Below are 130,290 nucleotides of genomic sequence, written 5' to 3' on the forward strand. Positions count from 1 at the left end.
TAAATGACTGACTGTTAATTTCTGGGTGAACTACCCCTTTCAATCGTTTTAAAGCAGAATAATTGTGTGATTGTCAGTATGGGGATGTGTTATAATAAGAATATGATGATGTGTGGTTCAGCTTTACGCAGTCAAAGATGTAACGCAGGCTTTAATTTGACAGGCTAATTTCACTAATTTGCAGTTGATGCTTTGTTTTGAGCAAGACGTGCACAGTTTCTAATTCTCTCAGTAAAGTGAAAATTGGGCCTTCGCCATCTCTTTTAGGTTTTTCACTTTCTGAAAAAGCAAGACGTGTATTTTTCCCTGTGAAATCATTTTGCTGTGGTTTAATAGATGAAAACAGAAAGTCTTATTTTGAAACGGTCAAATAAATCAGTGACAAACAACAGAAACACGATACTGCCCTCTGCTGCTACAAGCGGGGTAAATGCAGAGAGGTTCATTCATTTAATTGCCTGCTCCACTAAATGGTTGACCATGATTTGACTCTTTTAAATAATGACTGTTAAAGCCATTTAAAGAATTACTTTTTTAAAGAATGGTTAACACACACAGCATTGTTGGTTTACAAGAAAATCAAGTATAATCCTGGTCCACTACTAAACTTGATTTTGGTTTTATTGTATAAAAAAGCATGATCTTATATAATCTGAAATATTTTATGGCATACTTCAAAACTTAAAGATGATTTAGCATTCAAAAATATTTTGGTAATAATAATTTGGTCTTACACTACATATTTTCTGATTTTATATGATATACATATACAGTACTTTTACCATAATCTGATATATCAATCAACCATTTGGTAGAGGTTAATATTTTAGAAATTATGGGAAAAAATCATTGAGTTTGATAACTAGCAACATTAGGTGTTAAGAAATGCAATCCATTTTTTCTATTTATTTTTGGTTGGCAGTTAAAGGGTTAAAGAGATAGCTCTCCCAAAAAGTAAATGCTGTATTAACTCACTCTCCAAAACGTTCCAAACCTGTTTGCATCAATTTGTTAAGTTTAAGAAAGTAACTGAAGAATGTTGAAAATGTTAACTTCCATAGTCTTCGATATTCCATTCCTATTTTTTTCTACAGATATGGACGGCAATGGCTGTTTTTATTATTATTTTTTTTTATTTATTTATTTTTTATTTTTTAACATTCTTGTCCTAGTGTCATTTTCTACATAAATACTCTACATGACAACATTTGTTTTTGGAATTTGGAAGAATTGTTACTGTACCTTTAGTTTATAAAATGACAACAAATTAACATTTTACCCAATGCATACCTACTAATAGCAAAAAGCCTATATGGCCATATAACAGCAATGCAATATAACCACGACCCGTCTATTAATGCGCCCTCTAGCGGCGAAATATTCTATTCAGTCTTCAATACGTCAATAGATGGCAGTCTTTCTGACTTTTTTCCAATCAAATTTGGCATGAAACAGAAGTCCTTTTTCCACTATGTTGACGTACATCCGACTGAAACGTTTCAAGGGGAGGGGTAAGGTTATATTTTGAGGGTGAATGAATTTTGTAGTTTATAATGATGTGCACAGTACATAGTTTATAACAAACATTACTATATATCAGAGATGCCCAAACTAGGTATATCAAAGTTGACCCTTGATGACATTTAATTTGGCCCCTTATCCCCATCTCAAAAGAAGAAAAAAGCAAACTGAAATTAAATGTTTCTATCAGGGGCGTTGCTAGGGTCGAAGGAGATGAGGGGCTTAGCCACCCCCCCACCCCCACCCCTCCCCGTCAAAAAAAAAGTTCTAATTCATCCCGTTAAAATACCCCCACTTTCAAAAGGTGTAGGCTACTACTGTAATCTTAATAATGGATTATAAAGGATTTAATAATAAATAAAAGTTTTTTGAGTTGACAGTCTTTTAACAATAAATTGTGAAGCTTTGTAACTTGTAACACAAAAAAAAAAAACCTTGATAAATTAACCGACTTCTCATTTACTAGTTTGATATTCTTAGGCCCACAAGGAATCTGCAGTCACAAAGTTCCGCAGATTTTTAGCCCATCACTGATTCTGTTTATTTACTTGAGTTAATGTGTGTAAATTTATATTTGTTCATTTTTTTTATTATTAATTTCAGTAAAATTATTGACTAATATGAAAATATTTATGCTTTATTTACAATGAAGTTTTTACAGTAATATTTTCTGTCTTTTAGTAGAGATATTATATGAGAGACTTGCTTTGTTTACCAAATAAAGTAGATCTAATTGGATTTCCATTTTAAACATTAAATAAAAGTTAAAAAGATATTTTTATTTAATATATTATGGTTTTAGTTATGAAACTCCCAAAATCATTCCGCATAAATCTGCAGATTTTTAACAAAATTCTCTGAGAAATAACAAAAAACATCCGCAGATTCTGTCTGGCCCTATGATCCATGATCATACCTCTTGAGCCGCCTATCTCCTCCTGATTTGCAGTTTCTGTTTGTTTGTTTATTTGTTTGTTTGTTTTTTGTTTGTTTTTTGAAACTGTAATTTTCTGCATGTCTTCAAATATGAAAATATGATTTATTTTATAGTGTGAGTTGATTAACTAAGGTGTAGCGTTGTCATGACACTGCAATTTTTGAATTCAGTACCTCGCAAATAATGATATTCAATAGGTTACTATTTTGAATATAATAACAGTTGGCCCTTCCTAAGAAAAAGTTTTGGGCACCCCTGCTACATACAGTATAATATAAAAAATAAGTCAGTACGTTTTGATTTCAATGCAACTTTATATTTTAGGTGAAAAGTGACAAAGGCTATACATTATTCAACAAAGCCACTTTCAATTTTTATGCATGTTTTTTATTGTTATTTTTTGCTCAAAATTAAAAATGTTTTACAGCAAAACTTTTTTTAATAAAAAGTTCAATTTGTTGCTATTTGATTCATTCATTTTTCATTTCAATTTAGTCCAATTTAGTCCAATTTAGTATTAATCTGGGGTCGCCACAACGGAATGAACCACTAACTTATCCACCAAATGTTTTACACAGCGGATGCCCTTCCAGCTCCAACTTATCACTTGGAAACACCCATACACTCTTATTCACAAACATACACTACGGTCAAGTTTAGCTTACCCAATTCATCTGTACTGCATGTCTTTGGACTTGTAAGGGAAACCAGAGCACCCGGAGAAAACCCACGCGAACGCAGGGAGAACATGCAAACTCCACAGAGAAAACAAGGTAGTGCTGTCGCCTCACAGCAAGAAGGTCGCTGGTTCGAGCCTCGGTTCAGTTGGCGTTTCTGTGTGGAGTTTGCATGTTCTCCCTGTGTTCGCGTGGTTTTCCTCCGGGTGCTCCGGTTTTCCCCACAGTCCAAAGACATGTGGTACAGGTGAATTGGGTAGGCTAAATTGTCCGTACTGTATGAGTGTGTGTGTTAATGTGGGTGAATGTTTCCCAGAGATGGGTTAAGGCTGGAAGGGCATCTGCTGGATAAGTTGGTGGTTCATTCCGCTGTGGTGACCCCGGATTAATAAAGGAACTTAGCCGACAAGAAAATGAATGAATGAATGAATAATAATATGTGCTATAATTTGCCTTCTCAAACAGACAGAAGTGTTTATGTCTTGTAAATGTATTTAAAATCGATATATTCCTGATATATTTTGCTCTTATTTTTAAATAGAGATGTGAATCAAACTGACTCATTGTCTGTTTGCTGTACCTGTCCAACTTTCAGCTGCATGAGGTCGAGAGTTATTAAATATACTCTGCATTAAACCCAGAGTTAACAGAGAAGGTTTATATAAAGCGTTGTAAAACCCCTTAATCTGATCTTAAACAGTTTTGATTTCTTTGGATTTGTCAACCAACCTTTGCTTACTCTGCTCGTTTTGTGCTACAGACCTCTGACAGCAAAAATATATCTATGTTTATATGTTTTGTTTGTTTTCCTTTTGGAATATCATGTATATCATATGTACATGAACATCATAAATGACGAACATCATATGCCAGAATTATTAGCCCCCTTTGAATTTTTTTTTTCTTTTTTAAATATTTCCCAAATGATGGGTAATAGAGCAAGGAAATTTTCTCAATATGTCTGATAATATTATTTCTTCTGGAGAAAGTCTTATTCGTCTTATTTTGGCTAGAATAGAAGCAGTTTAAGAAAATTTAAACACCATTTTAAAGACAAAATTATTATCCCCTTATATAAAATATTATTTACTGTCATCATGTCAAAGATAAAATAAATCAGTTATTAAAAATGAGTTATTAAAACCAATATGTTTAGAAATGTGTAGAAAAAAATCTTCACTCCATTTAACAGAAATTGGGGAAAAAATAAACAGGGGGGCTAATTATTCTGACTTCAACTGTATTTCATATTAATATTAGGACCCGGCAGGCACCTTATTGTCAAAATGATATCAAAAACAAGTAAAAAAAAAAACAAACACAAATCAATTTGATGTCAAAACCTTGATGTCTATTTGACCTCCACACATTGATGCTATTTTGACCACCAATATAACAACACAATAGAATATAAGAAAGTTTTTTTTTTTTTTTTTTTTAACTGAAAGCTTCAATTTCAAGTATGCAATGGATATTGTGTATTATTTGATGCCAAAAAACATGTGAAAAAAACAATAACAGGACTGCAATCGATTTTTGATGTGTTTTTGGTGCTATAGTGTTCGATGTCAATTTCAAGGTAATGATTTGTTTAACATCAAGGTAGTTTATTTTGTATATGTTTTTTGACATTCTTTGACATCAAGTTTCCGGTTGGGAAGTAGGAGCACAACAATTAAATGTGTTGTTGTTTAGGCTTATCTCTGCGACCACTTCCTTTTCAGAAACCTTTGGAAATGCGAAAACCCACCATTGGCTAGTATTAGTCTCAGATTGTGTGTGTACACTGGCCGCCAGGGCGCAGCTGCAGCACAAACTCACATTGTTTTGTTTGCACTGATAGATTGTAATCTAAATGAATAATCAGTGGTTGGTGCCTCAAAGTCTCTTAGGCAGCTGAGGCTCCATCCTGCCCATCATCTAGCTGTGTGTGAAGCAGAATGTAAAAAAAAAAAAACACACACACAGCACTACAATGAGTCACATCTCACTCTCAGAGATACGGCTGGCATGCAGCCTGCCTCCCCCTTCCCCAAACCACACACTATTCTGGGCGGTGATTAAGCCTCACACTTCCATCAGCGGGTGGAGAAGTGTGGGCAACATGGGACGTGATCGGCTATGTAGGAGTAGACATGAGAAATGGAAGCAGGAGACAGAGAGAGAGAGAAACATTGACTTTTAAGGCCTTTTTATTGCAAGTTTTAAAATTTTGATTTAAACAGAAAATAAGATACTGGAAAGCTGTTAAAGCAGAGATTTGCAAACCGCTGATACTTAAAGATAGATGTTAAGACAGTTTTCAGAGTTAGCATGACACTGATTTGCCCCTCATTTGTAACTGAACAATGTCAAGTCATTTAACATTTCATAAAAACTATACTCTACATTTTATTTTATTTTAGTATTAAAAAGGCATCAGTTTAAAGATTACTCTTATATAGAGAATGAAGTCACATGAATTGCTCATGTGAGATTTTTTCACAGACTTCAACAGAGTGTAAAAATCTGTGGATCTTGTCTATCAAATCTGATCTTTAATTTGTGTTCTTCATTTGGATTCAAGTCAGTTGATTGGCCGGACAATTCTACAGCTTGATTTTTTTTTTTTTTTTTGCTGAAATGTCCACTCTGGGTTCATCTTTATCACCCTGATAATGTTGATAATGTTGCACTGAAGCAGCTGATATTAATTTAGAATGCAGAAAGGACAGAAGGTTGCTGAAGAACTTAGAGATTTCAGCTGCTGTCTGGGCTGCATCCCTGCATCATTTCATTTTATTACACATAACTTAATTTGTAACCTAATTAGTTTAGTTTTCTTTGCATATATGGATTTCTTTGGTTGTTACCAACAGCCGGGGAAAATTCAAGTCAACAGCACCTTTAGAAATATGTTCTCTGAGAAAAATAGTGACGTGTTTAATACTTATTACCCCCACTGTATGTATTACGTTACAATTTTGTTAAATGCTTATGTAATCTGCAATGTTTTGGCAACACTTGCCAATAAAGCTCTTTTGAATTGAATTGAATTGAGAGGGAGAGCCTTTTTTGACTTTTGACTTTAAAACATCTTTATTTTACAATAACATATCAAAGAGCAAAGTACAATTATTACAAATTATCACAAGAGACTATCTGATCACCAGACGTCACCAATCAAATAATAGCATGTCCTCTTCACATATCAGTGTACATACACTCATTTTATTTTTTACTTGTTCAAACTACTTAATTTAAATGAGCTGAAACAACACAATTCTTGAGATTTCATTGGGACAACTTAATTTTTTTATGTTCAATTCACATAAATTTGTTGAGTTAACTTAATCGTTTTGTGTTGGGACAACATGAATGAATTGTGTGGAACCCTGCATTTTTTAGATTGTAAGGTTTCATTTACTCCCCATTTAAATTTAAATTATGAATAAAATAAATTCCTTGTGAGTTGAAAACAATTTATCTTCCATTCAAATCTTGGATTTAACCAAGACACCAAAACAGTTTTCCTTATTTGATTTAGCTTAGAGAGAAAGATTTTAACTTTCAAAAATCTTTTAATCAAAACAAATATTATAACCATTTATAAACTTTACAACTTACCAAACATAGTTCTCCAAATTCTCCTCTCACCACAAGAGCATTTTGACACACCACCTCACATAAAAGAAACACATATTATTTGTTTATTTACAATATACATATTCCACAGTGACCCGATACTCCAAATATTTTACTAAATATTTTATACTAAATATTTTTACATTTGTGAGAAATTTTAAAATGGCCAATTTTGTTTGTCCCATCAGAAAATTGCTAAGTTTACACATTGTGCTTCCTATTCTTTTTTATACTTTACTCCAATAATAAATAATAAAATAAAATTTTGTGAATATAAGGCCTAATTTATTAGATACTTTATTTAATAACTCAAATAAGGGAGCTTATTGAAAACTAACATGAAGAGAAAGAGAAGTGAGAATGATCTTTCGCATGACTCACTTTGTAACTTAAGTTTGTTTTGATGTTGGCTCTGGTTTGGTTTGCAAATGATCTGTGATCCTGTTCTTTTTAAAAGCTGTTGAAACAAAAGGACATTCGAAAAATGCAGAAAAGGACTCCCAGGTCATCCACAATGTAGGTGAATGTTTTTGATTTAATACAGAATATTTTTTAGCTGAAACTGTGTTTATTGGTTAATATTACTGTTGTGTGCAATGGCAGTATGCACTGACATGTACAGTCGTCAACACTGTTTGTTTACAATTTGTTTATTTACTGTAGGTTGAAGCTGCCAAAATAAGCACACACCATTTTGTGGAATATTGCAGCAAACATTTCCTCTTTCAGTTGTGAACATGAACATGCTCAGGACCTTTTGGACCAAGGCTGTGGATTAAATGTAGCAAAGATAAAATTGAGTTTTGCACCATAAACACAGTCCATTGAGGCATCAAATTTGACATACATTACACTTTCACTTATTGGGATTGAAAATATATTATAAACATCCCTATGTGTGTTATGGCTCTGTCTTGACTTTTGGATGTTTGTGTTAATACACTAAAGTTAGATAGTTTTAAAAATTAACTAATCTAAAGCCAAATTAAAATGCATTTTTTACTGTTTTGTTCTTTCAAAAAGTATTTATTCACCCAGTAACTGTTGAAACATTATTTTCATGTAAAAATTTTTTTTTTACATTTTCATAATTTTTATTTAATATTTAGATGCTAAATTAAGTGTCTTGTTTCTATATAGAAAAGTTTTACCCAAATTGTTATTAACAATTTTGCAATAATTAAAATATTTACATTTAAACAAAATGAGCAAATCAAAAAGTCAAAGTATGATTTAAATGGTGCAGAATTAAAGTAACTGTATACATTTATTAATAATAATTTTGAAACCAAAAAAATTGATTTTGAGTACATGCATCAAACACTGCAGACATATTGTGCTTATATATTATTTTGTTTTCTTTATAAACTACAACAACCTTGTGGAAGCACACAAAATAATGTCGACACACCAACAGTAGGGTATATGATGGATTTCCCTGCTATTATCTGTTCACAAACTAAGAATTGTTCCTGTTTTTATATTTGGATATAATAAAGTTAAATTATATCATGTCGAGTATGAACTGACTTCGAGAGCACAGCAGATGGCAGTGTCTTACAAAAACATGCAGAAAAGTCTGTACATTCACAAAGTTTTTTTTAAAAATGTTTTTCATATTTTAGATTTTTTCAAGTTGTATTATTTTGTATCATATCATCATTTTATCATACTGAGCATATTTGCTCAGCCCAATAGTGAACACTAACATTGGTAGGCTGAAATTGTAAAATCAGCAGAATAAGAGTATGGTGTTTTTATTTTATTTTATTTTATTTTTTTTATGTTCTTTTCAGTTGTTTCAATAACTATATTTTATTAGTTTAACAAAAGTCTCACACCCCTGCTAAAAATAAAAAATTCAGAAACCATCACAGAAGTTCTAAAGGTTTTAATAATGGTTATAATGGAAATTTTATTGGTTTAAATTGAAGGTATAATGATCATTTTAGTGTCTACTGGCGTTATTTTGCCTTCTATTGGTGACAAGTTAAAACCCAATAAATCCTATTATTTCCCAAAATTCTTTAACCAATTAAAATGTAGTTGCTTTAATTGTTCAAATGTGAAGATTTTAAAGGTTTCAATTGTGTTTTGTGGGAACCATTCATATGCTGGAATGGTTTCTATTGTTTTGTTTGTTTGTTTGTTTGTTTGTTTGTTTGTTCACTTTTCCCTCAGCAGATACAGTATGCTGAACTTTTTACTCTTCTTGGACGTTTTGTTCGTTCATCAACGTATAGTTTCATATTTCAGAACGAATGTTATGAGAATTAAAGAGCAACAATTTATTCCGCTCACTTTCTAATTTAATCGAGCACTGTGTTAAATCATGTCTATTCAGCGTCAGTTCACTTCGGAAGTGTGATGAAGGGTTAACGCAAATTCATTACATCACCGGCTAAACACAATACCAGCGGCCATCTTTACTAACAGCAACAACTGCTGCTTCACTGAAGAAAGAAAATAAATGTATTGTTTTGTATTTTAGATGTGTCATTCAGGGAAACGCGTCTCATGTGGCAGCCCAAAAAGAGGTAAGATGCCGTTTTCCTTATTTCAATATTCATCCCGTTTTATTTGTGTGCTTTCAGAGTAAGATGTAAAGCCGCGCACGAGTGAATGAAACTCCGGCACTATACCTGAGTGTTTCATAACAATTATCCATTCCTTATAATTAGTCATGAACTGAGCTTTTAGCTAACGGGATGACTGATGTATAGACGTTTTTACAGCATACACAATGTTGTCACTCTCTGAACACTGTTTTGAGTAATTACAATATTATAAGTAGACAAAAACTGACGTACAACTAATTATTAGCTAAGAGAAAGTTCACGAATATTTTTCTTTGAGTAGAACTATTTAATGCTTAATTTAAACAGCAATTTTTAAAAGTGTACACAATATAGGCTAATAACATGCTTAAACAACATAATTGAAAACGCATAAAATAATATAGGCCTATTATTTTTTTATTAACATATGCTAACATAAATGGTAACGTAATATTATGACCTATTAAATTAATATGTAATTTATAGAGATTGAGGGATTTAACTATCAAGTAAGAAGGTTTGTCAATTAAATCATATTTTAATAAATAAATAAATAAATATATATATATATATATATATATATATATATATATATATATATATATATATATATATATATATATATATATATATACATTTAAAGTCAGAATTATTAGCCCCTCTGAATTATTAGCCCCCCTGTTAATTTTTTTTCCCCAATTACTGTTTAACGGAGACAAAAAAAATTTAACACATTTCTAAATATAACAGTTTTAATTACTCATTTCTGATTACGGATTTATTTTATTTTTGCCATGATGGCAGAATATAATATTTTACTAGATATTTTTCATGAAACTTCTATACAGCTTAAAGTGACATTTAAAGACTTAACTAGGTTAATAATAATAAGGTTAGAGTAATTAGGCAAGTTATTGCATAAACATGGTTTGTTCTGGATACTATAAAAACAAAATTGGCTTAAAGAGGCTTATAATTTTGTCTTTAAAAATGGTGTTTAAAAAATGAAAAACTGCTTTTATTCTGATATAAACAAAACAAATAAGATTTTCTCCATTAGAAAAAAAAAACATTATCAGACATACTGTAAAAATGTCCTTGCTCTGTTAAACATCATTTGGGATATATATATATATATATATATATATATATATATATATATATATATATATATATATATATATATATATATATATATATATATAATATAAATTCTAAGGGGGGCCAATAATTCTGACTTAAACTGTGTACAACGATCAAAAGTTTGGGGTCAGTAGGATTTTAAATGTTTTAAAGTAAGCTTATCCTGCTCACCAAGGCTGCATTTATTTATTCAAAAATACAGTGCAAACTGTAAAATGTTGTTGCACTATAAAATAACTATTCAAAGGTAGTTTATTATTTAATTTAATCGTTTATTCCAGTGATTTAAAAGATGACTTTTTTTAGCTTAATTACTACAGTCTTCAGAGTCACGTAATCCTTCAGAATCATAATAATATTATAATATAAATTATTATTGTTGTTATTGCTATTATTATTATTATTATTATTAATGTCAAAAGTAATAAAAGCAATAATGACTGAAGTAATAATTTCATTAAAATGACATACAATAAGTAATAAATATTTAATAAATATTTATTTAACAATTTAATATTTTTTACATTTAATAAATGCCACCTCGATGAATAGAATAATTTTATTTAAATTATTGAATAATATATATATATATATATATATATATATATATATATATATATATATATATATATATATATATATATTCTTTTATAATATTTTGTCTTCTGGTCTTATTTATTTTAGTTCGACTAGAATAAAAGCCGTTTTTAAGTTTTTAAAAAACGTTTTAAGGTCAAAATTATTAGCCCCTTTAAGCTATTTTTTTCCGATAGTCTACAGAACAAACCATGGCAATGACAAATAAATCACTTATTAAAAAAATGAGTTATTAAAACTAATATGTTTAGAAATGTGTTGAAAAAAATTATATCTTCGTTAAACGGAAATTAGGTAAGAAAAAAAAACAGGGGGCTAAGAGTTGAGACTTCAACTGTATCTATAAATTGTACAAAATTGGAGGTCTTTTAACATGATCAAAACAATTAAAAACAGCTACATTTTATCAGTAATTAAACATAGCTGATTAAATTTATTTCAATGAATAATTAGCTTTAATTGTTAAAGTTTTTAAACATTGCTAATAATAATACTTGTTATTATAAAGATTTTATTGGGTAAAGAACAATATATTTTACTTTATTGACATTGTTACAATATAATTTGTTTTTATAAATGTTCAAAAATCTTGCAATAGCCCCTGATTTAGGGTTTTTCTAGTTTTTTAATGAACACCCTTTATAATGAGTTAAGATTTGTCCATAAACTGCTTTTCATTGACTGTCTTTCTCTATTCAAACCAAAATCTATCAGACAACATTAGGACAATTCAACACAAGTCATTCTGGAAGTTGAAACAGCTTCTTAAAGTAACAACGCACATTTACACACAAGTGCAAGAGGTGTGAGGGCATTGAGTGCAGTCTGACTGGGCTGTTTGTTACCAAAAACAACTGAAACAGTCTCTATAGTTCATTAAAATGTTGTTAAGTGCGCACACAGTCCTGGCTTTATGGGTGTGTCTGCATGGCAGCATTGTTGATGTTTCCTCTGCAGCGACCTTTAGCCTCGCTGTGATTGCGTGGAGGTGTGGTTCATCAGACACTCCCAGTGTTTACTGCCACAGGCCTGAGCTCAGACTCTCAGCACCGGGTACAAAATCCTCAATTAGGCCAGATTTATGCCCCCAAATAATCCGAGGTCTCATTTATTAGGCTTTGCATAAAAAAGTTTCTAAAAATGTACACACGCCAGCATAAATATAATGAATTTATTAGTGATTGTTGCTCATTTTGATGATTTAAAGTTCAGTTAGCTCAACTAAGTCAATATTTAAGTTAAATATGTTTATTTACACCTGCACAAGTATTCCAACCCCATATTGTGCATACGCCATTGAATAAGACCCTGGGATCGTTGGCCATCATTTCTTGCAATAGAGCCATTCCAGCATTATGAATGTGACATTTACAATAAAAACAAAAGAAAATTCACAGGGAATGTTTATGTTAACAGTATATTTACACATGTGTTTATATTCTCCATATATATCACAGAGTTAGGAGCTAGAAAATTATCAATCTATAAAAGTATTTTATATTTCAAACATTAGAAATAAACATGCGTTATGTTTGTTGACATACTTTGTAGAAATTCTGTGAATTAAACCACACAGGCCAAAAGAAATATTACTTCTGAAAATAATAAGAGTTGGCTCTCTATAGAACAAAAAATATTATTATTATTTTTTATTTAAAATGTTTGCATTTATAAGGAAAAAGCTTTTACGGATGTGACAAATGTTAAATCAGAACTTGTGTGACTGGTAAATCAAAAAATATTATTTGAAAATGATAAAAGAGATATTTGTTTGGGTTGTTTACATTACTGTAAATACAAGCCTGTTGAAACAACCTAGAAAAGGTTTCACTATTATCACTATTATGTTGAAAACTTTATTTTTCATAGCAAGGTTGACATTTGCATGGAATTGCTCAATAGTGACTTATTTTTCTTTTGTGTGTAACAGATTGATTTAAAGGGGAAGTTTACACTCAAAGATATCTACATTCTACATTTACTCACATTCGAGTGGTTCTAAACCTTTTTTCTTTCTTCTGTTGAACACAAAACAAGATGTTCTGAAAATATTTTGGGGGAAAATGGCTTTTGACATAGTAGGAACAACAAGTAGGAACAACAAGTAATATAGAAGTCAGATTCTCAAACTCAAACGGGTCTGAAACAAGTGAAACAAGATGAGTAAAATTTACTTTGCAGAATTTTAGCTTTTGGGTGAACTGTGCTTTTAAAGTGCCACAGTGTTGTTGTTGTTGTGTTTCGGCTGTTTGCAGTCATTGCAGTGAAGAAGAATTTAACAACCGCCCAGAACTGGAGGAACCAGATTGTTATTATTGATATTTATTCAAGCTTCTCATATTAATGGGCTTCGCTAGAATTTGCTTGACAAACAGACCTGTCGGAACTAGTGAATGTGTGTTACGATTTAAGAATAATATTTGCAAGCTGCTCTTAAATGGCAGAGCCATGTGTTTTAATTGTTTATCTGTGCCCTTTTGTCTGCGTAGCTTCAAATGCCAACTTATTTTCACAGCTTCTCTGCTTATGTGAGGCCGGGTAAATTAATTTGAGCAAAGATGCCAGCAAAATGAACAACAAATTCAAGCTGAGGCAAAATGCATAATTCAATATGCATAATTAAACTAAATTATTATGATTTTCATGATTACGATTGACAACGCAGTGGCGCAGTGGGTAGCACGTTCGTCTCACAGAAAGAAGGTCGCTGGGTCGCTGGTTCTATCCTCGCCTCAGTTGGCGTTTCTGTGTGGAGTTCGCATGTTCTCCCTGCGTTCGCGTGGGTTTCCTCCAGGTACTCCGGTTTCCCCCACAGTCCAAAGACATGCGGTGCAGGTGAATTGGGTAGGCTAAATTGTCCGTAGTGTATGAATGTGTATGTGTAGATGTTTCCCAAAGATGGGTTGCGGCTGGAAGGGCATCTGCTGCGTAAAAACTTGCTGGATAAGTTGGCGGTTCGTTCATTCATTCATTCATCCCAGATTAATAAAGGGACTAAGCCCACAAGAAAATGAATGAATGAATGATTACAATTAATTGTGTAACTGTGAATTGCTTCACAACATTGTATTTAATTCTGCATATCATGCATCAGCTTTCTTTTTCCAGTTTTTTTTTCAGTGATGAGTTTTGTAACAATCACAGATAAAACCGATCAGACACTGTTCTGCTTGTACTCGTGAATAACAAAGTGATGAAACTAAAACAGGGTGGCTCAGTGGGTAGCACTGTCGAGCCCCAGCTGGGCCAGTTGGCATTTCTGTGCAGAGTTTGCATGTTCTTCCCATGTTGGCGTGGGTTTCCTCCGGGTGCTTCGGTTTCCCCCACAGTCCAAAGACATGGTTCATAGGTGAATTGAATAAACTAAAATTGGCCGCAGTGTAAGAGTGTGTACGAGTGTTTTCCAGTACTGGGTTGCAGCTGGAAGGGCATCAACTGTGTAAAATGTGTTGTAGTTGGTGGTTCGTTCTGCTGTGGCGACTCCTGATAAATAAAGAGACTAAACTGAAGGAAAATGAAAATTAACTATAACAAAAGCTTTCCTATAACTAATGGCGTGCACAGACATGCCTTTTAGGAATGCACTGATATGTAAATTAGATACTGATATGTATCTAAACACAGATAACAATTTATATTTGGAATCTAACCAATATGTAAATGCAGAGAACCGATTATAGAGTGATACAAGTCTATTTATTCAATGGTCTGTTGAAATTCTTGATTCTGATTGGCTGGAAGTTGTGCAATAAAATAGTTTAATGCACAGGTAGTTCCAGTCAGTTTTGATCACAGTACGAAATAAATGTGCTTCCCTTTAAACATTATAGTAGTAACCATAGTAAGAGTAGGGCCCAATCCCAACTCTACCCCTTAGCCCTTCCCCTTACCCCTACCCCTCGTTTTGCGTGTGCATGCCAAGGGGTAGGGGTGTCCCAATTATCTTTAGCTTGAAGGCGTAGGGCTAAGGGAAAGGGGTGAATAGCCCTTCGAACGAAGATTTTTCAGCACCACACTTGAAACCAAATGGTAAGAAAATTTCCCAGAATACACCTGCCACAAAGGCAGTATTGCTGAACCCAGAAGTAATGAGATCCACAAATTAGTATGTTTTTGTCATTATTACGAATTTTTACGACAAACAAACATGTGTTTAAATATATTCATAACCGCATTCGTGTTTTACTGTCATGCTTTAAAAAAAACACAACATTTTGCAATCTATAACTTCAGTACAGCAGTCCCACAGCATTCTGACACTGCAATACCCTGTCAGTCATGTCTAGTGGCTGTCAATTGGCATTTTACAGTGTTTGCTATTATGTTAATGTTTTTTTTTGGTGTGTTTACAATAAGGCCACTGAGTAAATACACAGTAGAGTTACGATCTTATTGCCACATTAGATTGTTATGATAACATACTATATGCCTTTAGTGATTTCCTTAAGATAAATACCAAAAAAAAAAAAAAAAAAAAACACACACATGAATCTCACATGAAGCATCAGATCGCGTGTACATATGATGACGTGTGCAGGTGGTGTAGTGCTGTCCCAATTCTTAGGGGAAAATTTTGAAGCCCTTAAGGGGAAGGGGTAGGGGTAGGGTTACAAAAATAGAATTGGGATTGGGCCTAAGAGTCTCTATTCAACTGTGAACTAGGGATGTCAAAAATATTGAGTTTGGTACCAATTGGCACTGTGATTTAAAAAAAAAAAAAAGATCATTCCTGCGAACATATGAGTACATTCATAAGCACCACTGACTGGCCATTGTGTTCATGTGCTCATCAGATATGACAACAGCCAGTAAGTTGTTGGAAATAAAACTAAAGAGTATGACAGTATACAAAGAAATATTGTTAAATAAGCTTTTTTGATTGTCTAGGTGATTGTCAATAATAAAAGGCATCCTTTATCATAAACCTTCAAATTGTTAGCATCAGGACATTGATACTGTGTTTCCAGTTGTGTATAAAAATAGGACAAAAGTAGGGCTGCTCGATTTTCTATATATATATATATATATATATATATATATATATATATATATATATATATATATATATATATATATATATATATATATATATATATATATATATATATATATATATATATATATCTTGATAACCCAATATTACAAAAAATAAATAAAGTATCTAATTATGTTTGAATGTCTGAATGGCCCTAAGACTTAGATTGACTGTTTGTAATGATACTGACATGCTCAGAAAAGAAAATTCTAAATGGGTCCCATGTTTCAGAAAAAGCCAAAGTATAGCCATTTATTGTAAGCCTGATTTTTTCCAAATGCATGAAACTCATTGCATCTCGCAAGCATTTGTCAAAACTTGGGGGAAATTTTTGTTTCCATAATACACAGAATACACTGTCTTGCTAACAGTGTCAGAAATGCAAGAGCGTTTGCAGTAGTTTGATAACCCTGCTATGTTTGGAGAAAGTCCAAAAAGTGCAATAAGAGGACACGGTTCGATGTGTATCTTTGTCACAGAAGAGAAACACTTGAATATTGATAGCCAAAAATTAGTGATTAATGGACAAAGCCAAAACATATGAATTAAGTCTGCAGGTGCTTGATTACAGTGATCACATATAGGGTCCAAGTCTTGAGTTATACTTGCCAACCTCACTTTTGTCCAGTATATTCGATGAACAAATTTTAACTGGATGGGGCACAGAGGTATGAACGTAGGACAAAATCTGGTCCCACGTCTCATCCTCAAATGTAAGATTAAGGTCTGACTCCCGGTTGGAGTAGGGGTAGACATTAATAAAATACGATTTAATGGGATATTTAATAAATACTGTAAATAATTCTTGTTAACTTCAAACCGCAGCTGCATTTCTTTTAGCAGCAACCAAATCTAATTGCTAAAAATTGCTAAGAACTAAAACCGTAATTGCTAAGAATGATGTGGGTGAAGCTGTCAAACTGATATCATTAGAGAAGATCCACCACTCCAAACTCGAAAGTAAATGATCAGAATTTGATTGAAGATTACCAAAACTTTTTTTCTAGCACAATTGAACCATCCACCTAAAGAATAACAATGTGTCAATAAAAAAAAAAAAAAAATTCTAAATAAACATTGTACCTTTTAATTTCATGTAGACTATATTGATCTCAGTCATGTTTTTCTCTAAATAGCCTTCATTGGAAGCCAAAATAGTCATCTCTAAGCTTAATATAGCTCGTGTTAACCAGCGCTGACTTGAATAATAAAGCATTCTCAGTTGTCGACAGGCCGAGTCTCACCCACCGCAGGTGTCAGTTCACCGCAGCATATTTCACATACATGCGTCCATCCTCAAGCAGCATGTGCTGAAAAGATGAACGGTGAGGACTGTTCCCTGTCTGTGAATCAATTTAAAGGAATTCTGACGTGCTCTAAAACAGCGGCCCCTGTTTTGAAATCTTCGTGTCCACATGTCTGCAGTAAAGACGGGACCTTTCGTCTGCAGCTGCGCTCGAGCGGGACTTGAAAGCTGGAGGTCCTGGTATTTATAGGCACTGTTAGCATAGTGTGTCCCTGGTGGTCTGGACATTGTTTTCTTAGTCTACTGCATCGCCTGTTTGACTTAAAGTTTGCGTTGTTATCGTTACCTGCTATCATCGGGTAAATGTTATTCTCTGCATTTGAACTGTAGTTTGCGAAAGTTGAAGTTCGCAAACACCAATGAACTCTTTGCTTTTGTCGATATCACTGTTCCGTTAAACCAAACAGCTGCTTAGCTTTATTTTTTTAACTTCATATTTCAAGCAAACGCCTGGTAAAAAAAGGAGTCTGTACAAATAACTTCTTTTTTTTAGCCTTAGTCTGCTCACATGACACAATAACATTCCTCAGAGATGTCATGTGATGCGACCTCACAGGCTTTGATGCAGATGAACCGGATTCATATCCATGCTCAGGTGTCCTCAGATCAAAAGCAGTCAGCGTAATTTGTTAGTCAGCGCTGCCAAATCAAATTTAAGCTTCTCAAGGGTTCGACAAACTTGCGTGGGATGCACTCTAGTAATGGTGTACGTGGCGACTTGTTGGTTAGTGCTTGTTTTTTTGTTGACTTCTATGAACTAAGTCTGTATGTGTACTGAAAACAATCATCAGTCAGTGATTCTCTGTGTTTTAGGATCAAAAGCAATGTCTTCCAATGCAGGATTCAAAGGCCTTGCTTCCTCCCAAATATGATCATGTATTTCTAATAGTATTTTTATTGGTAGTTGTAGTAATGGTAGTAATAATAAATAATAATCCGCTTGAATTTTGCAGAAATAAACTAGTATTATTAATTTATTCATTCATTTTCCTTCTGCTTTGCCCCTTATTTATCAGGAATCGTAAGTGGAATAAACAGCCGGCTATTCCAGCATATGTTTTACGCGGCATGCCCTTTCAGCTGCGACTTAGTAATGGGAAACACTCATACACTCTGACATTCACAAACACTCATACACTATGGCCAATTTAGTTCATCCAGTTCACCTATAGTACCTGTCTTTAGACTTTGAGGGAAACCCATGCAAAAACAGGGAGAACATGCAAACTCTACACAGAAATGCCAACTGGCCCATCCGGGACTTGAACCAGTGACCTTCTTGGAGTGTGGCAGCAGTGCTAACCACTGAGCCACCGTGCCACCAAATTAGTATTTTTTTTCATTCATTTTCTTTTCAGCTTAGTTCCTTTATTAATTAGGGGTCACCACAGCGGAATGAACCGCCAACTTATCTGGCATATGTTTTACGCAGCGGATCCCCTTTCATTTAAGCTTATATAATTCACCTATACTTCAGGTCTTTGGACTATGGGGGAAACCAGGGCACCTGGAAGAAACCCACACCAATATGGGGAGAGCATGCAAACTCCACAAAGAAATGCCAACTGACCCATCCAGGGCTCTAACCTGCAAATCCTCTTGCTGTGAGGCAGTCGTGCTAGCCACTGCGCCACCTCGCCGCCCCCAATCTAGTATTACTTATTATTATTTTTTTTCAAATCACTGAACCAGCCTACATACATTGATTTATATTGACAAAATGAACATTTATGGATTAGATCGGCAGAAATTGCAGGTTTTCACGTTTAACTTTTATATTCTATTAGAAGGACAGTCATCTTGCTTTTGTTATACTATCAAAAAAATATGAAAATGTTAAAATAAAAAGGCCTTTTAAATTAAAACCATGCGGAACAACCCCAAGCAGAACAGCTGTTGAGCAGAACAACTCAAAAAAGCTGTAATTATACCCTAAAATTACCCTTATGACTGTGTAAAGGTGAGGATATTAAAATGTATGATCGTTTAACCTTTTAACAAAACCTAGATTTTTATTAACTCATGTACATGATATTGGTAACACTTTATTTTAATGGTTCGTTTGAGTATTAGTAGAGTGTCTGCTTAATATCTCTGTTGATACTGCTTCTTCAACCGACATTTAACTGACTATAATAAACTTACACTAACCTTAACCCTAACCCTAATCTAACACTCTACTTAATCTAATGAGAATCAATTGGCATGTGGATGCAATGTAACTTAAATTCAACAAACGGACCATCAAAATAAAGTGTGACCATGATATTTGTACCTTGAGTAATTTAATTAAAATTTAATTAAAAAAATTAAAGTAACTATTAACCTTTTGCATATATTTTTTTTTTTAGTACAGAGAACAAAAAATTATGAAATTAATTATTAATTTTTAATACTTAATAGTTACACCTTTACTGACATTGATTTCTTTACCAGCATCAGTCCTGGTAACTTCTACTGAAGAAAAAACAGAAATAAAGTGTCAAACCTGACAAATTCGACAGGTCGATATTTTTTCTAATATAATGGAAGTCTGTTAGGAAGAATGTGTGACGCTTTTTGCTTAAATACTGTTTTAAGGGGAAGGGTGTCTGTCGCCTCACAGCAAAAAGGTCACTGGTTTGAGTCCCAGCTGGGTCAGTTAGCAGTTCAGTGTGGAGTTTGCATGTTCTCACCGTGCTGGTGTGGGTTTCCTCCTTAGTCCAAATACAAGCACTATATAGGTGGATTGAATAAACTAAATTGGTCGCATTGTATGTGTGTGCATGTGAGAGTGTAATGGTGTTTCTCAGTAATGGGTTGCAGCTGGAGGGACATCTGATGTGTAAAACATTTTCTAGATAAGTTGGTGGTTCATTCTGCTGTGGCGATTCCCTGATGAATAAAGCACCTAAGCTGATGGAAAATGAAAATTAATGTTTGAAAGGGTTCCATGGGGACATTTTTGTTTTGAAGGTCCTGAAAGAAACATTTTTTTAATGCATAATGTAAGCTAGATTTTTGGAAGGATATTAGTGTAAAATGTTAATAGTTCAATGAAAAATGCAATTTTTTTGCCAAAATGTATGTTTGCATTAGCAGAGCCAAAATATGATTAAATAAAATAAAACAAAAAAGACAAAAATGCCCATAAGGATGCAAAACCTTAAACATTTAACCTGCTCTCATGCTGTATATATTCAGGACATGAGAAAATGTTGTTTAATTTAAGTTAAATAAAAATGATGATGTTCTTTAAGAAATATGAAGAGTTCTTCAAAACAACATGCAATCCATAAACACAAAAGGGAGCTTTTTCCAAGAACTTAGCACATATTTTTAAGTATATATATATATATACATATTTGTCTTGTTCATTTATCTTGGCTGCCCTTATTTGTCATGGCCCCAGCTGTCATGGGTCCAGTCTGTTTTTGAGTAGGAGCTGTAGCGCTGATGTCTGCTGTTGATATGTTTGTTTTACCCAAAAAGAACATTGTGAAAGTGCTCACTTCATCACTCTGGTCATTGTTCGAAATTTATCTTAATGTTTTCTAGATGAAACAGAACATCTGCTATTCTGGAAAAAAAAAAAGTTTAATATTTGTAGTAATCCAAATTTCACAGAAGTCTATTAAAAGCTATATGTGCATGTCTCAATAATTTGGATGAATCATGTTATATATAAGAGAGGAAGATTCTGAGAAGATTGAACCAGAGATTGAAAATCATTTCTGAGCATAGTAAATCTGCATCTACTGCTGGATTGAATCTAATAGAGCCCATCAATATGCCGACTGCATGACAGCAAGCTGATTTCTGCTCTACTCATACCTGATTTCTGATTATTTGACTATATAGTGCTGATTCATTACCACCATTCCAACAACAGCTAAAAACCCATCTGCTCAGAGATCACTCGAACACCTGTGAACAAACCCAAGAACCCCTCTTCTCTCCCCCTCCACAACCTCAACACATTACGCAATTACAAGTGTGCCTCACACAGGTGAGTGGGCTTAACAAACCACCTGTAGAAAAGTTTGTGAAGCTTGTTTACGTACTAATTTTGAGAAGATCTTGTGCTTATGATTGACCACGGCGGTCCCACATTAGCTATCATTTGATTTACCAATCAGACAAATCCAAACACACATAATTAACTAAATGACCTTACTTAAGTTATCTTCGTCTTGAAGAATCCCCCCATCCACCCCGTCTCCTGCCCCTCTTTCCTAGAATAATGCTGGGTAGGGTGTCATGCATGGTGGGTCAATGGTTAGCACTGCTGCCTCACAGCAAGAAGGTTGCTGATTTGAGTCCTGGCTGGGCCAGTTGGCTTTTCTGTGTGGAGTTTAAATGTTTTTCCCATGCTCACATGGGTTTCCACCGGGTGCTCCAGTTTCCACCCACAGTCCAAAGCCATGCGTTATAGGTGAATTGAGGTGAATTATATTAGTGTGAGAGCATATGAGTGTTTTTACAAGGAATAAACTGAATAAATAAATTCGAGAGAGCTCTTGAGACCTATCTGAGCTCAGACTCCCCTTTCTCCCAATAAAACGGGAGGGAGCCCTGGGCTTGAGGATCTTCTGAGCACCCAGGACAGCATGCCAAACACTCTTTATTTATCAATCATCAGCTAAGTGTGTACTCTGTGAAACCTATAGACTTTTTTTCTTTGTTGCTGCATGGAGGGCATCATAGTGGCCAGCCCCTTCCTATAGGGTGCTTAGAACTTCCATTAATAATTGTCATAAGCCAGAGCAGCGTTTCTCAGCTGGGTGTCAATACTGTTTTCAGTGGCTTACAGAGTGTTTTTGTGATGCAAAACTTTAATTTTGAAAGAAAGATGTGTTTTAAAGGCGTCAGAAGCGGTTCAAGTGTGAGAGAAAAAAGATCTCTGTAGTGTCTGCCGCCAGATCAAATGCTGAAGTATAGTGTCAGTGTTCCTGACCTGTCAGCAGTTATATTGTACTCCTGGGCTCTTCAATACACACACAAACACAAAATACCTCACTGCATTTTAAAGAGCAAATCATTTTACTGGCATGAGACTAAGAAACTATAAAAATATTCCATTTCCAAAAATGACCAATAAATGTATGTTACTAATACTATTCTGGATTTGTATGTTACTAAAACTATTCCGATTTGCATGTTGATTCTTATCAGGAGCAGTTTTTGTCCTTTATGCTGAGTTCAGACTGCATGATTTTCAAAGTGGTCATGTCACAGATGTTTTCACACTGCATGACTATCTGGGTTAGCATTCTGTCTGTGCTGTGTTTACACTGTAGGATGGATCGGCGGCAAGAGAGTTCACACTGCATGACTTTAAAATAGGTAGAATCATCGACAACTTTGTCTAAACTACGTCTTACAACCAAACAAATGCAAGAAGTGACATGGAAACAATGCGAGGTCACGTAATATATCTTTTGTTATTAACTACATAATGGAAAAGAAGGCTTTAGCTTCCAAAAATGTAGCTATTGATGTTGCTCACCTGGCTTATGAAGAGAATTAACAATTTCTCCGCGGACACGGGTGCTCCTGCCAAATTTACACTAGCTTTTCCTCCATTTCTTGGGTACAAATAAACTGAAAATGAGCACTTTTAACTTCTCCCCCAGCCTTCCGCTGGCCTGCAGGTACCTGTACTTGTGAATGCTGTTCTCTAATTGGCTGCAAGTGATCGCGGAGGTTATTTTCCGTCAAAACTCATTTGACACGGCATGATTTGAATCGCCGACAGCTCCAGATATATAGCATGCCAAATATCCCACGGGCATTGGTGACTCATCGGCGATTCTCTCATATCTCGTCCTTGATAGTTCATACTGTGTGATTGTTACTCATGTGAAAAACACCAATTTGCCTGTAATTTTAGTCATTTGTCTGCAATTTCTCAAAACCTGTCGGCGAGTCAAAATCAGCTAAAATTATGCAGTCTGAACTTGGCATTAGTTAGTTGGTGTTGTGTAGTATTTACTTAGTTGGTGTTGTGCACAAAATGCAGTCTGACAACGAGGGAAATACATCGCAGCAGTTGTTTTCCTTCCCATTAGATCGCATTTTGTAAATAATCGGTCCAGGAGGTGGCGCTGATGGTCAGTAGTATTAGTTAAAAGACGTTAAAAGCAAATAAAATAGATTAAAACTATTGTTTCAAAGCTGTCCAAATGTGACTTTATACGCATCAGCTGCAGACCGACAGTTCTTGGCATCCTCCGCAAAGCATAATGGGAAATTTTGCATTCTAAGAAAAATGTCTACTTGGACCAGTTTTGCAACAGCATTTTAATCACTCCATACCTATAAAAAAAAAAAACATTGTGCATATATAAGATGTGCTTCACACAGGTGAGTTGACTTGACAAGCCACCTGTGGAAACACTCTTCTCTATTAAAACTCCATTCTCCTGCTTAATTCTCTGAACACTAACAGTTCCTTTGTGTAATTAGCACTTCTTGTGTCTGCTAAATGACAATGTAATTTATTGCCTGTTTTTTTCTGTAAGTCTGCTTTAGACCTGCTTTAGGCAGAATAGAAATAAAAAAAAAAGTTTTGTCTCCCTGTTGAATCTTGAACCAATCGGATGAGAGGAAGTGTGCAGTACTAGAAGACGAACCCAACGGCACAAGAGCGAGGGGTGGGATGTGGGCGGGGCAAAGGCCATGTGTTTTGAGCTTAAGGACCGCCCTCTTGGGAATTAGCTGGCTTTCTGGGAAAGTTAAAATGTGGGATCATTTTTGGGAATGGTAAAGGAATTTTTCCCCTCTCTTTCCTTCTCCTCTCCTCACTCATGCGGGTCTCACAGTGTTTTCTTTGTGCTGACTCCCGATGCCTACATTCTCCCGTGCACACATGGAAAAGCGTTGGAGGCTTTTTTTTCTATTTTTTATTATTTCTGGTGCTTTTTCTGGCCGCTCTCACAGCTATATTTAGCTGCACAGCTGACCCCCTCCGGGTTACTGCGGATGAGTCATTCAGTGTTTGTGCGAGAAGTTCTCATTGTGTAGTAATGCTGTAATATGGCCATAATGTGTCAGGCCAAACATCAATTGGATAGGATTTTACAGAACAACTGTTAACTATTTAAAATAAACACAACTGGAAAACATACCTAAGATTTTTTTAACAAACATAACTTGATCTTCAACTGAGTAAATTGTACCGTGTGATTGTTGTAGTCAACATTTACATCTGTTGATTATTTTATCCATGGGCTCTACTTACACTGAAGCACCGTTTCATTCTTTGTTTAAGGGTAAAAAGAATTTAGACATACCTGAGCAGCAATATAATGTTAAGCTATTAATAATAATACATTTATGTCTGATTTGCCCCTCTTGGAAATAAGAGAAAAATCTCAGTCAGGGCGATGTAGGGTTGTAGATAAAATATCATATCTTTAATATTTTTAAGAATTCAATAACAATACTAAGGACTGGGTGATTAAGACAGGGGTGTCCAAACTCAGTCCTGGAGGACTGGTGTCCTGCATAGTTTAGTTCCAACTTCTCTCAACACAAGCTGCCTGGAAGTTTTTAGTATACCTAGAAAGAGCTTGCTTAGCTGGTTCAGGTGTGTCTAATTGCGGTTGGAACTAAACTTTGGAAGATCACCGTCCCTCCAGGACCGAAAAATCATGCAAATTTTGTCTGTAAAGCCAGTTTTGGTAAAACTCCAGCATGTGTTCAGATGGAGCAGCATTTATTACATGGATTCATATTAAACTGCAAATTTAATTCTATTCTATTTAATCGGAGGGTAATGACATTAAGATAATGCATAAGGACAGCTGTTTGCATAGCTTCTCGATGAACTACGGCTCTATGCAGATAATGCTGCACATGAAATAATTACATAGAATAACATGGTTTTGCAGTCGAGTGTTTGAAATAAATCCTTGGTTGAGTTGATTCCTTAGTCGTTTGTTTATTAGTCATGCTAAATTAAAGATAATAGTTAAATCTTCTGTTTATTCAACATCCACTATTTCCCCATGAAACTTCCTGAGTTTTAGTGGGTAATTGTAGTGATTCAATTACTTTTTGTAGAGCGCCCTCTGGTTTTCGTAGAGATACACTCAAACAGTGGTCCTCAACCACCGGGCTGCGTACACGTACCGGTCCGTAGATCAATTGGTACAAGAAGGCTGTACAAGAAGTCATAAATTATTAGTTTGAACTATCTTTTATTTAGAAAAATCTTTTATTTTGAAAAATGACCGTATTTTCTAGGTTACATTTCGATCACTTGAGCACCCAAATTTAACCCACAAGCAGCAAAATGAGTAAGAAACAGACATCTTTGGAAAGTTTCTTTGCGAAGGGAAAAAGTCCAGTGAAGCACCCATTAATAGCCAAGGAATGGATCTGCAACCCATTTGTCAACAAATCAGGTGAATCCACCATGTCGGTGCAAGAAGATCAACTACTGGAGATCGCAAATGACTGCGGCCTTTTAGGCGTATTTTCTAGAGTTTGTGCAAGTTTGTTATTTTCAAGTGACGTGACACGCTGCCGCCTTTCAAATGCACACAGTTGAATGAATGTCATGAGCAAGTGTCAAGAACTGACCGATCAGCATTATACTTTGTATAGAATATACACATTTTAGTATACTAAGTGTCTTAGACACAGAACACCCAAACACTGCAATGCTTTTTAAAATTCTCCATAAATAAAACTTGTATCAGAGTCACAGCAATGTTTAGTCAGCTTGTCATCCTCTGAGAAAATGGTTGATGGTCACCTAGCAACCTACGATTCGTAAGAATATTGTCAAGCATTTACTGGTCCGCGGTGATAACAAAGCTGGAGACCACTGCTCTACCGATCACACCATGCTTCTCTGACAAGATGTCCATGAGAATCGCAGCTTTGCTTAAACGTGTTAGCAATTTCAATTGGAATAATCACCCAATCCTAACAATACATAAATAATATTGTGTTTTGTGCTATTGTTTTGGCTATTTTAAGCCTGTTTAGACAGTATTACATGAATTGATTATATGAATTTATTCAACATTCAAGCTGAAGTGTTATATATTTAACATACAAATCCAAGCAAACACACTTATGCGTGTGTGGATGTATGAATTTATTATAGGTATGAGGTAAGGTGACTGAATAACACTTGAGCACATTCCAAAGTATAATTACAACATTAATACATACAGGTATGGTTACTTACTTGATTATGTAAACACAACGATGTCATACACACACACAAACATAAAATAAAAACCTCTTTCTTCCTCCCACACTTTCCTATCAATTCTCTCTACTGTCATGTCCAATAAAGGTGAAAACCGATAAAAATCTATAAATAATGAGACAGCTTATAGCTCCATTACAGAGATCGTTTTGAACTGAAACTTTTGTGGACAGTCTGTCCCCCAGACTACATTGAACATGTTTAACATGCACACATCGAGTCTAATGTTTGGCCGAAGTATTTGGCAGTTATTTTTAGAAGTCTATTGCATATAGTGCTTATAAATGTAACAAGACTTAACCCAATTGAAAGTGTGCGGCACACATTTACCTATTTGATCTTAACCTCACTTTCAGGCACATGAAAAATGACAGAGCTTACTAAGAGTATGTCACTGGAAAAATATTTCAAACCTCTTTTTACCCCCAAGCGAATTACTTAAGAGAACTTGACGGTGAATATAACAAATCTTTTAAATTGTGTTCCACCTTTACTTTTTCTTTCAATGCTAGCATTTCCTTGAAGTCAAACCCGTGTTATTGGCAACACAGGCTCATTAGAAATACTTCATTCAGTCTAGATGTTTGTAAAACCACAAAAACGTGCTTCAACATACCTTCGACAGCAGTTTCTACTTAGAATAAAAGCTGACGGCCAGTATGACGACAACATGTTTTGTTCATACTCATAATATTCACAGGGACGTATGATTGAAGTCTGTGATTTGTAATCGAATACATTTGATTTTCACTTTTTTTGGAGTGGTCAAAGTGCTCAGAGTCTGGTGAAGCACAGTTCTACAACAGAGATAAAAGCAATCTAAAATCATGGTAAAACTATGTTGTCGTCATTCATTTTTCTCTTACGTCTGCTTTTGGAACACTGTTGTTTGGTTTTAGGGAAGAGTTTAGATCAGTGGTTCACTTGTCTAGGCCATCTCTTCCTTCTCATGGACATGTACTTGAAGGATGTGCTTTTGAAATGTTCATCAAAACTTTACTAACATATTTCAGATTTGTAAAAATGTAGACAGCGCCCTCTAGTGGATTTGTCATCTGAAACGTGCATGGAAACGTACCCAGAGCAATGTGTTTTACATTTTGCAAAAATGTAGGCTGAGGCACACGTTTCCATTGAGTCTTGGTTGGTTAATTTGATTCCTTGTGCCTCGATCTTCCTCCATAGGGAGAGAGCAGTTGTTTACCCTCAATTCTCAGTCATGCACATCCTCACTTCCTTTTCTAGGTGGAGTAAGAAAGAAAATCCCAATGCAACTAGTTCACTGACCGACTGCAGTACAGTGTCCTCAGTTGGCCCCCTTCAAAAAAGAGAATGTAATTCTGTTTGAGGTTTGGAAATTACGCTGGACTAAGATGAATTCTCTGAGTGTCAGTGAGAGGGGCTTAATGCTGATCTCTAGCGAGAAAACGGCCCAAAGTCTTTAAACTCGGCTCAGTGAGATTGAAGGCAGGGAATCTGAGCGTGCGAGAAAAAGCCAGCCAAGGCTTAGTGAAGCCACCGGGACTCGTACGCCTGGAAGAGTTAAGACATTCATCAGCCTGTTGTTTTTAATATGCTGGAGATAACAAGATCACAGTGCTCACTGAGTCACTTAATCTGCTTTCCATAGAAAGGGACTGTGAACTCAACAAGCGTGAAGTCCTCAAGTCTTCATATTTGGGATTAAAGCCCTTCATTTGTCATTGAATTCAAAAGCAAAAGATGCGGTAGATTAAGCTGGCGTGTAGTTTGAGGGTCTATTGTTCTGAGGAATCACTAGTTTAGTTTTGGATGACTGGGATCTCTCTTGTGGAGATCAAACATGAGGATGATGTCATGAAGGGGCAATAATATACATTTTAATATACATGTATATATTTCCATAGTTATTGTTTGTAGACACATTTAGGTTCGGTAAATAATACTTTTTTCTGCAATGACACTTCAATTGATCATTAACAACATGGGACAACACTTCATTTGGTCAAACTGCATCCCTCTGTGGTCATTGAAAATCCCATGGCACTTCTCGTAAAGAGCAGGGGTGTAACCCCGGTGTCCTAAGTCCCTTAATCGGCCCTAACTATCATGGCCTCCCAATCATCCCCATCTACCGAATTGGCTCTATCACTGTCACACCAATCACACTGTCTCTCTCAATAGCTGGTCTGTTGTGAGCGCACTGGCTCCATTGTCCTGCGGCTGCCGTCGCATCTTCTAAGTGGATGCTGGACGCTGGTGGTGGTGTGAAGAGACCCCCCTCATGATTGTGAAGCGCTTTGGGTGTATGGCCATACACAATACACATACACGCTATATAAATGCACATTACATTATATTACATTACATAAGATTTTCCACAAAAAAAAAATTAATTAATTAAACTGTTTTCAGTTTGATAAATGTAATTTAAAAAGTAATTTAAGTTTACTTAATTTAATTATGCAAACTTGTTGACTTAATTCGATTAAGTAGATGCAACTTTATTACATTAGTACTACTTACTAATATAGAAAAGTCATTCTTACTTACTGTATACTGAGTCATTTTTACTTGAATCAATTAAGTCATCTTAACTTTATATCAAGTATTATTTACTAATGAAGAAAAAGTCATTCTTACTTATAAAGAGTCATTTTTACTTGGGTCAATTAACTCATCTTAACTTTATATAAAGGTTTATTTACTAATGTATGAAAGTAATTTATTTTTCAGACTGAATTTCAACATTATCAGTGTTCAATAAGTATATAAAATACCACAATTGAGTGAAAAAAATAATGACCTTAAAGCTTCTAAGGTTAGCCATAACCTGAAAACCACACAGGGAAAATGGCAACTTTATGAAATGACATGACACAGAAAACACATGCTTTTTTGATTAACCATTATAATATACATGCATAAAACTCTGGAGCTTATAATATGCCAAAACCATCTGAATTTGAATTGTGCTAATTTGAATTAACAATTGTAATTTAATAAAACTAAATATTTACATGCTATTAAAAATGTTTGGAATTTCTTAACTTCAATATTGAACATCTGAAATTTAAGACAACTGAATTATTATAGACTTGCATAAAACTCTGAATCTGAATCACAATCTGAATTTCTGGTTTAGAGTTTTAGAATATCAATTTTTAAGCTCCAAATATCTTAATCTTGAAAACACAAAGCAAGTCTAACTGCAGTCTAGGAATTCATAACATACAAAAAATCTGAATGAGTAATGATGAGTTTTAAAAATGTAGTTTGTCAACTCAGAAATAAACAAGTAAAATATTTTTTTATTGTAATAATATATTTTACAAATTTTAATGTAATCTTTAAAATTTAAAATTGATATGTGTCTGTTTTAAATATTTAATTGCACTTATTAATTTCAGCTCACACTATGTTTATCTTATTTTACAACTGTTCTGATGCTCTTAGCCAAGTATGTATTTTATTAAAGATTTTATTTTAAGTAAAAATACACATAAAACAATATAATTTTGAATATGTCTGCAATAATACGCTTTCAACACCGGTCACTGGAGTTTTTTTGGTATTAATGTAAATCTTTAAGGTACAAATATACACTTTTTTAAATACTAATTGGACTTTTTGAAAAGCTATCACTCCAGTGACAGGTTTTTTACATTTATTTCTGAGAGCGTTTTAAAAAATCAGCATATCTACAGCTGTGGAGTAAATTAATAGTGTTTAAAATCTCTGCATCTGCTAAATTTTATTGTATATATACATCTGATCACATTTATTTCACATTTCAAATAAAATTTTGGCTCCCACTTTATATTAAGTGTCCCTAACTACTATGTACTTACATCAAAAAAATTAATTCAGTGTACTTGCTGTGTTTATAATGTATTTGAGAACACTTGTGGTGCTTTTGAGATGGAATAGAGGTTGGGTTATGGACAGGTTTGGTGGCATGGGTAGGTTTAAGGGTAGGTTAAGGTGTAAGGGATGGTCAACAGTGTATTTACAAATGTAGTTACAAAAGTTAATTACAGATGTAATTACATACATGTATTTAATCAAGCATAAGTACAAAAAGTACATTGTAGCAAACTATTAATTCCTATGTAAGTACATATTAGTTAATGCCACTTAATATAAAGTGGGACCAAATTTTGTTATACATAACATTCAAAGTATACAAAATACAAATATTTACATATTTCACTTTACAATTAATCCACATGTAATGAACATTTTCTGAAAAATACTCGTGCATGTGTGTGTTCATAATAAATATAATCAGTACACTTTTTGCATTAGTTTTTGTAGATTATGTAAATGCAAACTTTTTTTAATCATTAAATGAAATGTAATGTTAATGTCCTGCCATACTGGCAATGAACTTTAAACAGGAAGCAAGCAGGTTCATCACTTTTAGGGGTCCCTTGACACATTTTCTTTGTAACCTTCACTATTATCCATGTGTTTCTGCATTTGCATGTGTGAGAATGTTCACATACAAATGTTGCTAAATTCATGTGGTTGGAAGAGCATCCGCTGAGTAAAACATATGCTGTATTAGTTGGTGGTTCATTCCTCTGTGGTGACCTGAAATGGAGAGTAAGCCAAAGGATAATTAATAAATGTGTTTTCTCAAGGAAACACGTCACCTTTTCTTGAAAAAGGCTCATTTTGAAAGTCAAGTTGACTTGAAAATTTTTTGAAACCATTCAGCTGATTTCTTGTTCTAATGGGGTCACTATTAGCTTAGCTTAGCTTAGCATAAATCCTTGAATTGAATTGGACCATTAGCATTTCTTTCAAAAGAATATATTAAAAAAAGATATACTGTATGTAAAGTTTGAGTCCTCTCTTGATACATTATGTAATAAAACTGATGAAAAAAAAAATGGTTTGAGGCAACTGCTTAACTCTGCTCTTTTAAAATTAGCATTTTCCACAAAAGGTGGAGTGTTTCTTTAATTTGCATTGTGTTTGAGCTTTCTCTGCCTCTGCCTCAGAATAGACAAAGTCTTCAAGGTTTTGGTGCTGTGATCAAAATCACCAATACCACAATCTGAATATTCATAAAAAGTACTCTAAACGTTTAAATAATCCATAATTATTCACATGATTTTTAAGTGTCCATGAAAACAAGATCACGGATGTTGATTATCATGACATGCTGCATTATTGGAAATCGCCACACGTCTGCTTGTACCCTTTTACATCTTTACCCAAAAACCGAAATTTCAGATATGCAATATAGCTTCGCCGAGCTGAATGTTTGTTAAGCTGTAATTAATATGAATATGAATGTGGTTGTTTTTGCGGAGGCTGTGTTTGAGGCTCTCATAAACTTGTTTTCCATATCTCTTGATGGCCTCTTCTCTGGAGTGCCCCACATCCATAAATATCTGCCATCCTATTGTTCCGCCATTAATCAGCGCACAACTAGATTAGTGTTTCCAAAGCAACTGCATTGATTACATGCGAACCAGCCTTCTCTTGCTTTGCTCTCGTCTTCTTCTTTACATGTGTTTTCACTTCAGAATGAGGTACAGCGGATCTGCTTTCACCAATGGAGAACTACTAGCTGTTAGGTTGATCGAAACGGTTGTTGTTGTTGATGCTGTTCTGCTTTGTCTAATGTAAGAATATGTATTTATGTTTCAGAGGCATCATGACCTAGTGATCTTTATCTGGAGAGCTGAGAAACAGAGTCTGCTTCTGCTTTCACAGGTAAAGCTCATCTTCTGGGGCTTTATTTAGGACAGAGTTGTTGTTGCAGAGGTGTTATTTTGATCAAAGCTGGGGGTGTAGCTTTATAATATTAGTGATAGATTTTGCCAACTTTAACTTTGGCATGTGTTGTTGTTGATTGATTGATTGATTGATTGATTGATTGATTGATTGATTGATTGATTGATTGATTGATTGATTGATTGATTGATTGATTGATTGATTGATATTATTTAGCATACTATCATATTTGGAAAAATATTTGTTTATGATAATTCAAAAATGTATTGTTATTTTGTTTATCTTTTTTTTATTAATTAGTTTTTTTTATCAGTTTTAAATTTTTAACAATAATCTCTTTCAGTGATTTTTCTCTTGAATATTTCCTTACCTGTTAGAATAAAAGCCATGATTAATTTTTTAAACACCATTATAAGGTCAAAAGTATTAGCCCCTCTAAGCTATACATTTTTTCGATAGTCTACAGAACAAATCATCAATATACAATAGTATGCCTAATTACCCTAACCTGCCTAGTTAACCTAATTAACCTAGTTAACCCTTTAAATGTCACAAATTTCAAATGTCTTGAAAAATATCTAGTCAAATATTATTTACTGTCATCATGACGAAGATAAAATAAATCAGTTATTATAAATGAGTTATTAAAACTATTATGTTTAGAAATGTGTTGAAAAAATCTTCTCTCCGTTAAACAGAAATTGGGGGAAAAAATAAACAGGGGGTTTAATAATTCAGGGGGACTAATAATTCTGACTTGCTTCATAATGCTTCATAATGTTCACAATGGTATTTTATTAGTTGTTAGTTTAACCATGGGTGAGTTAAAGGCTGTTATGTTATTTTGTTTTCAGTGACCATCATTATTACATGTTCAAAAACATCAACTAATATTGCATATATCCATAATTATTATAATGGACATAATTAAAGAATAATTACACTATAACGTAAAATGTAGCGAAAAAAAACAAAAAAAACTAATGTATTTTTTAAGCCCTTTATTTAATATTTCACAAATTATGTCTAACAGAGCAAGGAAATTTTCAAAGTATGTCTAATATTTTTTTTTTTTTCTCAGAAAGTCTTATTTGTTTTATTTCAGCTATAATAAAAGCAGTTTTTAATTTTTTAAAAACCATTTTAAGGTCAAATTTTTTGCCCCTTTAAGCAATTTTTTCCGATCATTTACAGAACAAACCATTATTATACAATAACTTGCCTAATTACTCTAACCTGCCTAGTTAACCTAATTAACCTAGTTAAGCCTGTAAATGTCACTTTAAGCTGTACAGAAGTGTCTTGAAAAATATCTAGTCAAATATTATTTACTGTCATCATGACAGATAAAAAAAAATCAGTTAGTAGAGATGAGTTATTAAAACTATTATGTTTAGAAATGTGTTGAAAAAATGTCTCTGTTAAAACAAAATTGGGGAAAAAATAAACAGGGGGGCTAATCATTCTGACTTCAACTGTATTTATATACATTATGCTTGTAATTTATTATATTTTAGGCAGATTCACTGCATAGAAAATGACTTTGTCATTCTAATCAATCTAAAAGACTGAAATCTTTCCAAATAGAGCTATTCAAACCATCAGGTGAAATTATATTCATATCACAATATATATCGCAGCAACATAAAGTACCTCAATGCCAGATTTATATCTGATTTAAATATATTTGCCAAATGTTAATACTCTAAAGTTATCTCTAATACCCGTTAATATACAAATGCTCCACATCACTTCAAAAATGCAATAAACGTCATAGAAGCTTTTTATTTATGACCTTATTATAGAGATTTCTCTAGATACCCATACAGTGGGTGGAGGATGTTTTGAGAACTTGTGCCAAGTTAATGTCAACCCATAAACTCTCTCTGGTGGTTGTGAAACGCAAGACTTCAGAACAAAAGCATGTACCCATGCCTGCTTTACCACCATCTAAACCAGGTTTTGGGTGCAATCTGGGACATCGCAGAGTGTGTTTGCATGCACATTCTTACCCAATTATGATTAATAAGACAACAAAGCACAAGGTCACGTAAACTTGTTTACTAGTTTTCCTGTATCAGAGTAAGGTCACAAACAACTTAAAGTATGTGTGAAAATCATACCTTACAATGTTTATTTTGCTAGCACACATTGTTATTCTTTAGGTGAACAATTAATCTGTGCAAGTAAATCCACTGAAAACCAATATATATTTTAGTAACCTTCTATCAAAATCTGACCCTTTGCTTCTGCGTTTGGAGGATTTACCTATGCAGATTAAAAGCAGTCCAGGGTCACAAATCTATTTTTGAGCATCTTGAGAGGATAATTTGAGTTTCTCGCACAACAGATCGATCGCATGAGTCCACTCTCAAACGGTTGGGGATTAAAATCCTTTAATTTGTCCACACAAAAACTCTCCACCCTTCCACAGTGATAGAAAAAAAGCTGCGTGTGAAGCTCTCCAGACAGACTCAGTCAGGCTAGAATATAAGCAGATGCTGATGTGGTTTTGCCAAACTCCACTTTGTCTTCAGCTTGGCATGAGGGATGAAGAAGCCAAGAGCGGGATTTGTCTTTGACAGGAGCATTTTCATAGCCTGAAGAGCTGTAGCTGCACATCCCATCAGTCAGCGTGTCTGCTCTTTTGCTGCCTTTGAGTTTTCACAAGTCTGGAAGGAGAAACTAATGTAGTTTGAGTGCAGATGTCATACACAATACATTTGACTTTCATTTCAGATAGTTAGAATATGTAACATTAAAAAATGATCATTCCTTTTGTTATAGAGCACTTCGGAGTCATTCATAACAAGCATGATGTCTATATATATAATGACAAATGTATTTATGTCCTCCTCACTGATGAAATTAGTAGTTGTCCTTAGTGTGTTACTAGGTTGACTTAGCAGGGAATCTTTATGTTAAAATGTATTAATCTAATCAGATGACTTTTGTGATCGTAGTCAGTAAATTAAATGAACGAGTTACACGTCGATAGATTTGCTCTTTAGTGTTTGGACTTTCTGCAGTGAATTTTAGGCATGGGACAAAAACCAGTTTCAAGGTTTAACGCAATTTGGAAAAGTCAAGGCTTTAAAACTGCCAACATTATCTGTTATATCGTTACTAAAGTATATGTAAGGGGTTTTTAATGGGGTTTTTTTTCTGTTAGATGTTGTAAGGAATTTTTTGTTTTTGAAACTAATGAAGAGAGCAGAAGTCAATGATTTATCTTAATTATTTAGCCTGACATCTTTATTGTTTCAAAATATTATAAATGTTTCTTAAAATAAAATATATTGTGTTCAATAAAGGAAAAATTAATGTTTTTTTTAATATACTTAAACACTTAATAGGAATATATTTTAGAGCTGTAATCACAATACCATCATATCAACAGAAATGTATACTGGCCCATGCCTAGTAAGTCTTAAACCGCTAAATTAAACTAAATTAAACTCAACTTCACCTTGAAAACTGGACTGAAGCTGTTTCAATTTACTACAACTTCTTTGTTAAGCTGATCTGACACAATCTACATTGTAAAAGCGCTATAGCAATGAAGATGAATAAACTAATTCTCTTATGAATGAACAAATAATTTTTTGAAAAGAAGGCTGGCTGATAATGTTTCATCGTTCAATAGCTAAATAAAGAAATAAAGAAATAAATAGCTAATAAAGAAATAAAATAGCTAAAAATTATCTTATTATGCATTAAAAAGGTGATGTTTTGGTTTTGGGGGTCTCTAACAACTGTCTGTTATGCATGCAAGGTAAAAAAAAACACTTTCATTGCATTTACTTTTACCTATTTATCCCAACGACTTCCAGATGATTCAGTCAGCAATTTATTTGTTCCCAAAGCCCTCCTTAGCATAATGCTAATATCCGCTGCTTGGTCCGATGACCCAGTCTATTTATTTGGTCAACTGTGTTCAGTGTGAGACAGAGAAAAATCTCTACCATGGCTTATCAACATTGTTGAAGTAGTCAGAGTGCAGAGTGTTTGAGTGAGCCCAATGCAGGAGTGCATTAAAGCAATGCAGTTAAACGCCAGCATATTACTCTACTCTTAACCATGATCACGAGCTCACAAACACATTTAAATCCGAAAACAAAGCGGCACGCATCGCATTTTAAACATAGCTTTAGATGCACTACAAGTCGTGTGGAGCGGTTACAGGTAACAAAACACAATTAAATACATAATTTTCAAGCTAGAGAAAACAAGAGGGGCAACCATTTTAATCGCACTTACTTACACTTGTGAAATGGAGGAAGAAACTGATCCCTGAACTGTGTACTGTAAAGTTCCTGTCAAGCTCTGACAAAGTTTCATACATCAATAGTCTTTACTGATCCTTCTTTTAACAAAAGGTCGACAACTACCTCATTTTAAGCGTGTAGATTACTGAAGCACTCGTCAAAAAAATTACAAGAACACAGCACAAGGCTGGGGCTATAATGCTGAGGTACTTTTGCAACAAAAATAAACTTTAACCACTGACTCGTTACAGCCTCATCTTTGAGTAGGGAAAGTAACACTAACTTTCCATCACACTTCAGAGCACAGCGTTTTCGCGACATAATTCAGCTGGGATCTGCTACAGTGTTTTGTCTTTCTCTTTTTCTTTCAACAGTGTTTTTTCCCGGGGGTTTCAATTTTCCCGGGTCTGCGCATGCAACAAATTGGTGGGGCTTGAGTTCCATATCGACATACACAGACATGGCTAAAGATTTGTTACCAAGAAGATTCATTTGAACCACTATTAGTCGACTGTTTTATAGATGAATCAAAAGTTTTAAACATGGTGCACTTTTAGATTAAAGCCTTAGCTTAATATTTGACTTCACTTAGAGCTGTGTTACACTCTACATGGAAGGTCATTTTCAAAAACCCATAATAGGGCTCTCTTAATAATCATAGCTAATAAAAATAGTATTATAGTAGTGAATTTTCATAAGACATACAGTATTGTTATCGCAGTACTCAACGACAATATTGTATTTTTTTTTCAGTATCATGCAGCCCTAATGTGAAGTTATAATTAATTTATAATTAATACCAACGTTTTGCAGTGTGAATATGAGCTTTATTTGATTTACCTTGATGGAATGACTAGTATGCCTCCCTATTCTCTATCTCTCTTTGCATAACATACATGGATATTCCTGATATGCTGCTCATAAATTTGCAACATGACCTGTTTTGAATTCGGTATGTCTTGTACTTTATAGAGCCCTTTACAGTCATTTCAAATGTTTGCTTTTTAAATCCCCAAGTCTGAACTGTGAAATGTGGTAGCATATATTTTCCAGTGCGGTGCATTGCAAAATTAGATGAGGCAGATATTACTGACGTCTTTGTCCTATGTGGCCTTTCTGTGTACCAAGACATACAGCATCTGTCAGAATAACACATTAAACAGCTGGACCAGTTGTGCTGCCTGGATATACTCCCGTATAACGTCTCTTGTTTTGGAGCCACAGCATGACATATAGAACTTGCACTTTTAAACATCAGTCTTAAGAATTTAAATGCTTTTATATATATATATATATATATATATATATATATATATATATATATATATATATATATTTATGTAAGTGTAATGATCCTTCCAGTTTATATATATATATATATATATATATATATATATATATATATATATATATATATATATATATATATATATATATATATATATATATATATATATATATATATATATATAAACTGGAAGGATCATTACGCTTACATAAATGCATGGGGGTTGATAATAGTGGGGGTTGACTGATCAGATTTCAGTTAATGAAGCTCTGTGAAATACAGTAAGACCATTCCTTAAAGGGTTTGTTCACCCCAGAATGAACATTTTGTCATTGTTTACTTATTTTTTTCTTATGTCGTTCCAAACTTATATATTTTTGGAACACAAATAAAGGTATTTTAGTGAAATCTAAGTGATTTTTATGTATTTATTTAAAGGTGCCATAGAGTGCATTGATCCAATATGTTTTCTGATATCTATATAGGTATTTAGCTTAGGTATGTTGAAAAATTCTCCAGAAACAGTTTTATATGCTCAGTTAAAACCAGAAAAGAATTACCCCTAGAATTGACTATATTTGAGAAGATCATGAATATGAATGAGCTTTACTCATTTACAAAAAGGCTAAATTATAATTATACTTGACAAAAGGGACTGACAGAGATGTATTATGTTGTATATTGTGGTTTAAAATATCTAAAAACAAAGGCAGGAATTAATAATAACCTCTGCATAAACAGACGAGTTTTATAAAGTTTATCAATGTACTTTAAATCCACAAAAATCACAGTAAGAGCTGAGTGATATGACACAATGCATAAATGTGCATTAATGCTCGTGTTATACATGTGTTTGTTGCCTCATTACAAACATACTCATCAAATTTCACGCTAAACCATCAAAAGAAACATTTAAACAGACCTTTTGTGCACTGAGACACACTTTTACTTATCTTAAAGCCTTTCCCATTTTTAAAATAAGAGTCCCATACATAGTTTGTTAAGTACAAGCTTCGATAAACATAAAAATAAGCTGAAAAAATCATTGTTGTAATCTTACTGTAAAATGTTGTGGTCAATAAAATTGCATTAACAATCCTGTGTGGATCATCAGAGTCAATGTTTTGTTCCAAATGGTAGGGTTGGGCGATTTGGCCTCAAATCAAATTCTCGATTAATTGAACATTTTAACTCGATTACAGTTAATGAACGATTATTTTATGTATTTATTTATTTTTTTTATTATTTTTTTGGCCCTCATAGTTCACTTACAGGTTTTGTACATTAAACAAACAAGTGATAGATTTCTGAATGAAGGGTGCATTACCTGACTTTAAAATAATTGAAGGAAACACACACTATCGACTATCTATGATTATTTATTGAACATCAGTGTTAAACAACTCTAATTAAAACACATGGCCTAAAACCAACAGTCATATTTTTCTTCTTATAAAAAAAGTGAAAATAAATAACTAACACTTTTTGAAACAACATAAATTATTTTTTAGTGTTTCAGTTTCATATTAAAAGTAGAAAATAATCAGTATCTCTTTTAAATAAACTAACCTCTGTATATCCTGTAAATAATAGGGATGTAACGGTATCAGAATTTCACGGTACGGTAATACCTCGGTATGAATGTCACGGTACGGTATTTATTGAATCATTTACAGGAAAAAAAAAAACTTTTGAAAATACTCCCAAAAAAGTGCCAAAAGTGTCAATGACATACAAATTAGCCATCTATCTGTTAGCTTTGAAACAGGAACTTCAATTTTAATAACAAAAAATTATTAAACCATGTAAAAAAATAAAGTTTCAATTTAGTATTTAGTATTAGTATAAAACTCATCACATTTAACATTTAATCACTCACTTAGATAGAGATGGGTTTAAAGGAAAATGATCATATAACTATAATCTGGTAAAAGCTGGTATCTCTGGGTATTTACAATGTCCCCTGCAACAGAAAAAACCCCTCTCATTTGGGACTGAGGATTCTGGGACAAGAGAGATATGACTTGGCCCATGTTGACAGCAGTGGGGTAACGTTGTGCATTGTCTTTCCCCCACTTGAGAGGACAAACCATGAGTGAGATAGAGATCTCTTTGCGGTACAAGTCAATGTCTGCATCAATCTGAACAGTGCTGTGTTTCTGCAGTCCCCATGACTGTTATTAGTCGTATTCCCCAACTTGCAGGCACGTGCACACATAGGGCTCAACCTGTGCAGTGCACATGCCCTTTTTAGTCTTGGATAGAAAATGCCCTTCCAAAACGATCAATAGTGCCCCCGCGACGCGACACAACCTCCGTCCAGTCCAGCCCTTCAGTAGGCGCGCGATAACACCTCTCTTGAGTATGCGCGCTCAACCCCCCCTCGGCGCTTTACAATACGCGCGCCACAACACAGCTGATCAGAACGCGCGCGACAGCACCGCTATTCAGCACGCGCGCGGCGACAACACCCGCTTTAGGTTCGATCATTTCCATCTTTTTTTCATCTCCGCTACTAGCAGCACACTCCATTTCCGCATTACTGGATCTGTAGCGACAACAGACCGCAAAGGATTATGGCCACGCCGGGGCTGATGGGAAATGAAGTTTCAGCTACCTCCCGTTCGCTTCATTCGCCTGAGCAAATTTTCTCAGAAGACCTATAGTTTTACCGAGTCATGCGACTTCGGTAATATCGAAAAAATTTAATATTGCGGTATGACGGTATTTACAATACCGTTACATCCCTAGTAAATAATATTTTAAACAGTGCATTTCTGGCATCTTCTGTAAACAAATATTTTATGTGACTCGACATACGGCAAAAAAATCGACCTGGAAAAAAATTTGATGGATTATAGGTTCTTAATGTTGATTTTGGTTAGTTTCCGATTAATTGTCTAGCCCTACCGAATGGCCTGTTTTTCAAGTTTATACTCTCACAGGATTTACATGAGCAAGAGAAAACATTGGTGTTTAAGGCTCACGGTATGTTATTTCCATGTACTAAACTCTTATTATTCAACTATGCCTACTTATATGCTTTTGCTACAAAAAAGGATATCACTTGGAGTTTCACTTATACTACAATTGATTCTGTTGCATCTTTAAAGTATGTTCATCTAAAACTCTTATGTTTAAAGAGGATAAATCAAGTGGATTAGGACTAAAACTCTGTTAAGCAAATATAAACAGAAGTTCAGTCATACATTCAGTCATTTTGTTTATATAAAATTAAGTGGAAAAGTGATTTTGGAAAAATTGTGCATGCATTTTATTTTGTAAATGTATTTATTTTGAGACAGAGTTTTTTCATTTTGTGGTGTGCTAAGTTTACTATCATCAGTGAATGTAATGCAATACAAATGAATGCATTAACCTCATCCGCATTTCTGGCCCAGTTAAAGTTCATTAACAAAGAACCACACACAAGTAAATTAGTTTTGCCACCACACCCCAGCAACAACAACAACATAAAGCTCCATTAAGGCTTTCTAATGTTTACAAGTGCTGCAAAACACTTAAAAGCCTTTTGTTTTTCTGGCAGGCTGCAGTCTGAGCTTCCCGCTAGTCGTCTGTGCCGCTGTGGTACTTTTCAGAGAGAGAGAGACCCGTTCCTCTCCCCCCGAGGAGAGATGGAGCCCCGGGGGAGTCTGGGAGTGGAGGGTGACGCGAGTGCTCTAGGGGTGCTGGTGCCGAGCCCACGGAGCGAAGCGGTGACCCATGACCTGGAGGAACTGTCTCTTCAGCCCACTCAAAGCCTTCCACCCATTAAAGAGCGCAAGAACGGTGAGTGAGACCATTCGGTCAGACCCCTCAGGCCATAACTCTGCTCCCAAGCTCCTATTTCCTCCTCATTCGCTCAACTACCGCCCCGATTTGACAGTGAGAAAATAAGGCTTGCCAGAAGGTTGAGAAATTTGTTTGTGGTAAGACGTGGGGAATTACACAGGAATTGCATGCGAACGCCAGCATGTAATCATGTCTTAAGTGCTGCCTTTAACTCTTTTCCAAAGTGTTTTTGGCTCAGGTTCGAGTGCGCGACTGCTAATCTAATGTGATAGATTTTTGTGTCGAACGCGATTGCAGAAAGTCTCCGATATAGAGGGGTTTTTTTAGACTCGCAGTCATAATGTGGCTTTGGTTTGGCAGTAACTCAAAGGCACAGTCGATCATTCAGAAATGATCATCCTGTCAGAATTTATACACCATCATCATGTTTTAAAGCAGTAGGACTTTGATTCTTTTGTCAAAGACATTTTTGTTCGAATGTCTCAGCCACCTAAATAATGAAAATATATTAGGTTTTCAGAAAAATTACAATAAGTTGAGTTCTGGATTACTGTAAGTTAATGCTAGTGACACAAATCCTTTTCTGTTTTCTGTAGTGATGAACCAACATTTTGGCAACAAATATTAAATGAAAATACAAACATTTTTAGTTTAATGAGAAATAGTTTGAAAATGAAACAGTGAAATTGGATTAGCATCAACAGGTAAATAAGTCAGTTGTGTATTGCATGATTGTACACACTCATTATTAGGGCTGGGCCGATAAAACTTCATCGATATTTACTTGACCGAACACCATTGTCAATAACGATAAAAAAAAAAAAACTTCTGTGTGAAACGCTATAGCACATGAAAGTAGCACATTTTCCAGGCACACCTAGTTGAAAACATTTCAGAATGCCACATGCACACCGTGATTCATGTAAGTAGAACTAACCAATCTGCTTAACACTTTGTGTGGAATATACACATTTCGTTAATAATAGCAAACTTAAACAAATACAGAGCACCTAAACACTGCAGTTCTTTTTCATTCTCTTCATAAATAGAAACTAGTATCAAAGCTGCAGTAATGGTTTGTTTGTTTGTCGTCCTTTGAGAAAATGGTTGATTGTCGCCTAATGAGAGACGCAAGAGGAGCGCAAGCACAAAGCGCATTGAAAATAATAAAGAAATCCGAGTCCACGCTCTCCCGATTTTAGATTTTAGATGCAACATGTGAATGGACTCCTGTTGGGTTTCGCCTCCTCAGGTCAGAATAACAACACATGTGAAAATTACTGTCGTAGAAATAAAAAGTAAATTGTAAATAAAAAAGGATGCTTTTGGTTTCTTTTCTTATGCATTTATTATGAGATATAAGAGGGCGACGCCAAGGCACAGTAGGTAGTGCTGTCACCTCACAGCAAGAAGGTCGATGATTCAAGCCTCGGCTCGGTCAGTTGGCATTTCTGTGTGGAGTTTGCATTTTCTCCCCGCGTTCACGTGGGTTTCCTCCGGGTGCTCCGGTTTGCCCCACAAGTCCAAAGACATGCACTATAGATGAATTGGGTAGTCTAAAATTGTCCGTAGTGTATGAGAGTGTATGGGTGTTTCCCAGTGATGGGTTGCAGCTGGAAGGGCAGCCGCTGTGTAAAACATATGCTGGATAAGTCGGCGGTTCATCCCAGATCAATAAAGGGACTAAGCTAAAAAGAAAATGGATGAATAAATGAAGATATAAGAGACAATAAATTTTTATTTATTTATTTTTGACTATTAAAACTATTGCCTTAGTATTGTTGGTAAAATTAAATCAAATCATTAAATAAATAAAAAAATCCTAATATTCCTAAATGTATTGTAAAAAAAAAATACTCAATAATTATCGATACCAAATAATATTAAACATTATATCATGATTTTATTATTTTTTTTCCTGTATCGCCCAGCCCTACTTATTATCCACTGGTGCATATTCATTATCTACTGCTTATTCATCTGGTACAAGTACCTTCTTGATAGATACTGAATGTCCACATGTGAGCACCATGACTAATGTGATAGCAATGGTTTTCACCAATTCAAAATATATGGAACAGAATAGTGTATTTCTGTTTTATCAATGAATCAAGTTCCAAATAAGGGGCGGCATGGTGGCTTACTGTTTAGCACTGTCGCCATACAGCAGTAAGGTTGCTTGTTCGAGTCCCAGCTGGATCAGTTGGCATTTCTGTGTGGAGTTTGCATGTTCTCCCTGTGTTGGCGTGGGTTTATTCCAGGTGCTCCGGTTTCTCCCACAGTCCAAAGACATGCGCTATAGGTGAATTGAGTGAACAAAATTGGCCGTAATGTATGTGTGTGTGAGAATGTGAGAGTGTGTGGGTGTTTCGCTGTACTGCGCTGCTGCTGGAAGGGCATCTACTGAGTGAACATTTGCTGAAATAGTTGGAGGTTCATTCCGCTGTGGCGACCCCTGACAAATAAGGGACTGAGTTGAAGGAAAATGAATAAATGATTGAATAGTTCCAAATAAACCTGAAGCAGAACATTTGTGCATCTGAGAGCAAAACTGTGGCGTTTCATTCCTAAATGAATCTATTTAAGAACAAAATAATTTGATTCAGTGTTCAATTATCATTAACATTCAAAAATAGTCTATAAATAGTCAGAAAATAGACTAAAAAAAGCCTTGGTTAGTCATGCTCAGCTCACAAATCAAGTGATTAGTTTCTAAATTAGACTGACTCGATGTAGTTCCCAGTAGTTTACATTGCACAGAAAATCGTGATTAAGACTGGTTTCAGAATTTCCCTGTTGTGTCATATGCATTTTGTATGAAATGGCATGCAATTGAGCAAATGTTGAATAATTGTTTTTCTTTTTTTTGAGCCTTCTTATCTTATAAACTTGGCTCTGCCTGATGGTCACTGTGATGTTATCGTCTTTTCCTTCTGTCTGGCTCTCACAAATTTGGCCAAAGCTTTTTTTTTTGGAAATCTTTTACTGGTATATGAGCCCTAATAAGTAGGCACTGTAATGGCTTGTCCAGTGGGCAGTTTGGCCGTGAACCTCGCCAAATTACACACTGACATCTGTCCCACTCCCTGCGGACATCCTTGCCCTTGAGAATGTCAGCGTGTCCTCTGGGCTGTTGGGTAATTTAGTGCTCGAGGGAAGTAAACAGAGACCTCATCAGGCATGTGTGCATTTCTAAGTCCATCACATGACTGTCTTCATTATAGTCTGGAGTAATCAGCGGTTTTCTCAGACATTTTGCATTAAACTATTCCCAAAACAGTGACTCACGAAGACTCTTCAATATTTAACCTGACATTGGAAATACCCTGTTGATTTTGCTGGCCTCAGCAATGCTGGAGATATTCTTATGCAATAATTAGGCTGGCTTGTGTAGCAAGCCAGACTACTGTTATCCTATTTTTCTTCTGAGACTAAAAAACAAAACGCATCTCCTCTTAGAGCTTTCGAGCTATGACCACCAAACTCACACCAAACCTTCAAACTGGCCTGACTCGGTGTGCTATATCTTTTCCAACTGATCCGACTTTCGGTTTTCCGAAAAACGTCCCGGGACCGTCGGAAAAATCCCATTGACTTAACATTGGACCAGACTTTGTGACATCATAACTCTGCATCAGACTGTCACACAGACTTCTAACTGGGCTCATTTAATTCAGACAACCTAACTGCCAATACCTGATGAGCTTTTAACTTTCTGGCCATGCCCTAGTAACCACTTTTGGGACCCTAGAAACTGTCCCATAGACTTCCATTCAAAAGACTGTCATTGACTTTACATTGGATCAAACTTTGTGAGCTCATAACTCTGCATCAGACTGTCATACAGACTAATGGCTGAGCTCATTTAACTCAGACAACCAAACTACCAATAACCGACGAGCTTTTAACTTTCTAGCCATCTATCTATCTATCTATCTATCTATCTATCTATCTATCTATCTATCTATCTATCTATCTATCTATCTATCTATCTATCTATCTATCTATCTATCTATCTATCTATCTATATATCTATCTATCTATCTATCTATCATCTACTCATACTTTTTAAAACTGTTTAAACTAAATAAACTACTACCTACAGGCTTTCACAAGCCAGCCTCAAAGTTTGTCTCAACAAACTTTAACAATCTAGTTCTTGTATGTTATTGCTACTTGTGAAGATATTTGACAAGATTTGTCCAAAATGCAGGCTGTTAAAGGTCACATAAAATTAAAATAAAGTTTTTTAGATGTTAGTATTAGTATTGTTCGTTTGTAAGATACCTATAAGCGAGTGTGCTCCTGAACAGTGACAAAATTTCCATTTAGAAGATGCAAAACTGATATAAACATGTAAAGCCAGCAGTTTGTCACTTTTGCTTAAATGGACGAACAGTTTTATTCACAAAAAGCAACTGAGAAAACTCTTGAAGGGGGTGGAGCATGTCAGATACTAAAGAGCATTTGATTGGTTATCAGTTTAAGGTGTATACTACAGTTTCTTATCAAATCATAACCAATCAAATCAAATTCTTATCAAATCTTAACCAATCAAATGCTATCACTAATCACAAATAAAAATGCACATTTCAAACACTTCATGGGACCTTTAATATTTGAAGTTTAAATTATAAGCTAAATGTCATAAACACACGCACTAACACACTTACATTTTGTCTTAGGCCATTGGTATTTTCACAAAAAAATTATAATAATAAAATGGTTTGTATGTAGTATGTCAGTTTGAAATTATATTTACATTTTCAAACATATTGTCATTAATTGTAATTATACAATGAGATTATTGTCTGCCAAGGAGTCTCCACACAGCCAGTGCTCCACACAGAGATCTGATCTGATCATCATCCAGTCAGTCTGGAATGACATAAAGAAACAGAACAAACTGAGACAAACTCAGTCCAGAAGAACGTTGGCAACATCTCTAAGATGCTTCAAAAGTCCTACCTGCAAAGCTACTGCACTGTTGCTTGCTTTAGACCAGAGGTGCCCAAACTCAGTCCTGGAGTTCCGGTGTCCAGCAAAGCTTAGCTCCAACTTCCTTAAACACAGCTGCCTGGAGGATTCAAGCATACCTAGAAAGAGCTTGATTAGCTGGTTCAGGTGTGTCTAATTGAAACTGGAACCAAACTCTTCAGGACACCAGCCCTCCAGGATTTAGTTTGGGCAACCCTGCTCTAGACACTTGTGTAAAATGCTGTAAAATGAGGATGCTTTCAAAAACAATGCATAAATACATTCTATTTACATTAATTAAATCAAATCAACATTTGGTGTGACCACACTTTGCATTTCAAACACTTGGTACACTTGCCTGTAGTTTTTCAGGTAGTTTTGCAGGTTTTGGACATGTTTAGATTTAGCAGAATTCAGCCATTCTTTTCCCCTATTGTTTAAATATTTAATTTTATTTATAGGTCGCACTTTATATAAGATACAATTCTCACAATAAACAAACCATTAACTTTTTGCTCAATAAGCTCCTAATTTGCTGCTTATTAATAGGAGTTGGCTATGGCTATAGGTATTGAGTAGAATTAGATATGTGTAGATATGTGTAATAAGATGATATACAAATATGTACTTATTAACTTTTAATATCCAGCCAATATCTTAATAATAGGCAGGTAATAAGCCACTAATTAATTGGTCCATAGTAAAGTGTACCAAATTATATATATATATATATATATATATATATATATATATATATATATATATATATATATATATATATATATATATATATATATATATATTAGAGGTGTGAACCTATACTGGTCTCACGGTTCGGTTAGGATTATCATGCCATCGATTCGGTTCAATTCGATATCTCGGTGCATCATGGTGCATTGACAATGCTTTCCATATACAGTGTTATATTTTAGGGGGGAGGCTATAACATGCTGTCTGTATAAACACACAGACACACAGCACCACACTGTCTCTCATTCAAACACATTCACAAACATAGACAGCATCAAGCAAATAAACACACACACGCACACACACACACACACAAACAAACACACTTAAGCCCTTGCAACAGGGAGAGCTCGCGCTGAGCGGAGCAGAAAAACGAAAAAAAATGAAAAAAATAAGCACTTTTCCGACGGTCCCTTACAGAGAGCTCCTCTCAGCGCAAGCTCTGCCGGCTAAAGTAAACGCAGACTGCGAGGGCTTAAATGGAGCAGTGCTCGTAATGTCGAGCGAAAAAAAGAAAGACAGCTGTAAAACATAACCAGCTTTGTCTTTCTGTAGGAAACACACTTTAGATCTTTTTAGGGTAAGCGTGTTTTGAGTTATTGCCGTCTATAACTGAATGTGTGTCAGTAAAATCGAAAACAAAACCAACTGAAGCGCGCTCATTTCTGGCGCCCCACTGGATATACAGCGCCCTAAGCATTTGCCTATGGTGCCTATGCCACGGGCCGGCCCTGAGTTGGGCGCTCACCTCCCTCGCGACAGAGCGCATAGGAGATAAATGACGTCACGACATAATAACCGGTTATGGTTATTACTGAATCGATACCGAATTGTCCGCGTCCGAAGAAACAATTAATTTTGACACCCCTAATATATATTTGGTAACACTTTACTATGGACCAATATTATATATATATATATATATAAAAGGCAAAGACCTCTAGATTACGCTTATTTTACCAAAATAAAATATGATCATGCCTTGATTTTTAACTATTTAAGTAGGACAGTAAGGTCTGACTTTGCTTATACAAATGTCTTGTCACCTAAAAGGAATAATGTACAGTATAGAATATAAAGTCATGGTGCAGTGGAGAAAGAATTGATGTTGTCTTTTACTCCCATGAGCTTGGAGGACTGCATCCATACATCTCTGCAATGACTCAAATCACTTATTAATTAAGTCATCTGGAATGGCAAAGAGCACGTTCTTGCAGGACTCCCAGAGTTTATCAAGATTCTTTGGATTCATCTTCAATGCCTCCTCCTTCATCTTACCCCAAACACGCTCAACAATGTTCATGTTTGGTGACTGGACTGGTCAATCCTGGAGCACCTTGACCTTCTTTGCTTTCAGGAACTTTGATGTGGAGGCTGAAGTATGAGAAGGAGCATATCCTGCTGAAGAATATCCCCTCTCCTGTAGTTTGTAATGTAATGGATAGCACAAATCTTGAGACCTCAGGCTGTTGATGTTGCTATCCACTCTGCAGGTCTCTTCCATGCCCTAAACCATGATTTTTCCTTCACCAAACTTGACTGATTCATTTTATATATAAATTTATTGATTAGAGTAGTAATCAGATAAGTAATTGAATCTTCAATAGTGTATGAGGGGGGTCATTAAAACACTCAAACCGATTGACCTCAGTTGCAAATACTGAGCCACACTCAAAGCCCATCGTACAAGCTGTGCTTAACGAGAGCGTAATGCGCAACAGACCACCTCATAACATTCAGTGTATGATGATAGACTTGAAAGAGTCCCGCAATAAATCCTAATACGAGACGTCGTTTCTGCTTTTTATCAGCTTAGAGATACTAAGTTATGAGTTTGAGTGAACGTCGTTTATCAGAAGAACTGCAGCAATAAATACCTTTAAAAGGAACACTCTTTTCTTGTATTGTGCTCATAATTGATTCCTGCTCGCCGCTGCCTAAAGATATTATGAGCTCATTGAGGGTTTGTTAGTCTGGCCTAAATCAACATGATCTGTTCCTGCTCAGGCAAGAGGACAGGCCGTACCCATCCTTCCTCTTTTCTACCCACCCGTCTAGCGGAGTGAAACTTAACGTCAGCGCTGTTTATAAATTCCCCTACTCGAACACTTATGTCAATGTTCCCACAGGTCATCTCACGACCTACACATTTCTGTCTTACAAGTATTGACATCCACACACTGAGTGGAAATGAAATGTTCTGTGAGATCTGTTTGTACAAACTTCCATGACTTTGCTTTATCGGTACTGTAAAAAATAGAATTAAGTGAATTTCCTCCAGCAACACTAGTACACAAGCAGATTTTTTCTTGTGATTTTTTTTTCTTGTGTTTTTAAGATGGTCTGTCAATTTGATAATAATTAAATTTTTAAAATGTGTCTCAAGACCGGTTGGCTTTTCCACACCCATTTGCTAGTTTTGAAAATAAAAATGCATTGTCTATATTAACCACCTTCTAATTCGAATACTTCAGATGTTTTGAATAACCTGAAACAGGCAGTTCTGTTACACAGCTGACACTGCAAAAATCACACAAAGCAAATATATTTTTATTTATTTACTTACTTACTACTTACTTAACGTATTTTATCTCATTTCATACTATCTTATTTTATCTTATCTCATTTTACTTACTATCTTAACTTAACATCTTTTCTTATCTACTTACTTACTTACTTACTTATAAGAAGGCAATTGAGTAATTAAGTAAGTAGGCACGTAAGTAGGCAAGTAAGTAAGTAAGTAGACAAGTAAGAAAGCAAATAAGTAGGCAAGTAAATACGTAAGCAAATAAGCAAGCAAGTAATTAGGCAAGTAAGTAGGCAGGCAAGTAAGTAGGCAAGTAAGTAAAGAAGCAGGTAAGTAAGTACGTAGACAAGTAAGTAAGTAAGCAGGTAAGCAAGTCAGTAAGTAAGCAAGTAAATAGGCAAGTATGTAAGTAAGTAAGTGAGTAAGCAAATAAAGGGGCATGTAAGCAAATAAGTAAGTTAGTAAGTAAGCAGGTAAGCAAGCAGGTAAGCAAGAAGTAGGTAAGTAAGTAGGTAAGTAAGTAAGTAGGTAAGCAAGCAAATAAGCAAGTAAGCAAGCAAGCAGGTAGGCAAGTAAGTAAGAGGGCAAGTAAGTAGGTAGGCAAGTAAATAAGTAAGCAAGTAAGCAAGCAGGTAAGCAAGCAAGTAAGCAGGTAAGCAAGCAGGTAAGCAAGAAATAAGTAAGTAAGTAAGTAGATAATTATGTAAGCAGATAAGCAAGCAGATAAGCAAGTACGTTTGCAAGCAGGTAGGCAAGTAAGTAAGTAGGCAAGTAAGTAGGTAGGCAAGTAAGTAAGTAAATAAGTAAGCAAGCAGGTAAGCACGTAAGTAAGCAAGCAAGTAAGTAGGCAAGTAAGTAGACAAGTAAGTAAGCAAGCAAGTAGGCAAGTAAGTAGGCAGGCAAGTAAATAGCCAAGCAAGTAAGTAAGCAAGCAAGTAATCAGGTAAGCAATATAAGTAGGCAAGTAAGTAAGCAGGTTAGCAATTAAGTAATGTGTATTTATATAGCGCATTTATAGTGTATGGGCATCCACCCAAAGCAATAAACAATCATAAGGGAGCTCTCCCCACTCCACCATTACACCATTTGTGCATTACACAAAACTGTTTAGTGTTTTTTGATCAATGTCATCATGTATTCAGTTTTTTTTTTTTTTTTGAGGTGCCCATCAGCGTCAGTGTCAGCCACGGTGAGGGCTATGTGACCGTGCGAAGACTGCACCTGAGCATATGCGTACGCTTGGCGCAGAAGTATAAATCAGCCTTTAGGATGCAGAAAGTTTAAAACATGATTCAACGATTCAGTATAAGGATACACACTGTGTTTTTAGGATAGCCCCCAAAACTGTGACATTTGCATAATTTTGTATTCGTGGTTAGTTCAGATTGAAGTTCTTTAATCAAAATTCATCAATAAGATTAGAAACTATTGCTGACTCTGCAGTAAACATACACATAAACATCTAGGTTTGGATGAGAGTGTATAAATATTGAAATATTTTGCAAAATGAAATATTTTGTGTGGAGTTTATCTTGAGAATTCATGGATTTTTTGAAACAATAGTTTGTCAATCACTCAACCCACGCACAAAAATAGTTTTGCACATCCCCAGTTGGTTCCTGCTCCGCTAATCCCATGGAGCAAACTAAACCGCACTGCATCATACTGGGCCCGGGACAACTTTCCCCATTGCTTTCCCCCCGGGACGTTCCTGTTCCATTGTGTTTAATCACTTTGGCAGATTTAGATAGGATTTGTTTAAATATTTTCTTTCCCTCTGCATTATTAATCTCAAGCGCCTTTGAAAAAAAAACAACAACCCTGGACGTAGATAAGAAATTTAATGGCGTTTTTGCAAGAAAACCCCTGGAGACACGTTGTGTGTTATTAGAAAGTCAGATTTCTGAAAAACAAATAAGGAACTGTAAACCCTGGATATGAATTCTGTCAACATTAAGTGACAAAGACAAACAGAGGCATCCCGGGGGGTTGTTTTTGCTGTTTTTCTTCCATGACATCATGTTTTCGAGGTCAAAAAGCTGCAAATTTTCTATTCTCATTGTAAAAGCTGAAGTATGCTGTGATATTGTAAGAAGTTCTGGCTTGGCGTGAATATTTTTTGCATTGAGTTCCTCTTTATTGTCTGAGAGGATGATGAAGTGCTGTAGAGGGTTAACAGCCAGAGCTCTGTAGTCCCGCCTCCACTGTCAGTCACTGCGCCAGTGAGAACTACACTACACACCCACAAACACTCACACGGCCAGTCTAGAGACAGAGCCGGTGAAGGAACTTGTCGGAACGGTCTGGATTTGAGCTGCACGCTGGGGAATTTCCTGACACATCTCGACGTTTTTTGCCTCGGCCCTCATTTCCCATAGCAATCCATGGGACTCCAGACACGGCAACAGTCTGATCCGTCCCTCATCTCCATGGCCTGCCTTGAAGTGGAGACGCTGAATGTCTGCAGGGGTAAATGCAAATATTTAAAAACCTTTCCCACAATTCCTGTGTGCGTGGATTTATGTGAGCATGAATTGAAGCTGATGCTAAACTCACAGCAGCTGGTAATTATTAGCGGAGCACATGTTGAGAAGATCCGGAGTGCGTACAAATGTTGTACTACAAATGTGCTTGACAGAATTATAATGTCATAAATAGTGACTAGATTTTTACTCAAGGTGGAATTTGTTTTGTTTTTTTCTTGGATGTCTGGTGTCAGTTATATTATGCCGTCATCTTAACGAATAGGTTTTCATTCAAACATACACCCAAACATTACCTCACCCTTCAGTTAATCATTTAGAGTTCTTATTGTGTCACTTCAGGAAGTTTATCTGCTTTTAATGCCTTATGGGAGGAACAGCTCTCTACAGATTTCTCAACAACTAGAAGTTCGAGTGAATGACGTTATCTAACAATTGATACCACTAAACAACCTCATGCAGCACTGATAGAGCACATGCAATTTGTGCATGTGTTTGAAAACGTAACATGCTGTAGTGCATTTACTTATTGTTCAAGATAATTTTGCTTATCATACAGTAGGCATACTTCATCTTCTGTTGTGAATACTGCTCAAAGTTGAGTAAAAAGTATTAACCCTTTTAAAAATACTCAAGAGTAGTCAGTATATACTTGCGAATCAAAGTTTAGCTTGTGGTTGATTTGTTTTACATGCGGCCTGGAATCTTTTTAACTTAATATGCAACAATGTAACTGTGACTATATGTAATTGATTAGGATTGACCAATAAAGCTGTGAGTTTCCAGCAGTTGGCACCACAAACCAAACTCGTTCAGCTCAGATAGAGTACATGAAATTTGTGCATGTGTTTGAAAACGTAACATTCTGTAGTGCATTTACTGTAGATATTGTTTGAGGCAATTTCCCTTATCATATAGTAGCCATCCTTCATTTCCTGTTGTGAATAATGTTCAAAGTTTGAGTAAAAAGTAGTAGCCCTTGTAAAAATACTCAAGAGTAGTGAGTATATACTTTAAAAGTTTAGCTGGAGGTTGATTAGTTTTCCATCTTTGTAACCTTAATGCAAAATTGTAACTGTGACTATGTGTTATAATTTAGAATTGAACTCTGACTAACAAGGTATGAGTTCCCAAAACTTGGCGCACAAACCAACCTCATGCAGCACTGATAGAGTACATGCAATTTGTGAGTTGGTTTGATAACGTAACATTCTGTAGTAGATTTAGTTATTGTTTAAGGCAATTTTGCTTATAAAACAGTAGGCATCATTCATCTTTGGTTGTGAATACTAACAGTAGTAGTAATACAGAGTAGTGAGTATATACCCTGCCAATTAATAATGATGCTTAAAATTGATTCATTCACATGTGGCATGAAATCTGTGTAACCTTAGATGCAAAAATGTAACTGTAACTATGTTATTGTTTGGTATTAAACTCTGACTAACAAGTTTCCAACAGTTGGCACCAAACACCAACCTCATTCAGCACTGATAGAGTACATTCAATTTGCTCATGTGTTTGAATACGTAACATTCTGTATTGCATTTTAGCTATTGTTTAAGGCAATTTTCCATCATCTTACAGTAGGCATCTTTCATCTTCTCATCATGTAGTCTCGGTCGTTGTGTGTAAAAGGTTTTGTATCATCTTGGACCCTTTTAATGTCTTTATAAAGAGATTTTTCTATGCCCAAATTAATTGGATGGGAATCACATGATGGATTTTTTTACTTAGCCAATTAAAATAAAGCAATGACTGCAGATTTAAAAGCACAGTAAGTGTACCAATACAGTACTTAAAATGCACTCAAGTAAATATTCACATTTATAAAACTTACTTTGAAAATAGTACTTTTGCTGAGAAGAACTATTCAGTTACAGTAATATGAGTATTTGTAATTTGTTACTTTACACCACTGTATACACTGTATGATGTCAGTTTTAAGAGTTTCTGTGCCCATTGATGAACCTTAAAAATCTGATAAATGCAGTGGTTTATCAGATCTCGAATCTCTGCAGTCCTCCTGAACACCCATGTAGATACAGTCATCTTTCGAGCTGCTAACTGTAATGTCAACACAGCCCAGGTCCATGTCAGAGTGTTTCATAAACAGCTTGGTTTAGTCAGCGTTAACAGGCTCAGTAGCCATAACACAGCCCATTCATTTAATTTACGATTGCAGCGTCTGGTTGCGTCGAGGTGTGGTCACATTAGCAAAATTTAGTGGGCAAAAAGTTTTTTGTTGATTGTCAATAGTAGTAGATGTGTGAAGCACAGCTCACACAGACGTTACTTGTAGTTTTTTTTTTTCTCTCTCTCTCTCTCTTAGATGTATAGAGATTAAAATACCTGAGCAGGGTTTAATGCTTGAAATGACAACAGTCCAGTTTGTTCTTCGATTTTACTTGAAATAAAACACACAGCAGCTTTTATTGGTTAAAGTGGTGAATTTGTATCTATCTGACATGAGTACAAAGTATGTGAGGTTAAACTTTTGTTTTTTATTATTATTCCTGAGTGTTCGCTTTCAGACTCCTCTAACTAAATTTTTTTTTAAAATAATGTCCATCAAGATTGTGTTAGAAGCGTGTAAGGACTTGAACGAACAAATGTGAAACATTTTTTTCCAGAAAGTTTACTTTCAAACCGCACCGAAACAAACTTCATTTTGTCCTGATTATGCTTGAAATGACATAAGTTTGGTTTGTTTTTCAGGGTATTTTGAAGCATGAGAGGGCTTTAAAAGAAGCGGCTTTATTTTTGTCATTGATGAATTTGCATGAGCTATCTGAAACTAATGCAAAACATGTTTGGGGTGAAACTTTCCTTACAGAAACTTTGTTGGGCCTGATTTTGGTTAAAATCACAGTAGTTTGTTATGGAGCCAGATCAGTCTCAAAAATAATACATTTACAAAATGAAAATCCATAAATGCACAGCACAATGTATATTTACAAAATCCAATTAATAAATTCAAAACACAATTTATGAATTTACAAGCAAAAATCATAAATATTTTCGCCAAATGAATTGGATTTGAATATTTATGAATTGTTTCAATTGAATTATTCATGAACCCGGTTTTGAAGTACAAACTGGATTTGTGTATTTTAGAATTGTGAGTGGGCGAAGCGGTGGCGCAGTGGGTAACATGTTCGTCTCACAGCAAGAAGATCGCTGATTCGAGCCTTGACTGAGTCAGTTGGCGCTTCTATGTGGAGTACATGTTCTCCCCGTGTGGGTTTCCTCCAGGTGCTCCAGTTTCTCCCACAAGTCCAAAGAATTGTGGTATAGGTGAATTGGGTAGGTTGAATTGTTCGTAGTATATGTTTGTAAATGGGTATGTATGGGTGCTTCCCGGTGATAGGTTGTGGCTGGAAGGGCATCCACTGCTTAAAAAATGTATGCTAGATGGCTTGGTGGTTGATTTCGCTGTGGTGACCTCGGATTGATAAAGGGACTAAGCCGAAAAGAAAATGAATGAATGAATGAATGAATTGTGTTTTGAATTTATGAATTGGATTCATGCATTTTTAATCGTATTTTGCAAACTTGCGAATTTTTTTTGGAAATGTGAATTGTGTTGTGAATGTATAAGTTATATTTTGCCAATATATCATTTTTGAGACTGATCTGACTCCATAGTTTGTCCTTCAATTAGTTTTTACATATTTTTACATAAAACAAGTAAGTTTCCTCACAAAAAATAGTCTTTTTCAAAGTAATAGTAGTTTGAACATGCAGCAAATGTCATTTTTTTGAGTGTTTGTTTTTTTTTTTAATGGAGGTCAGTGGTTTCAGGTTTCCAACATTCTTCAAAATATTTTCTTTTGTGTTCAACACAGAAAAGAAACTTATAAAAGTTTGAACCACTTAAGGGGAAGTATATTACAAATAATTAAAATAATATTGAACTATCCCTTTAATGTGTGGTGAAGTCTGTCTCAAAATTCCCAGTCCCAGATTCTTATCGAAACGACTGTATTTCACCTAGAGCAAAACCTCATCAAACAATGATCAATCTGACCACAGCTTTAGGCTTGGCTTTGGATTGAATCTTGAGAGGGTTTAGAGAAGTGAGGCATATGCAGGGCTCCGAGCTGCCTGTTGTTTATTGTACAGCTAGAGAGTGAGGCCTGGAGCCACATGAAGGTCAGTCAGGGTTCAGCGGAGAACATCAGGAATGACATCAGCTCAACAAACACTGGGATGACTGCAGGCATGACATGAAGATGATTGTGGTATTACTCTTCCATCAGGCTTCATTGTTTTTTTTTTTGTTTTTTTAAAAAGCCACTCGGTGGTGGCACAGATCTTGATTTGCAATGGATAACAGCTTTAATATTGAAACACACTGCCTCCTGGATTGGGACAGAGTGTTCCAAGCTTTTGGGGGCAGGGTGGTTTAGGAGAGGCACTCGGCCCCCCCTCCTTTAGTCTGGTCATTATTTTTCTTCAGCTCACTTTTTAAAAAGAAATGTTGTTCATTGCCATCGAGTGTTGGGTTATTTACCTCAAAAAAGTAATTAATTACTAATTGCATCATTAAAATGACATTTAAATTACTTTTCTAACTACTTTGTCTGAAACGTAACTTGATTTCTCAATAAGTCATTTAATTAAACTCAAAAAATAGTTTTGCTGCTTTTTAACACTGGAATCACCAGAGGTTGCTGTATTCCTAAAATCGTCAGTGCGGATAAAATTTACCTAGCCCAAATTTTGTTTAAAAAATTGTTAAAAAAAAAAAAAAACTATTTCACTGTTTTTCGCCACTGATAACAAAAAGTGTGTAGACTTATGAAAGGATTATTTCAGGATAACAAGATTATTTTAGGAGTAGGTTCAAATATCTAAATTTGAGCCATCATACTCTTTTACTTTTTCTTCAGACTCTCCAGCATTTATTGCATTTTGTGTTTTTAATAGCTCTTCAAATCGCCTTCTTTTACTCATTGTGACTTAATTCATTCATTATAATCACTAATTCAGTGAGTAAAAGTGAAAGTAAAAGTCAAGCATATATATATAGTGGGTAAATTTGCTGGCGCTTATAAATGTCCCACTTTTTAATCGATTCTTATCTAAACAATTTTTTAAATCTTGGAATTGTAAATAAGGCAATTTTAGTAAAAGTCAATGACTAGGAGGCTTGAATGTTTGTTATGTACATTTGAATAACAGTGATGGGTAAAATTGACCCCATGGCGGTTCTAGTGTTAAAATCAGCTGAATCAACACATTTGTTGAGTTTTTTTTTTTTTTTGGAACAACTTAGTTGTGTTATGTTCAGTCCACTTCAGTTTGCAAAAACAATTAAGTTAACTTAATTGACTTGTTTTGAGACTACAAGGATTTGTGTGTAACCCAGCTTTTTTTTACAGTGTTCTTGGCTTAATGCTACTTAAAAATGACCGTAAATCTCAATGCGTGTAGACAATAGAAATTAAACCCTTTTAATCTAAATCAAACAGACACTTTTAGTTTTATTTAAAGATAAAAATAGCACTTAAAAACTTTATAACATTTTATATTAACGACGCCACATTTCATACATAATAGTGATATATTTCTTATTAAATTGTTTGATTTTTGGATAAATCTATGAGAAAAAAAGTCTGATTATTATGCAAAAAAAGCTATTAAAACACAAATTTACCACAATATATAACACAATTGCTTCTTTGAATGTATAGCTTATATTTTCATTAACTAAGTACACTCTCAATTAATTTCAACTTGCACAAATTCAATCATCCTTATAATTGCAACCGTCATATGATATATGACATATGATATATAGTTGTATACCAAAAAAGGCAATTAAAATGCTGCCCTGAGTTCATCCATACAGAAATGTTATCATTATGTACAGTATTTAATGTAAGTACAGTATAACTAACTGTAGTTAAATTACCCAAATATTTAAAGTTTCTGCCACATTTATTCTTCCATCGTGGGACACCACACCAAAATCATTCCCACCACGGCTACATTGCAGCTTCTGTAAAACATTAGTTGTTATATTTCTTTTTTTTTTTAGTAATAGCGGGTTATTATCGCACCAAAACGTATTAAAAAGTAAGTGAATTATAATAGAGCAAACTTTGAATTGTAGTTGTGTTTTGCGTTATTTGTTTAACCCTTTAAGGTTACATGCTGACTGACTGACTGACAGGGCGGTGTGATGCGTAAGGCCAGCAAACACGATAGCTTTCAGTTATGATGCATACACTTTCTATAAATATACTTTATTTATAAATAAAGGTCTACGGCTCTGCATACAGTGACTTTATCTTGCTGGAGTTTCACTTTACTTCTGGACGCATCAATGCCATTCTGTAGGTCTCTAAGAGTCATTCGTAAATATTCCAAGCAAATCTAATAAATGTTGGAGACATACTAGTTGTGCACAAAAATCGGTGCACAAGCAAAGAGATTTGCATGCTCGTATTACATAGATGCGCTCACAACATTTGTCATTAAAATAACGGCATAGATAGTTGGAAGATCTGTGTAAAAGGCCTGCCACCACTGCTGAAAAAATCCTAGAGGAAACACTGCATACTATTTTTAGTAGAAAACTTATTTAATTGCAGTTACTTTGTGACTAGTTAGACCAAAAAGGAAATTTGAAACTCCAGAAAACATTCAAACAAACAAAAGACTCTTCAGTGGAGAAAAGGTCTTTCAATTATTAAAGGGTGTGCACATTTGGCATGTTTGCTTCAATTGAAACAAACTCTGCTGTGACTGATCTGATTGTGCGGTTCATTTGAATAAGTGTGAACACTGCCAGCTGAATGCTGGAGAACACCAAACAAGGGGATCAAGATGGCTGAAAACATGAGAATTCCAAAACATCATGCTGTGGTTTGACTGAATGCAACACTGACTCAATACATTTCACTAAACTAATAACAAAACATGATCATATTTGATCATAAAAAGACTAAAGGCTCAAGCATACTTTTTTCATCATAGTTCCAGTGTTGCCCACTGCAATTGGATACTTTTTCTAAGCATAATTTGCCTAGTTAACCTGATTAACCTTTAAATGACACCTTTAAGTCGAATATCTTGCAAAATAACTAGTAGACTATGATTAATTAGTTAAATTGAGAAATTGGTTATTAAAACTGTTTAATTTAAAAATGTTGAAAAATTATTTCTTTCTTTCTTTCCTTCTTTCTCTTTTTCTTTCTTTCTTTCTTTCGTTCTTTCTTTTTCTTTCTCTTTCTTTCTTTCTTTCTTTCTTTCTTTCTTTCTTTTTCTTTCTTTCTTTCTTTCTTTCTTTCTTTCTTTCTTTCTTTCTTTCTTTCTTTCTTTCTTTCTTTCTTTCTTTCTTTCTTTCTTTCTTTCTTTCTTTCTCAGACCAAAGAGCAAAACCAAGACAGTCAATTCTTTCTCACAACTGAAGAAATAAATTTGGTGTAGGACTATTGTAAAGGGCTAACTTTTGCCAATTGTACTGATGTTTTCCAGTTTTTGTCATTATCTCCCAATTTAGAGAAATGTGAAGGTGTGTTTTTACATTGTAAAGATGTGACAATAATTGGTCCAGAGTCAGCTTATGGGAAGGATTTATACAAAACATGTAGTTAAGTTTTTAACAAGATAGGTTTAAAAATAGAGTGAATGGTGTGATGTTTTACAGTTGAATGAGGATAAGCACCTCAATGGAGAGCATTGTACAAGTCACCATTAACTTAAAGACTTGGAGATCTGCAATGGAGATTTTTGCATGGTGCTGTTACAGTTAATATTTTTATTTCAATTTTATATCCTGACATTGATCGTGATTGCCCCTTCTGCTCGCAGAGAGATTCAGTTTTTCTTTTGTTTACTGTTTTACAGAATTTCTTTGGATGGAGAAACCTTTTCCACTAAAATTTTCATTTGTGGGTTTAAATATGTTTAGAGAAAACAATTTAAATGTCAGCTTCTTAATTTTTTATTAGGACAAGCTAAAATGGTGGTATATAGTACCAGAAAGCAAAAATTGAAGGGAATATGAGTCACAACTTGTTGACAGTTTTTGTTAGCTCTGCCAAATCAAGAATTCTTGTGGATTTTAGGTTTTTATAACTATGGATGACCTTCCTTCCTTTGACTTGACGCAGTGTTATGGTGGCGCTCTATGTGAGCTTTATGAAAATAAGCTGGTTTTTGCCCCCTTTTTGCCTTAATTATTTTTCTCTTTTCTTTTTTGTGAGTCGATTGTTTAAATAATGTATTAGTATTTTGTAATAAAGTGTTGTGTAAATCTAATTTCTTTTCTTCTTTCTTTCTCAGACTAAAAAGCAAAACCAACACAGCCAAATTATATGTGTAAAAAAAAAAACTTTAGGTTTTGTCATAAAAATGACAGAGTGAACAGGTCTGAATGTATTACATGCTTTTTACTGTATGTTTGTTTGTTTTTTGGTCTAGACCAAAAGCACTAAACTACAATTATGCACAGCCAACTCTGAGAAAATGTGTCAGGAACTATTCACCGAAGCGTTCTTCACACAAAAATCCTTCTTCTATCGCATTGCAGAAGTAAAACTTCTTGTGGAACCGTTATTTTCACAAGTGTGTAATACAGAATGCATGTGTTCTGCATCCACACCCCCTCCATGCCATTTCCAAAATCGTGTGTTTCCCAGGCCTTGTTCTCACAACGGCAGGGTTTATTTTAGCAAGGGTGAGTCAGACAGAGTGGTCGCTCTCCTGGGACTGGAGCAGAACTGGGTGTGCTGGGCCTCCCTCCTCAGCCAATCAGATTGCCTGTGCTGGGCATGTTGCGCTCTCCAGCATCCCATTTGTCACTATCAACTGTCGCACCTCCTCTCCAAATGTTTTGCAGAGGAGTGCTGTTCTTCTCTTGAACCAACATGCCCACGCTGGTGTTTTGAAACGCATAAACCCAACCGTCTTGTAGGATGGAGGAATGCTATTGGGTGTAGCAGGTTGTGCATAACGTCCCTCATTTCACCCTTCTACTCAGGCATTCAATGTCTTTTTGATGTTTTCAATGCCTCCTCATCCAAAGCAATAACTCATTGCATCTCGCTTTTTATGGGCAGCGAATCCAGAGCCAAAGATTTAAGATGACATCACCTTGTGCAGTTGATAGGACCGTTGCGCTGTTTATTATTTTGTGCTTTGGACGCCGTTCTGTTGTTGATCCCTTTTATAAACAGTGTGCTGTTGTGTGTTTGCTTTCGAGGTCAGGCCTGTTGAGATTTTTATTGCATTGCATAAAGTACAAATCTTGGGTTGACCTTTAACATCGAAACATTTCAGATGAAAGAGAAATGATGGATTGTATATTTGGTGGTTTCTTTCGCTTGGTTTTAAAACAGTGATTAGATGTGATTTATCACAAGACACACCAAAACTATGCAGCGCTACCAGTATTAACCATGTTAAAATGATTTCAACATGTACTGCAAGGGTTTTGAAAACAAATGTAATGCTTTTAGAATAAATGATTTCAAGATTAATAGCTGTTGGTTCAACCAATACCCCATTTTATGGATTTGTTTGTTGTCATTTATTATTTGGTCTTAAAATTTTTGTTGTTGATGATGTTATACTATAATTATTTGATTCCATTTAATTAATTCATTCATTTTCTTTCGGCTTAGTCCATACCTGTCAACATGACAGGATGTGAAAATAAGGGATATGCCCACCATAAACACAAAAAAATCCCCTAATTTTTTAATTATTTATTTACGAAAAGAAAAGAAATAGTATACATTAGTAGCAAATACATTAACAAACAGTTCAGCTTATTAAAATAAATAGCTATTATAAAGAAACAGAATAAAGATATCAAATCTCATTCATCTTTTCTTCACTGTATAACTGACATATTCTGATTAAAGAGAAACGATCAATTCATTTATTATGATTTTTCATTTGATTACATGAAATAACAGAGATGTCACTTTAAAAATGCACACGTCTAAAGTTATAATGAAAGCATTCGATTGCTTTCCTTACTTTTTATGCTCATTTAGGACAAAAGTAATTGTGTTTGAAAAAAAAAAAACACCAAGATTGACATCTTTAGATGTGATCATTAATAATTATGTCTATATGTCTGTTCAAATTGTTTAAATACGCACCCAAATCCCAGACTTTTGCTCAGCTTCAAATCACATGTACAGAATCCATTTTGGAAACAGTGTTTATTTATCACTATGGAGTGCGTCAGCTGACAATCACGCACCATTTTATGACTGTTTTGAGGATTGCATAGGATGGGCAACGGCACCTGTAATAAGAAGGAAGGTAATCGCGCTGTTTTTATATTTCTTTTAAAGTTTTTTCTTGCTTAAATAAAACGAAAGCACAGAAAAGATTCACATTTAAGAGCAATGGGCTACCCCTAGACTAAAGTCTTGTCATCAATTCCAGTTGTAAGGGCTACAAGTAATAACTGGATCTGTAGTTGTTCATTTTGAAAAGTGGAAGAAGGTAGAACCCTCGATTCTCACAGAAATCAGTCAAGTTTGGTGAAGAAAAAATAATGGTTTAAGGTTACATTCAGTTTGGTGGCGTGTAAGAAATCTGCAGAACTGATGGCAACATCAACAGCCTGAGGTATCAAGACATTTGTGCTGCCCATTACATTACAAACTACAGGAGAGGGCAAATTCTTCAATTCTTCAAATTACTTCAGCCCCCACATTAAAGTTCCTAAAAAAGCAAAGTAGGTCAAGGTTCTCAGGATTGGCCAACCCAGTCACCAGAAATAAATATTATTGAGCTTGTCTGGGCTAAGATGCAGAAGGAGACATTGAAGATGAATCCAAAGAATCTTGATGAACTCTGGGAGTCCTGCAAGAACGCTTTCTTTGCCATTCCAGATGACTTTATCAAGTTATTTGAGTCTCTAGGTGTTTGTCTTTCATATAAGTGACTTCTGATACCAAATGATCACCTAGAAGTCAAGTTATTATTTGTTGTTCCTAAAACTTGGTTAGGCAACAAGACTTTTGTCAGGTAGTGTAAAATACCCCAGTTTCATATTAATTTGTTGATTACTTTTTCAATTATTATTATTAATAGTAAAGCATGAACCAGCAGTTGCTGCAGACCTTTATTTTAGTAGGATGAAGTATTTCCTGCTGAAACTAAATATTGAGTAGGGGGCGGGGTCTTATTTTTCGCTCCTCTTCTTATTTTTCACTCGTGCAATCTAATGATTGGAGGGGCGTGGCTAAACATTATGCACAAACTGACATCATCAGACATTGCAAGCAAGCAGAAGCAAATTGTCAGTATTTGATTGAAGATGACCAAAACAAACAGTATGACTAGTTAAGTAAAATAACTTGCATTGATTAAATATTCACCTTAAGACTAACAATGTGTGCTAGCAAAATAAACATTGTGCCATTGGTTCGAGTCCCGGCTGGGTCAGTTGGCATTTCTGTGTGGAGTTTGCATGTTCTCCCCGTGTGGGTTTCCTCCGAGTGCTTCGGTTTCCCTAAGAGTTCAAAGACATACAGGTATAGGTGAAGTGGCCATAGTGTGTGAGTGAGAATGAATGTGTATAGATGTTTCCCTGTACTGCGTTGCAGCTGAAAGGACAACCGTTGTATAAAACATATGCTGAATAAGTTGGCGGTTCATTCCACTGTGGTGACCCCTGATTAATAAAGGGACTAAACCGAAGGAAAATGAATAAATGAATGTAGATTTTATGCAGACTCTTAAAGACTAAACAAAAATTGTGAATGCCCCCCATCATTCTTGATTAAGTGAAGACATGTTTTGGAATAATTCTAGTTTCATATCATACGAAGATGAAAACCTTCCTTAAACGTGCATTTACCATCTTTCCTAAGGTTATGTTTCTGTGTTTCCTCCACAGTGCTTCAGTTAAGACTGCAGCAGAGACGCACACGCGAGCAGCTGGCAGACCAGGGCATCATGCCACGTGAGTATGCATACCTGCTTCGTGGAAACACGTCGCTTAAATGTCATCTATTAATGTTTACACACATTCAGCCCACATGCGTTGCACTTCCACAAAGTAATCCACCAAGTCCAAAACAATAAGTTAGTGAAATGATCAATTTCCTTGTTATTTTAACTCTTAATCCCAGCGTCATTGACAAAGTATCATAGACATTATCGACTAAGCTCTGCACACATGCAGTACTTATTTTTCATAAAGTGGAACAGCCATGATGTGTGTTTTTTAATCATTTTTTAAATAGATTACTCCTCAGGCAGCGGGTGGACAGAGTAAGTTATGTGTGTCAGTAAGGAGAGCAGTTCTAATAAAAGAAAGCGTCTGTTGAGGATACACACTGATAAGGAAGCTGAGATAGAACAATGGTGTGGCTGATGTGTGTCTGCTGCTCGCCGTCTGTTTAGGGCCCCTAATGTCATGATCCAAGAGTCACAATAGTGAGTCAGCGACTGGGCCTTTTTGCTCAGCAAGATCTGTGGTTTTCCTCATGGATTTATAGTCAGTGCTTAATGTCTGGAGTTGTCCCACTACGAGCAGTTCTTGCGTTCCTTTATCACTTTATTGTCGAGGATTACAATGCTGAAAGTGTTGATGTTAGCGGTGATGAGGTCATGTTTGGTTATTGATGCAGGGCTGATCGATGTTAGTAAGAAATGTTTCCTAATCAAGGCACATCCGCTGTGTCATTTCCTGTTGACCGTATTTGAAGATGTCAGTTCAACACCCACAGAAATAGTTAAAGCAGAACCGATTCTCTGTTACTACATGTTTCAGAATTGTGGTGTTTTAAAAGGTTCCTTGTAATGTTTTGCACGAGTCTTAAAGTTTACATAAATCCATTGTCAAATGACATTTATTCATAATATACTGTAGATTGATGCCTTAAAGGGGACCTATTATGATGCAATTACAAGATATAAAAAAAGTCTCTGATGTCCCTTCAGGCCCGTAGCCAGCCTGGTGGTTCTTTTTTTCTCAAAAAGTGGATCTTTTTGCAGTTATACGCCTCAGTTTCTATTTAACTATGAGATTTAAATACTGCATTTTAGTGACTTTTTTGATGGATTAGCTAGTCAGATGTCATTATAACCACACTTTTTGATGTACTAAAAATATTTCCTAAAAATTGCAGTTAAAAAAAAATTCAAACAAGACTAATTTTTAAAATACAAATTTATTAAATCATATGTCATTAGGGAAAAAATAGCAATCTGTTAAAGTTTTAAAGTAAAAAAAACTATCATTTATTAGACAAAAAACAAACTGGCCAGCACATTCAACTGTCACAGTTTGGCCAGTTCAAAAAATAAATAAATAAATAATAAAAAAAAAAATAATAATAATAATTAATTCTTCAGATTTTTTCTAGCATCTTTGGTAAAAAAAAAAAAAAAAAAGCATTTTTCGATGGATTATTTTCATTATTTATGATGGCATAGCACCCACATAGGGTGGGTGTTCCGAACCCCCCGAACCCCCCTGGCTACAGGTCTGAAAAGTTAGAACATGTTTTATGCTTATAGTAAACATATTTTTATATACTTTTGGCTAATTTTGTCCAAAAAATTATAATACCTATCCAGTTTCATCTGGAATGTATGCCAAATCACCATCTGAAGTGGTTTGAGCGATCAGGTTTATATCCGATCAGAATAAGTGAGCTAACAGCCTTAAAAACACAGACGTGACAGAATTAGCGCCTTTTGCTGTGAAGTGACATCTGACGGCTGAGGACTCTGCATGCCATTAAAGCCTTCATCGGGCAGTTATTTAAAAAATGTTAGAAATAGGGAAAGGGAGATCATGTACTGGACAAGTCAATAAATATACAGGAAGTCCCTGCTAATGCAGCCAGTTAGCCTAGAACCTCAGGGGCAGATTTTCATCTGTTAGGAAGTAAGTCCCTTACCTGTTTGGCAGTCTTTATGAACATATGTTCAATATTTTGCGATAATGACACCGCTGCCTGCCTTTTCTGCCTCCTTGCTCTTTTCGACCAACAGCGTAACACCATGGATGTTGCATCAAACATTCAAATGTGACCACTCAGTGGGTTCTGTCATGTGACTCGCGTCACATTATTGTGGCTTTGAGGCTCTATGGGATTCGAATTACCGGCCAGAGTTATTTGAAATTACACTTTATTTCTATATATATTGAATATAAATGTAACCCTGTAGAATGAAGTTCTACAAGTTAAGTTTTAAAGTAATCTTAAGGTTATTTATTTATTTATTTAGTTATTTATTCATATTGGTTCTAGAACAGAATTAAATCTAAAATGTGTTTTGCATTCATTTGTGAATATACATCCTAATGTTGATGTGTAATATATGAGCGTCTATCTCTGAGAATATGATAAGATAGCAAGTTTGATCAACCTTCACTGAAATACATGGGGTTAACAAGTTTGGTAGGTGTTCCTACATGATTGGTTTATATGCGTGTAGTCCCGCCCTCTGGTGTGGAGTGTGAAATGTGATTGGCGGTTGGGAACAGAGAGCGGAGAGAGGAGACACAGCCGGCAGTTTTGGAAACTGAAGGGGAGACTCGCGTCGCGGCTGTTTTGATTGCGTAACATTCACGGAGTATAAAAACAAGTGAATATATATTGCGTGTGAACAACACGTTTTTGATTACTTTGAGTTTGTTTTGTGTTTGTTTTAAGTTCGCGGTGTGTTTTCATCATATAAGTTTCCAGTGTCAGTTATTAGTCAGTTCAGAGTGAGTGAGCATTTTTTAAATGCCTAGATTGTCAACTGACAGTTACAGAGGACTAAAGCTGAACTGAGAGAGAGACGGTTAAACCGAAAATAAGGAGGAGAAAAAAGAGAGACTGTTAGATTAGCATGAAACAACGTTGAAAGAGTCAAAGAGGAGCAAATAGCACCACAAATAGCCTGAATACTACATGAGATTTGCCTCTCATCAGCTGGGGAGAAAAAGTGAAAGTGAGGATTTGAAAGACCCGCGGCAGAAGTTCGCCGATCGATCGCGGCTCGTTGGCCCGTTGTTCACAAGTGTTGTCAGTTTGGAGAACTGTCATATATTGCTGTCATCTGGATCACTGTCAACTGGATCTCTGTCATCTGGATCGCTGTCAACTGGATCGCTGTCATCTGGATCGCTGTCAACTGGATCGCTGTCATCTGGATCGCTGTCAACTGGATCGCTGTCATCTGGATCGCTGGCATCTGGATCGCTGTCAACTGGATCGCTGTCATCTGGATCGCTGGCATCTGGTTTGCTGTCATCTGGATCAAGGTCATCTTCATCTGAGGTATCTTGTTTAATTTTATTTGTGCTCAGGAGAGTGAAGAGGCCATTTTCATTTTCCCGGCCACAACGTACACTAGCAGCGATACAGGCCTGCAACGGGGGGTGTATGAATGTGTGAGTGTGTGGGCCCACAGAGTATTGAGTTGTTTATGGAGATGCAGTGAGCATAAAATACTGCTGCGTGTTTTACAGTATAGATTTATACTAATAGTTTATATAGGGTTAATTCAGTGTGTAATTTAGTGACACAATTGTAGCCACTTTCAAAGAGAAACATATTCAGTCACTCTTAGCCACTTGTTGATTTATAAGTTTAATTGTTAGAGTGTAGAAAGGTGGTATTTTTCTATATTGGTTTAATTAATATTCTTCATTGTACTGTAAATTGCTGGGTTTGACTTTGGGTCATTTTACTGTCTTTTAGCTGTGCATAAATTCTATATTTTGTATTTTGTTTTACATCTGGGGTTTTTCCCAATATTTACATTTCTATTCTAATTAAATTATTTATATTTTCTGATTTATCTAAGAGTTTTATTATTCACAGAGTTTATTTCTGGTAATTTATTCAAACACAGCAAATATTTATATTCTCATCTGCCTTATTTACATTACGTCATTGAAATATATCAGAGGGGCCTACTTCAACATATCTGTAGGCGTTTAGTGTATTGAACCTGGAGCGCTATCTTAAACTTAATACACCTAGGTGGCGCTACATAAAGTGGGGGCTCGTCCGGGATCTCCCTCTGATACATCAATGATAAGTTCATAAAGAAAGAAGAGACAAGTTAAATTATCTGTATCCAAGCACCTACTGTCTTCTATTCAAAAGTTCATAAACTGTCGCTATGGCTTTGAGAAAGGACCCCAGTCTTCAAGCAGAGTTAACAAAATGGTGTGAAGCAGCCAGTATTGATTCTACTCATGCTTTAATCCTGTTAAATGTACCTGTTTACACAGAAGTGGCAGAGATTGAAGATGTAATGGAAACTGTCAAAGCTCTGGGAAGGGTTCGAGTGAGGGACACAAGAGAAGGACCTACTGCCCAGTCTATGATGGTTCTATGTGAGTGCCGACAAGCCACTGACTCCACCCGTATTCCTCCTGAAGTGACAAGGGGGGAAAAGAGTGAGCCCTGGTCAGTTATCGTGATTCAACCAAGTGAAAGTGCCTCTAATACAGATGCTGAAGGATTCTCTGAAAAGCTGACAAAGTTCCTGATGGAGGAAGGGAAAACTTTTAGTGACGTAAAAGCTTTAATTACACCCCACAGTGCTGGTGATAGTTCTCCTGAATCAATTATACGTGCAATGGGTGAAGTACTGGAAAAGACCATAAAGCCAACAAGTGATGGAAATGCATACCGACGACTTCGGACATTTTCAGCCATTGTTCCAACCCCAATTGGAGAGGAAAACATGGATAACTGGATAGATCAAGCAAGGCTCATGATAACTGAGTGTGACTGTACTGAAAAAGAAAAACGACGCAGAATCATGGAAAGCCTTAAAGGACCAGCAATGGAAATAGTGAGAGCTGTTCGTTTCTCAAATCCAGAAGCAGGTGCTTTAGAGTATGTGGAAGCATTAGAGAGTTCCTTTGGATCTTCAGAGTCTGGTGAAGATCTGTATTTTAAGTTTCGACTTATGCGTCAAAATGCAGGGGAGGCATTATCAGAGTTTCTGAGGAGAATTGACAAAGCTCTAAAAAAAGTGGTGGAAAGAAATGGCCTGTCTTTCAGAATGGCCGATAAAGTGCGAGTAGAACAACTCATTCGAGGGGCAGTGAATTCTGATCTCATGTTGCTACAGTTGAGGCTTCGAGAACGTACAGCATGCCCACCTTCTTTCCTGAGTCTGCTGAAGGAAATACGTGAGGCAGAAGAGAGTGAAGCTTCTCGCCACAGAAGGTCAGCTAAAGCCAAATCCATACAGTATTGTGATGAAACCACAAGCACATCTGTCATTCAAGAACTCAAAGGAGAGATTCAAGAGCTGCGTGCACACTTATGTGGAGTCATGCCCAAAACTGTTTCTACTTCTTCTTTGGTGGTTAAATCCAGAGAGAAACCTAACCAGATGGAAAAAACAGAAGATGTAGAAGTTCAAGAGTTAAAGAAACAAGTTCAGTACTTACAACAACAGTTGGCAGTTATGAGTGTCAGTCCTTCTCAGGGCTCACTAGAGGTTACAGAACAACGGCCAAAACCATCACAGTCCACTTCATCATCATTTAGCCGAAAGTCAACCAGAACAAAAGATGATTATTTCTGTTACAAATGTGGACAAGACGGTCATATTGCGACAAAATGTCAAGCCCCACAAAATTCAGACCAAGTAATCCAGAAGCTAATTCGTTCTTTGCGGCAAGCTAAGAGTTTTAAGTCCGAGGCTAATGAAAGCAGAAAAACCCAGAACCAAGTTTGTTTCTCTAAAAAGAGTCAGACAGACATAAACAAAGCCAGCAGTATTCCAAAAGGCCTAGTTGGACCAGCATCAACAGTAGAAGTGACAATTAATGGACATTTATGTCAAGCCCTGTTAGACAGTGGATCACAAGTGACAATAGTGTTTGAGAGTTGGTACTCTAAGAATTTAGATTATGTACCGATTCACCCCTTGACTGGATTATCCATATGGGGCCTCAGTTCGTCCAGTTATCCTTATAAGGGATATATAGTAGTGGATGTCACTTTCCCGTTCTCAGTCAGTGGAGTAAAGGAGCCGCTGTCCATCTTGGCTCTCGTATGTCCTGAACCTCAAGGGCCCTCCCAGTTACCAGTCATTATTGGAACAAACGCCAGTTTCTTCCAGCGCCTTGCTACTCTCAGTCATGATGTAAAATCATCCAGCACTGCACAAGCTTTAAGAATTCATACTAACCTTCCTGAAATCCATCTCAATCAGCAGACATGTAAAAATACCTTAATCGACCAGCCTGAGGGGAAAGTACGGTGGATGGGACCTGAAAAGTGTGTAGTTCCATCTAGAGGAGAAGTACTGGCTGTCTGTAAAATAGAGACTGAAAACCCCTTGAGAAAAAAATTTTTTGTGGTAGACTCACCTGAAGAGGACAATCTTCCAGCTGGTACATTCATAACTCCATTTGTGCTTCCCTTTTCCACCATTCAAGATAACAGTGTGCAAGTGTTAGTCCATAATGAAACCTCAAAGGACATTTCAATTCCATCGGGTACAATAATGGCCAATGTGTACCTTACTGACACACTTACTGTTGGTTCTGGGGAAAAAAGCTCTCAAGTAATTGACCCAAGCCTGTTTAAATTTGAAGACTCATCCATTCCTGAGTTATGGGAAATGAGACTCCGTCAGAAGTTGGCAGTCAGAAGTGATGTCTTTTCTACCAATGAGTGGGATGTGGGATTAGCCCAAGGAGTTGAACATAACATTAGACTGACAGTCACCAAACCTTTCAGAGAGCGCTCCAGACGCATCGCTCCTGCAGACATCGAGGATGTGCGACGCCATATCAAAGAACTTTTAGAGGCTGGAATAATTACAGAATCAAGAAGCCAGTATGCATCGCCCATTGTAATTGCAAGGAAAAAGAGTGGAGCAGTTAGGATGTGCATTGACTACAGAACTCTAAATGCTCGCACCATCCCCGATCAGTACACTACTCCCAGGATTGATGATGCTCTGGACTGTTTGGCTGGCAGTAAGTGGTTTTCTGTGCTAGATCTTCGCAGTGGATATTATCAAATAGCTATGGCTGAGGAGGACAAAGAAAAGACAGCATTTATCTGTCCTTTAGGATTTTTCCAGTTTGAACGTATGCCTCAAGGGATTACTGGAGCTCCAGCCACATTTCAACGGCTAATGGAAAAAGCTGTTGGTGACATGCATCTCCTTCAAGTAATAGTCTATCTGGATGATATCATTGTGTTTGGGCGCACTCTTGAAGAACATGAAGAGAGACTATTAAAAGTTTTAGATCGACTCAGAGAGTGTGGCCTCAAAGTTTCAATTGATAAATGCCAGTTTTGTCAGTCCCAAGTACGTTATGTGGGGCACATTGTGTCAGCTGCTGGAGTATCACCAGACCCAGCTAAAGTTGAGGCGGTAACCCGCTGGAAAATGCCCACTGATCTGAAATCACTGAGATCCTTTCTTGGTTTCTGTGGATTTTACCGACGATTCATAAAAGACTACTCAGCCATTGTAAGGCCATTAACAGAACTCACTAAAGGGTACCCACCAACATCTGGCCAAAACAAAAAGACCGCAGATGTCAGAAAATATCACAAAACGTCTGAGCCTTTTGGAGAGCGTTGGGATGATAACTGTACAGCAGCATTTCACAAGATCATTTATTGTCTCACACATGCCCCAGTACTTGCTTTCGCCGACCCTAACAAATCCTATGTTCTTCATGTGGATGCTAGCCTTAATGGTCTGGGAGCTGTTTTGAATCAGGAGCATCCTGGTGGACTTAGGCCAGTAGCCTATGCAAGCCGAAAGCTGAGTGCATCTGAGCAGCGTTACCCCATTCATCAGCTTGAGTTCTTGGCGCTTAAATGGGCAGTTGTGGACAAGTTCCATGATTATCTTTATGGTGCTCAGTTTGTGGTGAAAACAGACAACAATCCACTTACCTATGTGCTGTCCAGCGCCAAGTTGAGTGCAACAGGTCACCGATGGTTAGCTGCTTTAGCCACATACAACTTTAGCTTACAATACAAGCCTGGGAGTCACAACACGGATGCTGATGTATTGTCACGCTACCCCTTTGAATCAGCTATCTCAACAGAATGGAAGGAAATTTCAAAGTCAGGAGTAAAAGCTATTTGCCAGTTGGCAAGAATTAATGAAAGTGATGAGTCATCCTCCAGGCTAGTGGATCATCTATGTGTCTCTCCTCACAGTATCCCAGAAGCATTTGCTTGTCCCACTTCATTGAGTTTCAGTCCTATGGAACAGTTGAGCCATGAGGAGTTAAGTAAGGCTCAAGATGAAGATCCTGTAATTGGTATAGTGAAGCGAGAATTGGAGTCTGGACAAATACTTACTGATACTAGGAGTTCAGATGATTCAATTGCTCTGTTACGGCGGCAGGGACCCAAGTTGAAAATTGAAAATAAACTTCTGTACAGAGTCACCAACAGTTCCTGCAGAAAGGAAAATATACAGCTTGTCTTACCCTCAAGGTATTGGTCCCATGTACTGCGCTCCTTGCATGATGACTCTGGTCATTTGGGGGTGGAGAGAACAACTGAACTACTGAGAGATCGATTCTATTGGCCCCGAATGTCTAGCTATGTGGAGCAGTATGTTAAGAATTGTGGGCGATGTGTAACAAGAAAAACAGTACCTAAGAAGGCTGCTCCACTGAACCACCTAACCAGCAATGGGCCATTTGACTTAGTATGTATTGACTTTTTATCTATTGAGCCTGACTCCAGAGGTCTAAGCAATGTTCTGGTTGTAACCGACCACTTCACTCGCTACGCACAAGCATTTGTAACCAAAGATCAGAAAGCACTAACTGTGGCCAAAGTACTGTGCGACAAATTTTTTGTTCACTATGGCTTACCCACCCGAATCCACTCAGATCAGGGAAGAGACTTTGAGAGTGGTCTCATAAAAGAAATGCTTAACATGCTTGGTATAAGAAAATCCAGAACGTCACCCTATCATCCACAAGGAGATCCTCAGCCAGAAAGATTCAACCGAACACTGCTGTCCATGCTCGGTACTCTGAATCCTACGGAGAAACACAGATGGAGTCAGCACATCAACCGATTAGTGCACGCTTACAACTGTACTAAGAATGATGCAACTGGATATTCCCCGTACTATCTTCTATTTGGAAGAGAGGCTCGTCTGCCAGTGGATGTGTGTTTTGGAACTTCACCTGATGGAAAAGGAGCTGGTAGCCATCGACAATATGTAGAAAGAATGAAGTCAGAGTTACAACAAGCATATCAGTTGGCAACTGAAACTGCACAGAAAAGTCAAAAGAGAAACAAACGATTGTATGACAAGCACATAAAACATCAGACACTGGCTGTAGGAGATCGTGTGCTGACAAGAAATCTGGGTATGACTGGAAAGAACAAACTTGGTGACAAGTGGAATTCTGTTCCTTACCTGATAGTTGAAAAGCTGAATAACTTACCTGTATATCGTTTAAAACCTGAATCTGGGATGGGAAGTGTGAGGACTCTTCACAGAGACCATCTCTTACCTGTTGGGGATGATGTGAGATTGTCTGATTCAGGAAAAATTCAAAATACAGCTGCTCCAACAAAGATCAGGACAGAATCTGTGGGGAGAAAATATGGAAGAGGATTAAAGGAAATAAATCAGAACATGACAGGAAGTGGATTGAGAAATGACTCAGACAGTGAAGAGGATGACTTGTGGTATTACTACCCGAATAGGGTCGATGAAACTCAAAAGTATGTAACACAGGAGGAATCTTCAATAAATGAGGGAGCAGTTTACAATAAGGATGAATTGGAAACACCCGCTGCAGAGATGGATGACACATCAGTCACTGACCAGGGCCACGAAGCAGTATTGGAGCAGACTCCTGAGGAGCTTGAAGATCCTGCTCTAGAAGGGGGAGATCCTGGAACAGCCAATACTACTAGAGAGGTAGTAGAGCATGTTCATGTGCGACCTAAGAGAAACACAAGACCTATAGACCGATTGAGCTATGATTGTCTGGGGAGACCCACTAACAAGTCTTTAACCTTAGTTCACAGAGGAATGGTTGTAAAAGTACAAGGTGGGGATAGTTCACCAAAGTTTTGTAATACAGTGTGGTGCCACCCTATGGCACGGTGTACTCATTGTGTTCAAGTAAGCAATTGTGCTGAGCCTGAGATCACTATTGAAGTTTAATGAGGTAATCTCATGAGGACATGAGATGTTTAGAAGGGGGAGCATGTAACCCTGTAGAATGAAGTTCTACAAGTTAAGTTTTAAAGTAATCTTAAGGTTATTTATTTATTTATTTAGTTATTTATTCATATTGGTTCTAGAACAGAATTAAATCTAAAATGTGTTTTGCATTCATTTGTGAATATACATCCTAATGTTGATGTGTAATATATGAGCGTCTATCTCTGAGAATATGATAAGATAGCAAGTTTGATCAACCTTCACTGAAATACATGGGGTTAACAAGTTTGGTAGGTGTTCCTACATGATTGGTTTATATGCGTGTAGTCCCGCCCTCTGGTGTGGAGTGTGAAATGTGATTGGCGGTTGGGAACAGAGAGCGGAGAGAGGAGACACAGCCGGCAGTTTTGGAAACTGAAGGGGAGACTCGCGTCGCGGCTGTTTTGATTGCGTAACATTCACGGAGTATAAAAACAAGTGAATATATATTGCGTGTGAACAACACGTTTTTGATTACTTTGAGTTTGTTTTGTGTTTGTTTTAAGTTCGCGGTGTGTTTTCATCATATAAGTTTCCAGTGTCAGTTATTAGTCAGTTCAGAGTGAGTGAGCATTTTTTAAATGCCTAGATTGTCAACTGACAGTTACAGAGGACTAAAGCTGAACTGAGAGAGAGACGGTTAAACCGAAAATAAGGAGGAGAAAAAAGAGAGACTGTTAGATTAGCATGAAACAACGTTGAAAGAGTCAAAGAGGAGCAAATAGCACCACAAATAGCCTGAATACTACATGAGATTTGCCTCTCATCAGCTGGGGAGAAAAAGTGAAAGTGAGGATTTGAAAGACCCGCGGCAGAAGTTCGCCGATCGATCGCGGCTCGTTGGCCCGTTGTTCACAAGTGTTGTCAGTTTGGAGAACTGTCATATATTGCTGTCATCTGGATCACTGTCAACTGGATCTCTGTCATCTGGATCGCTGTCAACTGGATCGCTGTCATCTGGATCGCTGTCAACTGGATCGCTGTCATCTGGATCGCTGTCAACTGGATCGCTGTCATCTGGATCGCTGTCATCTGGATCGCTGGCATCTGGATCGCTGTCAACTGGATCGCTGTCATCTGGATCGCTGGCATCTGGTTTGCTGTCATCTGGATCAAGGTCATCTTCATCTGAGGTATCTTGTTTAATTTTATTTGTGCTCAGGAGAGTGAAGAGGCCATTTTCATTTTCCCGGCCACAACGTACACTAGCAGCGATACAGGCCTGCAACGGGGGGTGTATGAATGTGTGAGTGTGTGGGCCCACAGAGTATTGAGTTGTTTATGGAGATGCAGTGAGCATAAAATACTGCTGCGTGTTTTACAGTATAGATTTATACTAATAGTTTATATAGGGTTAATTCAGTGTGTAATTTAGTGACACAATTGTAGCCACTTTCAAAGAGAAACATATTCAGTCACTCTTAGCCACTTGTTGATTTATAAGTTTAATTGTTAGAGTGTAGAAAGGTGGTATTTTTCTATATTGGTTTAATTAATATTCTTCATTGTACTGTAAATTGCTGGGTTTGACTTTGGGTCATTTTACTGTCTTTTAGCTGTGCATAAATTCTATATTTTGTATTTTGTTTTACATCTGGGGTTTTTCCCAATATTTACATTTCTATTCTAATTAAATTATTTATATTTTCTGATTTATCTAAGAGTTTTATTATTCACAGAGTTTATTTCTGGTAATTTATTCAAACACAGCAAATATTTATATTCTCATCTGCCTTATTTACATTACGTCATTGAAATATATCAGAGGGGCCTACTTCAACATATCTGTAGGCGTTTAGTGTATTGAACCTGGAGCGCTATCTTAAACTTAATACACCTAGGTGGCGCTACATAAAGTGGGGGCTCGTCCGGGATCTCCCTCTGATACATCAATGATAAGTTCATAAAGAAAGAAGAGACAAGTTAAATTATCTGTATCCAAGCACCTACTGTCTTCTATTCAAAAGTTCATAAACTGTCGCTATGGCTTTGAGAAAGGACCCCAGTCTTCAAGCAGAGTTAACAAAATGGTGTGAAGCAGCCAGTATTGATTCTACTCATGCTTTAATCCTGTTAAATGTACCTGTTTACACAGAAGTGGCAGAGATTGAAGATGTAATGGAAACTGTCAAAGCTCTGGGAAGGGTTCGAGTGAGGGACACAAGAGAAGGACCTACTGCCCAGTCTATGATGGTTCTATGTGAGTGCCGACAAGCCACTGACTCCACCCGTATTCCTCCTGAAGTGACAAGGGGGGAAAAGAGTGAGCCCTGGTCAGTTATCGTGATTCAACCAAGTGAAAGTGCCTCTAATACAGATGCTGAAGGATTCTCTGAAAAGCTGACAAAGTTCCTGATGGAGGAAGGGAAAACTTTTAGTGACGTAAAAGCTTTAATTACACCCCACAGTGCTGGTGATAGTTCTCCTGAATCAATTATACGTGCAATGGGTGAAGTACTGGAAAAGACCATAAAGCCAACAAGTGATGGAAATGCATACCGACGACTTCGGACATTTTCAGCCATTGTTCCAACCCCAATTGGAGAGGAAAACATGGATAACTGGATAGATCAAGCAAGGCTCATGATAACTGAGTGTGACTGTACTGAAAAAGAAAAACGACGCAGAATCATGGAAAGCCTTAAAGGACCAGCAATGGAAATAGTGAGAGCTGTTCGTTTCTCAAATCCAGAAGCAGGTGCTTTAGAGTATGTGGAAGCATTAGAGAGTTCCTTTGGATCTTCAGAGTCTGGTGAAGATCTGTATTTTAAGTTTCGACTTATGCGTCAAAATGCAGGGGAGGCATTATCAGAGTTTCTGAGGAGAATTGACAAAGCTCTAAAAAAAGTGGTGGAAAGAAATGGCCTGTCTTTCAGAATGGCCGATAAAGTGCGAGTAGAACAACTCATTCGAGGGGCAGTGAATTCTGATCTCATGTTGCTACAGTTGAGGCTTCGAGAACGTACAGCATGCCCACCTTCTTTCCTGAGTCTGCTGAAGGAAATACGTGAGGCAGAAGAGAGTGAAGCTTCTCGCCACAGAAGGTCAGCTAAAGCCAAATCCATACAGTATTGTGATGAAACCACAAGCACATCTGTCATTCAAGAACTCAAAGGAGAGATTCAAGAGCTGCGTGCACACTTATGTGGAGTCATGCCCAAAACTGTTTCTACTTCTTCTTTGGTGGTTAAATCCAGAGAGAAACCTAACCAGATGGAAAAAACAGAAGATGTAGAAGTTCAAGAGTTAAAGAAACAAGTTCAGTACTTACAACAACAGTTGGCAGTTATGAGTGTCAGTCCTTCTCAGGGCTCACTAGAGGTTACAGAACAACGGCCAAAACCATCACAGTCCACTTCATCATCATTTAGCCGAAAGTCAACCAGAACAAAAGATGATTATTTCTGTTACAAATGTGGACAAGACGGTCATATTGCGACAAAATGTCAAGCCCCACAAAATTCAGACCAAGTAATCCAGAAGCTAATTCGTTCTTTGCGGCAAGCTAAGAGTTTTAAGTCCGAGGCTAATGAAAGCAGAAAAACCCAGAACCAAGTTTGTTTCTCTAAAAAGAGTCAGACAGACATAAACAAAGCCAGCAGTATTCCAAAAGGCCTAGTTGGACCAGCATCAACAGTAGAAGTGACAATTAATGGACATTTATGTCAAGCCCTGTTAGACAGTGGATCACAAGTGACAATAGTGTTTGAGAGTTGGTACTCTAAGAATTTAGATTATGTACCGATTCACCCCTTGACTGGATTATCCATATGGGGCCTCAGTTCGTCCAGTTATCCTTATAAGGGATATATAGTAGTGGATGTCACTTTCCCGTTCTCAGTCAGTGGAGTAAAGGAGCCGCTGTCCATCTTGGCTCTCGTATGTCCTGAACCTCAAGGGCCCTCCCAGTTACCAGTCATTATTGGAACAAACGCCAGTTTCTTCCAGCGCCTTGCTACTCTCAGTCATGATGTAAAATCATCCAGCACTGCACAAGCTTTAAGAATTCATACTAACCTTCCTGAAATCCATCTCAATCAGCAGACATGTAAAAATACCTTAATCGACCAGCCTGAGGGGAAAGTACGGTGGATGGGACCTGAAAAGTGTGTAGTTCCATCTAGAGGAGAAGTACTGGCTGTCTGTAAAATAGAGACTGAAAACCCCTTGAGAAAAAAATTTTTTGTGGTAGACTCACCTGAAGAGGACAATCTTCCAGCTGGTACATTCATAACTCCATTTGTGCTTCCCTTTTCCACCATTCAAGATAACAGTGTGCAAGTGTTAGTCCATAATGAAACCTCAAAGGACATTTCAATTCCATCGGGTACAATAATGGCCAATGTGTACCTTACTGACACACTTACTGTTGGTTCTGGGGAAAAAAGCTCTCAAGTAATTGACCCAAGCCTGTTTAAATTTGAAGACTCATCCATTCCTGAGTTATGGGAAATGAGACTCCGTCAGAAGTTGGCAGTCAGAAGTGATGTCTTTTCTACCAATGAGTGGGATGTGGGATTAGCCCAAGGAGTTGAACATAACATTAGACTGACAGTCACCAAACCTTTCAGAGAGCGCTCCAGACGCATCGCTCCTGCAGACATCGAGGATGTGCGACGCCATATCAAAGAACTTTTAGAGGCTGGAATAATTACAGAATCAAGAAGCCAGTATGCATCGCCCATTGTAATTGCAAGGAAAAAGAGTGGAGCAGTTAGGATGTGCATTGACTACAGAACTCTAAATGCTCGCACCATCCCCGATCAGTACACTACTCCCAGGATTGATGATGCTCTGGACTGTTTGGCTGGCAGTAAGTGGTTTTCTGTGCTAGATCTTCGCAGTGGATATTATCAAATAGCTATGGCTGAGGAGGACAAAGAAAAGACAGCATTTATCTGTCCTTTAGGATTTTTCCAGTTTGAACGTATGCCTCAAGGGATTACTGGAGCTCCAGCCACATTTCAACGGCTAATGGAAAAAGCTGTTGGTGACATGCATCTCCTTCAAGTAATAGTCTATCTGGATGATATCATTGTGTTTGGGCGCACTCTTGAAGAACATGAAGAGAGACTATTAAAAGTTTTAGATCGACTCAGAGAGTGTGGCCTCAAAGTTTCAATTGATAAATGCCAGTTTTGTCAGTCCCAAGTACGTTATGTGGGGCACATTGTGTCAGCTGCTGGAGTATCACCAGACCCAGCTAAAGTTGAGGCGGTAACCCGCTGGAAAATGCCCACTGATCTGAAATCACTGAGATCCTTTCTTGGTTTCTGTGGATTTTACCGACGATTCATAAAAGACTACTCAGCCATTGTAAGGCCATTAACAGAACTCACTAAAGGGTACCCACCAACATCTGGCCAAAACAAAAAGACCGCAGATGTCAGAAAATATCACAAAACGTCTGAGCCTTTTGGAGAGCGTTGGGATGATAACTGTACAGCAGCATTTCACAAGATCATTTATTGTCTCACACATGCCCCAGTACTTGCTTTCGCCGACCCTAACAAATCCTATGTTCTTCATGTGGATGCTAGCCTTAATGGTCTGGGAGCTGTTTTGAATCAGGAGCATCCTGGTGGACTTAGGCCAGTAGCCTATGCAAGCCGAAAGCTGAGTGCATCTGAGCAGCGTTACCCCATTCATCAGCTTGAGTTCTTGGCGCTTAAATGGGCAGTTGTGGACAAGTTCCATGATTATCTTTATGGTGCTCAGTTTGTGGTGAAAACAGACAACAATCCACTTACCTATGTGCTGTCCAGCGCCAAGTTGAGTGCAACAGGTCACCGATGGTTAGCTGCTTTAGCCACATACAACTTTAGCTTACAATACAAGCCTGGGAGTCACAACACGGATGCTGATGTATTGTCACGCTACCCCTTTGAATCAGCTATCTCAACAGAATGGAAGGAAATTTCAAAGTCAGGAGTAAAAGCTATTTGCCAGTTGGCAAGAATTAATGAAAGTGATGAGTCATCCTCCAGGCTAGTGGATCATCTATGTGTCTCTCCTCACAGTATCCCAGAAGCATTTGCTTGTCCCACTTCATTGAGTTTCAGTCCTATGGAACAGTTGAGCCATGAGGAGTTAAGTAAGGCTCAAGATGAAGATCCTGTAATTGGTATAGTGAAGCGAGAATTGGAGTCTGGACAAATACTTACTGATACTAGGAGTTCAGATGATTCAATTGCTCTGTTACGGCGGCAGGGACCCAAGTTGAAAATTGAAAATAAACTTCTGTACAGAGTCACCAACAGTTCCTGCAGAAAGGAAAATATACAGCTTGTCTTACCCTCAAGGTATTGGTCCCATGTACTGCGCTCCTTGCATGATGACTCTGGTCATTTGGGGGTGGAGAGAACAACTGAACTACTGAGAGATCGATTCTATTGGCCCCGAATGTCTAGCTATGTGGAGCAGTATGTTAAGAATTGTGGGCGATGTGTAACAAGAAAAACAGTACCTAAGAAGGCTGCTCCACTGAACCACCTAACCAGCAATGGGCCATTTGACTTAGTATGTATTGACTTTTTATCTATTGAGCCTGACTCCAGAGGTCTAAGCAATGTTCTGGTTGTAACCGACCACTTCACTCGCTACGCACAAGCATTTGTAACCAAAGATCAGAAAGCACTAACTGTGGCCAAAGTACTGTGCGACAAATTTTTTGTTCACTATGGCTTACCCACCCGAATCCACTCAGATCAGGGAAGAGACTTTGAGAGTGGTCTCATAAAAGAAATGCTTAACATGCTTGGTATAAGAAAATCCAGAACGTCACCCTATCATCCACAAGGAGATCCTCAGCCAGAAAGATTCAACCGAACACTGCTGTCCATGCTCGGTACTCTGAATCCTACGGAGAAACACAGATGGAGTCAGCACATCAACCGATTAGTGCACGCTTACAACTGTACTAAGAATGATGCAACTGGATATTCCCCGTACTATCTTCTATTTGGAAGAGAGGCTCGTCTGCCAGTGGATGTGTGTTTTGGAACTTCACCTGATGGAAAAGGAGCTGGTAGCCATCGACAATATGTAGAAAGAATGAAGTCAGAGTTACAACAAGCATATCAGTTGGCAACTGAAACTGCACAGAAAAGTCAAAAGAGAAACAAACGATTGTATGACAAGCACATAAAACATCAGACACTGGCTGTAGGAGATCGTGTGCTGACAAGAAATCTGGGTATGACTGGAAAGAACAAACTTGGTGACAAGTGGAATTCTGTTCCTTACCTGATAGTTGAAAAGCTGAATAACTTACCTGTATATCGTTTAAAACCTGAATCTGGGATGGGAAGTGTGAGGACTCTTCACAGAGACCATCTCTTACCTGTTGGGGATGATGTGAGATTGTCTGATTCAGGAAAAATTCAAAATACAGCTGCTCCAACAAAGATCAGGACAGAATCTGTGGGGAGAAAATATGGAAGAGGATTAAAGGAAATAAATCAGAACATGACAGGAAGTGGATTGAGAAATGACTCAGACAGTGAAGAGGATGACTTGTGGTATTACTACCCGAATAGGGTCGATGAAACTCAAAAGTATGTAACACAGGAGGAATCTTCAATAAATGAGGGAGCAGTTTACAATAAGGATGAATTGGAAACACCCGCTGCAGAGATGGATGACACATCAGTCACTGACCAGGGCCACGAAGCAGTATTGGAGCAGACTCCTGAGGAGCTTGAAGATCCTGCTCTAGAAGGGGGAGATCCTGGAACAGCCAATACTACTAGAGAGGTAGTAGAGCATGTTCATGTGCGACCTAAGAGAAACACAAGACCTATAGACCGATTGAGCTATGATTGTCTGGGGAGACCCACTAACAAGTCTTTAACCTTAGTTCACAGAGGAATGGTTGTAAAAGTACAAGGTGGGGATAGTTCACCAAAGTTTTGTAATACAGTGTGGTGCCACCCTATGGCACGGTGTACTCATTGTGTTCAAGTAAGCAATTGTGCTGAGCCTGAGATCACTATTGAAGTTTAATGAGGTAATCTCATGAGGACATGAGATGTTTAGAAGGGGGAGCATGTAACCCTGTAGAATGAAGTTCTACAAGTTAAGTTTTAAAGTAATCTTAAGGTTATTTATTTATTTATTTAGTTATTTATTCATATTGGTTCTAGAACAGAATTAAATCTAAAATGTGTTTTGCATTCATTTGTGAATATACATCCTAATGTTGATGTGTAATATATGAGCGTCTATCTCTGAGAATATGATAAGATAGCAAGTTTGATCAACCTTCACTGAAATACATGGGGTTAACAAGTTTGGTAGGTGTTCCTACATGATTGGTTTATATGCGTGTAGTCCCGCCCTCTGGTGTGGAGTGTGAAATGTGATTGGCGGTTGGGAACAGAGAGCGGAGAGAGGAGACACAGCCGGCAGTTTTGGAAACTGAAGGGGAGACTCGCGTCGCGGCTGTTTTGATTGCGTAACATTCACGGAGTATAAAAACAAGTGAATATATATTGCGTGTGAACAACACGTTTTTGATTACTTTGAGTTTGTTTTGTGTTTGTTTTAAGTTCGCGGTGTGTTTTCATCATATAAGTTTCCAGTGTCAGTTATTAGTCAGTTCAGAGTGAGTGAGCATTTTTTAAATGCCTAGATTGTCAACTGACAGTTACAGAGGACTAAAGCTGAACTGAGAGAGAGACGGTTAAACCGAAAATAAGGAGGAGAAAAAAGAGAGACTGTTAGATTAGCATGAAACAACGTTGAAAGAGTCAAAGAGGAGCAAATAGCACCACAAATAGCCTGAATACTACATGAGATTTGCCTCTCATCAGCTGGGGAGAAAAAGTGAAAGTGAGGATTTGAAAGACCCGCGGCAGAAGTTCGCCGATCGATCGCGGCTCGTTGGCCCGTTGTTCACAAGTGTTGTCAGTTTGGAGAACTGTCATATATTGCTGTCATCTGGATCACTGTCAACTGGATCTCTGTCATCTGGATCGCTGTCAACTGGATCGCTGTCATCTGGATCGCTGTCAACTGGATCGCTGTCATCTGGATCGCTGTCAACTGGATCGCTGTCATCTGGATCGCTGTCATCTGGATCGCTGGCATCTGGATCGCTGTCAACTGGATCGCTGTCATCTGGATCGCTGGCATCTGGTTTGCTGTCATCTGGATCAAGGTCATCTTCATCTGAGGTATCTTGTTTAATTTTATTTGTGCTCAGGAGAGTGAAGAGGCCATTTTCATTTTCCCGGCCACAACGTACACTAGCAGCGATACAGGCCTGCAACGGGGGGTGTATGAATGTGTGAGTGTGTGGGCCCACAGAGTATTGAGTTGTTTATGGAGATGCAGTGAGCATAAAATACTGCTGCGTGTTTTACAGTATAGATTTATACTAATAGTTTATATAGGGTTAATTCAGTGTGTAATTTAGTGACACAATTGTAGCCACTTTCAAAGAGAAACATATTCAGTCACTCTTAGCCACTTGTTGATTTATAAGTTTAATTGTTAGAGTGTAGAAAGGTGGTATTTTTCTATATTGGTTTAATTAATATTCTTCATTGTACTGTAAATTGCTGGGTTTGACTTTGGGTCATTTTACTGTCTTTTAGCTGTGCATAAATTCTATATTTTGTATTTTGTTTTACATCTGGGGTTTTTCCCAATATTTACATTTCTATTCTAATTAAATTATTTATATTTTCTGATTTATCTAAGAGTTTTATTATTCACAGAGTTTATTTCTGGTAATTTATTCAAACACAGCAAATATTTATATTCTCATCTGCCTTATTTACATTACGTCATTGAAATATATCAGAGGGGCCTACTTCAACATATCTGTAGGCGTTTAGTGTATTGAACCTGGAGCGCTATCTTAAACTTAATACACCTAGGTGGCGCTACATAAATATATTATATTAATTATATAATAAATATATTATATAATATAAAATTATATAGAATAATTAAAAGGACAAATTCTGGACCTTTTGGCCGTAGGGGGGTGGTTCGTTCAAACCACCCGAACCCCCCCTGGCTACGGGCATGCCCTAGAGTGCATAGTGAAGTTTATGAAGTTTAAGCAAATCGTACTAAATTGTACGAATTAGATCGTACGAATTCATACGAATTAGCCACTAAATGAAAAAGTTACGAATTGCCGTGAGATTGTGTTGTTTAAACCCCAAGTAATAACAATGACACATATTCAGTATTAATCCGCACAGTGGCAAAAGTTGAACTATTTTTTAAAAAAATTTCCGTGCCACACGTGAGGAACAGCTGATGGTGGCCATAGCAGCAAACATCAAAGCCACATCGCGTATTCAACGTGGTTTTGGACGCAATATGTGAATAGCCCCATAAAGATTTAACCTGAGAGACACAGTTCAAGCACTGATCTATAATAGATACTGTAAGTTTCAAGCCGTACAAGGCGATTTACAACTTTTAACACACAATCATTTACATATTTTGCAAAATACAGAGAATGAGGCAACAATTTTAACCTCTTAAGGGCCAAGGTATTTTTACATGCATTTTTTTTATTTGCACAGAATGCACATGTGTGGCCTCAAACCATATCAATATGAAAGATATTGGATAATCCTGCATCACGCTGGGGAATAATATCGATATATCCCCAGAACTCGATATACCTCTGAAACATTGAGCATATTTTGCAGTATTACAAACATTTTTATATCTATTTCATCAGGCTTTGGAATTTAAAAAAAAAAAAAAACACAAATAATGTACTTCTCAGTCACAATATAGATGAAAATGCTGCGCCATCAGAACAGGGTATACACCACCAAGTTTTGCCAGGGCTTTCTGCTCTTACTGGTCAGATTTTGCCCAGTCATTGTGATTGATTGAACGCTTGCAGTGTTTGTCAGAAACCAAATTCCAATTATCATCTCTGAATTTCAGCTTTCCCTCAGCATTAGTAAACAGCAATATGAGCTTTAACAATGATGTACGTTTTATTGTATTAGCTTGAGATTTCATCCTACAGAAGAGCATACAAAGTAAACTTGCTTTCACAGTGCAGAAAACAGCGTCTTCTCAACATGTCGACAACACAAACTAAACTCTTTCAGACTTCAGATACAACTAGACTTTGTAGGTATATACGGGAATTAGTTCAGTCGAAAAAAAATCAAGGAAGCTGGAACCACTGACCTCCACAGTATTTGTGTCTTCTACTTTGGAAGTCAGTGGTTACAGGTTTACAGCTTCCTTCAAAATAATGTCTTTTGTATTCAACAGAATTATTGTTTTTTGTTTTTGTTTTTTTTAGGTGAACTGTCCCTTTAAGAATCAGTTTTTGTTTCAGAGACTAGAATAAAAATTGCTTTTCACTTTGATCTTACAGTAGAAGCATTACAGATTATTTATATTCACGAACAGCGACTTTACACAATACACGAAAGGTGATTTTCTCTAAAGAAGAGTTATAGCTGAATCAATAGCATTTAGAGCTAAACAAAATTAACACTTGTGCCTTTGAGGTCTTATAATGCAAATCAATCTGTTATTTCTACATTATTACTTTTAACTGACAGACAAATCACACAGCACTCGGTGCATTCATGATAATCTGGAGCTTCAGGAAAGTGAAAATAATGTACATTTTAGTCACTTTATTTTGATGGTCCGTTTGTTAAATTTAAGTTACATTGCATCTACATGCCGACTAACTCTCATTAGATTATCAGTAGATTGTTAGGTTGAGGTTTGGGTTGGGGTTAGGCTTAGTGTAAGTTGACATGTACTTGCAATGTTTTTTTTAGTGTACTAATACTCAAATGAACCATCAAAATAAAGTGTTACCTACAATTTTTAATGTTAATTATTATTATTTATTTTTTTTGCAAAGACATCAGCAGCAGCCACCACTTACTGTGTGCTTGTTTTTTGTTTTTTTTTTTTTCTCAAAGTGCCTGTAGCCATCAACTTGCATTTCACGGGTTCACACTCACAGATATTTGACCGAATAGAACATGTGTATTTGCTGTGCTGTCCTAGGAGAGGTCTCTAAGCTTGGAAAGACACCTTAACCCGTGTTATTCCTCTTATCAGGATAGAGAGAGTGATGGGGTCTGTGCACACTGTCTAGCCCAGCTCCAGAACGCTCCCCTTAAAGATTTATGTGGGTATCAGGTTTAATAGTGTATAGTTGGGGTGGTGGAGGGATGCTAAAGTTGAGAGAAAACAGAGGTATGATGTGTTTGACTATTTATAGGGGTTTGGTCCTAAGCTGATTGGATAATAGAATGATTGACGATAATGAATTAGCCTTGTCAAAATTAATCATGCTTCTCCCAAAATTTGTTTATATAAAATCAATTTATAAATCACCAAGGACTTCTGTTGTTTCAGATTTTAATATTAAAATCTTCATTTTCGATGAGGAAAGGAGTCACTACCTTAGACTATTTTTTTTCATTTACCTGGAGTGTGAGTAAATCAACAGCAGAAGCTTTAATTTTGGCTATATTATCTCTTCTATATTGTTTCTTAATCATCCTCTCAAAAGGCCTGGCTTGTTCTAGAGAATATATCTTTCATCAAAGAGATAGTTCCCCCAAATATTTACTGAATATTTACTCACCCTTACATGGTTTTTAACATTTTTGAGCTTCTTTCTTCTGTTGAACACAAAAGAAGATTTTAAGGAAAGCTGGAAACCTGACCATTGACTTCCATAGTAGGAAAAGCAAATACTATGGAAGTCAAGTTCACCATTTTTTAATAAGCCTTTTGTGATCAGCAGAAGAATGAAACTTGTATATTTAAAGTGTGAGTAAATGATAACAGATTTTTCTTTTTTTGGGTGAACTATTTCTTTATTTGTATTTTTAGCTCCTATTGGCAAATTTACAGTAGTTTTCTGCTTAAATCTGTCAACATAGTTATAAAAGTGCACACTCTCTAAAATCAGGCAGAATGCTGACTTTCTAGTTTACCTTCAGTACAATAACTCTAAGATTATCCTTTAGGGCACACATGTATGAACTTTACTTGACACAGAGTCTCAGAGTTCAACAGTTTAACATACCAAATGCGATTTGCACATATCTATTTTAAAGATATGAAATAATGTCATGTCAGTGTTATGTAATTAACGGATGTTTATTTTTTCTTCCAGCGCTGAAGACACCTGCGGCTTTTCATGAGCAGGTCAGAAGTTTGGAAAGGGCAAGGGTAAGTTGGCTCTTCTCAGTATTACTCTTACACTTTCCATGATTCATTAACGAACTGCCCTTTAAAAACCTTATTAGTAAAGGTTATGAAAAGATCACAACACCATAAAATTTAATTAATCTGCTTAAAATCATGTGTAATCAATGCTGTTCAGTAATTAATTTATTTATACCATGTTGTTTTCTAAATATAAACCATTTTATATATTAATTTACTCAATTTATATGTATTTTTATCTTATACAGACTGAGAACTTCCTGAAACACAAAATTCGAAGCAGACCTGACCGTGCTGAACTTGTTCGCATGCACATTTTACAAGGTACGTACCTCACCGAACAGATGTGCTAAAAAAACACCAGTCTTATAAAAATACTTTGTCTCACTTCCTGGAGACTTTATCGTGTAGCTTTCTAAATGCTCTGAAGTTGTTTATTTGTTTCAGAAACCCACGCAGAGCCTTCTTTGCAAGCTACTCAGATGAAACTGAAGAGGGCACGTCTGGCAGATGACCTCAATGAGAAGATCGCACAGAGACCTGGACCAATGGAGCTGGTGGAGAAGAACATCCTGCCTGTTGACATTGGTAAAAACGAGGGTTATTTACCTGCATAATAAGGAAGACATACCAAAAAGTGGTCCATACCTCCATACTTGTTCTAAAACATCGACAGCATTTTTGTTTATACCCTGTAAAAGAGTTTATGAAATCAATTTGTGTTGGGACAACATGAAAGAATTAAGGTAGCTTATTAGTTTTTACAAATTTAAGTAGATTGAACTTAAAACGATTAAGTTGTTCCTAAAAAATGATTAGTTGGATTGTTTCAGCTCACTTTAAATAAGTAGTTTGAACAAACAAAAAACATAATTTTAGCGTATACTATGGATGAAAATGGCTTCGAAAATATTTTATTCTGTGTTCAACAGTGTTAATAAATTCATAAAAAATTTACTATAAGTCATTAAAAAGTAAATCAAGTGTCAAGGATAAAGTATAAACAATTTTTTGGTGAACTAACCCTTTAAAGCAGAATGGATTTTGATTAGCTGTTTTGTTACAAAGTGGATGCTTGCAAAAGACTTGTGGATCCAAATGCAGTTTATTAAAGTCTAGTTTGTTCAGGCAATGGTCAGAAACAGGAGCACAAGGGTAATCCAATATTTGTGATCAAAATGGCGAGAGGTCAGACTAGGCAGCTATGAATCAAAACGAGGAACAAGGCAAGAGTCGCAAACAAATCAGGAAAACCGATTTATAATATTCGCAATAAAACAAGACTCCCCAATGTGTGTGAGAAGGTTAGGTGTATATATAGTCTTTGTAATCAGTGCATTATGAGATACAGCTGTGTCTGTGTGTGAGTGTCTGGATTATTGTCAGCTGCTGTAGGGGTTGATGAGCACAGAGAGCACTGGGAGTTGTAGTTCATTAGGAAGTAATCTCCAACCGAGAAAGTACCGCTGGAGATTAAAATGACCATCGGCCAATAAATGTTTATTATTATTTTTCTAGTAATCATTATCGGCCAAAATATTAATACCGTTTATTTATTAACAGTGTGTCCTCAGGGTCTTAAAAAGTATTAAAATATTATCATTTTAAAAAACAAAATTTTAGGCCTTAAAAGTCTTAAACACTTGTCATGAGGGACTTCCATTCATTCAGCAACAATCTATCTCATTAATACTTTTAACAATTGTATTGGTAAATGTATTTAGCAATATAGTTCAGTTATCTTTCTTACAATAGCATTTGTTTAAATATTATCTGTATTTATAGGGACCTGGTGAGGACACTAACCTGGACAGACTGTTGCATACGTTTAGTTTATTATAGAAGAGTAGTAGACTTTACTGAAACGTTGTTTAAATTGTGTGGCCAAGAAATAAGTAATTCAAATTTTTTCGGTGGGGCAAATAAAAATCTTGTGCAACCACTGGCACAGCTGGCCTATTTGAAAAAAAAAAAACAACAACAAAAAAGCAGCACTTAGTCCTGTATAAGTCTGATATTTCATTCATAATGGTCTTTAAACAGTCTTAAAAAGTCTTCAATTTGACTTTCAATATTACAGAAGCCCTGCCATAATTATATGGTTCATCGACTATAATGAACACTTCGGCCATGTACACACTGGAGAATCCGGTTCTGTTATTCATTAATTTACAGGAGTGAAAAGTACATTGAACAACTTGCAGGTGGTGACAACATTTCACATAGAACTGAACTAAATAACTAGTTGTTGATGTATTAAAATGTAATGAGAGTTGTGTCTCTCTACTTTACAGTGAGAAATCACATAGAATAAAACACGTCTTGATTTATTAGTTGATGGATCTTACTGAAAAAAGGCAAAATAAGAATAACCTAATAATACATTGTACCCCCCCCCCTGTCTTTTTTTGTTTTACTTAATATTATTTAATTTTTGTCTTGTCTTAATTGTTTTTTCCTTTTTATTTTTTCTCTTATTCTTTGTCATTTCTCCTCATTTTGTTTTCTTAATTTGATGTTGTTTTGTCTTGTTTCTTTGTTTTGTCTAAGCGTGTTGGTTTTAGTTGTGTCTTGTCTTTTTTTTTTCGTTTTGTCTGATCTCATTTCATTTTTGTTTTTTGTTGTAAAGTATCTTGTCTTGTTTTTGTCTTTTTTCTTTGTTTGTTTGTTTTTCATTTTTGTCTTATTCTTTGTAATTTTTTTCTGATTTTGTTTAAGGAGTTGTTGTTTTGTCTTGTTCCTTGTTTTGTTCTTTCTTGCTTCATTTTTGTGTTGTCTTGTTTGTTTGTTTTATTTTTGTTCTTTATGCTAATTTTTTTTTTGTTTATTTGTTGTTGTTTTGTCTTGTTTCTTTGTTTTGCCTAATCTTGGTTTGTTTTGTCTTAATTTGTTTTGTTTTATTGTTGTCATTTTTTCAATTTTGTTTAATGTTTTGCTTAATGTTTTGTCTTGTTTCTTGTTTTGCCCTATTTTGTTTCTTTTTTTGTCTTGTTTTTTGTTTGTTTGTTTGTTTGTTTGTTTGTTTTTTCATTATTATTTAGTTTTATTATTTCTCGTTTTGTTTATTGTTCTGTTGTTTTGTCTTGTTCCTTGTTTTGTATGTTCTTGTTTTGTTTTGCCTTCTCCTGTTTTGTTTTTTGTTTTCATTTTTTGCCTTATCTTTTGTCATTTCTTCTAGTTTTATTTAATATGCTGTTGTTGCTGTTGTTTCTTGTTTCCTGTTTTGTCTGCTCCTGCAGTTGATGAAGTGGACGACTGTAACTTCAATGATGACAGCAGCGAAGCTCTGTCTCCAGATCAGCCAGCTAGTCACGAGTCTCAGTGCTCTGCATCTTCTCCTGTGGAAACCAGACTGCCTGATTCATCGTCTGTATCGCCTCCGACTGTCTCCAAACTCCAGGTCAGCCTCTTAACAGTCCCTACATCCAGACCACACTGTCTGTAAACCAGTACAGGAAAATTCACTGCAAATATTTACTTGAAGCATTTGATAAAAGAAAGACTGATATCAAATCCATCTATTAAAGCATAAGAAGCAATATGCTCTGCAGAACAGTATCTATCTTATCAACTGATATTTCCCCTTCCATTATGTTTTTATCACTCTTTGTGGCCATATGGCTTTTTAAAAACTGTTTATCTCACATGTGTCTACCTACATGCCAGTGCTCGGACATCCTAAACCGAACTTCAGCAGAAGATAGTCGAATAAAAATGAATGCCACTCAGACCGTCATTGCTGCTGTTCCCACAAGACCCGGACCCACCCTGGTGAAGGTAAACCATATGTCTCTAAACCACAGTGATGTCATTTCCTGTCAGTGTTTGTTTTGTGCTCTGAGATAAAGGGCAGTGACTCTGTGGTATTGCTGAGTAATTTCATAACAGCAAGTTATATGTGGAGAAATTTACCACACAGACTATCATAATGACTTTTTGTATTTAATTGTGCACTATTGTCCATCGGAAATTCAGTAAAAGTCAGCTGATCTAAACAAAATGTAATGCGTTGAATGATATAGTAATTAGTTAAAGTTATTAGTAACTAGTAAAACTATGGTAACTAGTAACCTTAACTAAGTAATGTGCACCTTTTGTAAAGATGCTTTGAAACAATAATTATTGTGAAAAGCACTTAACAAATAAACTTGATAATAAATAAATTGAATTGAATTGAATAGTACTGTTTAAATATTAACATTTAAAAATGCTATACCAATAAAACATTTTTTTTCCTCTAGTAAATAATACATTTATTCATCAAGGACAAGTTAAACTGATCAATGGATTTTATTTCAAATAAATGCTGATAATAATAAATTATTTAAATATTAAATATTTTATAAAAAATAAAAAAAGGTTTGTTTCATGGTTTCTACAAAAATATGAAGCATGTATATGATATGGATTGAAATTTTCAGTGGGTCTAGTATAAGCACTAGATCTTTGAACCAACACTTGTCCCATGGTTCGGTTCGATTATGATTATCATGTCGATCAATATCGATTCGGTTCAATTCTATATCTTGGTGCATCATGGTGCATTGACCATGCTTTCCATACACAGTTTTATATTTTTTTCACAGCACAGCAATTCTTGTATTAAAATGTATAAATATATTTATATACTATTTATAATACAATTTTGTCTTTTATTACAACAGTCAGATATATAAACTGTGCCTTTAAACAACACAAGCATTTATAGCAAATAATATAAACAAATATAAATATCCCTTTCTGATCCTTGTCTACCAAGTTCTCTTACGCCCCTTTGATTGGTCACACGCTCAACAGAAAAGGCAGTGATTGGCTGTCGCGCGTTGTGCTCTTCACAGATGAATGAACTGATAAACGGCAGTGGCGATCACAGCTGATCCATGATATATCCAGAAGTATCGCTGCAACAGCCGAGAAGAGAGGAAAAGTCATGCCAGCAGGTCAAGTGGGCCACAGTAAGAGAGAGAGAAATGAAGTTTACTGTCATTCTCTCAATCGCAGTGAAATAGGGGCTTCAGCTGTGAAAGACTGTTCAGCAAACACACACGCAGTAAAATTGTCCATAGTTTCTGTGTTTTTAAGTAGTTGGAGCATTGTAAACAATCGCGCTCACCACCCTCACAATAGTAAGCTACCGCGACATAGTGCAAATGAGATAAATGACGTCAGTACACAATAACCGGTTATGATTATTACTGAACCAATACCGAATTGTCCGCATCTGCATCACGGTGTACCAAAGAAACAATTATTTTGACACCCCTAGTGAGCACTTTTAGCTTATCTTAGCTTAGCATAGATCATTAAATTGTATTAGACCATTAGCATCTCCATCAAAAATGATCAAGTTTCATTATTATTCCTATTTTCCTATTTTTCCTTTTAAGTCTAATGGGAAATAAAAAGTTGCTCTTTTCTAGGCTGATGGACTATAAAGAAAGTATAGTATAGTTCAGTATAGTATAGTTCCTTCTAGGCTAGGAACTATACTCTCATTGCAGCCTGATAAACAGGGGGAAATTGATCACATAAATGCACCTTTGACAAAAAAAAAAAACATTCAAAATTTCTGTTTAACAGAGAAGTTTTTTTTCAACACATTTCTAAACATAATAGTTTTAATAACTCATTTCTAATAACTGATTTATTTTATCTTTGCCATGATGACAGTAAATAATATTTGGCTAGATATTTTTCAATACACTTCTGTACAGCATAAAGTGATTTTAAAGTCTTAACTAGAGTAATTAGGTTAACTAGGCAGGTTAGAGAAATTAGGCAAGTTATTGTATATCAATGGTTTGTTCTGTAGTCTATTGATATATATATATACATATATATATATATATATATATATATATATATATATATATATATATATATATATATATATATATATATATATATATATATATATATATATATATATAACTTAAAAGGGATAATAATTTTGAACTTAAAATGTTTTTTTAAAAACTTTAAAACTGCTTTTATTTTAGCCGGAATAAACATTATCAGACATACTGTGAACATTTCCTTGCTCTGGTAAACATCATTTGGGAAATATTTATAAAAGAAAAAATTAAATGTTGGGCTAATAATTATTTATATATTTATCAGCCATAGTGTTCCTTTCACCCCAGTGGGCGCCAAGGGCAAAAGCATCTGCAGCTGTTGATTGCTGGGTAATGCTTTAATCACAGACTTCGGGCCCTATCATACACCCGGCGCAATGTGGCGCAAGGTGCGGCGCAATACTTGTTTGGTAGTTATAACTTGGCGCAAGAGTCGTTTTGTGGCGTTGCGCTACGCTGTTTAAATAGCAAATGCATTAGCGCTCATATGTGCATCCATAGGCGTTCTGGTCTAAAAAGGAAGGCGTTCTGAGGTGGACCGCTGGCGGTTTGCTATTTTGAAAAACTAAAATAGATTTTTCATTAGACCAAAACTAACCCGGTCTAAACTCAGGCGCAGAGTTGCGCCTCGCTTACACACTGCTTAATAAGCACAAGAGAGCAATAGGCAAATATCTTTACATATGAAAAAATTTAAATATTAAGGATATATATAGGATATAATAAGAATAGATATAGAATATAAATATAAAGGATTAAAATATTACAAAACATATTATTTTCTAGCCTACATAAATATAAAAAATCACTGCTTTCATGCCTTCTTCATCTCGGGAGGCTTTTTCAGTTCATTCATAACAATTTGCTTTTGTATAATGTTATTATTATTAGCAGTATTATTTATTATATCCATATGTATATTTGTTTCATTAAAAACAAGCTTAGATTTGCTCACCTGTCAGGTTTTAGATCATATGGGGCACAGCATGTGTTTTAGGATGTAACTCAGGTTTTTGAACACACTTCGTTAATATTGTTAATTTATTCATTTGCTGGAAATTAGAACCGAATTTAGAAATAGTTTTGAAATGAATATTTGCGCTTAACAAACGCAATTAATTATTTATAGACTAATTGATGTCTGTGCATAAAGGTTTCCCTATCCAAGAGCGAAAGTGAAAGTGATCCATTATCTCTCATTCTCACGCAGTAGATGCTCTGTTTAACTGTTTTCTGTTGAAAAAAAAACTGTTAACTGTTTGCTAGTGAAATGCTCAGTTTTTCCACTTAGACTTACTTTACGTCCTGTAAATAGCGAATGTGCTTATGGCGCGACGCAGCTGGCTCTTAAAGGGAATGGGAGATGAGACTTTAATTGGTTTATTCTCAAAACACACCTATAACTCATTAAGAAAATAAACTCAACCCTTTTAGACCATGCGCCATGGCGCAAAGTAGATTTTTCCATCCTTAAATTAGCAAAAATGCGTTCTGACACGCCCTGAAAGCGTTTGCGCCCTACGTTTTGCACTCTGCGCATGGACCGTCAAAATAGAGCCCTTCATGTGCAACAGTATCAAAAACCCATTTTTGCAATCGACAATCAGCTTTGCCTTTTTCAAAATACCACATATTTTATTATTTAGGTAGCTTATTATTTATTATTAAACTTGAACTTAATTTACCTTAAAGTATACAAAAAAACACTAAAGCTAAATTTAATTGCTGACAATTTAGAATTTTACATTGAAATATAAAAAGAATAATTTACTAATTTACATATTAATATAAACCACAGTAGTGTCTAAGTGATTTAATAATACAACAAATCATTCAATCATCTTCCATAATATTCAGCAATTTTGTCTTCTAGAAAAAAAAGAAATAAAACAGAAGTCTTTGATTTTTTGCTGAATAAAATGTTTAAAAGGACAACTTTTCATTTTAAAATAATATTCATTCATTCATTTTACTTCAGCTGAGTCCTTATTTATCGGGGGTTGCCACAGCAGAATGAACCGCCAACAATTCCAGCATATGTTTTGCGCAGAGGATGCTTTTCCTGCCAAAACCCAGTATTGGGAAACACCCATACACTCTCACATTCTCACACACACACACACTCATACAATATGGCCAATTTAGTTGATTTTATTCACTTATAGCGCATGACTGTGGGGGAAACCGAAGCACCCAAAAAAAACCTACATGAACACAGGGAGAACATGCAAACTCCACACAGAAATGCCAACTGGCCCAGCCGGGACTCAAACTGAGGTGACTGTACCAACCACTGAGCCACCGTGCCGTCCTTTTTGAAATCATAGGCTTTTATAAAATAAATATCTTTATTCATCAATTAATGCATCCCTGCTGAATGAAAGTATTGATCTTAAAAACAAAACCCCAAACTCCTTAACGGTGGTGTATATCTAACTAAAAACACCGTTTACCTCAGTGTCAGCACAGCACAGCAGCAGTGCTGTTGTTTGTCACTCTAAACAGCTTGTTTAGAGCAGCTTGTCAAAACTATCTGAGGCCAAATCACTTTCAGAGTCGCAGCAGATGCAGAGAAGAGCCAGCAGACGCCTTCTGTCTTCAATTGGAGGTCAAACTAAATCATTCACATTTAGAGAAGAACAAACAGGGACACAGAAACATGAGTCAGCCAACAGCTTTCATATTTATTTATCATAATCCATGCCTTCAAAGCATACTCCGCATATTTACCACATAACACAGGGTCACCGCTGACCTTCTCTCCCAATGGTGCTTTTGGGAAGCTACACACACACACACACACACACACATCTAAGCCAGCCTGAAATGGTGTGTTATTACATCCCAATGACTTTCAGCTCCCTTCCCCAGGAGCCAAACCATTTTCATGTGTATCCTGTGACTCAGTATTTAGGAACAATGAGGGTCATGTCCCCTCTATTCTTCCTGTTTCCTCTTCCTGTGATTTTAGGTAGATGCTCATACACGTCCCACCTATTCACTGCGGTTGCAAACTTCACAAATCTCTCATCTGCAGGTATTCTCACAGTGCTGACAGTTCTGTTAGCAAGAGAACTGAGCGAGCTCAAACACCTGAAATCACAAATTTGGTGGATAATATTCCAAAGCGACAGGGTGTTGACTATGGGTAACTTCAGGTGACACCTTTTGTTCAGTTTTTGTTTTTAGCAAAGCCAGCCCAACCAGTTCAATGACAAGAGCCAAAGCAATGATGGATAAGAATCCAGAATGACTATATATTTATTTATTCATAACTTGACGTGAATAAAACAACTACAACAAAACTGAACCACAAAATCACGGTAAAACTTTTAAATACAGTTCAATTAGTTCCTGCTAGTTACTGTAACATGAACAAACCATAAACAAAATACTTATTACAGTATTTTCATCTTTATTTTATTTATTTATTTTTTTGCTTTGTTTTTAACAAAGCTATCCCAACCAGTTCAATCACAAGAGCCAAAGCAATGATGAATAGCAATCCAAAATCATTGTAGATATTAATTTATTCATAACCTGACATGTACGAATCAACTACAACAAAATTGAACCACAAAATCATGGTAAATCTTTTAAATACGGTTGAATTATTTCATGCTAGTTACTTTAACAATATACTTATTACAGTATTTATTCATCTTTTTTGTTAATTTTTTTTGTTTGTTTTGTTTTGTTTTTAGCAAGTCAGCCTAATCAGGGGTGCGTTTCCCAAACAACGACGTAACTTGCGGCTGAGCTATCATAGTTTAATGTATCTTTTAGGAAAAGAACAATGTAGTGACGAGTGTTCCCCAAAACCCCTAGTTTCTCTATTGCAGATCCATTGCTTGAACCACATTAGTTAGTTAAGGGAAGAACCCCATCATTTCTTTGTGCAAATTATATTGTTTTACATGTACACACATTTAAAATAAAATAAAATTTTAGATTTGGTAAAAACATGCACTCGCTTTTCATATTAACTGAAATATAGGTAAATGGCACACATAGGTGTTTGCTTTACTAATATTATTAAGAAGTTGAACATTACATATTCTATTTTAAAACATATCACTTACAAAAGCTAACATTATTCTAGTATTATATATAAATCATATAAATAAATAAATAATGAGGCTATTTATAATAAAACAAAATGTAATATTTTTTTATTTATTAGAAATGAAAAATCATACGTTAATAACAATATTAATAGTATTAATGAAGATGATGATGATGGTTATAATTATAATTATTATTATTATTATTATTAATATTATTATGTAGGCTATTGTTTTTTTTTTTTTTTACGTTTACAATTTGACACTGGTAAATCACAGCAGAAGGTTCTAACCAGCAGGCCCATGTCATATACAGTACAGATATTTAATAAATAACCCACTATAAATGAAAATAATTAATGTATGCTTTTTGTGTTCACAAGCTTTGAAGCTTTGGAACAAACCTTTGAAACGCTATACAGAAATGCCAACTGTCCCAGCCGAGGCTAGACCCAGCGACCTTCTTGATGTGAGGCAACATTACTACCCACCACGCCACTCTTTTCTAGCCATATTAGCCTGTAAAATAGTAAGTTTTCTTTTTACGACAAACTTGGTAATGATGTAAACTAAAAAAAGAGTCAAGCTTTAAATAGGAAAACTACTTTACAATGGTTTAATCCAATTCAATGATCTATGCTAAGCTAAGATAAAAGTAAGAGATCAGCTGAAGGAAATTACTTCTCGGGTAAATTATAATAAAAACCTAACCCATCAATAAAACTACAATAGTATCTATATATGTTGTGATACAAAAATAAACTTAGCGTACATTTCAATCTGCTTCCTAGCTCCTGAATTATTATGTCGCAGGTGTCAAACTCCTGGAGGGACGCAGCTCTGCACAGTTTACTTCTAACCCTAATTAAACACACCTGACCCAACTAATTAAGTCCTTCAGGCTTGTTTGAAACCTACAGATAATGCTGCGCACACTAGAGTTTGAGCATGCAAAATTCTGTTGCACGGTGCTGTGAAAAACGGCGGGATTAAACAAGATGATTGGACATTTAAAAAACGCAAGCGATTGGTCCATGTTTTAAATTTCTCTCCAGAGAGATTGGTCTCATTTTGTGTTTTCAGTCTGACGCATTCGCGTGCGTATGAATGGAAGTCTATTAGGAGAAAGGTGCAGTGTGACCGCAGCTTATGTGTGTTGTAACAAGGCTGGAACTAAACTGTGCAGGGCTGCGGCCCTCCAGCAACTTAGTTAGAGAACCCTGCCTTAGGTCATGTAGGCTACATGATTTTTGGCACAGCATGGTTTTCTAAACATTGGTAGACTGATGGTAAAATCCTGGAATTTATAAATACCAAAATAACTGATGGATTTTACATATTGATTTCATAAGCACCTTGATTTTCATATACCAGCAACGTTTAAAATATGTTTAGATTTGTATCTGTCTAACTACTGTATATCTAAATACTGTCTATACTGTAAATAATAATTTCTTTTTTTAAAAAGCCTCTCTCATGTACCTTTGTTTTGTGAGTTGGTTCACTTGATTCATGTTTCTGCAGAAATCCATTACTGGAGCATATTGAGCATTCATGCTTTTCATTGTGCATTGAGGGACTTTTCTGGAAGGATTTTGTGATGGATGCTAAAATAGCTGACTTCCTGATCAGTCCCCTGACTACTGAACCACCTACTTCGAATGTTATCACTTGATTGATCTATCAGTGGTTATCAGCTGATAGATATGGGCCAGTAGGGGCCTACTGAGCCCATCCACATGATTTTTGTCCATCCACAAGGTTAATCAGCTATACTAATAGAGAAGACTCCAGTTCCCGATCTTTTTCTACATTACTGTGAGGGTTGGGTTTAGGGTTGGGAATAGGGGTAGATGTTAATAAAATACAATCAATGGGAAATTTAATAAATAATATAAATACCTCTTGTAAGTTATGTGATCTATAGCTGATTAACCATTTGGATGGGTGATAACAGCCTTCTGAGCCTACTAGTAGGCACAAAAGGCCCCTACTGGCACATATCTATCTGTTCATAACCACTGATAATGCCCAGTCAATTGAGTGATGAGCATTCAAATCAGCTGATTCAACAAGGGAGCTGATTGAGACTCACCCTTAGACTTCAATAAAACTTATTAGAAATTATTCTAATATTCTGCAATTTGGTGTTGAAGAAAAAATTGAAATCACAATTCCAAAAGACAGATTTTATAACGCCTAGGCGAAGGTGTTGATGACGGTGGTTGATTTCAGCTGGCAACTTTTATTCACCTCTTCTACTGTTTTTCCATTCAGCAAAGCCAGCCCAAACTGTCCAGCGACAAGAGCCGCAGCAAGAAGAGTAAAGAACCCAAACCACGCATTAAGAAGCTCAAGTATCACCAGTACATCCCACCCGACCAGAAGCAGGAGCCCAATGAAGCCCCGATGGACTCGTCTTATGCCAGGCTGCTTCAACAACAGCAGCAGTTTCTGCAGCTCCAGATTCTCAGCCAACAGCAACAGCATTACAATTACCAGGCCATATTACCAGCACCACTCAAGTATGTGTCACACTCACATTTAAAGGTCTTTTCACATGGCATGCACCCTTTAGCTCTAGCACAATGTGTCTTTCATTTATTTTTTATACAGGTCCTGTTATTGTTTAAGTGTGTATAATTTAATGATATATATAATATGGTGATGCTATAAAATGAGTATAATAAAATTATTACATAGTTTTTATAATAAAATAAATCCACCACCAACACAATAATAACCTATTCATAATTCAGCTGCTGCAAGTTATTTCTGATAAATAGTCAACAGCAAATTACCCAGCAGGCACACAACATCATAAGACGTTGATATTAGGTTCGATTTAGGTCATGACATCAGGTGACTAAAATTCAATGCCTAGCCAGTGTCTAAGGGCAATGCTATATTGACGTCCAATCACGACATCAAATTACGTTGATATGTGAAGTTTCATAAACTAATTTCGAGAGGAGCACGTGATATGATTGTGCACCGCTGGCCACTCATCCGTAATCAGTAATAATCCAATCAGAATGATCCTAGCTTAATATAAATGGATCACTTTCTCCTTATTGCTCTATCTTTGTTTTGGAAGAATCCCCCCTTCCACCCCATCTCCTCCTTTTTCTCCCATTCTAAAGGGGGAGCGATCGAGACCTACCTGATCTCGGTTCTCCTAATATGCTTCTACACCAGGCGGGAGCCCTGGGCTCAAATATCTTCAAGCTCAGGGCTCTCTCCTGAGACAGCATGCCAAACCTGCTATAATTGCCAAGCATATCTAAGTGGGAACTCTTGAAATGGTTGATTTTAGGTTGTGTTGGAAAGTGACCAAAATCCAACGTCTGATGGATGTCATAGTGGTAACGTCCACACAACGTCAAGGTGTAACATGATTAGATGTTCATATTTGGTTGATTTTAGGTTGATTTTAAGTTTGACGTTGATGTTGGCCTGACGTTGGGTTCTAACATCAACCCGATTTTCATTTACAAACAAAAAGTCCCCACAACGTTGAGGTACAACGTCAATATGACATCATGTTGACGTCCTGTGCCTGCAGGGTACATTATTGATTATGTGGGAAAATGACAGGTCAGTGATGTCATTTTATGAAAACCTTTTTCAAACACAACATATTGCTGCAAGAAAACGCACTGATTTATTTATTTTTTAAATGCAGGACGTGTAATATTAAGTGAAATTTTCCTCCAGTACATAAATTGTATGATTTCTTTTAGTCTGTAAATGATAGATATATTTCAATTTTTCAAAAAACACTTGCATGCTGACAAACATAATGATGAGAAAAGCTAAATATATTTGAAATACATTTAAATGGAGAATGTTAGTCATACTGTTTTAATCATATGAATGATGCAATAGAGATTCAGCAATCATTATTTTTTTAATGGTCAATTCCAGGGCTGCACAATAAATCATTTGAGCATTAATATCTCAGTGTCTGGGTCTGTTATTGTCACATCACAGAATATGCAAAATTAGAACCTAGTGTTGGAATTATTTTTGACCAGAAACCAAAGGTCAAAACAGACCTGCAGAATTTAATCATAAAACAGTAAATGTTTATCATCTGTTGAGTGATTTAAGACCTGTTGCTTTGTGAGCATTTTAAGAAAGTTTAAAGCAATTTAATAGTGCATAAGAAGTTTAAAAATGATGAAGACTATGCAATGTTATTTTACATTTGATATATATATATATATATATATATATATATATATATATATATATATTTTTTTTTTTTTTTTTTTTTTTTTGCCGAAATAAAGGAAATTAGACATTCTCCAGAAGAAAAAAGTATTTTCAGACATACTGTGTGAATGTCCTTGCTTTGTTAAAATAGTTTAATTATTTAACTGTTTAATAATTACACTGTATATACTAACTTACATAAAAAAAATTATATTTGTATTTTAGTCTTCTACAAAATCCTCCCAATAAATCTAAATGAATGAATTTCCAAATATAGCTTTTTAAGTCATCTGGTGAAATCGTATTTATATCGCAGTAAATCTCGCAGAGAAAATAAATATAGCAACATCGAATTTTTTCCATTATCGTGCAGCCCTAGTCAATTCCACTTTTCAGATCATTATTTTCGAAAGGAATGAAAACATGAGTACATGAACAAGATGTTTATATGCTCTGTACATTTTTAAAGACACATTATCAGTAGTTTGTAAAATAAGACAGTTTACTGAAACCCTGGAGAACTGATAATAATTTTTTCCAGAGCTGTTTAAATACATATCTGCATAACACGCTTTGCTCCATTGAGTTGAGTGCATTGGGGAACACTGGAATGCAAAATGTCCTTTAGGCATGTATGCGCATAAACATTATGCTATTTCCCCTTATTTAATGTCAGTTCAATTGAATTATTTGTTTCGGACCAGTGCAATTGAATATAATTCTGATATATCAGTTTCAGTTCTGACACTAAAATGATTTACTGCGAGCCTGATTGCATTATAACACAAGTGCGTAGCTCAGAACGGAATGCGAACATTGTGTGCTATGAATGATAGCCTTTAAATAACGTTTTCAACTATTAATCTTGTCTAAAAGACCTTTCATCACACCAGCTGTAATACAGCAGTTCCTCACATTCGTTTCCACTTTGACTTCTGTTGCCCCAAGATATACCTCTGCTTCTATTGTGTAGAAAGGCTGTTTATTGTGAATGATGAGGGGAACAGGAAGTTCCCGTTGCATTTAAAATCCCTCACACTCCTCTGCAGGCAAGTAGCTGAGAGTCCGAACAGCTGCCCCAACATCACCCTGAGCACCAGCCCCAATCTTCCTGCTCCCATTGTGGTGTCTCTGCCCAGTGTGGCTCCATCACGTCCCAACAACGCTCGTAAAAGCGGGTCTCTTCCCTCCTGCCTAGATGAGATGAAGGTGGGTGATGTACTCATTTGTTTATGTTCTCCATGCAAGATACGCTTCGTTTCCACTGAGCAGTGTGATTAAGTGCAGTACAGTATGGTATGGGTCACCTTGATTAAACTTCATTTCGACGTCATTCTCACTTGATGAAAGCAAGCCATATGGGTCATACAATTATCTGTATAATTATTATACAGATAAATATAATTAAAATATAATTATTTGTCTTTTACACGCTCAATTCATTATTTCAAATGTAGACATGTGGCAAGCACTCAATAATAGACAGAGAAAGCTGCATCCCTCAAATTTCTGCATGTTTAGATATGACATAAATAGCCCCATAAACAACAATGGAGGACATACAACAGGTTATTTGAGTAAACAAAAACTAGACTTTGAAGACTAAGGGCCCTGTCATACACCCGGCGTAGTGTGGCGCAAGGCGGGACGCAGTAGTCTTTTAGTAGTTTAAGCTTGGTACAAGAGTCGTTTTGAGGCGTTGCGCTACGCTGTTTAAACAGCAAATGCATTAGCGCTCATTATGCGCCCATAGGCGTTCTGGTCTAAAAAGGGAGGCATTCTGAGGCGGACCACTGGCTATTTTGAGAAACTATAATAGATTTTTCATTAGACCAAAACTAACCCGGTCTAAACTCCGGCGCAGAGTTGCGCCTCACTTACGCACTGCTTAATACACAGAAGAGAGCAATAGGCAAATATCTTTACATATGAAAAAATGTAAATATTAAGGATATATATAGGATATAATAAGAATAGATATAGAATATAAATATAAAGGATTAAAATATTACAAAACATATTATTTTCTAGCTTACATAAATATGAAAAACCACTGCTTTTATGTCTTCTTCATCTCGGGAGGCTTTTTCAGTTCATTCATAACAATTTGCTTTTGTATAATGTTATTGTTATTAGCAGTATTATTTATTATATCCATATGTATATTTGTTTTATTAAAAACAAGTTTAGATTTGCCCACCTGTCAGGTTTTAGACCATATGGGGCACAGCATGTGTTTTAGGATGTAACTCAGGTTTTTGAGCACATTTGGTTATTATTATTCATTTATTCGTTTGCTAGAAAGTAGAACTGAATTTAGAAATAGTTTTGAAACGAATATTTGCGCTTAACAAACAAAAGTATTTATTTATAAACTAATTGATGTCTGTGCGTAAAGGTTTCCCTATCCAAGAGCAAAAGTGAAAGTGATCCATTATCTCTCATTCTCACGCAGTAGATGCTCTGTTTAACAGTTTTCTGTTAAAAAACTGTTAACTGTTTGCTAGTGAAATGCTCAGTTTTTCCACTTAGACTTGCTTTAAATTGCTGTAAATAGCGAATGCGCTCTTGGCGCGACGCAGCTGACTCTTAAAGGTAATGGGAGATGAGGCTCTAATTGGTTTATTCTTAAAACACACCTATAACTCATTAAGAAAATAAACTCAACCCTTTTAGACCATGCGCCGAAGCGCAAGGCAGATTTCCCGTCTTTAAATTAGCAAAAATGCGTCCTGACACGCCCTGAAAGCATTTGCGCCCTGCGTTTTGCACTTTGCGCATGGACCATCAAAATAGAGCCCTAAGGGCTCTATTTTTACGATCTATGTGGAAAGCACAGGGCGCAAAAACAGTAAGGGCATGTCGGAGTCCACTTATGTTATTTTACGGATGGAAAAATGGGTTGAACTCATTTTCCTAATAATTATAGTTGTGTTTTGAGAATAAACCAATGAGAGTCTCATCTCCCATTTCCTTAAAGAGTCAGTTGCATCACGCCATAGCGCATTTGCTATTTACATGACGGACTTTGTAAGTGGAAAAACTGAGCATTTGACTAGAAAGAAAACAGTTAAACAGCATCTACAGCGCGAGAATGAGAGATGAGCCTCCTCATTCTTTACTTTCACTTTCACTCTCGGGGATGGGGAAATGTGTTGTACGCACAGACATCCATTTGCCTATACATAATTAATTTTGTTTGTTAAGCGCAAAGATTTGTTACCAAACTATTTCTAAGTTTAGGTCTAATTTCCAGCAAACTAATAAATGAACAATAAAAACTGAGTTATATCCTAATACACATGCTTTGCCCCATATGGTCTAAAACCTGACAGGTGGGCAAATCTAAGCTTGTTTTTAATAAAACAAATATAAATATGGATATAATAAATAATACTGCTAATAATAATAAAATTATACAAAAACAAATTGTTATGAATAAACTGAAAAAGCCCCCCGAGATTAAGAAGGCATGAAAGTATGGATTTATATTTATGTAGGCTAGAAAATAATATGTTTTGTAATATTTGAATCCTTTATATTTATATACTATACATATCCTTAATCATTATTAAGCATATTTATATATTTGCATATTGCTGCACATCCTGTCTGTATTAAGCAGTGTGTAAGCGAGGCGCACAACTACCGCACTCTGGCTGGACTTTAGACCGGCTTTGTTCTGGTCCATTGAACAATATATCATAGTTTCTCAAAATAGCAACGCATCAGCAATGCGCCTCAACACACCTCCTTTTCAAGATCAGAACGCCTACAGGCACATATATAAGCGCAAATGCATTTGCTATTTAAATAGCGTGGCGCAAAACTTCAAAATGACTCTTGCGCCAAGCTGAAACTAACAAACAACAATTGCGTCGCGGATTGAGCCGGATGTATGAGAGCTTTTAAACTGCTGGTCAAAACCCTTTTTGTAAGCTAAAGCTAAAAACATTTACAGACATATTAACAACAGACACTGGCACTGAAAATCTGACATGCAGCTGTATAGAGAAACATCTGTAGATACACCTGTAACACACCAGTCAAGCGCATAACATATCAATAACAAATGTTCTATATGAACGCATTCCTTTTCTTTACGTATTCATAACTTTTCTTTATTTTCCAAAAAAAGTAAATTAGACACATTTAACTGCATAGTTGGTGTGATCTTTAATATGAAGAAATCTGAATTATCAGAATTCTTGTTTAAAACTTGAACAGTAAATGCTGAGTTGATTGTTATTTTGTTTATTATCATTTCATTTATATTGTCAGACAGCTTAACTTTTCACAAATTGTGCTTAATCAGCTGCACAAAGGGATTTGCATGCTGAAAATCCTATAAAATTGATCAATCTAAAGATTCGACATTTATCGTGATAATTATCGATATCGACCGATGTAAAAAAAAAATGATTGTGATAATTTTTTTGCCATATCACCAAGCTCTAGATAAAGGATGTCAGGCGGTAAGATGATCTGTTAATTAACTAATAACGAACTGTCCACATCTGCATTGTGTTACATTGAAGAAACAATTAATTTTGACACCCCTACTTCTGACTGTAAAAACAGATATAAATGTGTACCGTACCGTAGTGTGTCAAACTGTACTGGACAGTGGAAACAAGCCATTAGACATGTGAACAGAAGTACAGCTGCTCCTATGTCTTCTAGGTGGCTGAACTCAAGGCAGAGTTAAAACTGCGTGGACTTCCTGTGTCGGGCACAAAGATCGACCTGATAGAAAGGCTCAAAGCACACCAGGAGAGCTCTCAAGCCATGGACACAAACATCTCCAAAGCTTCTCTGCTACCTGATAGCATGAGCACAACTCCACCCGTGTCTCCTGAGGCCTCCAATGTCAGCATGGAGGACAGCAGGGACAGTCCTACTAAAGCCCAATGCAGACTGTCTCCGGCCCAGCCTCCAGGAGGGACCTCGCCCTTCAAACTTGTATCTGAAGACATGGACATCAAGGTGTCCGAAAAAGACCAGCGCCTCCACGAGAAGGAGCGCCAGATTGAGGAGCTGATGCGCAAGCTGGAGCAGGAGCAGCGGCTGGTGGAGGAGCTGAAGATGCAGTTGGAGGTGGAGAAAAGGAGTGGAGGACACCAGGCTGAACCCTGTCCACTGGTCCAAGTCAAAGAGGAGATTGGTGCCAGCCCTAGCTGCAACTCCGGGCAGAGTCTGCAAGCTCCAGGTGTGAAACAGGAAGAGCCACATACCCAGATGGCCCACGCTCAAGTGCAGCAGTTCTATATTAAAACCCAGCAAGTCCCTCAAGTACTGCACCAGCAGGCACTTATCAGCCCGCAGTCTGCCTCACAAATCCTGCTTCCCATCAGCCTGCCCAGCAACCCCATGAGCACACAGGTGATATTTCACTTCTGTTTATGGTTAGGAAAATGTATACGCTTATAAATATTTTATTCTGAGCTTTTCTTTTCTTTTTGGCAGGCACCAACTATTCTCCAATCAACCAGTTTGGCACAAAGCATCGGACAGACTCCACTTCTGCAAACACAAACGTCCAATAATGCGATGCTACAGCAGCATTCAAATCAGACGCCTTCACCACCCCATGTGAGTATATACCACTTCTGTGTGATATTCATCAAAGACTCTAGAATACACTAGACATGTCACTCGTATAGTTTTGAATGGGGAAAAGTGTAACAGTCAATGTGTCGAACGAAGCCCTTACTACTAGTACAGGAGCCATTCATCGATCGCTATAGACCAGGGGTGGCCAACCCTGTTCCTGGAGAGCCACCTTCCTGCAGATTTCAGTTGCTACCCATATCACACACACCTGCCTGTAATTATCACGTGGTGTCCTAATTAATTGGTTCAGGTGTGTTTGATATGGGTAGCAACTGAAATCTGCAGGAAGGTGGCTCTCCAGGAACAGGGTTGGCCACCACTGCTATACACTTATTTCACGCGGCCGCCATTTTAGCGAGGCTGCGGTGGGAAGAAACCCGGATGTATAGGACCAGCACTGTAAACATTGCAGTAACATGCTGTGTACTACAAACCTCCAGCTGTTGCCGAGATTTCAAAATGCAGAAATGGTGTAAACATTACTTAAATATAATTTAGTAAGTTTATTATAAACAATTAAAAGCAATTTAGCATCAAACAAGATCACAATCTCAGTGATACGCTAAAGTGTCCTCCTAGGCTTCAGCTCATGGCACTAGTTAAACACCATGAGGACGCTTTCCTGCTTCAGCCTATGTAACCCGGTGAGTGATAAAACACTGCAGTCCTCTGCAGCACACCCTCGTGTTGTCTGTAATAGTGTTGTCCTTTTACTGAAGTTTTAAACCCGGCTATTTCCAGCTAACATGGAAGTGCTGCTGAGCGCGGATGACTCGACTGATCTTCACGGCTTCGCGCTTCAGTCTCCGTGTATCTGTATTTGGTTTGCACTCAGTTCCGCTCTTCACCCAGTGCAAACACAGATACACGAACTGGAGTGCGAAGCAGCCGTTAAGATCAATTGAGTCATCAAGCAGATCGCTTGGCTCATCTGTGTTTGTGCTCAGTATACAGCGGTGGGTGAACTGATGACCTTCTCGGCCAATCACAATCATTTCTGTTGAACATGTGAACACAATGGCAAATCAGCGCTGTTTTAAGAAAGTCGTCAACATTGCCTTAAATGTTAGCGCAAAATTGCCGTTTTTTCTTTTAATTCAGTATCGTGACAAGTCTAATATATATTAATTCGAGTTTGAAAAATGGCATCTAAAACATGTGTTTGGAAAAGAAAACGTTAGCTAACTAGTGCCATTCCCCTTAACTTAGCTAAAAATGAGCTCTGATATCCCTTTTTACATTCACCAGTCATTCAGAACGGACCTTCGGGTCACCCGGAAGGCGGAGAAATTATAAATTTGTGTCACTTTCTCTTCGCTGATAAGATATACAGCCAGATACACAACATTCCTATGCAACTCCCAATGATACTTCCAGGTTTCTTCCCACCGCAGCCCCGATTTCGCTTTTGAAAATGGCGGCCACGTGAAATCAGTCTATTGACTGATGTTTCTCTGAGGGAGAGGCTTGGACCAGACATGTGCTTTTACCACAGTTTTTGTGGCTGACAAACACACTGAAATCTCTTTGAATACATGCTTTACAGACATAAGAAGTATATCCACATAAAGCTTGAAATATGTACTTTTAAATGAATCAAGTGCACTTGAAAACAAAAGTTTTTATTTTTTTTATTTTGTAATCTGTATGGAACAAATGCGAGATTCAGTCCATCTTGTCAAACGCACATCACATAACAGCAACTACTCAAAAGCCCACTCCTTGTAAAAAAGGAGTCGCTTTCATTTCTGGAGAAGATTCAACATTAAGAACAAGTTGTGTATTACTTCAGAAGAGCAGCTCAATCAGATGTTCATTATCCAGAGGATAGTAATGTGTAGAACGGCCATAAATGAGGTTAGTGTCGTGATCTTGTTCCTTTCGAGTGCGTATGCACTGTAGCTCAGGCAACCTAAAAAAATACAGATTTAGTTTGATTCAATTGTTTAGAAACAAAGCTTATGAGACAGTTGTTGTTTAATCTTATTGGTTCAAATATGTAATATAATCAAACGTTTAGTTAAGAGTTTTGGAGAATTTGATGTTTCCCCTGAAACATCGTGCCTGAGCAAACTGCCAGAGAGGCATTTCAAAGATGACCGCCAAGTGAAATGACCTTGTTTTCATCTAGGGAATGAGTAATGGGTGAAGAAAACACCCATGTCTTGTAGACAATGAAGAAGAAGGCTCTTTCATGAGTTCACACTTAGCTGATGAATGGTTTTAAAGCTTGTTTGGCATACTGTCCCGGTAGAGAACCCTGAGCTCATAAGAAACTCAAGCCCGGGGCTCCCTCCCGTTTGCAAGGCGGGAGGGGAGTTTGAGCTCAGGTAGATCTTGAGAACTCCCCTGCTGTAGTAGCTAATGAACAGATAGTGATTCTTCTTAAGAGATAACTACTTACTAGAAGCATGTCTATGGTGCCAATTATTAGTCAATTAACTTAAGTTGCATGTTTTTGGATGGTGGGAGGAACCCAGGGGAAACCCATGTGAGCACGGGGAGAACGTGTAAACTCCACACAGAAACGTCGGCTAGCTTGATAAGGACTAGAACCAGTGACGTCCTTGCTGCGTGGCAACAGTGCTAACCACTGGGCCACCATGCCACCCATCTAGGAAAGGAGGAGAAGTGGGGGTGGAAGGGGAATTCTTCAAAATGAAGATGGCTGTTATATAGAACTTAGGGTATTTATAGTGGCTTAGGACTCGTCTTATTGGTGAATTATAAATTGGATAATGCGGGACCGGCTGCAAGCAATCATAAGCATGTGATGCTCTCGAAATTAGTTTATAAATAAACTTCACTTATTTATATCTATTTAGAAATGGGCATTTTAGATTTGGAACAGAATGGAAGCATTCAAAGCATCTATCTAAGCACTTTTCAGCTCTTAAAATATTTTAGCATATAGCATGGTCCAGGGGTGGTCATGTGGTCATGCAGAGTTTTGATCCAACTTTGATAAAAGCTCACCTGCATGTAGCTTTGTAGTAACACTCAAACCTATTGCACTATTTTGAGGGAGCAGGCATTTGTAGTGGTGTCCGAAATAGTGAGCATTCTGCACTCAATCCCACAATGCACTACGATAATGAGTGTGTAAATGTTAATTTCAGTGATAATTTTAAAACTCAAACAGTGTAGCTATGAGTTATGCGTTACTGTGATTTAAAAGATATTAGGATAAAAGTTAGAGCAGGCTGAATATTGAAAGGCAGTATTAATGCACATTTTGTCAGTAAAGCCGGTTCTGTAATTTAATGTAAATCTCCAGGAACGGCTTTCAGATGGAGCAGAGTTTACTACACAGAGCCAAAGTTCACTGACAAGCAACGCAAACGATTAAGACTTAATTGACACAATGCTGAAATTGATAAGAATTGTTTTACAGATGTTTGTGTTGCTTTACAGTGAACTATGGCTTAGTTTTGCTGCTGAGCTGAAAGCATGTGAAAATACGACATTTAGTAACATGGTTGAAATATATCTCTCTGTAAGATGATTTAGTAGTTGTGTGTTTATTAGCAATGACGAATCAATGAAACAGTTAAATCTCCTGCTCTATTTGATTTCTCAGCCGTGTCTCTTATATTTGGCGTACATGCAGTTTCTACGCCCTCTGGCTTTTGAGCAAATTTGTGTTTCCCTGACAACATGTCAAATAATCATGCAGCTCTAATAAAAGTACAGTATAAGATCAATATATGATCACATTTTTATAAATATATACTTTAGTGTGCTTGTAAATATTAACCTTTAATATTCCTCTTCCTCTCAGTGTTCCCACTCTTCATAAATTTAAGTTCCTTTTTGTGATGACAAGGCCTGATCTGATTTGGCATGTAGGTTAAAACGAAAACCATTTCTGAGGTCTGCGATGTGTCCTGTACTTATCTCTCTGATGTTGTCCTGGTGATAGCAGTTGAGTTGATTTATTACCCTCTCGACAACATCAAACGCAGACCTGACGAAGTAGGTGACTGAAGAAAAGAGCAAGGGGAAAATCAAAAAGAGCACTAATCAATAAGACAGAGACTTGGTCTGTGATCAAGAGGTTTTTGTTTACATACTGATAAACACATATTTTCTTACACTGCTGCTCTGGGCCTGATATTAACATCCCGCCTCATGTTTTTACAGGCTTTACCTTTGTGTGGAGGTTCACCTTCTGGGTTTGAGTACAGGCAGAACCAGAACCAGCCCCAGTGCTTCATCAACAACTCGCCCAGAGTCTCCCCAAGACACACAACTCCAAATGGACATATTAACAATGTAAGACAGGCTCTTGTATTATAGCAATCATTCACTCCCATATGAAAAAATACTGTGGTAATTTATAGTAAATGCCATTGTAATCATACTGTAGCAAAATGCTTGAATTAATCTGTTTGTGGTGTGTAGTTGCTATGGCAACACAATAACTATAGCGTTATAAACAAATGACCCAATACTGTAGTTTTCTACATCTATAGGGTGTGTTTTACTACAAAAAAACTAGTTTACTGCAGTAAAGACTAAGAAATGCTACAGTATTTATAAAAGTTTTATCAGTTCACTATAGTTTATACTAGAGTACATGTTTGTGTTCACTAACAAAGCATTGTACATTAAATACTATATACAGTATAATACACTTCACTTAGTGGCGTAGCGCAAAATGCGGAGGCCCCCCTGCAGGGATCACTGACGGGGCCCCCAGTTGCGATCACAAATTGAGGAGCGGGGAAGGAAGGCGGGGTGGAGCGATAATGCGGGGAAGCCTTCACAAACTGAGGAGCGATCACAAACTAAGGAGCGGGAAAGGGGCGGGGTGGAAGGACAACGCGGGGAAGCCTTCACAAACTGAGGAGCGATCACAAACCGAAAGCAGCGAGAGCGTCAAAGTAGCCAGAAGTCATTCATTTTTAATGAGAACCAGCGGCGAGAAACATCGCGGAGCGTCTTCTCCTGTGTGGGCGTCGAGGAGAGTTGAAATCAAGTCAACTTTATGGTATAAGCTATGCTGCGGTTTGGCAAGCAATCAGAATGAAGACGTCCACCACTTGAGAGGAGTTCAGAGAACTTTAATTCCGACCACAGTTGTTCCCAAGAGTTTGATTATTGCGGTTGCCGGATTTTCAATTATTAAAAATCGAGACGACATGGGGCCCCCTAATCACGCAGTGTGTGCCCTGCGGGCCTGTCCGCTACACCACTGACTTGACTATAGTATGGTTCAAAAGCACTATAGTATTTACTAGAAATTACTACAGTATTTTTAATGAGGGCTGAAACATTTTGATACCAGAATTTTTTCTGAAAGGACCAATTTGGGGGAATTCAAAAGTGCCTTGGAGACTTAGACTGCGTCCAAAATCGCCTATTCTCAGTAGGCACTGCACTCGAATTTAAATGTACTACTCGGCCATTAGAAAAGTACTTTCGATACAGTATAAATGTCAGTAGTATAAATTGAACTCTGACATACTACATCCGCCATTTTAACATGTTTACGGGACCTACCCACATTAGTTGTGTCGCTTCACTCTGATTCATGTATTCTCTCGCAGGGCATCATGGAATACCACAGTGTGCATCGGATGCACACTTCAGAATCTCGCTGAAAGTAGTAGGTCATCGTTAGGCCCACATGAAATCTGCGCACGCAGAAATCCGCAGATTTTTAGCCCATCATTTAGTCTATTTATTTACTTGTGTAAAGGTGTGTAAAATTATATTTATTCAGTTTTTGAATTCATTAAATGATTGACTAATATGAAAATATTCATATGATTTATTTACAATACAGTTTGTAAAGTAATATTTTTTGTCTTGTAGTCAATATATTATATGAGAATTATGTTTTGTTTATCAAATAAGTAGATCTAATTGGATTTGCATTGTAAACATTAAATAACAGTTAAAAATGTATCATTTTGGAATTCATATATTATGTTTTTAGTTACAATAATCGCAAAATCCTTCCGCATAAATCCGAAGATATTTTACAAAATTACGCGCAGAAATAGCAAAAAATATCCGCAAATTCTGTCTGGCCCTAGTCATCGAGGTACTTCTCGCATACTGTTTTTCAATTTCTTTAAATTTGGACATACTTCTCGCCTTTTTAGCGTACTATATAGTATGGAAGTATGGGATTTCGGACGCAGCCTTAGTGTTAGCTGCTTACCTGGTAGAACCACCAATAACAAAACGTTGGTCCTAGTAGATCAATATTATAGTAATCTGGTATTGCGGAAAACTGGTTCAAGGGATCAGTGATATTATTTGAAATATACCATTAAAACATATTATCACTATAAAATTAGTCTTCCTGTGACTCCAGGAGCATGTGTATGATACAGTTTTGCTAACCCTAACATTTTGCTAACTCCAACCCTATTACTTCATTAGTCAAGTGTTTGAAATCCCTTTTTTTGTGAGCAGACATGGTTTCATATCACAGAATCAGGAGGAAATCATGCCATCTTATAGTATTAACTACGTTGAAAATAGCTAAGCTGATTAGCATTGCATTAGAAATATACTTAATCCTTATGAAATCACTCCGGATGGCTTGAAGAGCACAAATAAACCATATAGTGCCACGATAGTTGATGTCTTTACTTCTGTAATGCAGATGTGGTGTTTATACTTAGTTTTGCCCTCTAGAGTATAATATGAATGAAACATTATATCATGCATGTGTTCATAATATTTTTTGTACAAGTCTCTCAGTGGATACATATGAATTATTGTCATTAATACTGTGACCGCAATAAATAAAGCGAACATATCATGATATGGTTTTTATTTCATATTCCTCATCACTAACTTGTACAAACATGGACTCTTGTTCAGTCATTTTTTAAGTAAGATGTGAAAGTGAGTCAGTATTTTATTTGCCCCGCCCTTTTTATTGTGATTGGACGGCTGGATAAAAAGTGACAGGCGCAAACATCACATTGTACCTCAATGCGCTCTGCAATCAGGAGAGCATGCAGAACGTTTTTGGCTGCGTAGCAATTGGTTAACAAACACTCTGAACACTTATTTTTGTTTTCCATAGAACTAATTTTGATTTTCTTGAAGAAAAAAACAGGACATTGACAGAATCCATGTGTACGCTCACTTTTTGTTCTTTAGTGTAGCTAATCAATGTTTTATGTTTTGTTTAGCCTCCCTCACCCTGTCAGCTCAACTACATCCTTCAGCCATCATCATTCCCCAATCACCACAGCCCGAAGAGCAAAGACCCCCCCGGCTACGAGGAGGCCGTCAAACAAACCAGAGGTCTGCAAGCCACAATGCAGGTAATTTAAAGCTATTCTCAAGTATCAGTTTTAACTAGTATACAAATGGAGATCAATATCAGAATTGAATTGAATTGAACTGAACTGAACTGAACTGAACTGAATAGAATTGAATTGAATTGAATTGAATTGAATGGAACTGAATAAAGGATAAAAACACAATAAAGCCCTGGGCTTGTTTCCATCGTGGTCCTCGCTGCATGTTACCTTATGCTAATAATAGTAAGCTAAGTTACTTCAGATTGCTCATGGAGATTCTCCACATTATCCTGTCCTCTGATATTTTTGACTTTAATGGACGAACAGCCATTTTGGAAGACTTAAATGATTGATTGTCATTGTAAAGATGCATTATTTTAAAAATCACCAATTGTAACAACGAACTTTTCGTGCTTGCTAACTTTTATCTAGAAAACATGCTGTCATGCTGAGTCTTTCAGTCACTTTAGAACAGCTCAATATCCTTCCGTCAGTGAAAATTGCAAAGTTTGGCTGCCAGGTAATTTGTATTTAGCCAGATTATACTAGGTTTTGTCAGATAAATAAGGAATTAGCAAATTAATGACAGCAAATGGGACTTCCAGCATAGCTGCATGCTAAGAATGATTAGCTAAGCAACTCATAGCACCCTCTGCTCTTTTACTCCGGTTTAGATAATTTCAGATAGGTGGAAGTAAGGAATTTTAGAAAAGCGTAGGTAACATAATGTTGATCTCCACTCCAAATTGAGCACTTAGCCAAAGCTTAAGTTCCACTTGTTTTACATTTGTCCACAATCTACAGGTTCTGATCAATAAAAGGTCCTTGTTTTGGTTTAAACTGAAGGATATCTCAAAGTATGCTGCATACTTTGTAATGTCTTAGTGTAGTCTTATCTCATATTTTTCCATAAAGGTTCCCACTGCCACCAGTCAGCACATGGACGATTTGTTTGACGTCTTAATAGAGAGTGGAGGTGAGAGCTTTCAGACATTCAAATCACAAATTTCAGCTGTAATGAATATGTAACTAAACCATTTTTGTGGTCTCCCAGAAATTCCACCTCTATCCAGGCAGGATCCATCTCTGGACAAACTTCACCCTGTGACAGCCAACATCACCACCTTGCCTATCAACACGGTGCTGTCACGTCCTCCTCCACAGGTACATGTGGCCCGTCCGCCTAACCAAACCCATGTGTCTCCACTCAGCCTGGTGGCCCTGGCGTCTGATAACCAGCTGGAGGCTCTTCTGGAGGACGCAGAACCCCGAACCCTGAGACTGATGGAGGAGCTTAAAAACCAGCTTTTGGAGCGACCACACTCTCCGATGGACACCTCAGATCTGACTTTCACAGATGCGCCGCCCACCGCCCTTCAAGTACCTGGTCTCGATAACATGGAGTGGTTGGACCTCACGATCCCCGGTCCGGCTGGCATCTCCTCTCCAAACCCAGTCTTTTCATCAGATTTCTTGGATTCCACTGATCTGCCGTTACACTGGGAATGAGCTCACAATGGATGGACTGTTGTAGAGCTCAGTCATTGGGTTCTGTGCGAAAGCCAATGTGACCACTGATAGTTTAGCACCAGCTTTTCTCATTTGCGCAGGTTTGTGTGCTGTTATTGTTACAAACACTTCTTTCAAGGCAGAAAAAGAATGTAGAGACACTTTTTATCCACCTATATATTTAGGCAGCGATCTGCTTTTTAGATATATTGAAGCAGTTTTTGAAACTGTTGGCCTTTGGTATCTAAAATGTTGTTTTTAGATTATAGTAAGTGTCTTTTTTTACTGACAGGATATGTATATTAGTTTCATGTCACTCTTTTTGGGGAAAGTAAGGATTATAAGTGCAGTCATTGTGCCTTTGCTATTCACTTTGTCCATGAACTGTAGTCATTTATTTTAAAGGGATAGTTCATCCTAAAATTATTCTAAACTTTATCTTTCGTTTGTGGAAAACAGAAGAACACATTTCAAAGCTGTTTTGTCTGTTGAAATCTTCATTTCCACTTTGTAGCTGCGTGTCGCTCTGGGTGGGGTCGTGCTGCAAACACAGGTCTGTGTAGGTCTACAGCACAGGGAATACAACCAAACTCTGAGCGAGCTGAGAGAGGATTATTTGAACTCTACTAGTGCTCCTATTTGCTGTCACTCACGAAATTTGATCTTCATTTGCATGAAGTTGAAGGATTGTCAACTTTGTTGCGGCCACCTGGTCGCCAATGATCGATGTCGCTTGCATAGACGGAGGTCGCCGAAAGTTTCTCACTATCCATTGAAATGAACACTCACTTGTCTCTTTGCCGCTGCAAGTCGCACGTAGTGTGAATGAAGCTTAAACTTTAAAGCTCCAAAAAAGACATAATGGTAGCTTTTAAAAGTCTTAAAAGTGCAAATTGACAATGTTTATTTTGCTAGGACACATTATTTTTTTAGATGAACAATTAATCTGTGAAAGTTAATCCATTGAAAAAAAAAAAAACTTAGTTCTGATTAATCTTTAATTCAATTCTGAGCATTTGCGTCCTCATTTGAAGTTGCAGACTTTCTCTATTGACATCAGTTTGACAGCTGCAGCCAAAATATTCTTAACCATGCCCCCACTAGCTTGCTACAAGCGAACTATTCACAAAAAGGAAGCTCCAGCTCGACTCAATATTCAGTTTCAGATGGAAGTACATCAATATGCTGAAATAAGTGTCCGCAACTTCCAGTTCTGTCTGACTTTAACTGTCACACTGTGCTTAAAAATGATCAGTGTACACATACGAATAGCTTATTAATAACTTTAAAGTTGGCATGAAAATAAGTCTAATATTGTGAATGAATTATCCATCTGTTATTTAATTTTATTAAACAGTATTTTAATAACGTTTTACTCAGATATACATCACAAATCAAGCAAATGTCTTCCATCGTGACATTCTAATCTCACTGAATCTTTTGATTAAACAAAATAAGGGCTTGAACTTCATCTTGTACATCATACAAAGGATCATGTTCATTTTGGAGCTTAAAAAACTCAAACATTCTTCGAAATAACTGCATTCATTCATTCATTTTCCTTCGGCTTAGTCCGTTTATTCATCAGGGGTCGCCACAGCGGAATGAACCGACAAATTATCCAGCGGATGTTTTACACAGCGGATGTCCTTCCAGCTGCAACCCAGGCTGCAACCCAGTACTGGGAAACAAAATAACTTCTTTTGTGTTCGATTAAAGAAAGAAACTCATACAAAATGATGACCTGTACTTTAATTTTGGGCTGAACTATCCCTTTAATTCTGTAAAGTTTGCAAATGTCCAACATTTGTGACAGAAACATTGTGCCGTGATAATCATTACAAATATGGCTCATTTACATTGGCTGTAAACTGCCATTGTGCGTGAGCTGTTAGCCATCGCATTAGGGTACTCAGTAATGTGGCAGCTAAAGTAACATAAAACATTCAAATTTATACAGCACACAGGCTGAGGAAGAACAGAGCCAGTTTGTTTACCAAACCCAGCATGAGGCCAAAGAGAGGGAGGGGGAAAACCCACAAACAAACCTAAGCAGTGGCCATTATCATCCATTACAAAAGAGCAGAGATAGGATGAACGGTATTTCTCTCTTACAGACCAGACCAAACCAGCTGAACTGGCACAGTTGTGTGTCCTGACCAGGGAAACAACACTAAACAGGACCAGTGAAATTTCCATATTCAGATGAGGCTGAATTCGGATTGAGACTCTGCATTACTGTACGTTTTTGTTTTTGGATGTAGATGGACTGCTGAGGCCTAACTTCACTGTATTTCACAGAGCTTCTTTCTGCTTAAAGGAACACTTCACTTTTTTTGGCAAAAGTGTCATGTTTATAAGTCTCCGAGAGTAAAACAGTTTTACCAGTTTTGAATCCATTCAGCTGATCTCTGTGTCAGCCAGGAACACTTTTAGCTTAGCTTAGCATAAATGATTAATTCGGATTAGACCATTAGCATCTTGTTCAGACCCTTCTGTAGTTGCATCATGTACTAACACGGAAAATGAAAAGTTGCTATTTTCTTTGTCAATATGGCTAGGAATTATAGGCTGCATTCAAAGTCGCCTACTACTCAGTAGGTACTACATATGATTATTAATTTACTACACAGCCATCAGAAAAGTACATTCTATACAGTATGAATATGAGCAGTTGATTCACTCATTCATGAATTCTTTCACGTGGCATTAAGGGATATCGAATCGTCCATCTTGCTGGTAGTGGTCATGCAGGTACTTCTTGCATATTGTTTTTCAAATACTATGAATTTGGAAATACTAAGCTCACATACTGTATACTGTTATTAACGTACTATATAGTATGGAAGTGTGCGATTTCGAATGTAGTGATGTTCTCAGTCCAGCATAATCCGCTTGTTAGGTGTGACATCATGCGAAGTGGTTTCCGGGTCCAGTCGTATATCAAACTATATGGGAAGACAAATGGTAATAACAAACATTTACAAAGCGATGTAATACTATCGAAAATCACAATTTATATATATATATATATATATATATATATATATATATATATATATATATATATATATATATCCATGTCTAATATCCGATGGCCAGAAAGTGATTAATTTTTTTATAAATTGTAAAAATATTGGTGTCTGTGACAACTAAAAAGTGGTCATAAACAAATATTTTCATAATTCAAATGAGTAGCAGCTTGGACCCAGAAACAGAATTCCATTCGTCACGACTTAAATGGATAATCAAGGGCTGCATCCAAAATTGCATACTTCCATACTGTATAGTGCGCTAAAAACAATATGCAAGCCGAGTAGTATGTGCAAATACATAGAATTCGAAAATCAGTATGCAAGAAGTACCCCGGTGACCTACTACCTCCGGCGAGATTCTGAAGTTTGCAAATTATGCGCTATCCCATCATGCCCTGCAGAAGAATTCATGGATGGGAGTGAAGTGATGCAAGTCTTGCGGGTAGGTCATGTGAAGAGGACAAAATGGCGGTTGTAGTATGTGTGTGTTCAATTCATACTACTACTGTACTTTTCTAACAGCCGAATAGTATGCTTAAATTCAAATGCAGTACCTACTTAGAAATCGGCTGTTTCGGACGCAGCCAAGGACTACAACTTAGTTACTTAGCTGGGGACTATTTTCTGGTGCTGCACAATATCATTGCACCTGCTGCAGACATGCTAGGGCAGCAAAGTTGCTTGATTATTGTAATAGATCCTAGACATATCAGCCTAGAAATAAGCAACTTTTCATTTTTTGCCAGTCTTACACAATGCAACTAGAAAACAGTCAAGCTTTAAATAGATTTTTTTTTGAGTAAGATGCTAATAGTGTATGATCTATGCTAAGCTAAGCTAAAAGTGCTACCACCAAACCTGGAGATCGACTGAATGAATACTAAAATGGTAAAGCTCAGCAGTTAAACTGTCGTTGAGCTGTAAAATGAAGCTACCCCCCCCCCCCCCACTCCTTAAAAAAGTGGTATGTTCCTATAACCACTGAAATGCAGGTGACATCAAGCCTTTGTGAATGTTCTGTTGCTAAAGCGCATCTTCTCCAGTAATCTGTAAGACTTTTAGAGTATTCCTCTATAAAATGTAGCGACTGGAGCATTTTGAAGCAGACATCTGAATGATTTTCTTATCACCACTGTTTTAATTTATCACTCTATTAAGTGTTTTGGCAAATATAATAGCACATTTCTCCCTAGACGCTCTGTGAAAACATGCCAATGATGCCAAATAGTACACCTACTTGATCTTGGACTGAGCCCGTTGACAATCAGTTCTTTATCCAAACATGTTGTCAAAATGAAAGAATGTATTTCTATGCTTAGAAATGTAATTTTTAAAGGGATACCATAGTTCCGTCTCTATCAGAGACCAAGCGCTTTTAGTTTTTTTAAATTTACACAAAAAAATCATATATTTTTATCACGTTTTATTTCTCTAGAATTATTTTTTGTACAAAAAAAGACCCATGAAGGAGCAAAATCCTATCATCAGACCTGTAGCGAGGTGTACTTTTATCAAGCATATTCAACAGAGTAATTGCTTTGCTGTGAAGAAAACAAAATGTTGAAAATGTAATGACCAGCGTGATGTAGATGGTATGCCTCATGTTTTGCACAGTGTATATATTTTTACGCAAATGTAGGCTATTTGTGCAACTGTAAATACTTTCTCTTTGTATATATATCTTTATTGTATATACAGCCTTTTATCATTAAATATTTCTGCATTTGAAACCATCAATGAATCATTGAGCCCTCCATACTTGCAGAACTGAATCCAAAGAAAGCTTTAAAACAATAAATAGACTTGACATTTCACCACTGATAATATTTTTTCTCAGAGGAAAGGCCTACAAAACGAGACGGAATACGTCTGAATTCCTTTTAATCAGCTGAAGAACTCAAACTCCAATATATCCAGACAGAATCAAGCCTTTAGTCACATCATGTCTTGATTCAGTTTGTTATATTCCTCTACTACATCATGATGAAAGCGTTTAGTACTTAAGCGTATGTCCAAGCCATAATTAAGTGTTGAATGTTCTTGAAGTTTAAACCAGTAGACTGGAGTTACCTTGTAGATTCCGAAGTTGACTTTCCTTTTGGTAAATAGTGAGCAATGAAAGATCACGACTGTACCTTTAAAAACAGGCATGCAGGGAATTCCATTGGGATCTTCCCTGTATAAAAAAGGTCAGGATGACATTTCCGAAACATTTCCAGGTGCCTCGGGTTGCGTAATGATTATAAAAGTGAAGATTCTTCTGCTGAGCTTCCTGTTCATTGCAGCTTGATTAGAGCTTCTGCCCTCAGAACCTTTTGCAAGTGGTGATGTGACTGCGGCATTTTGGGCACTTGTGAATCACGTCTTTGAGGGAATCCACGCAGAACGGGATTAGACAGCAGCCAGCAACACAACTACACAATAAACAAGAACACAAATATGTCACGTGTGATTCTTAATACAAATAGCATAGACTAGCACCAGGGTGCATATTACATGGAGGTTTGGAGGGGGGGGGTCTGGCCCTCCCTAATTAACACTTGATTTTACTGAAGGAATTAAAAACGATGTATGGGGGTATCTGCTCATTAATAATTACGAGATAGTTTGCTCTGATCTGTATCTTAAATAATATAAATAATTAAAATAATAGATAACTTCAATATAGATTTGACCACCCCTATAATGGTTCATACCATTGTGAATGCAAGTTTGCGCCAAAAATATGAATTTGTCGGTTTGAAACCAGCAAATCTAGAGCAGCAACAAACAGTGCAAGTATTCACAAAACATGTTTCTTGATGCATCGTTTGTATTTTATTATACTCTGGCTTGCACATAGAAGTTAAGCAAAAAAATACAAAATATGTTCAGTCTTTCATGGTCATCCCTTAATAGGTGCAGGAAAGCAAACATGTTACCATTTATTTAATATCTCAAATGTCATTGAGAACCACTCAATATCCCTCAAAACACTGAAAACATAATCTAAATAGTGTTTAAAAGGATATTTCACCCAAAAATAAAAATTCCCTCATGTGTTTAAGTCTCTTTCTTTAGTTGAACACAAAAGAAGATATTTTAAAGAATCCTGGTTGGGTTGCTGTCACCAATCGACTTCCATAAAAAGAAAACAATTTTATGGAAGTCCGTGGGTGCCAGCAACAAGCATTTTTCAAAACATCTTCCTTTGTGTTCAACAGAATAAGGAAACTCACATAGGTGTTGAACAAGGATGAATAAATGATGACCATTTTAAGTTTAGGGTCAACTATTTCTTTAATACAAATCATATATAGCAAAATGCTGCCCTCTAGAGTCACCTTTTTACTGTGCTACTGCATTGAACTAAGGAGACGTGGACACTGAGGTAAATAACGTTATTTTTATCGGCTATTTTAGCTTCGTTCAGCACTGAAACACTGATTAATCGCTGATTAATGTGAATCATACATTTCGGCAAGTCCATTTATATTTTTCAACAAACCTTCTGGTGTTAATTCATGTTAATTCATTGCTCTTAAAGGAGTTGTTCCCAAAAATGAAAATAATCCCATAATTTATTCACCTTTAAGCCAACCTTGATGTATATGACTTTCTTATTTTACAGTCAGCATAGTTTTAGCTTTTCCATGCTGAATATTGGATAGAGGTCCTTTTTTAAGTTTCTAAAAGCACATCAATTTAGAAGGAAACTAATGCATACGCCACAAGTGTGTTAAAGCATTGCATCGGTGTGTTTTGAGGCAAAATAAATCACTGACTTCAGAAGGCTGCCAAATGTGCATTCGTTCTTCAAAATATCTTTGTCTGAAATAAAGTCATTGAGGATGGCTTGAATATGAGTAAATATGGGATAATCTACATTTTTAGGTGAACTATTCATTTAATATTAAAATATTCAGTCAAGAGAAGTTATATATTTTATATAGATACAGTTGAAGTCAGAATTATTAGCCCACCCACCGACTAAAATTAAATTAAAATTGGCTAGAATAAAAATTTTAAATTAAAAAAAAAAAAACATTTTAAGGTCAAAATTATTAGCCCCTTTTAGCTATATTTTTTATCAAGAGTCTACAGAACAAACCATCATTTTACAATAACTTGCCTAATTACCCTAACCAGACTAGCCTAATTAAGCCTTTAAATGTCACTTTGAGCTGTATAGAAGTGTCTTGAAAAACATCTAGTCAAATATTGTTTACTGTCATCACGGCAAAGATTAAAAAAAAAAAAAAAAAAAAGTTATTAGAAATGATTTATCAAAACTTTATGATTAGAAATGTGTTGAAAAAAATCTACTCTCCGTAAACAGAAATTAGGGGGGGGGGGGGGGGGGTGGGGTGGGGGGGCTTATTGGCCTGATTGGCCTTATTTTTAAATGGAGATGTAGCCCCTCATGTCATACTGGATAATGCACTTCAGTGGGACTTTTAACATTAACAAAACTTAGAGATTAATTAATTCATATTATTACCATATAATATTTGACACAGCTATTAATTACAAATTATTTATAGTCGTTTATCAAAGCTATTTGCATGAAATGAACAGTCAGTCATGTGCTACTGAGGAAACACTAAAATAAATATTTAATGATTTCAGACCTCAAACCATATCAGATGGAAAACTGAAAGGACTGTTAGGGATGGAAATTTTAGAGAATCTCAACAATCCTATTCAGCATAGTTGACAATAAAGCACATAAAGGGCAGCTCACCCAAATATAATGGAGATGAAACACATAAGATAGGCCACACTGCCAACTTGGGTTGAGACATCTGTAGTTATAAACTGCTGACAGAATGGACACTGTGTTAGAGATGGTTGTGGAGGAAGTTGCCGAACATCCAAAATAACCTGCGGAGCTGAGAAAACAAACAAGCTTTCTGTGAGGAAGCTGCTTTGTATTTATGCAGCCATTTCTTATCTCAAAAAACATCAAACCTCACCACAATTTTAACCCTTGTGTGCTGCTGGGGACGTTTTCAACCACTGTAACCACTGGTGATGTTGAGTCTTAATTTGACCAAAACTTTCTCTGTATTTCAGCAAATGGAATGAGTTTTGGTGACAAATCTTATATTGACACATTTTGGTGTTCATGGCTGTTTTTGCTTTTGACTACCATTACAATGACACCATATCATTTTACATTCTTTATTGTTGGTAAAAAGCTGGTGGTTTTCCCTATTGAAGATTTTGTCATTTTTACTGTTGATCATCAGATAAAAAAAAATTCTTAGTTTCTGGCTTTTATGTGGAATTCTATGTGGTATAGTATGTGTGTGTGCTTGTGTGAGTTTGTGCACTTACTTTGTATGACTGAGAAAATCTAAATAAGCACCTCAGAACATAGTAGACATAGTAACACACGCACACTATAATTTTCTGCAATACTTCATAGAGCTCCATATAAAGTCCAGAAACTTTTTGCATGGGCCTATATGTAAAGGGTTAATGGTACCAACTGATGAAACAGTAAAAATATCAACAGTAAAATCTACAATTGATTTAAACAGGGAAAACGGCCAACAATCAAGAATGCATGATTATGATGTCATAGCTTTGCAATCAAAAAAATGTTATAATGGAAGTCAAAAACAGCCATGAACATAATGAAAGGGTAATACATTTAAACAATACACAAGGGTTGAAAATAAATGGGATTTGGCCTTGATGTCACAAAATGCCATTTTCGGTTTGTTTTGAACAATTTTCCGAAAGAAAAAAAATATTTTTTAAATTAGTCATTTTATATTGAGTAACATTACTAATATGTACCTAGACTGAAATTAATATTTTTTTTTACTATGTACTTATTGTGTAAATAAATACTATAGGTGGGCATAGATTATTTTTTAAAATATAGATTAATCTCACTGTAATCTTGGAATTAATCTAGATTAATATAGATTGAAATGGCTCATTGAATTCTGCCGAAGGCATTCAGAATATGCGTGCTACCCAAATATTGACTAAAAGTAAGTCTTTAAGAATGGGTTTCTCAAGCCAGGTGGCACATTAGACCAGGGGCTCATCTCCTGTTTTTAAAATGCACCACAAACTGATTGAGAAACTGTTCCACAATGATAATTGGTGATGAAAATAAATGATGTTTAATAAGATGTACTTGTGTTACAAACTGTTTATTCTGTTAAACATGAATTTTAAACTGTAGACAGCGATAAACTCCAAAAAGCTATTTTGAGTACCTTAATCCAACTAAATTCATAACTGAACTAAACAGAAATGGAATTGAGTTGTGGAATATGCAGATATTAGTGGCATTATTGAAGTAAACACCGCAATCAAACCATTACTGTCATGTAGGACTTTTGCCATATTTTCCGACAAGATCCACACACGCGGCTGTCAGTAAAGGACAACACACACACACACACACACCGCGAAATGCGGGAGTTTTTTCTTTCCATTCGGCGTGCGTTATTAAATTTCATAAAACTTTCACCAGTCCTTACTCCTTATTTGCATCTAATACCCCAGTTTGTCACGGTGGCATGAATAAAATGTTCATGAGTTAAAGTGAAACTGCCGAACTGCAGTTAAAGTCACCCAAACTCATACATGAAAGCACTTCATGCACCTTAATTATATTATTGTCTATTAAGGAAAATAACTAGATTACAGATGTCCATGTAAACGTATTCATTAGTGTTTTTGAAGTAAGTGAAAGATCCAGAAGGGCATTCTGCTGGTTTGATTTAGAAGGGCACTTTTTTTTGTCAGACAGCTCACCGGTTTGACTTTTTATTCACCATCATTCAATTTAAAAAGCCCCTGCTCCATTTTATTGGTATATGTTTTACTCGAACGCATAAACTCTACAGGTGCCTGATAGATAGATGTGTAGCTAACATTTATCAGATCCACTCTAGTGAAACGCATCCATGTTAGCACATTACGTTTGATGAGGTCATTTCAGAGTAGGAATACACACAGGTTCGAAGACTTGTTCTCACCCCCTATGTTACAATTCGGCCAGGTATACATCCACTCTAAAATATCAACAGGAAAGTCACCATAGCTTGCATAGAACAGACCAAGGTCCCAACTTAACTTTGAGAATAGATTAACAGCGATATTTTTAAATTGCTCGATAAGAGTCTCACGTTAACACAGCATGTTAACGTTGATAACAGCCCGCCACTAGTATATGTTTTTTCATTGTCCTAATGCTTAAATACTTGCATGCAATTGCATCTGTAGTTATTTTTTGTAATTACATGTATAATTACGCTGTTGACCATCCCTAACACCTTAACACACCCTTAAACTAACCCACACAACTAAACTTTTCCCTAGCCTTATTAATATACCATCCTAATAGCAACAGAAGTGTTCTGCCATGCATCATGAGCACATCAAGTACAATTTATTTTGATGTAACTACATAGTAGTTAAGTCCACCTAACATAAAGTGGAGCCTAATAATCTAAAGAAATGGAGAGAACATATGAAGAGTTCACATGCAAAAAGTGCCGGCTGACATTTCCATAGAAAATAAACATTTTTCTTAACCTCCTTTGTTCATGTTGAGATATTTCACTTTAAAGAAAAGGAAAAGGACTTTTTATGTGCCATAAAAGTGATATTACTGAACATACACACAGGAGCCTGATAAAAATGCTCACTTTAGAAGAAAATTTAGATGGCATTTAGAGGTTTTTGCATCTTAACTCTTCATATAAAGGGTTAGTTCACCCAACATTGAACATTTAACCAATTACTAACCTATGTAAGGTTTCTTTTTTCTGTTGAATTTAAAAGGCGATGTTTTAAAGAATGGTGGTTGCTGGCACCCATTGACTTACTTAGTAACATTTTCATACTATGGATTTCGATAGGTACTAGCACTCATTATTCTTTAAAATATCTTCTTTTGAGTTCAACCGAAGAAAAAATTCATAACGGTTTTAAAACCCATGTGAGAGAGAGTACAATTTACAATACTGAATACAAAATAAATCACTTTAAGAGTGCGCATCATATATTTATTACCATATAAACACTCTTACCTGGAAAATCAGGTGGTCTGTCAACAAATACAACACCAGATGATGATGTGTCTGAAATAATAATAATGATAATAATATTAACTATGCTTCCAAAAAACACAAAGATCAATTTCTAAATGTTTAAGCATAGTATAAAGCATGAGGTGTCATTTTACTTATTACAGTAGGCAAGCCATTCAATCGCTCTTGCTTTTGCTCCAGTTCAACCTTTTTCTCAGAGAGCTCTTTAAGCTTCTCATCAATTTTCTGAAGTTCCTCTCTCTCTTTGGAATACTCTGTTGGTTTAAAGATCTAATGTGAGTGACATCAGTTCACTAAAATAGGAAATTTACTGTAAAAACACACACATACATGCAACCATATGTGACCCAGGATGACAAAACTTATGTCATAGGGGTATATATTTGGCAATAGCTACAAATACATTGTATATGTCAAAATTATTATTATTTTATTATTATTATTTTCTTTTATGCCAGAAATTATTAGGATAAGTAAAAACTGTGTTCCATGGAGATATTTGTACATTTTTCTAGTGTATATAAAAAGTTTTTTTTTTACGCTCAGACTTTTAAACAGATGTATCTCAGCCAAATATTGTCCTATCCGAACAAACCACACATCAATGAAAAGCTTATTTATCCATTATGTGAAAATCTCAATACAAATGTAGTCCAGTGTCAATTATAACCAGAATTTTCCTCTTAAAAATCATTCCTAGATGTCTTTCACATTATATCTGGCTTCTGTTGTAAATCATTAAAAAGCAAACAATTATTTGGTTCGATCTGATCATACTGACGTTGCTCGTTTTGCCCGTTGTTTTTCTTGAACTGAATGAGCATGGCCAACACATTGCGTCTATCGGTGAATTGCTGTCTTTTAAGAGACAGAAGGTTGAGGTCTTCAAAGATGTTCGACAGCTGATCTTCAGATTGCTCAGGCATGTTGAGGGTTGAGATGACCGCTCACCTAAACATCCACAATTCTCAAACCATCATAAAGAGTCTTCTCTGAAAGAAATACAACACAGTTACGCAACAGAACTTCGCTTTAGGGCAGGAATGCAGGAGAATCAAGGCTTTTGTATTACAAATACCACTTTTAGTGTGTGATTATAATATGAATGAACAGTAAAAGCAGAAGTGGTTAAAATTGGATTAAAAACTTACCGATGCATACTGTAGCGTCCCATCAGTAGCTTTCCACATTCCAGTAATAAGGAAATATGTGCTTGGTTGTATACTGTAGCGAGGAACATGTTGGTAATATTTAAAGTATGTGGTTTACCTGTATTTTACTAAATGCAAGTAAGGCAACTGCTAATTCATGTCATGGTGAGGCTCTTAAATGGCACACATATAGGTTAAAAGCAGTTTTGGGCAAAATAAGAACAATGAAGGGAAATAAAAATGCACTTTAAAAAAAAATCAATCATGTTTTCACCATTTACAAGTGTAATATGTTATATACAATGGTTATATCAATATGAAAGCAACATGTAATTACTCAAATTATTTGAGGGCTTCATAAGACATCAAGTGAATAGATGTGGATGTACAGTGTGTATTATATTGATATTTAGTCTCATTGAAGTAGTCTATTCACACATTTGCATCGATGCAACCAGACACCCGAACTGTCACATTTGCATTTTGTGGGAAATATAAAAGGGGAATTTCGAAGAACATTGTCTAGAGTTAACAAAATAAGAGCTCATAAAAAATAAAGCACAAGCCTAGTCCATATGACTTGTATACTGTATATTCTGTATGAATGTGACAACTAAAAAGTTATTTTGCAGAAAAGCAAACCCCAAAAAGGATTATTTCAACCCAAAATTCATTTATTCATTCATTCATTTTCCTTTAGCTGAGTCTCTATTCAGAGGTCAATTTCAGGCCAATTTTATTTCATTCACTTATGGTGCATGTTAGAGCTCCAATATATCATTTCATCATCGATATTGCAATGTGTGAATCTGCAATAGTCACATCGCACATCTGGAATGTCAAACTGGGATTATAATTGACCAAAACAGTTTAGAGCATGTGATTTGTAAAGTCAAATCTAATAATGTGAAAGAATTTAATTTGGATGTATTTCTAGAGTTTGTTACTTTAATGAACATGAATTGCCTAATTATTTAATGAAATTAATTATTATTATTATTATATATAATAAAGCATAGATATTACAGGAATAAAAATAAGGACAAAATTATTAGCCCTTTAAGCTATATAAGCTGTCTACAGAACAAACCACTGTTATACAATAATTTGCCTAATTACCATATCCTGCCTAGTTAACCTAGTTAACTTTAAGCTGTCTAGAAGTGTCATGAAAAATATCTGGTAAAATATTATGTACTCTCATCATGACAAAGATAAAATAAATCAGTTATTAGAAACGAGTTATTAAAACTATTATGTTTAGAAATGTGTTCAGAAAATCTTCTCTCCGTTAAACAGAAATTGGGGAAAAAATAAACAAGCGGCCTAATAATTCAGAGGGGCTGATAATTCTGACTTCAACTGTTATACATATATATATATATATATACATATATATATATATATATATATATATATATATATATATATATATATATATATATATATATATATATATATATATATATATATATATAGCATAATTTTGTATGTTTTACGCTGCTTATTCCAATCAATATAAAATTAGAAATTATTTCCAAATAAAGTAATCTAATAAAATTATTTTTATATCCCAATATTTATTTTTTTCCAATAACAAGCAGCCCGGAAAAAAGCGCATGTCTTTGTACTCTGGGGGAAACCGGAGCACCCAAAAGAAACCCACGCGAACAAAGGAAGAACATGCAAACTCCACACAGAAATTCCAACTGGC

At 36.3% G+C, this 130,290-nt stretch overlaps 1 protein-coding gene across 3 annotated transcripts; it reads left to right on the top strand.

Annotated features, from left to right (window-relative positions):
- Nucleotides 1-9,162: 9,162 nt before the first annotated feature.
- Nucleotides 9,163-119,336, top strand: mrtfbb (myocardin related transcription factor Bb). 3 transcript variants are annotated; one of them, XM_009299740.5, is made up of 17 exons: nucleotides 9,163-9,296; nucleotides 32,250-32,315; nucleotides 41,440-41,681; nucleotides 64,303-64,368; nucleotides 87,742-87,797; nucleotides 88,043-88,118; nucleotides 88,242-88,382; nucleotides 91,034-91,194; nucleotides 91,461-91,571; nucleotides 99,991-100,238; nucleotides 102,981-103,140; nucleotides 106,615-107,313; nucleotides 107,398-107,523; nucleotides 111,688-111,819; nucleotides 114,705-114,839; nucleotides 115,734-115,794; nucleotides 115,873-119,336. In XM_009299740.5, the coding sequence occupies exons 3-17, from the start codon at nucleotides 41,528-41,530 to the stop codon at nucleotides 116,325-116,327; spliced, it is 2,781 nt and encodes a 926-aa protein (XP_009298015.1). In that variant the 5' UTR covers nucleotides 9,163-9,296; nucleotides 32,250-32,315; nucleotides 41,440-41,527; the 3' UTR covers nucleotides 116,328-119,336. The 3 variants fall into 3 exon arrangements, with proteins under 3 accessions (XP_009298015.1, XP_068075496.1, XP_009298016.1); XM_068219395.2 differs by lacking the exon at nucleotides 32,250-32,315 and having other exon boundaries at nucleotides 115,873-118,982; XM_009299741.5 differs by lacking the exons at nucleotides 9,163-9,296; nucleotides 32,250-32,315; nucleotides 41,440-41,681 and adding an exon at nucleotides 52,204-52,410 and having other exon boundaries at nucleotides 115,873-118,982.
- The last annotated feature ends 10,954 nt before the right edge of the window (nucleotides 119,337-130,290 follow it).

This window comes from Danio rerio, chromosome 3, assembly GCF_049306965.1.
Source record: "Danio rerio strain Tuebingen ecotype United States chromosome 3, GRCz12tu, whole genome shotgun sequence".
In the NCBI taxonomy this organism is placed as follows: Eukaryota; Metazoa; Chordata; class Actinopteri; order Cypriniformes; family Danionidae; genus Danio; species Danio rerio.

Excerpts from the sequence above, each read along its gene's own strand:
- mrtfbb (XM_068219395.2), top strand. The coding sequence starts at position 9,277 with ATGTGGCAGCCCAAAAAGAG. Across the intron at positions 64,369-87,741 it reads AGACCAGGGCATCATGCCAC|CGCTGAAGACACCTGCGGCT; the intron begins GTGAGTATGCAT and ends TTTTTCTTCCAG. Across the intron at positions 107,314-107,397 it reads GCAACCCCATGAGCACACAG|GCACCAACTATTCTCCAATC; the intron begins GTGATATTTCAC and ends TCTTTTTGGCAG.